At 41.4% G+C, this 103572-nt stretch overlaps 2 protein-coding genes across 3 annotated transcripts in view; both read left to right on the plus strand.

The window, feature by feature from the left end:
* Window positions 1-8842, plus strand: part of COPB1 (COPI coat complex subunit beta 1) — an 18574-nt gene extending 9732 nt beyond the window's left edge. For both annotated transcript variants that reach the window (XM_053980213.1, XM_053980214.1), the window contains exons 13-22: window positions 412-572; window positions 1099-1219; window positions 1573-1800; window positions 1971-2150; window positions 2949-3093; window positions 4534-4653; window positions 4976-5121; window positions 6363-6452; window positions 7191-7346; window positions 8508-8842. In XM_053980213.1, the coding sequence (XP_053836188.1) occupies window positions 412-572; window positions 1099-1219; window positions 1573-1800; window positions 1971-2150; window positions 2949-3093; window positions 4534-4653; window positions 4976-5121; window positions 6363-6452; window positions 7191-7346; window positions 8508-8567 (1407 nt within the window). In that variant the 3' untranslated portion in view covers window positions 8568-8842. The remainder of the gene's footprint in view (window positions 1-411; window positions 573-1098; window positions 1220-1572; window positions 1801-1970; window positions 2151-2948; window positions 3094-4533; window positions 4654-4975; window positions 5122-6362; window positions 6453-7190; window positions 7347-8507) is intronic.
* A 41451-nt stretch (window positions 8843-50293) lies between these two features.
* RRAS2 (RAS related 2) lies at window positions 50294-92780 on the plus strand. The gene is made up of 6 exons (XM_053981159.1): window positions 50294-50624; window positions 81342-81429; window positions 81911-82013; window positions 83387-83495; window positions 90704-90822; window positions 91304-92780. The coding sequence occupies exons 1-6, from the start codon at window positions 50520-50522 to the stop codon at window positions 91389-91391; spliced, it is 612 nt and encodes a 203-aa protein (XP_053837134.1). The 5' UTR covers window positions 50294-50519; the 3' UTR covers window positions 91392-92780.
* Window positions 92781-103572: the final 10792 nt, after the last annotated feature.

The following is a 103572-nucleotide window of genomic DNA, read 5'->3' on the forward strand; positions in this document are numbered from 1 at the left end:
GCATTCATTACTCATTTTATTCAAGTAGAATACTTGAGCTGAGAATAAGTGATATCTGTTAAGAGAAGAGTTGGGAAATTCCTTATTTCAGAAAATTATGGCAGCTTTAAGATATGATTTAATGATATCCAGTAGCAAAGAAAAGGTGCTTTAAATCTGGGTTGTTCTGAGAGAAAGATTTCTCTGACGAAATCTAATTCATCAATGGGAGCTTTATTGCATGTGTGGGAAGCTTCTGTATGTATTTCAATATCTGCTTATTTTCTCAAATTCTCCCCAAACCAATGCACTGTAGCTGACCTTTGGCTTATAAAAACTTGAGTAATGCAGATAATTTTTATTAAAACCTTCTGCAGAACAAAACAGTATCTTTTATTTTAATTGTAACCATTGCTTCCTGCTCATTTCTAGATCCCAATAGTAGAATCTGAAATCAAGAAAGAAGCTGGTGAGCTCAAACCTGAAGAAGAGGTGTCTGTGGGTCCAGCCCAAAAATTAGTGACAGAGATGGGCACTTATGCAACACAAAGCGCTCTTAGCAGTTCCCGACCTGCCAAAAAGGAAGAAGACAGGTATTTGTGATTTCCTACTTGGCCAGGAATGGCATGGTTAATTTTTATCTTTGTTTATTTGAGTGGTGTTATCTGTCATACAGAGTTCAGTGGTTGAGGGAATTTCCTGTTTTAAGGTATTATCCCAACTAGATAGTATAGGAAGTTGCCTTATTGCTTAGGATTTGTAATCAAAGCCTGCTGTATAATTAAGTGCTTTATTAATTACGATATCTTAAATTCTAGTTGATTTATTTATATATAAAGCTCTCTCACAGTTTTAGTTGGATGCAGAGATTAAAATATTTTCTTCCCTTTATATCACCTTGCATTCCTACACCTCTCTCTCCCTAGTCCATGTGGAAATGACTGTGTGATTTGTGGAAATCTCTGTATCTAGAAAATTACTTTGAGAAGGAAAAACCCCAGCCTTGTGAGGAGTTTCAAACTAGTTTTGCTTATACAGTGTGAAAGTTAAGGTATCAAGAAAAATAGGCTGAAGATTGTCATCCAGAAGTAGTTTTCTGAAGATCATTTGTCTTTGCAGACCTCCCTTACGAGGATTCCTGCTGGATGGAGATTTCTTTGTTGCAGCTTCCCTTGCTACAACTTTAACCAAGATTGCTTTACGTTATGTGTCCCTAGTTCAGGAAAAGAAGAAGCAAAACGTGAGTCATCTTCTGTGTTTTCACATTTAAGGAAGAGCTGTTTTTTGCCACTTTTCTTTTACAAAGATGCAAACTGGGTTAAGTTCAAAGTGAAGTGTCAGTTATGTGATTGGATAATAATGATAGTTTAGATCACAAACAGGACCTGCTGCTTTCCAGCCATTCTATCTAGACAGTCTCTAAATCATTCTGCTTGGTTTCAGATAGCGAGACTAAAAAACTAAGTAATCTGTTCAGAGATGTTATTATTTGATTAATATGCACCTTTTCCTAAATAAGTCAGAAGTCAACATTTCTGTAAAGCTGTGGAAATTGCAATAACCTTCTTCCATTCTCTTTGTGCTCCTTCTCAGTCCTTTAATGCTGAAGCTATGCTGCTGATGGCCACTATTCTCCACTTGGGAAAGTCTTCTCTTCCCAAGAAGCCAATTACAGATGATGATGTGGATCGCATTTCATTGTGTCTGAAAGTGTTGTCAGAATGTTCTCCTCTCATGAATGACATTTTCAACAAAGAATGCAGGCAGTCCCTCTCTCACATGCTGTCAGCCAAGCTAGAAGAGGAGAAGCTTTCCCAGAAGGTGAGCTGTTATAAATGTGTAACCATAAACACTTGGAGTTTTTACAGGTGTTCACATCCAAGCTGGTCCTAGAAATGTCATCATTTGACTCTGTCAGCCATTATTTGACTGGATTTCTGTGCTAAGGAATGGAATTCACTGTGAATTCTTGAATTATTCTCTTCCTGCAGAAAGAATCTGAGAAGAGGAATGTGACAATTCAGCCAGATGATCCCATTTCCTTCATGCAGCTTACTGCTAAAAATGAAATGAGCTCAAAAGAAGACCAGTTCCAGCTTAGCCTTCTTGCAGCAATGGGAAACACACAGAGGAAAGAGGCTGCTGATCCTCTTGCTTCCAAACTTAATAAGGTAGTGGGAAATCAGTGGTTTATAAATGGGATCACTTTGGGAGCTGCAGACTGGAACTGATGAACCAGACTATGCTGCTTGATTAGGAAGATCCAGTTATATCCTGGTTGGGATCAGGAGAAAGAAAAGCACTTGTGCTTATAGTTGTTACCTTCTCAAATGGGAAGAGGAAGAACAAGAAGGACACTTGGATAGTGCTGAGCTGGTGGAATGTGGAGAAGAAATTAGGATTTGCTGCTTTGAAATCCCAATAAAGTTCACAGGGAAGTGAGCAAGGATGCCAGAAGTGATTAAAATCCTCTTACTTTGGCTGCTGTATCCTATGGCCAAGTGCAATGCATCCTTATTTCACTCTTTATGCCTTTTTTTCTGTAGATTAGCAGAACCTGCTGAGGAGGTGTAAAGAGAAGAAATCATTTGAGTAATTCATTAGTTAAGAGTTAAACCCCCAGACTTTGAAAGAATGGATGGATTCTTTTTGATGTTTAAAATTACCTTTTCATTTTAAGTCAACATTTCTTTGTCCTGCTGATCATCTTAAGAATAAATGGCATTACAATTCATATTTTAGGAACTTAATAGTTCAGAATTCATTTCATCTGGAGAGGGTTTATATGTGTATGTAGACACATAGTGTGTATGCAGGGCGACATGTGAAGGAAGGCTTCTTGTTTTGGAGACCCGTATTAAAGAATAATCAACTTAAGTGTACTTTATTCTTATTTTTTGTCATTGTTTGAATGATTCTGTGTTTTGAACTGGTTTATGAGAAGGTGAATCCCTTGGCTTGTGTCGCAGGTCACTCAGCTGACAGGTTTCTCAGACCCTGTGTATGCAGAAGCCTATGTCCATGTCAATCAGTATGACATTGTGCTGGATGTGCTTGTGGTCAACCAGACCAGTGACACCCTGCAGAACTGCACCCTGGAGCTGGCCACGCTGGGTAAGGAGGCACTGCTGCAACAAAGCAGCTCTCAGCTTTTGGGAATTGGGCATTACTCTGCTGTAAGGAATTCCTGAAACACTTCACAGTGATGCCAGTTACTCACCACTTTGAATGCCTTTAAAAATATACTGTTTTAAATATTTGGTGGAAGTTTGTATGTACTGACACTGACAATGCAATCTGATGATATAAACCATAGTCCGATTTTATCACTAAAAATATAGTGTTCCATTTCCTCTTCTCCTTTTAGATATAGACAGATTTTTTGATGTACTTATTTTTCATTGTGCTGCTATCATAGATAGGAAAATAAAAATAGGTCAAAATCCCAACTGGAATGGAGCAGAAAGCCATCGGCTCTAGGTGTTTTTTGCACTCAGCCTGAAGTACTTAAATACTGCATTTACTCAACTGAAACCATTCCCTGTACCAACAGCTGTACCAGAGTCTTGCTTGGACAGTACTGAGGCTTCATTAACTTCTCTTAGAGGAGTCACTGGAGCAGATAATTCAAGAACAGTAACCAGTTTCCTATTAGTTGTCCTCTGCTTTGGCAATCAGGAGCTGAAAATATATTTACAATATGCTAGAAGAACTCATGTTATGTACTTTTCACTATTGTAAATATGACTGGAGGGACATAACCTTTCTCCTGAAATTTTGTAAATCATTTGATGAGACTAATGATGGATATAAATCAAATGGATGCATTATTTAATAAGTTGTATTTTTCTATTTGTCAGCTCAGTAAAGTGGAATTCTGTATTTCCCAGCTGATGTACTGCAAAAGCTGACTTGAGGCATAGCTCCCACGTGGAGCTCGTGCTGTTCATGCTGTGTTCTCAAATTGCAGTTGAATAGAACTAAGGAGTTTTTCCAGTTGCTTGCTGAAGGATTAGTAAAAATGCATCCCTTAGTGTTTCCTTGGAGCAATTATATTCAGAATCAAGGGGATATTTTTGACCTGTTTATAAATAGCTTAGTGCCTGTAGTGCTGGACATTGTACTTTGGGTTTGAGGCACTTGACTATAGGGTTAGGCCTTATGATATACAAGGGACAATTAACCATTTCCTTGTTAAATAATGAATACTAAACTCCATCCAAAGCCCATTTAATTCTGTATTTGCATTTGTTTTCAGTGGGGTTTGGGTGAACACAGCAGTATTTTAACTGAAATTTCTATGTAATGTAATTTATCTTGTAATTAGGAAACTATAAAAAAAAAAAAAAAAAGAACAACCAATTCCAAATCAACTAATATGGTGTTGTTTAGTGGTGCTATGGTGGTGGTTTAGTGGTGTTATGGTGGTGTTTAGTGCAGCTCTATAGATGCAAAAATTGGATGACAAGAAAATAAAAAGCTGTTGTTCCAAAAGCTAAGTTCATTGTATACTGCTAGTGTGCCCTGATTTCATCTCCCAATTTCTTTACACAGGTGACTTGAAACTTGTGGAAAAACCATCTCCTCTGACACTTGCTCCACATGATTTTGCAAACATTAAAGCTAATGTCAAAGTCGCTTCAACAGAAAATGGAATAATTTTTGGTAATGTTGGTAAGTAAACAATTTCAGTGTGCAAAATTAACATGAATGTGTTGCATTTTTAACTGCTTAATGAGCTCAAAAAGAAGTAAAACCCCTCATATTGGGAGAAGAAATTAAATTACAATGTAAGAATATTTTGTGATTATTTAAAAAAAATTATATCACTGTTACTTAAAACCATCCCAGAATGTGCTACCTTTAGGATGATTGTCAGCATGAGATTGAGCAAGGGTTGACTATTGTTAATTGGCAGATGGTAACTCAGCACCCTTATTAAGTGCAAATTCACTTTTTGGAACATTCAGAAATGGTTTTGTGTGTTCTCTTGCAGTGTATGATGTCTCTGGAGCAGCCAGCGACAGAAACTGTGTGGTTCTCAGTGATATTCACATTGACATCATGGATTATATCCAGCCTGCTTCCTGTACAGATGCTGAGTTCAGACAGATGTGGGCAGAATTTGAATGGGAAAACAAAGTTAGTTTTTGGGGGTTTTTTGTATGTTACTTTGTTGATGAGATACAATTCTGTCTCTTGTTCTACAGCAGCTCATTACAGCAGCATTATCTATTGCCACATAAACCTCATTCAACATCCTCATTGGATGTTTGCCTCAAGTAGCTTATTCTCTTACAGCTATCTTATCAGTTTCACAAGCTTAGCAATGCAATAACTGGGTTTTTGGCTTGCAAAAGAGGTGGTGTGCAATGAGCTTTACCTCCTGTATGGAAGCTGTCCAAGCTGACTGGTGGTTGCTGTGTATTTTGGCTCAAAGGTGAGATGGGAACAAGTGTAAGTTTATGCTGAGGCTGCAGAATTACTCGTGCTGCTCAGCCTCTCCAATTCTTAATCACGTTGTCTTGTCGGTTGCAAGGGACCTCTTAAAGGTTGTTTAGTCCAGCCCCCTGTCAGGGGGACAGGAACATCTTTCTTTCACCTTGCTACTTTGCAGTACAGCTGTATCATAAAGTCCTGGGTGCTGTGTAAGACCAGCAAGACAGTGGGTACCCTTCACAGTAACTGAGGGTGCCCAAACCTAAAAAAATGATTTAAAGGAGATAATATAAGAATGGAGTAGAAACCTTAAACCAGAGTGGGAGATATTTTTCATGAACTGTAGCCTTGTGTGGTACATAGGTGTGCCTACTTGAGACTAGGTTTAAATATCTCAGGGGGAGCTTTGCACAATATATTGTAATACATGATATATGAAGCCTTAGTAGTTGGTAAACTCCTCCTAAGAGATATGTTAAAAAACAATTTAAGCAAGGCACATAATATGCAATATGATAAAGCCAAGGCAGCCCAGAGAGCTTTGTTGCTAGAAGGGGAAGATGAAAGGAGTATTTATCACTAGTTAAAAGCAAACTTTGGACTAGGTATTGCTTTTCCTTGTTCTGGCAATGTGTAAACTGTATTCAGACAAGGAGTCCACTGTTTGCTGTAGAGAATCTAGATGTTCCACAGAGTATCATATTCACCCATTAGATTTTAGAAACCATGGTAAAAACATTAAATTCTCCATCTTAACAAGTGGAGGACAGGAAGGGAAGACTTCCTGTGATGCCACCACATAGTGGGAAGTGCATGCAGCTTACTGAGTGTGCTGTTCCTCAAGGAGGAATGTGGAAGTGATCTCCTTTATAGAGCCCTGAAGAGATTTCAGAAATCCCTGAGGTGCTAATTAAAGTAATTGCTTTTTTTTCCCCTTCTTGAAGGTAACAGTGAATACAAATATCGTTGATTTAAATGAATACTTACAGCACATACTGAAGTCAACCAATATGAAATGCCTGACTCCTGAGAAGGTGAGTTATTTCTTGGAGAGTTTTAAATACCTTTTTTAGTCCCTGTGCTTTATTATTTAATCTGTTCAACATTTGTTATTAATATTCTTAAAAATGCCTGCTTACGAAATGAAGTAGTACATATACGTCAAAGTTTTTACTCTGAAATTAGTAAAAGCTGATAAATGTAACCAAAATTCTCTGTTGTCCCAAGCTGGAAAATCTGAATGTCCATTTTGATTCATAGTAGCTAAGCTGTAGCATAGACTTGATGGGACCATCTGTTTGCATAAAGGGTTTTTTTTAGTAGCTTCATATTTCTTCCTTCTCTGACAAAAATTACTTTTCTTTTGCCAGTTTAGCCTTTTTGTTGTAAATCAAAATAAATATATAGAATAGCTACTTGCTGTTAAGATGTAGCATGTATGATAGCTCTTAGTTATTACATGTATAGTAACCAAACTTAAGTATAGTAGCTATTTAGCTTCTTTGCCACTTTGCTGTTGGTTAAAACAAACCACAAAATGCCCTTCTGCCTTGTCTTGATGAATTCTATAGACTGCATAATTCCCAATATGAATTCTAGAAAAAGGCCTCAACTGTTTTCCAGTGCTTGATTCCCACATGTTACAAAACATTGCACGTGAAGAAAGAAGTGTAAACATGATACATTGATAACTGCCTAGAGAACTTCGGGTGAACTAAACTGTGTTTAGAGGGTTTTGGTCTTTTTTAAGAGTTCCCATGTGCTTTCTGTAGGCCCTTTCAGGCTATTGTGGCTTTATGGCAGCCAATCTTTACGCCCGTTCCATATTCGGAGAAGACGCCCTGGCCAATGTGAGCATTGAAAAGCCGATTCACCTGGGGCCAGAGGCGCCTGTCACGGGCCACATACGGATCCGGGCCAAGAGTCAGGTAACGGGGATTGCCATCCTCACCCTTGTTAGGACAATGTATTGAGCACTCCTAAAAATTTACAGATTTTTGACAGTCTTTTCTCCTGGTGTGTTGTCATAAAATATGTGTCAAGATTTGTGTCAAGATTTGTGTCAAGATTTCCGAATTTTGTCCATAGTGCTGCAAATAGGATGTTATATTTTATTTGCTTTTAAATAAAGAGCAAATATGCCCCAGTGTTACATGATGTTTTTCTTACCAAGTTGCACATTTCAGTGTCACACAACAAGGAAATTTTATGCATGTAATTGCTATTCACTAATTCTTTTTAAAAACAACAAAATAAAACCTAAGGGTTTTTAGTAGGAGTATTCTCTATAGCTATATGTGTCTGCTTTGGATTTTAGAGTTTCTACCTCCTGGCTAAAAAAAAAAAGACCGGGATTTGGAATAAATCAAAAACACCAGTGTACAATAGAAATATTTTAAACAGTGTAAAATAAAGGAGTACCTGAGAGTTTTCATATTCAAAGAAAACATTTCATTTATGTGATGTTACTATAAAGATTTTGGACTGGTTTAAATTAAAGTTTCTGATGTGTTATAGTGCTATTTTTACATAAAACTGCGTTCAATTACATATGCCAGCATGGTTTCATCTTGAAATCACTGTGCTATTGAATATGTGGATTTATTCATGCAGTCTCTTTTGATGTTTCTTCAGTTTCTGTGCAATATTAATCTGGCTCTGAGATTAAATTCTTTTCCATAGCTGTGGTGGACTGAGTGTGCTGGTATCAGCACTGGGACTTTCGACAGTTACATTTCACTAACTGGACAGGCAGTTGTAACTTCTCCCCTGGCAGTCCTCTTTCAATTGGTGGGAGGTCAAAAGGTTAAAATAGGTTTTATTCTTCTGTTTTTCATGTTGACAACACATGTAACAGTTGCCAGCTCAATTAAGTTTCATTGTCTCAATAATATATGTAGACCTAACCTTTACCTAGTGGTAAGGGAGTGAGCACTATGAAATGTACAAAGATGTGAACAGCTAGAAATTTCCATGCCACTGACTCAATAGATTTCTATATATGGAACTTCCATTTTAATATAGATGAGATAAAGTTATTTTCAAGTGAAGTATTTGTGTCATGATTGTTGTCTTCCTTTTCCTTACAGGGAATGGCCCTGAGCCTTGGAGATAAGATCAATCTGTCTCAGAAGAAGACAAGTTTATAAATTTTACCTAACGTCTTTTCAGGTCTTTTACAGTTTAACCTTAGGTATGTGGCTTTTGGGATCCAGAACATCTTATATTCTTCAGTGTTCTGTAATTGTAGAAGCCAAGCTTTTGAGCTGAAAGCATTCCAGCAGATAATTTATAGATTCTCCATGATTGATATTGAGCAAATTTTAGATCTCCAGGGTTTTGTTTTCTTTGTCCTGGAAGTCATGTTTTCTTTGCCTCTAATATATACTGATGCTCACAGTACAATAAACAAGTTATACCAGTACTGTTTTGTCTGTAAATTATAATCTCTGTAATATCTGATCAGTATTGAATATCTGTCCAGGGATACTTTGATGCTCTGAGAAAGTGAGAGTCTGCAATAGCTTAAGTGTTTACAATAATGACTAGGCCTGAATATGTGAATGCGTAATCATGGTTCTTAAAATACTCTGGTATACCTAGGAGAATATAAATTTGCCAGCTAAATGAAAGGCTGTATATTCTAGATGGCAATGTAATAACTTGGCACAGACAAGCTTGTAGTATCAAAAAAGAGACTGGCAAAATTCAGCCCTTTCCCGCAAGATGTAGAACCTTAAACTTTGTTTCTGAAGTGCTTTCCTAACAGTGTTATCCTGAGTAACATAGCACTGCTGGTGGTGTTCTTATTTTTCAGTTACTGTGGAAAAGACAGCCAAGTGCAGCATTAAAGCTGTAGCAGCATAAGCAGTTTTTCAGTGAATGCAGCCATTGGCCATGGGTGTGAGTTCAGGAAGGAAAGATTCAGACTCATTATAAACTTGCACTTAATTGAACTATGTTGAAAAGGAAGAGTTGTGAGAGAAGGTCAGGTCAGGATGTTGAAGTGAGTTAACACTATTTGGCTACTAAATTTTATGTAAATTAGCAGTGGATTAAAACATATAACCATAGATTGAAAATACTGCCAGCTGTAACTATTCAGCATTAATTCTGAATTTGTTAAATTGTTGCAAGCAATTGCTTCTACAGAAGAGTGTCCAGAGCCAGCAGTGCTCTTCCAGTTGGCTGAAAGTCCTGCTGCTGGATTTCCACAGCTGTGACCTACTCCAGAACGACAGAAGAGAATATTCCAAGTTGCTGATTCCCAAAGCATTTAAGGCCTCAGTGATGAAAATACCTTTTTTTCATTCTGAATAAGCACAAGGAGCACACATGTAAATTCTGAAGTGAAATATTCTGGGCTACAGTATTTTATCTGGCTAAAGGATGGCCCTAGAAGTGCAGTGCAAAACCTGAGCATGGTTTTGCTGAATGACCTATTTATTTTTCATGTTTTGAAATCCCTGTTTGGTTCTTTCATTGTTTTGGTTTTTAGTGAAAGCTCTAGCTCATGCATAACATGATAGCTGCAAGAGCTGAAGATCTGAGTATGCAGGACTGCCTTGATAATGTCTTTATGTCTCTGCATGATCTCACAGCAGCTGTTTTGCTTTCTGGGAAGTTACTCCGGATTCACAGGGATGTAGTAGAGATAATCAAATTCTGATCTTAACTGCTCAATACTTCATCATTTGTGGGTGAGGGGTGCTGATGGGAGAAAAGCATTAGGAGTAGGTTGTATGGGAGCTCCTGTGAAATTCCATGGATATCAGTATGCTGCTCTGGGGTGAGTGTGGGGGATCTCATTCTGCAGTTACTTAAAGCCAAACCAAGATAAAAGAAAATCCTAGGAGTCCAGTGGATGGTTTCATCTCTTCATGAAGACACTGTGAGTTGTAAGATGCTAGCAGAGACTGAGTCATAGCTCTGTGGGCACTGACCAGTTTGGATGGGATGAATTTGCTGACCACAGCCAAGGAAAGGATGTCTTTGGAGAAGGAGGATGACTTCTAGTATGTGTTATCCAAGCCATGTTTCAGTCACAATCTGCTCTCCTCATTGGAGAATAGAAAAACATCCTAGCACCTGCAGACATCCATATTTCAAGTGGCTCCTAGTCAGCTGGGAGGGGAACATAATTTTGTTTGGGATATTTTTTGCTGTCAGGATTTTATGGAAGGACATGGAAACATCTGTGCAGCAGAAGCTGCCATGACTTTGGGATTCATTTTCCACCTGCCATGCTTTCCAGTAGCTCTTCTGCAGAATTGGTTTTTGTACAGACATTTTCATTGGTGGCATGCATTTTTTCAGTAGCCTGAACACTGAAAATGTTAGATCTGTGTTTCACGTCTATGCTTCAGAGAGGAAATTCCTTTCTTTTATACGTCCATCTTACTGTGTTCTGGCTAAGCTTTTGCTCAGCAACTCAGATAACAAATTGATTCTGGTCCTGTGCATACAAAGGAGTATCTTGCACAGACCATAATTCTTCAGGCTCCACTTGCAGCTTTTTCACTGCGGTAAAAGCTGGTGTTCAGCTGTGGCTCTGAATTGTTCCAAACATGGTATCAGTAAGTTGTTACACCCTGTGTTTTCTGCACAGCAGTATGTGCTGCATACACTGTGCTAGGGTTAAGGGAGTGTTATTCCACCACTCTGATTTCAGAAACTTCTATAAGAACAGGAATAAATTACCAGGAGGAGTAAATGGAGCAAGAAAGCTTGCTGCTTTTCCGTTAAAAGTTTGAGAAAGTCATTGTAGGATGCAGTATTAGAATAGCAGGAAGCCAGTTTCTAATATGCTGCTGCTCCTGATGTCCCTCCTGCCAGGAATCAGTGCCAGGTTTCTTTATTCAGGGCTTCATGAGGATTTGTATTTATATCTTATTTAGATGCTAACATGAGAAGCAGGAATGTTTACCTGAGGACAGACAGATGTGGGTAACACTTATTTGGGAGTCAAATAAGAGTTGGGGCTCATCCTAAGAAAGCTTGAATAGGGAGACTGCATTTATAGAAACTTTATAGGTATTGCAAAAAATTAAACTAAACAGTGGAACTTAATTTGTACACATCTTCAGAAAGATTTGTAAGTGGTTCTGTAAAGGCAGCTTTATGCACCTCTGATAAATATGAAGCTTTGTGTGAGGTGTTTGCTTTCTATTGTGTGCTTTTTGGCACAAAGCTACAGCTGAAAGACTCAGTCACTTAATCCTGTTAGCAGCACCCCAGCACCAATTTAAAGCATTTTATAAATTCTTCAAAGTTTTCTTGTGTTGTTACACCAGGGGGTGCTGTCTTGCAACTGATAAATTTTTGGAGGTTGTTTTTTTGTTGTCTTTTTTAAAAAGTCTTCAGGAAGAAAGTAAAGGATCTGGTGCAGGGATGTGCTGCAAGTTTTGTCATATCAGCAGTAGGGAGTAATTTTGGCTCACTCTTGGGGTCACTTTCCATTGGTTTTTGTATATTTTTAGGTTGCCTAGCTAAGTGTAAGCAATGCACACCAATTCACAGCTCAGATTACTAATACAGCACATCTGTTCAAACACTGCCTTGTCTCTAGAGATTTTACTTTTCTAAAGCACAGTGAGATAGATTTGGCTGTGCACAGCTGGTCTAGGGAGGATCTCCCATTTGAGAGATATGAAAATGAATTCACTAAGAAAGGGATGTAGGTGTAATATAAGAAATTCTAGCTGTAACTTTGCCTGTACATTTGTAATACTAACCTGGCCATTTTCTGTTTGAGCAAAGCCATAAAATATCCACTGTATTTCACTAGATACTTATTTGGATTTTTGTTTTTGTGTATGTTCTGTAACTTGTGATTTTAACCTTTTCTAAACTGTTTAGAAATAAAAACCAAAAATTAAAATTTCATCAGTGATCCACAATTGTTAAGAATAGAATGGAATTGCTATCAAAATGTGATTTCTTTTGTTTTGAAAGATGAGCATAACTCTTCCAGCCATAGATTGTAGGTATTTTATAATTTGGTTATAAAGTACAAATATTTTTTGTATATAAATTGTAGACATTTTATACTTGTCTAAATCAGTTACTTTAGACAGGTATAAGATCTGCAGTTTCTGTGGCTGGTAAGTGCCTATTTTGCTCTTTCTTTCACTGGAATTTAATTTAGGGAAAGCAGAACATACTAAGTTTATTGTTATCCTTGGCCCAAACCCAGAAGCAGTGTTAGTGGGTCTCACTCTTCCTGCATCTTATTCACAGTGGCTTTCAGGTTTGGTGTTTCAGGTCTTTCCTGTAATAGCTGATCAAAGTCTGCTACAGCAGGTGGTCACACTACATCTTTTCACTAAAAATGTGGTCTCTTCTTTTTCTGAGGTCTCACAGTACCAGAAAGAGTTGTAAGAATTTTATCATGCTTCTAACTTTAGTTACGTGCAAAGTTTGGAGATTAATTTCAAAATGCAGTTAACGAGTTCTTAATCTGATCTTTCTGAATAACTTCTGTCACTGGTATTTAGACACAAGAATAAACAATTATTTCTGCTGTGTTGTTCTTAAGTTATATGTAAATATTTCATTACTTTGTAGAAATTTCACTTAGATGGGATTCCCTGTGTCCTTTTGTTTTTTCCTTCCTTAATTTTAAATATTTTTCACTGACAATGATCTCTACATGATCTGTCCAAAACTACCATGATGTGTTGCATAGGCACCCCTACTTTAAATTGGTTTTCAAATGAAATTCTGTCTTTTTTTTTTTTTTTTAATATCCATTGAATTTAGTGGTGCTACTGGACCAGTTTCCTCTGAGCTATGACTGAAAGAGATGAAAGTGTTGTTCATGTGCAGAAGCATGCACCATTTAGCAGGAGATTCTTTTTTGAGACCAGGAATGGTGGATGACAGGCCTAGGTAAGCCCCTTCAAATTTGGGAGGGTAGAATTTTCACCTCAGAGGTGTCCTAATGTGTGGCAGAGCTCTGTGGGACCTGTGGGCACTGAAAACCCACTGGGTTCATCTCTTTTAATAATGTAGTGCATGTTTTTAGGTGGGATCTGCTTTGTACATTCAGTAGTCTTTGGGATGGGCTCGAACTTAGTGCAGTTTTCCTCCTGGTGGGACCTGAAGTTGTGACCCAGGCCACAAACCTGTGCGTCACTTACACCATGGCTGCCAGGACCTGCACAGTTAGGTCTGTCTGTGGGATGTGCACCTGGGACCAGCACCTGGCAACAGCTTCATTCCTGGCCAAAACCAAGCCTAGACTTGCAGTATCAGAACGGCAACAGGTCAGAGCAGATCAAAGCTGATCTCCAGGCAGGTGTGTGAGCTTCAATTCAGCCATGAACTAACCTCTGTCTTTCCTACTTCATGTGGAGAAGTAGCCGCCTGCTTGAGGCATTACCCCATGCTCTGAGACCTTTCAGGCTGTTCCTGTCAGTAAGAGGCTGTTCTACATTATCAGCATCTTGTCAAGAGGCCAAATGCAGTTCTCTGTACCAGATGGGAGTTATGCTCTGGGCTTCAGTCTATTTGATCTTAAGTGCCATCTCTGCTTGCTTACAGTACCTTAATATCTGAAAACTGCAACTTGAAATGGTCCACTTAAGTTCTTGGGTGTGATGCACAGATTTGATACCAACCTGGAAGGCAAATGACCCAGTTTATTTGGTTAGTGCAGCTGATGTTGTCACCATTTAGAAAGTGAGGGTGTTCACTGGCTCCTTACAATTAGATCCACATTGACATGAATTATTGTTCTGAGGAGAAGGAATGGGGTTTTGAAGTCTTGTCATCCTCAAGGATTCTGTATTCCTTCATCCATGCTTGAGATTGAGGGAGAAGAGAAGGCAGCTTGAATCTGTAACTGATAGCACATGCAGCAAAGCACATATCAGTGGTGGCTTCAGACTGGCTGCAAGGTCCCACACTTGTGCCCAGGAAGAGTCCTGCTGACTGCACTCGCTCCTAAAACCCCTACAAACTTTCCATAAATATGCCCCTATAAATAAACCTCTATAAAGTTTCTATAAATCCAGTCTTCCCCAGTTTACCAGGCTGCATTCTAGTCTGCATATCTGAGCTGTTTACATGCTCAGATAGCACGTACCTGCCAGTAAAAACCCTGCTGTAGGAGCATTCTTCTTTTCTACCTCATCCAATTTTCTTTCTTACAGTTTACTTATATAAATATTCCATTCTGGAAAGCAGATTCACCTTTTACTCAGATTATCAGGAATTGCCTTGGATTCTTAAATGGGATTTTTTAATGACATATCAAACTTTTAACAGTGCAAGAAAATAAGCTATTAAAACTTTAATGTGTTTGACTTGATAGTTTAGTGCTTCTGCTTTCAAGCATGTAACACTATGTTAATGCATCTTTACTAAGAGATACAATTATTGCAGGGTTTGGATGCCTGATCCATAAGTAATAACAGGTGGTTTTTTCCTGCGCCTGTTCTCTCTTGCACTTTCAGATGTACAAGTTCAGCAGTGCTACTATATCCAGCCTTAATAAATGGGAATGTTACCTTAGAAACGCCACAGAAACCTGCTCTTGCAGCAGGCAGGTGCTAAGAGCACATGAAGACATTTATCAGGTAATCAGTCAAACTTAATATTTATGGAAAATACAGATGGTGTGAGACTATGGAATGCATTTCTTAATTAAGTGAAAAATCACGAATTGTGTGTGTTCAACCAATTCCTCATGTGTTGCTGTAAAGCATGAAGATACAAGCCCTAACAAATACATACTTTTATTTCTGGAAGCATGGTCCCTAACTTTCCAAGTTATATATATTAAAGCACATAAATAACAAACCTGCAAATCTTGTTTAACCTTTGCTCTTTTTTTTTTTTTTAACAATGTATTTTTGCATTGCTGTTTTTATTGGAAATTATTGGAGTTTTTAACTGGGACAACCATGTTTTCAAAAGCTTGTAACTGGTTTTTGTAGCAGTATTTAATGGATGGTATCTGGGAGCAGGTCAGTTTTTCTCATATATCCAGAAAATCACCTTAGGATCTCAGTTTCATAGCTGTGGAGATAGGCTGCCACCTTTGTGAAGTGTTCTGATATCTGCTGGTGAAAAGTTCTGCACAAAAGCTCAGTTGTTGTTGTGCTTCTGAAAATGTGGTCAACAGTCCCCACTTTCTTCCTCCTTACAAATGGGCAGGTAGTTGAGCTTAGATTTCAGAGACAGCTCTGGCTGAGTACAGTGAGACAGAACTGGGAACTGGATGGCTGTGAGCACCTTGCTCTGATAAGCTGCAGGCTGAAGAACAGAGGCTCTATGAGCTCCATGATACAATTTACATTTTGCTGTAGTTTCGTGTGAAGACAGTAAGTTTTCAGTACAGCAAGACTAGTTTTTGACATGCACAAAAGCTAATAAACAGTCAGGTAAGTCATGTGGTAAGGGAATAAATCACATGGGACTCCATTTTCTTCAAGGTGGAAAGAGGCAATTATTTATTCATATAACTCCTTTTCATATAGTTTTACAGACCTCAATTGGTCAGTAGTTTTCTTGCCAATTACTTTATTGGCTAGTAACAAGTTATTATCCTTTATTGACTTGTCACTCAAAGCCCCAGTGTGTATGTGTAGGAAAGGTTGTTTGTGAGAGATAGTTTTCCTTTTTCTATCTAACGGTGTAAAAAGAGTTTATACAGGTGCTAGTTGTTTTTTGCCCAGGAATAGATTGTTATGCTGAGCTGCTCACACCAGGATTGCTTTCACATGGGAACTTGCAAAGTGCTAGCTTGACTTAGAAGAAATGACAGGCTAACAGGGCAGGCCTGATTTTATAAGGCTTTTCTTTATAATTTTTCTACCTTACTGCAACAATGTATTGTATAGCAGTAGCAGGACAAAGCTGCAACAGAGACAGCCTGCTGTGTTTCAAGTGACCTTTCCTGTGAGCCAGGGAAAGGAAATGGATAAATAATTGAAAGCTGGGCTTCTCAGACTTGTCCTGCTGCTCCCATGCCACCAGGAGTGAAAAGACTTGTGCACCACCTTGTTTGTTACAGTGAAAGCATATTTTCTAGCTCTGTTTTCTTGTTTGTCTTTAACAGAGACAGGCACAGCTGCTTTTGGAGGCAAATGCAATTGTCCTGTTGACATTTGTAGGCAGTACTTTGGAAGCTCCTCTTCTTGCTAGACTGTTCCTGTTAAATTACGTGCACATCCTGTATGCAGGGGACCAAATCCACTTCTAGAGGGCTGCAACAAATGTCTGTTTCAATGCCTTTGAGAGACCCCCACCTTCCTGCCATACCCTTGTCACCATCTTGTCCCAGGGAACCCAGGTGCAAGAAGGGGCAGCACGAGAGCAACCCTCAGGAATGGCACACTCAGCTCCCCCCCTTCTTTTAGGCCACAGGCCCCAAACAGCCATAATTTGCCACATATATCCCATAACAGTGGTCTCCTGATGTCACAAACCATCTTGCTGCCACTTTTTGGGGCTCTAAAAACACAGGAACCCCAACAGTGAGCCCACAGATGACCGAGTTAAAGCCCTCAAGTTCCAAGGGTGCCTGAAATCAAGAGCTCCAAGACCAAAACATGAGGCTGCCCATCTTTGTGGGGAGGGACAGAAGACATGTGGCTGCAGGAAGCACAGAGGAAGAAGAGGCCGCTTTAGATGAGGATCCCGTGAACCATCTGGCTGATGCAGTGAGCCCACAGAGGAGGGTGAACATCCAGCACAGTTTCCCTGGCACCAATATACCGTGCTAGGCCTCCTTTCCGTGCCACCTTGGTACTGGTGTCACAGGGGCACCCATGCCAGCCTCTGCCCCTGTCCATCCTACCAGCTCACCCAGCAGCAACAATCCTTGTGTTTGTTGCCAGGCTGGTGTGGGCTGTGCATTGGACTGGATGACTTTTAAAGGTACCTTCCAACCCAAACCATTCCATGAGTTAGTGCTTCAGTATATTCCACCAGTCTTCAGTTGCCTCAGGTTGCAAAGAAACCAAGTGGATCAAGGGAAGCATGGAGGCCCAGATCTCGCTGTTTTAAGGAGAATCTGCAAATTGACATAAATTTTGCCCAAGGAAAGGCAGAACGGCTGTGTATTCATAGAAAAAGGGAAGAGCAGTGAAGTTGGATCTTTCTCCAAAGAACCCTTAAATGCCCATTGAAAGGCTTAGCTGAACCTGCTTGATTAGATTATGATAAACTTTTTAGGGGAGTTAATTTCCTAAGCTTTCTGTGATACTATTCTGTATCTACCTTTGTGAAAAAGGTTAGTAACCCCAAATTGTTCAGGAATCCTTTAATGGCACTGTCCTCTACCACAAAGTGCCCAAATCTTACCAAAGCAAGGGAATATGTACTTTGCTGGCCTAAAATGTGTTATATGTGATCACTGTAGTTATTGGAATTACAGGCAGGGCTTTTTAACTTCATGTTTTGCAGTATATGATGTATTTTTAAAGTAACCTAAAAATGCACTTGAATAATTAGGAGCTGGAAGTGCAATGACATCTAAAGAAATGTTGCTGTCCACTAAACTCCTGGCAGTGCTCATTCAGAAATATTTCTGCCCTAAAATTCTTCTACATGGAGGGTGTGAATGACAGTGGAGCAGAGGTATGTTGTAGTGTGGGTCTGTATAACATGATCAATTTTCCTGGGTGATGTAAGTGATGCAGGTATTACAACCACTTGTCTATTCATGTTTTTTGATGGCAGCCTTAAATGTGATAGAGCTCTAAAATTAGAGAACATCACAGAAAGTTCAGTCATCTCAAAAGTATGTTGAACTGGTGCCATTCACATGGAGGAGTTCCATGGAATCATTTCAAAATCCAGCTGGGTTGTGTAGATTGCCCAATCGGGATCCAATGCAATTTTCTTTGACTGCTTGTATCTGTGTGATGTTCCTATGTCTGAAATGAATTCTGGTGCTTGTGACTGAGCAAAAGATACTTGTCTCTCTGAAGTTCCACTAACCCTCAACTTCCATAACTTAAGCAGACACTAAGAGAAATGGGTCTTATGTTAGTTGTTTCCATGCAGAATTTGTGTGATGAAAACAGGATTTACGCTTGGGAATAACTGACTGATGATCATCTGTGCCCTGTTTGGATCCAAGCAAGTATCACCTCATGCACAGCCACTCTGCAATGTCAGCACTGCAGTAACTGAGTGTGAATTCAAGTTTTCTCAGTGCTAGGTTTGGGACTAGCACATCAGATCATTGAAAAGGCAGACAAGGAAGGTTGTCATTCCCTAGAAGTTGGTCTGAAGTGATGAGGACATTTGCTGGTGCCCAGCCAGAGCCAGGTTAGACCTTCTTGGAAACATGAGCAAGATGGAATCTTGAAATCTGGAACATGAGAGGTTTGGGCCTGGCTGAGGCTGGGCTGTTACTCCCCACAGGAGGAAGACAAGGAGGACTGGACCTGAAGGCAATGGGATGGCTTTTCCTCTAGTGTATTCACTACAAAATCTACAGGCAGGTGCTAACCATGCTTGGAGTAGCAGTTATTCCTGTCTCTCTTGGGGTCAGGGCCTCAGCTGATATCCTTAGAACCTCTTGTACCTCTTGCAAATTTGCTGAAGCTTGTTTCTACATAAAAGCTTAGCAGCCCTCATCCAAAGGGGACTAGGGATCTCTGCCAAGGACTGTGTTGTATTTTGAAACCCAGGTACTGTGTGTTTCCTTCCACAAATGTTCACAATTGTGCATAATGTAGCAATATGTAACTGAAACAAGGGTGCTCCTTGGTTCCCCTACTCCAAAACCCCCCTGGATGAGCACTTCCCCATTCACACAGAGCACCACGTACTCTCAGAGCATCTAAAGCTTTTTAAAAGGGTCTATTACTCTAAATTTCTTGAAAATTTGAAAATTAAAAATCAATCCCTTTTCTCGATCTCTGTCAAATTGTAATCTTAGGAAAGTACTTTTTGTGCCCAAAGAGAAGGACTGTGACAGGAGACAAATGCAGTTATTTACCCTGGCAGACTCATTCTCTGCCTGACCTCACCCCAATGGCATTTTGAAAGTGTGGGCGCGTTTTTTTGTTCAGGTGAATCACTCAAAATTAACGTTTGTCTGAAAGAGTTTATCAAAAACTAATGGGATTTTGCAGAATAAATGGCTTCACAGTTCTTCATCTGGCAGATTGCTGAGAGATGAAATGAGTCTCTGAGGTATTTATTAACTTCTGTGGGCAGCTCTGAATATAAGAAAGGCACATACTGCAAACTTTTGTACTTTTGTCTTACACTCTTTGTTTATCAGTGAGGAGTTTCTAATGCACAATCAAAATGCCAATCATCTGTTTGTCTGCTGCCTATAACACTGTTAGTAACATAGGACTATTTTAATAAAGAATTCAAATTTTTTAAGAGTAAATTTTTAAAATTAGAATTTTTAGAAAATTCTTTGGAATCCTATTTTCTGACCAGTCAGTCTTTTCTACCAGCTCAGAACACTGGTGGATGCATAGCTCCTGAGAGGTAGGAGAAGGGTTTCTCATGGGCTTGGAAGAAAATGGCAGCCATGATGCTCACCCTTCTTAGAAATTTTATGAAGCTATTAGAATAGAGTGCCAAGTTTTGATACCAGATGTAATTGTACTCTAGAGGCAAGTGTATATTTAATCCCGAAGGATAGGAATGTTAAGTAGGCGGGGTAGAGTTTGCCTGTATGGACTACTGCGTTCTTTAATGATGCTGGAGCAGGCTAAAGCTTATTCTCTGCTTTTGTCTCTACGTGCCACAGCGTGAACATGAATCAGAGTTGGTACAGTGCAAATGTGATGTGCAACTGTAGTTTAATTTGTGCAAACTATGTCAGTGAGAGGGAACTCACCTTTCCCAAAAGGGACTCCTCACACTGGGCTTTAGCCAGGACACTGTGTTAACTATAAACCAACTATTCCCTCTGTAAAATTGTGATTTGAATCTTATGCAGATTGTCAGGTAGGTTTTATGGGGAAAGGGATTGTATGTTTGTAATATGTGCTAGACATCTGTGGACCATGGTATGCTGTGCCATCAGCTAACACCACATAAGCTGGGCCATACCGTAAGGGCTTCAACTGATTTTTGCCTTCTCTTTGTCTACTCTCATGGATATTCTCATACTGCAAAGAGCAAAGGATTGTGAGAAAGAAACAAGGGAAGATTGTGTGTAGGAAGGGAAATTTCTTCTAACATTCTGTAATTCTGTAATTTTCCATAATCACCTGTGTAAGTGGTTTGTTTTTAGTTTTGGTTTTTCTTCTAAGCACTTAACAAATAATAATAAAAGCCTAGACAAAAAAAAAAAAAAAAGGGAATGCGCATTATCACTGTGAGATTGTTTTAATTTTGATGGCCAACAGAAAGACTGTTAGACTGTTCAGCAGTACAAGGGAAAAGCAGATGGAAGCAGCCACTCTAAAATCAGATGATTTTACAGTAGTTTTTATCAGAATGTTTCATTTTTAATAGATATTAAGACCTCTTCACAGCATGTTGTAAAGGCAAAATACTTTTAAAGTAGTTTTTTGTTGAGCATTCTGCAGATGGGGAAAGTTGATTGTCACTAATGAAGTGTTTTATGGCTAAGACCATTGCTGGAACAAAAGTGTTGGCTACTTTTGCCTGCAGGTTCCACATCAAAATCCTATATACGTTCATTAAGTTTAGTTTCCTCCTTTCTTACTGCTCTTATTCATTAGTGAATACTGTGGGTTCCTTTATTGCATCTTCTTCATCCTGGATTATTATAGGGTCACTAAATGTAATTTCCCCGTGGGTATATATTAGCTGTTCCTGCTCATTTCACAACATTGTAATTATGGAGAAACCAGAGGTTTCAAATTATGAAAACCATTTGGTTTAATTTAGATTCAGTCTCAGCTGTAGGGGAAAATCCTTTTATGCACCTACTTTGTTGAGTTTGTTTTTTGCTTTGTTTTTAATGGAGAAGGACCTGGATTTACTGCTCCAATGCATCATAAAAGGTAGGAATCTTGTGGCAGTGTGCTTTTATTCATAGCCAATGGGTTTTGAGATATTACTGCATTTTGAATTAAATAATTCTTCTGTCACCAGGTAAACACAGCTGGGGCCCTGAGCAGGGTGCCGTGAAGGCCATGGTCAGTTCCCTCAAGGGCTGTGTGGTGCACAAGGGCACTGCCTGTGCCATGAAGGAAAGGGAAGCACTGCTGCTCAAGGCCTCTTGCCCTGAGTTTTTCCTTTCCTCCTTTGAGGGGAGCCAGGTGCTGGCATAGGGATGGCTGCTGCCCAAAGGAATTGTATTTCGCTCTTGTGCTGTGCGTGCTATTGGGAGAAACAGCAGCTTCAAAAAGATGGCAACTGACTCCTCTGATTTTTAGAGCTACTTCTTTTCTGATCATGCTGGCATGGAACTGATTCCCCATCAAGGACAGCTAAGAGAGGACTGTCCATGTTTTCCCTTTCTAAGTTTTCAGGGTGAGGGGTAGCACACCTTGCTTTGCACACGCACTCTCTGTTACAGCATGTCCTCGTGCTGCTTGTACTCCTCTGGATGTCCCAAGGAATGTACAGTTGTCCTCAAGAGGGAGGGTTGCCAGCAGATGCGCACACTTTGAGTCTGAGAGATAAGGAAAAGGGGAAATACACATCTTTCACTGGTCAGTAGCAGAAATGATCCCGGCCAGGTTTAGTATTACACTGATCTCACTCGTGTAGTTGGTGTTTAAACCCAAGGATGACAGGTACCCTGTGGTGCTTCTGACAACAAACAAAGCAGGTATTGAGTAGATTTGCACACAGTGCTGCTGTTGAAGCTCAGTTGTTTCTGCCTACAGGACATCCATTATTCCAGTCCTTAGGCTCATCAGGAAAAAGCTACTGCGCAAGTGCTGCAGTTGGAACAAATCCCTGAAGTGTCTGAGGGCCAGAAGCCCATTTCACCTCTACCCATGCATCAAATATGAACTCATGTCTCCAGTGACTTAACTTTCTGCACCACCAGCCTCCAGCCCTCTCTGTAATGCTCTTATTTCTGTATGGGTCACAGGGGATCCTCTCAGGCTTTTAATCTGTAGCTCATTGTTTAAAGATTTATTTTTTTTGCAAGACTACCACAGTGCTGATCACAGGCCAGCAACCATGGAAGGGAGCTGGGCAATTGGAAGACTTTCCACTCTTTCCCCAGTGCTTATCTGTGATGAGGATGCTTTGAAGGATTCAAGTCATTTGCAAATATCATCTTAAAACTGCAGGTGCTTAATTGTTTGCAGGGGAAATGTGTGAGAGAAAATGAGGTGCAACCAGCAATCCCTTAATGGTACAGAATAGTGCTGCTTTCTTTTTTTTTTTTTTTTTTTTTTTTTTTTTTTTTTTGTAGGAGTGTCTTGTTTCCATGGCTACCCTTTGTTAAGATTCCTGCTGTTGGAATCATCTTTAATTCTGCAAGTACCAGAGGATGCCCAGCAGTGGTATGGTTTGGTCTCAGGAGGGGATGGGTGCAAGGTTTTTCCCTGCACATACAAGCGGCACCTCCTTTGCTGGGCTCTGCTAAACCCTTCTCCCTCACCTTAAAGAAGACAATCTCACATTTCTTTCTGTGCCTTCTCCCTCCAGCAGACTTTCCCATTTCAGGGACACACTGCCACAACAGGCAAATTAATTAAGCCAAGGAACCTTAAAGAAAACACTGATCTTTTTCCCTGCTGCCAATTCAGGATAGTGTAGCCAAGGGAACACTGGAATTCTTGCTCTGATCCCTCTGCTCACCTAGTGTTCAGTCTGTATCCTGCTAAAAATCTCCAAACAAAGAGAACACCAAGCCCCAACCAAAACAAAACAACCCCTGTCTCTTGGAACTGCTCCCAATTGCAAATAGAGATATTAACGTTGATGTTTCTGTCTCATATTTTTCCCATGTGGTTTTTTTTTGGTGTGTGGTTTGGTTTTTTTTTTTTTTCTTTTTTTCCTTTTCTAGATTCTCTCTTCCCCATGCAGGCAACATGTTGATGGGATGAAGTGTTAAATTTTGGTTGTTAGTATAGCTGTACTCATATGCCACAGTCTCAGGAGTGTTGGGATGGAGATGAAGTAGCAGTTTTCTACACATTCATATAAATAACTGTAATTATAGGAAAAAGCTTCTGAAAGTCTTTTGGTAACACTGGTAACTTCTAAAAGTTTGCTTGAGTGTTTCTTTGAGTTTCTAAGTGTGTCACACATTGATCACTTGATTCCCTCTCACTCTTCTGTGTTGAAATTTCACGTTCTTGTCGATGATGTGTGTCCAGAAGCAGTAGACTTCAAACCTATTCATGGGTATTTCTAACTTCTCGTTATCTCTCTCCCTTTGGAACTGATTGAATATGGCTCAGGCTGAGGCTTTCTCTCTTGTCACAAAAAGGAGCAAAGCTGCTTGCAGCCTTTTCTCCTACTTATCTATTTCTGTAGCCATGAGGTACATGAAAAATCTCAGCTTCTATTTTCTTCAATTTTCCACTAAATTTCCTTTGAAGGTTATCTTCCCTGGAGGCTTCAACTGATCCATTTTCTTTTCATTTCCTTCTTTTTTTTTTTTTTTTTTTTTTTTTGTATGGCGTAACATGTTCATGTAAAGAAGAAAGGAGAGAAGAAAGTATACCTTTCTGCTGGCATAAAAACTCTTCAGTGCCTACTCTGCTTCTGGGCTCTCTGCTTGGAGATCCTAAATACAGCTATGCATCTCTTCTGTGCTCTAAAAGGGAATGCAGCTGTGAAGGATGCTATTTGAAGCAATTTTCCTTATGAACTTTGAATCAGAACCTTTTGTAGGAGATCTGTTATCCATATATATATTCATGTTATCATAACTCTTTGCTTTATTGATTTAAAGTCAGTTTTAATTACTCCTTACTTTTCCAATTCATCTGGAGCCAGTGCAGCTAAACCACATTTATCATATTTTGTAGAGGGTTAGTTAGGAGGGTAGTTCCTGCTCCATCAAGCAGGCTGGTTTTGCTCTAGGGTGGGAAATCCCAACACTTCTGCTTGAGGTCTCTGCCAGGACCAAGCAGTCAGGTGAGGGGCAGAGCCATGCTAGTGGTGGGAGCTGAAATAGAGCGTGCCTGGGTGCTTGTAGTGTCCCAAACCCAAGGGACCCTTCCCTTTATCCCTGCAAAGCACTGAAGATGAGTTCTGTTTGCACTGTTCTCTCTCTTGATGGAGCTCATCCTCATTTACAGAATTAATTGATGTCATCCTTTCCTGAGCACACTCTGCCTCCGCTTTTACTTTTGCCTTCAATACTCAGTGTAGAATTTTCCTGCAAATTCATCTTTTGACAATTTGACTCCACTTTCTAAGCAGCTCTTCTGGACTTTTTGCTATTTTCTTTCTGTACCTGAGTGTGTCTGTGAGCTGTCTGAAAGTTTGGTGAGTATTTAGAAAGCATTTATTTACACATTTCCCAGCATGTAAATAACCAAATGGATGGGTAAGTCACAGTCTGTACCTCAGCACTAATTTGGGGAGATTATTGCATTTCTCCAATTCAGAACCTCTCTTGTCCAAAAATGAACCTTAGACATACTGAGAGCTGTTTGTGTTACAGGAAGAGGTGATGCAATGCATTTCAGATTAGCCCTGCTCCTGTCACAGGCTGTCTGAGGGGTCTCTAGGATGGCTAGCACCACAAAGTCTCCTCAGATTCTGGGCACTCTGTGTTAGAATCTCTGTCTGATTTAAACCTGCACTTTGTGTTGACACCAAGTTTCCTTTGCAGGACGAAGGGTTTGGCCTGTGGATTTCTCAGCTGAAAAACACAACCATGAAATCCATGAGAAAAGCAAGTTTTCTGTTCACAGCAGAGCTAATGTAGATTTCCTATATATATTTGTGCCTTCCTCACATGCTCATATCCACACTGCTTTTCCTTCTGCTTTTGTAAGACTTTCTAATTCCCTTTCTGTATTTCTCTGGACAAGCAGTAGCATTTTGGCTAATGTAGAGCTATGGAGTTGCTGACTGGTAGGTCAGTATTGATGCCCTTGTTAGTCTGCCTGCTCTTTCACAATACCCATTTTTCCCCTCTATGTGAAAAAATAATTTCAAGTGGTATGTCAAATTGGCTGAAATTAGTATTAACAGGAGTATCAGTTTGCTGCTTATGCTGAAAAACTTCAGTGTGCTCCTTTTTGGCCCCGAGTCATCTTATGTTTTATCAAAATCTTTGCCCACGAGCCTTAAACGATGCCAAAAATTGAGCTTTCATCCTCATTTTTTTTTCCTCTGGAATTTTATTTATTCATAGGGGAGCAATCTGATAGCTTATATAGCATGTAGACCATTGGCTATATGACTTTAGTAGAAGGTCATTGTGCAGAAGATTAATAAAGGTATTTGACTGTGTTGCATTTCCTCTTTATTCATTGTATGAGCAGTGTTGACGTGTGCAGTACACTGATACAGATTGTACTCTTTCATCCAACTACACACAGTCCTATTCTCCCTGTGTTTTGCCTTTAAAGTGAACCACTTGTAGTGGTGAATGATGTGATTTATTTTATTAATGGTATCTTTGCTGCAGGCTGTAGCATTGAGTCTCTTTGTCCTCATGAAGTCTTTTTTATGACAATGAGAATATATGACTTGGTGTTTGTTTCAGTAACAAGGAGAAAACTGTATTTTGCTTGTACTTATTTTTTCAGTCTCAAATTCTTTGTCCATTCCCAAAATAGACAAAATGGGCTGAAGCATATGCAAAGATCCTCATTTCAAACTTAGAATTATCTATTGGAATACTGTTTTTAACTGGAGAAAACAGCTCAAGAAAACCAATGCATTCCTTAAGCATATCCTTAGACATTGAAATCAGCCTAAGATTTTGGGGCAAGTTCAGTAATCCCAGACTGCTAAATTTCCAAAGTTAACTAGAACTGCAGATCACTGTGTTTCTGGACTGCACATGAAGAGAGAGCGCAGGGGCCTGCAGGGGGTTGGCTAGGAAGGCAAATCCTTGTTGTGTCCAGCTGCAGCAGGGAGTTAGGATGCAATTGTATAGGCTGGACATTGTCCAGGGTATCAGGAAACCCTACTCCAAGAGAAAGTGCTTTTCTTGATCCCTGTGTAAGATGTGGCAATGCTGCCTGAGTAATTCCTTCCAAACCTCATCCTGCAGTTCTGGCTCAGCTCTCATTAGCATAGTTTCCTGCCCTCATTGGTGCCACTTGGAGACCTTCCACTGCAAATATTGATCCAGCTTACACTGCTTTGCTTGTGAGATCTGAGGAGATGACAGTGTTTGGCCTTCTGGCTGCAGGCTATTGCAAATGATTACAACATGAATCAGATCCTTCACCTGCCTGAGAGGTACCACATTTGGGATTCTTTTCCACCCCTGCCCACAGAATCTTTAGCCCAGAGTCCACCTGGGTAGGGAAACGTGCTGCTGGAGGGGTCAGGCTGGCAGACTACCTTCTGCTTCATGTTTCTGTCTCAAACACATCGACTTTTTCTGTTCATTATATGCCTACAATGATGCCTTGGGTGAGTGGCAATGTTTGGAGGTCTTTTGGCCCCAGCTGTTTCACTGCTTGTTCAGCTCAGAGTCATGATTCACAGGTCTGCATTCTTTGCACTGAATCAGATATTAGAGATGCAAAAGGTCTGTTGGGTCATCTGGCACGCCCTTTGGTGACTGCCTTTCAGGACATAAGTGCAGTTTCTGTTCTGCTTAGGAGAAAAAAGGAAGCAGGATTACACAGTGTTTCTGCAGGTCTGGATTGCTGTGTGAACCCAGGTCTTTGGTTCTTTGTGCTCATGGGGAGCTTTAGGTCCTCATAGTTTCAAAAAATCAGTATTGTTTCCTTTTTTTTTGCCTGATTATGTGTGGGTTGATACAGCAAAGGCAGAATAAAAGGCACAGTGGATTGAGTAATCAAAGGGGAAAAACTTTCTAAATGGTGGGGTTTGGGGATTTATGCCACCTGTTTTTTTCCATGACTCAGGGAAAATAGAGCACATGTGTATCTTCCCTGGCCTATTTGTCCTGACTTTTTTTTTTTTATTTTTTTGCTGCACTTAAAAGCATTGTTAGAATTGAGAATACTCTGATGAGCCTATCCAGGGTCCTGTTGATTGTCTCACTGAAGAGAAACTGGTGAAAGAGGTACCGCTAGGAACAGATCTTGTTCATTTGAGAGGCCAGTAATCTTCCTTCAGCACTAAAGCCAAGACTCATTCCATGCTCTCACAGCCCTTACATTCTCCTTTGCTCACCAAGGTGTTTTTCATGATTACACTTCTGTGCTTGTTCAGGGTGAGCTCCCCTCTCTCCTTGCTCCATGCCCCTCCTTGGTATTATGTGTGTGCCTGAGTGTCCAAGAACAAAGGCAGGACTCAGATAAAAACCTCCTGCCATACTCGGGTTTCTAGTAAGGCTTGCATTTCTGCTTGACTTTGTGTGCTATATTTTGGAGATTATTTCAAGTACCAGCTCTCAAATAAGAATTTACTGATTTCCTAAAGCCATTAAAAAAAATGTCAGTGTTTAAATCCCATTGATTTAGTGAGGTATATATATCCCAGCAAGAATCAAACTAGATAATTACCTGTGTTTCAGCAAGATCTGGATGGAAGCTTGTCTTACTGGGCTCCATAAATGCATCATGGGAGACAACTTGTATGTGGAAGAATTCACTGTTTGAGGAGGCACTGCAAAAAAGGCTAAACAAGCCAGAAACAGTAAAAGTAGCAGATTCAAAGCAGCACACAAATCAAGCTGGAAGTCTGACTTAGAAACCTGTCTTTCCCAGGTGTGCCTAAGGGCCAAGAACTCCTCAGAACTTCCCAGGTACTCTGTTGCATAATTTAAAAAACATTAAAACAGTAACAAAAAGCTGATGGCTTTAAGTCCATCATGCAGGATTCCCATTTCACTTCATTTCATACTGAGGAGACTTACTGGTTGAAAGGTGAAGTTATCAAATCTAACACAGGAGCCTTTCTTCTCAGTAGAAAAGGGAGTTGCTGCCAGTTTGTTTGGATAACAGCAGCTAGCCGAGCCTGTGTCCTGGAGTGTGCTTTAACCCCCAGCAGGTCTGAGCTCTCCAGCTGGATCATGGCAGGCACGGTGGGAGCACAGGTTTGCAAGAGCTTCATGTCTGACCTTCTCACCAGCCCTAGTGTGGTGGTGGCAGCCTGGACTTTCTCTTCCTCTGTGAGAAGCACACCAAAGAAACAGGTGCAAAATAATTGCAAGTTACAAGTTAGGGTTAATTTGTGTTTCATTTGCTGGATAGCAAGACAAAAAGGATAACAGTGAAGACCCTTCCTGATTTTCCTAAACAGGTCTTATAAGTCCTTTGAAATTGGGCTGCTTAGAGAAAAAAATCTCCTCAGAATCTCACTGCTCAGGAGGTAACTGATTTCAAATAGTCTCTGTCCTCTCCCAAATCCAAAAAAAACCTTATGATGCTTTCAGGCAGAGGAGTGCTTGTACCTCCTTCTGGCACAGGCTGTTCTGAGCTGGAGTTGCTCTCTGCAGTGTTCCAGTGGGATGTGGGGTTGAAGGCAGGATAGTGGGCAGTGGGGATGTGACTGCCAGCATGGAGGATAACAAAATAGTGACTTTTGTCCCTTTTCTGTTGCAGCTCTGCATCCCCCTTCCCATGCTGTGGGCACCCTTTAACCCCACCCTATTTCTGTTGAGTAAGTGATGTGTAAAAAATGAGGGAGGGGTTGGTTTTGGTTTTAGTCAATAGCAGAGTTTTGTATTTTATTTATGTTTGAGGGAGTAAAAAATTCATGTCCAATTGCTCAGGGTGGGAGATCTTGCCAATATTGTTCTGGTCATGCCTCAAGGCTATTTGGGAATTCAGTTAATGAAGTCCATGCTAACAGCTAAAGAGCCATACCTAAGAAATGCTTTTTAGGGTTTTTATAAATCTGTGAATCTTTCTTAATGTTTCAGGTTTTGCTTTACTAAAACAAGTGTTTTTTTAAACACAGCAATCTTTCCCCACATGTTGGTGACCTGAGTTTGTAGTTTAGGGGCCCAACATTGACTGGAGGACAAGACATTTCCCAGAGAGGCGAGTGCCCACATTTAGTGGTGACACTTCTAAAGGCTGCACTTGCTCTGCTGTAGGACCCATTCAGACGAGAAATTATTAAGTTTCCCAGCTCAGATTGTTTTGTTTTGTTTTGTTTTGTTTTGTTTTGTTTGTATTTTCCTTTCTTATGCCTGTAAAGCCATGCCAGGGTGTTGTGAGGGGTCACAAAATGTTCCTCGTTCTCAAGGGCTGAAGAGGTCCCATCCAGGGATACCTCCTACCTGGCTTATTTCAGCTTACCTTTCACAGAAGTTTCAGGGTTCTCAGCAGCTCAAAACCCCATGTTTTTACTGCATCTGCTTGATTATATCTAAAATAAGTAAAATAATATGAACCTAAAAATAGATAAAATTATTTTTACTGGAAAACATTTGGCTTGGAGTTCTTAGTCTGTTCATTGATGTCTGTCTCTGAAAGGGCAGATGAATCTCACATTTCCAAGAAGACTATAAATATAGAGCAGCGCAGTCTCATTTACTAATATTATGAAGATAATTTGGCTGTAAATTCAATCGTACATCTATCTAAACCATCAAGTAAAAAGTCACCATGCTGGGAGACTGAGTTCCCAACAAACATCTAAGCAGGAACACAAGTCTCTTCTCTTCCTGTAAATCACAAAAATGGTGTCCTCTTGAAGCTCTGAAATTAGAAAAATTTTGTCAATTCGGTATCTACTGTTGTTTAAAGGCACCTTTATATATATCCTTTTAATTTCCTCTCTGCTTTGTTATTTCTGTGTATTTAAGGATAACAGAATTTTCCTGCAGGTAAAAGCAGGAAAGTTTCTCCTCTGTTATTAATTAAAAAAAAAAAAAAAATGAGAGAGAGAGAGAGAACCATTGATGGTCTGTCTGGTGCTTTTCCGGTAATTGAGTGATAATATACTATTCTAGATATCTTGAGCAACTCATCAAGTCTTTCAGCACTAAGCAGGCCACTAATGGATGCAGAATCAGTCCCCACTAAAATACAATTATCTTTACTGTAAATGGTAAGCCTGTGACAGTGTACTCTAGTGTAGAGTGGCAGGGGTCTACCTGAGGTGGAATTTGGTGAGACACACAATTTATTGTCGCTGGCTTACAAGATGTTCCAGGAATTTCTTCTGATTCTCTGAACTTTCCCTCACGTCACCTGACTTTGACTCAGAGCCCAGACTGCAAAATGTAGTTTGGTTTATGAGATAAGGTTTTGAATTTCAACTTTAACAGAATTAAGTATTGACTTGACATTTTTACAGATTCTGACTCGTGGGATGAGTTGACTGATTAAAATGAGGACAAGCCATCTACCGGAGTGTGAAAAACAATGATGAATAGTGAAGAAATAATGACTGATAGTAATTAGAGAAGATTATATCATGTCTGTAGCTCTGTAAGACCTCATACTGAATGATCTGCAAAAGTTAGTTAGAAGACCCTTCCATAAAAAAAGCAGAAACTTACAATGAACTTTCAAAATGTGGTTGGCTTGAGAGTTCATTTAGTGCAGGTCTCATTACATCAGGTGAGTATTTAGCAGAGGTGTACAGTATTAGTTCCCACCTTTCTCCTCCAGTGAAGACGCAAGGACAAGGCTCACTTGCATGTCTGTTCAAAATTTGAACTCTACTCTGCTTTTTTCATAACCTTTAATATTGCTTTCCATTATCTAACTTTTGAGTGACTGCTGAATAGAACAAACCAGAAATGATGAAAAGGTGCTATAACAAAATATTTTGGGGGGGAACCTTGTCACAGCTTTTAGAAGATGGAGACTGAGCAAGTAAGGAGCTGCATCCTCAAAGTCCTGGCTTTCTGTTTGACTTTATTTGCTTTTTTGTTGCCTATTTTCTTGCCTGCCCCTGCCACTCCTTTCTCTTTAGTCTCTCCACTGTGTCAGAACCAACTCCTAGACTGTGAGCTTCTGCACTGAAACTGACTGAGCACAGGATTTGTCTACATTTTAAAATTCATTAGAAGTGGTGTAATTTATTAGAAGTGGTGTAATTTGTGTTAATTGTCTCTATGTTGTATTCAGAAATAGACTCCTAGTTTCTGTCTGATATTCCTATACTTAGCATTACCTCAAACCTTAACTCAAACAGTAATCTGGCAGTCATATGGAACCTGTCAGCAGAGGACCTTGACAGCTAACTTTTTAGAACCAGATTTATCATCTTTTGTTCTTCTCTATAAAATTTGTCATGATCTATCCATATCCCCAGTCTACACCAAGCTATACTCTGGAACCATGGGAGGCAGCATGAGGAAATATTGTAAAATCTCTCCAGTAACAGCAGATGGGGGGAAAAAACCTGCTTTGCTCCCAAAGGCAAAATATCTGGGCACAGAGACAAGTATCATTTATGGCAAGAGCTGATAATATTTTAGTTTTTTTATTAACTTGCTTCCCTCTGGAAAATGCTGCTTGCTTGTAATGATCTATTTTAGTGAAACTGGGAAAACTGTGAAGTGGTTCATTATTGAAATGGATACTTCTCCTAGACTTCCTTCTCTCCTTCATATTCTTCCATTTCCTTTGCCCAGTCTCTTGGCTTTATTCCCTGTATGTACATGATTGGAATGATCTGATATTGTATATTGGAATATTTTGATGTTCAGAGGTTTTCAGCTCTGTTTTTATTCATGTTCACTAGCTTCCCACTCTCTGTTGTTTGGGGTTTTTTTAAACTTAAGATTAGTTTAACCTTTGACATTCCTTTTAAACTTAAGATTAGTTTAACCTTTGACACCTTCCAATACCTTCCTCCATTGCTCTCCTCCTTTAATTTGGCCCTTAACCATGCCCTTAATGATGTCCTGAACCTTTAAATCTTGTTCTTTCTTTTTCTCTTTGACAATGCCTAAGGAAAGTTTCTAAGGTAAGGATTATGTGTGATTAACAGTGTCCAAGGAGAAACCTCAGGACACTTCCATTCTTTTCTGATGCACAATACCTTTTTCTTCTCTTTACTTAGGGGAAACAAGCTACTACAATTGTCAGATGATGTTCCCAGCACACCTACTAGCTATTCACTTTAATCTATGAGGTCATGGGTTTTCATTTTGCCCTCTTAGAGGTGATGAGCATCAGGACAACACAGTGCAAAATCTTGGTATGAGGGGCAAGTAGACAATTCTGACAGAAGGGTCTAACCTTGATTACTGTCATCTCATTCTTTTATGCCTGGCATGTGCTGCAGCTCTTGGAAATTCCCAGCAATTACTCCTTTCCTTGCTGTTACTGTTATTTCTGTTTTTAAAAATGCATCAAACACAGCTTGAGAACACATTTTATAGACACTGTATTAGCCTGATACATGACCTCTGATCTCAGACATTTATGATCTCAAAAAGCCTTCCATGAACTGTAATTCTGTCCCCAATGTGCTTGAACAAAAACTTGGGTTTAGCACATTGCAGCTGAAGAAAGGAGGTGATGGCAAAGACACAGGATTTCTTTCAGTGAGAAGAGTTGCTTGGGAAGGCTTTATGGAAAGAAAGGGGGAAATGGCAGTGATGATGGAAGTGAGATTGTGTCAATCACTGAAGCTGGGAAACATGAACACAAAAGAAAGAGACCAGCAAAGGAATTCCTTGAAAGAGTGGACTCCAAGACAGTGTGCAGGGAAAGATGACTTACTGTTAGAGCATTACTGTGACCATCCTAGGGCAAAGTAAGGAATTGCTGTGAGGGGTTTGGGAGCCCATGGTGGGAGTTTAGAAATAATCCTATAGAGTGGGGATCAAGCTTTCCTACCAGGGGATGTCTCCGGTGAGGTTTGAAGTGAAGAAATGAGTGCTGGTGAAGCAATGCTTCAAATGCTGTGACTGCTGAGAGAATAATGAGTGCTGAGGAAGACTGGAATAAGAAGTAGGTGAAGAGATAAATAGAATCTATTTACTAGAGGTTTGTGATGGGGTGGACATGAGCTGCTTTTTATTGCATAAATCACTGTCACTGCAACTACTGTATAAGTGAATCTACTCTTTATCCCTAATGTGTACATCAGTGAAGTCATGGCTGGCTGTTCCAAGGCTGGCTGTTTCAAGTGGAGGTGAAGGGCTGTTGCAAACCAGACTGCAGCTGAGCTTTCACATTTCTTCAGCATCATCATATGTATGATGGGTTTATTTGCTTTTCTCATTCTACTAATTTCTGTTTCAGCTACTGAAGGGGATGAGAGAGAGAGTATTATTTGTGTTGCTGGTATTTCTTATATGTGTTATTTAAGGAAGGGCAAAGTTCACTAGTAACTAGTGCAAACTGCCTTCTGGGCAGGTGCTGTCTGGAGCTGAAAGATTCAGGAAGATTTGCTCTGTAAGGACATATGTATTGAATTGCTACCCTCGTGCTTCATTTCTCCTAAACGTGCCCTTTAAAAAAAAAGAAAACAAAAAACATAAGTATTGGTTGCTGGATCACAGACTACCTCCTGTCTTAAGTACCTATATTTATAAATATTATTTTATCAGTAGTAGTGAATTAAATCCAAACATTCCATTGCAGCAGTGGAGTGTGAAGAAAGCTTCTAAAAGTGGAAACACAGCCTCTATGGCAATATCAAAGGAAGGTCCTGGGGACTCTGTCACAGTCCATGTGCCATTTCCATGACTAAGATAAGGCAAGTGACCCTGTTGCCTTGCAGATATCTGCTTGTGCCTGTGACCTGTGGCTCACCCTCCTGAAGAGCAAGGCCATCTCCGTGTAAAGGTGAAATGGAATTATCTCTGTTTATGAGTTAAAAAGAACTAGTGTGTTTGGTGTGCACTTAGAGATTGCTTGCAGATAAACACTAGGACACTTAAATAGCAGATCTATTTCCTTTTTGTTCATGTATCCTCCATAGTGGCTGCAGAGCCCTTTTTTTTCTGTCATGTTTGATAGCTACAATTCTTATTAGGTCTGCAGTAAAAACTTCACCAATTTCAGCCAGTGTTGCATTAATCCCTTAAAAAGGGATAGATAAGATGGCACTCTTGGGGTGAATTGCTGAGTGCTTTGCTTACCTCACCATGGATGCTTCAAGCTCAGGAGCCCTGCAGTGAGATCAAATCAAATTCATTCTAATCTCAATGCAGAGGGTCAGGAAATTATACAAATACATCTTTATCATCCAGTAGGGAAGAAACAGGGAAACTGTAGCCCCTTACTCTGTTTTGTTTCTACAAATGACTTCCTATATCTGTGTCTTTTTCTCTTAATATGGTAGTTGCCTGGTTAAAGAACCCAAGAGCTTGTTGATAGTCACACCTGTGCCCCCATATCTTTTTCTGAAAAGCACTTCACTATCCAGTGTTTTAATTGCCTAACTAAGGTTTCATTGCCTTGATTTTTATTTCTGAGAAAGCCAGATTGACATATAAAAGTACATGCTGAATGCATTGAGATTTTACAAAGGTTTTATGAACTTATTACAAACCTATTTTAAAATACTTACTAAGTCCCTAATATATAAGTGCTGAACTAAAACTACGAAAACAAGAAGCCACTTCTGACATTTCTAGGGAAAAAAAAAAAAAACATTAACTGATGAAATTACTAAGTTCAGAGAATCACAGAATGGGTCTGTGAATGGACCACAGGGGGATCATCTTGTCCAACCTCTCTGCTGATGCAGGGTCATGCCATGGCACAGGATTGTGTCCAGATGGTTCTGGAATATCTCCGTTGAGGGACACTCCACACCCTCTCTGTGCAGCCTGGTAAGTGCTTGGTCACTGCACAGTAAAGAGGTTCTTCCTCATGTTCAGGTGGAATTTCCTGAGCATCAGTTTCTGCTAAGGAGTTTGCAGTCTGCTGTACTTCCCACAGGGGTCTTGTTAGTCACTCAGGAAAAGTAAACTGCATTTCATGAAGTTCACCCTGATATTCCAAGGATGAGAACTCCAGTCAAGCTCACTCTTACAGAAAGAATAAATGATCTGTTGAAACAATTAAACTGCAAAATGCCACACCATGCTATTTTGGCAGTGATCTGAATTGTGACACACCTTCTCCTATTTGTGTGGGAGAGATATCAAGTGGAATGCAAGATTAATTATTCGGTGATGACTGGGTTTTCTTCCACCAGAGATCACCTCTTTGCATAGCTATGAGCTGCTGGTAGCAGTTGCTGTCCATGTCCCCAGCAAAAGCAAGTCCCTGTGTCACAGAATTGAGAGAGAGACCACTATCAGGTACAGCTTCACTTGGTGCAGAAAACAGGGCTTGTTTCTATACATGCTGCAGTTCTAAACTTTTCTTGTCTGACAGTCCCCATGTGACCTGTTGTGTTTGCACAGAGACCAATTTGATTTCAGAAAGGCTCTGTGCAGTCACTGCAGCCTGTCTTGATGTTATCAGCTGAGAGATGGGAGTCATAGATCTTAATTCTCACTCTTAAGGAGTGTCAAAAATACACAGCAAGAGCCCTTATGTTATGTGTATATTACTCAGACCTGCCTGTTATCCCTAGGGCAGCTTTTTTATATATTGAGACACAAAAATAATACAATCGTGCTGCTTTGGATGTAATGTCTATAACTGTGGGCAATCCATTCCCACATGGCCAGAAAAGGTGTTCTTTGCACTATGTCTCTCGTTATTAAATACAGACTGACATGGAAGAAAGAAGTGGTGAGGATGAATCCATGCTCAGATATAGCATCACACTAAAAGGTCAAAAACAAAACTGAAATTTTGTCAACATTAGACATTGTTTCTGTTAAAAGAAGGGCCTATCCTTTACTTCCCACACTGAAAAGCATTTACAGTTCATTGCCTGATTATCTATGAAGATTCTCCAATATAAAGGCAAGTGCCAAAAGAAGAGTCAAAAAGCCTGTAGGGCATGGATGAATGACAGGTTTGTTTTGTGACTTCCTACAATGAAATGAGAAATTACTTTACTTTTCTGAGAGCAGAATTGCAAAGAAATTTGGTCAAACATGTAGTGTGAAATCTTGCTTTCAACAAAGTGAGAAGCATTTTCAGCAAGTTCTAAGACATGGCTTAATGAAAGTATTTGGAAGCCAAAGCCATTTAATTGCTTTGGGCCTAAGTGTAAAAAATCTTAATGCCAGTACTAATACAAATGTCTATTATTTCACTGACGTCAGGTAAATCCAAACAAAGTGAAAATCCAAACAATGAACAGACCAGACCTTTTGGCTGCATCATCAAGTAACTTCTGGTGATGGGATTCTTATAGCCCTGTTGAGGAGTTTGCTCCCTCCTGCCTTGCGCCCTGTCCTGCCATGTAAGAGGCTCCTTGGCCACAGCCAGACAAGGATCCTCACTGCTTTGGGCCTGGCTGAAGACACATCCATCTGCTCCCAGTCCTTGTGGGGACAGCTAACTTGGCAGTTCTTGGTTTGGCTGTGCTTGTGATCTGGTGTGGTGCCAAGCTGTGATCAGGACTCTGCTGTTCTCTTTGATCCCAGGGCTGTACCACCACCGTGTCCTTGGTCTGCAGTTCCCTCACAGCAGTGCTGTGAAGCAATTGTCATGGGGTACAAGTTGCATCTTCTGCCAGGATAGTTCCTTGCTCCACTGGTTGTGGTCCCAAGAAGTGCCAGGTAAGCTGTTAAGGGAACAAAAGGAAGAAAAATGTCTGCCGTGTCCTCCTCTCTTCAGAGTCCTCTTTAGGCGTGGGCTGAAGGGCACAAAATGGCAGCAGGCTCTGTACCACATGGTGACCTTTTGGGAGTCTCTTTGCCACAAGATGGAGAGGCTTAAAACCACCTGGGGTGCAGGTGGGCTTTTGTGAGGTTCAGTAGGTACAGCCCCTCCATGAATAGAGTGGTTAGCCAAAAGCCATACCAGCTGCTTACATAGCCTTATTCCTTTTGCCACTCTCTCCATGGCCTCCCAGGAAGCAGAAAGCAAGCAAATCTCTCCTCACCCTCCCCCCTTTCCTGAGCTGCATGGCACAGCCACTTGTCAGCCATGTTTTTCTCTAGTAAAACACGTAGCCCTCAGCCCGTGATGTTTCCTGAGGGTTGTGGAAGCAGCAGTCACAGCTGCATGCCAGAATGCTCAAAAGGTCAAAAAAGACACAGAGGGCCAGGGCAGACACAGTCAGAGAAACCATGCTTCCTCAGAAGCACAGAGGTGCCCTGGGGAGTGAGGATAAAGCAGGCACACCTAAACTTTTCCTCTGGAAAACAGAATGGGATAGAAGTCATTGAACTCCACCCTACCCTGCTCAGTTGACCCTGCTAATGAAGGCATGGTCAGACACAAAGGGTCCTCTCTGGCTTCTCCACCTACCCACAGACTGCAGAGGATGAACATAAAGCTGCTGAAGAAACAGTCCTTGCTCGGTCCAGATGGAAAAGCTCATCCAGTTCCTTGCAGAAGCTGTGTAGGACACAACAGCCATCAGGGCTGCACTGTTTGTGCAGCCTGTGCAGTTTGCACATTTGTGTCTAGTCTGTCAATCAGGATCTGCCATATTGTAGTCAATGAAAAAAGCACATTCCATTTATTCACAGTATTTCATAGCATGTGGTTAAACTAGCCCTGTTCCCTGCTGTTGTGCCAGTATGGCTTCACCCCCAACAACACAGAGGGCTCTCAGCCTCTTCCACTCCATGCTGTGATGATCCTGCTTGGGAAGAAGGTTTGGGAATCCCATTTGAACCTGATGATGGAGCAGGGGGAAACTCAGACATCACAAGGCCTCCTGGTGCAGCCTGCCGGGGTGTCTGCAAATGTGTGTTGGTTGGTCCATCAGTGGGCTAACCACTGACTGGCAGTCCTCGTGGGTTATGTAGTTGGAGCTGCCCTGGGATAGGGTCTGAATGGGAGAATGGGGTTGTCATAAAGGGGAATCTGTGGAGAAAAGTGTCTTGGATGCTTCAGTGAGACCTCTTACTCCTGAAGTCCAAACTGAAGTTTGGATGAAGGCTGCAGGATTTGGAGGGTGGCTGAAAAGGGCCACAAAAAGCTTGACAAACTCAATGTCTTTTTCTTCTTCCTCCAAGCAAATGCTGTTTAGAAAGAGCCAGCTCACTCTGGGTGTCCTGAGGAGCTGCCTTGGCCACCACGTGAGGCCTCTCATTCTGCCTCTGCCTGTGGCCCAGCTCAGCACTGGGAGGAGGCCTGGACAGCAGGTCCACGGGGTCACCTAGAATAGGACAAGAAATGTTAACAGGAACACAGGCAGAAGAAAAAGGTGTGCAAAAATTCCTGTCTCCCGATCCACTCCTGTTTCACTGCATTCCTTGTTAGCAGGCAGTGCTCAGGCAAGAATTTCAATGTTTTCATTTGCCGGGAGTCAAAGTAGGCAAATATTTCCTTGCATCTTCTGAGCTGTTCTGAAGAAGTGCAAATCTAACCCACTAGACTTGATGCCAGACCCAGGAAAACTGCAGGTCACTTTCTGCACTTCCCCACCCGGCTCCTGCCAATGTGATAATGTGAGAAAATGTTGCTGGTTTCCTGCACAAGCTCTGCTGTAGCCAGGGAAGATGTGCTGACCTTGGGGTTGGATATCTTGCCAGCTCTCTTGTCACCACTGAACATGTTATTTAACATTGTCTCTGCTGATTTTCGTTTCCACCACTTGCGTTTTTGTCCTTTGTGCTTTTTGAGATATCGCTCGTTACCATCAGGCTGTAGCCTTGACAATGATTTTGGAGAATGTCCATGCAAAAGTTCTGACTGGGGAGCCAAGAAATGATTTAGTTGGGTAAGAGTTAACTGGAATATTACTCATTAGCATTCATTTACTACAAAGTAGTAAAGGCAAGTGGTGTTTTGAGCACATGAGTACTCGAGTTTGGTGAGTGGTGAATGCCTGCATTTCAATGAGCTCACAAGTGTAAGTTCCTCAATATGACTGTTTATTCTGTGTAATAGAAAGATATATTTATATTTAATGGCAAATTTAATTATTATTATAGTTTTTTTCCATTATGATTCTGTGTGACTACTACTATTTTTAAATATCTTTTAAATATACTTTCCTTTAGTAGGAGATTTGACAGTGAGCCAAAGCATCTTAAAAATTTTGCTTTATTGCATTAAGACTTTTAAAGATGGGAGTTGGAGTTGCTAGGAACAGAAAATCCTAGAGATGTGTTTGTTCAATTTTTCTGAAAGAAATTATTTGGCAAGTAGAACATTTGTCTTGCACGATGCTTATCAGAGAAGACAGAATTTTAAGAAATTGTACATTGAAAAAATAGTGTCTGATTACATACAACATGTTCTGCCAGATATTCTGAGACAGCACCAGAAGGCACCACATTTCAAGTGGCAACAACATGTCATGGAAATATCTGAAAAGTCTCTTTCTCAGTGAAATGTCTGTTTACCATGCACTTCTTATCAAGCTGCCTTGTTTACTTTTACCTAAATTTCCCCATTTTTCCATTGTTAGATATATTTTCTGGTTTTTAGATAGATTCTTATTTTCAGTGAATAGGAGTATAAAAAAGCAGAATGTTTGTTTTAAAATATGTATTTAAAGGTAATTCATTCCTACAACAAGTATGTTGATCTCATTGATTCTTATTGACTTCAGTCTCTTGTTCTCATGTACATAAATAAAGACAAAAAAAAAAAAGAAAATAGATTTCAACAACTTCTTCACCTGTGGTGTTCCTGGTGATGAATTAATAGGCTGATTTAGGAGAAGATACAGAGTGTCTGGAGCAACAATAAGTAAAGGGCTTGTGTTGTTCATACCCCAGTATGGCTCACCTGACTGATGTATTCTTTCTGGCTGTCCTCAGGCATATTCCCTGGCATGTTTGTGCTTGAATGCCCTGTCTGCTATGAGATAATAATGTTTCTTCTGTCTGTCTAGATGGTAATTTCCTTGTGACAGAAACTGGATCTTGCAACATGTTGGTGCAGAATCCACTGATGTGATCCACTAGTACTGCTTCTTTAAATTAATGGTAAGTAACAACTTGAATAAATATGAAAATTAAATGTCAATTCCTCAGCTGGCATCTCAGTACAACCTAATTTCACATATTTGAACAAGCTTTTTTCTGCTTGGCAACAGCCTCACAGGTCAAAAAATGAGGGATTTGGCAAAATCTCTTAGTATCACCTTTTAACGAAAAGCTCAAGTGCCTCGGAAGCTGGACAGAAGTTATTGTGAATGTAGGGTGTTTTGCTATGTGTGTAGGGTTTCCTTGAGATATGCAGATTGGGGCAGAAGGAAAAGGAGTGGAAGAGGAATTGCTCAAACTCTGCAACAGGCTATTTCTTCTCCTCTAGCAATTATTCTTCCATTCCTATGTCCTCATACCTAAACTGGGGCAAGCCAGAAGACAGCAATCTCATTTGTGCAGCGTGTGTCTGTTGCGTTTTGGAAAAAACACCCTTCCAGGTCCTTGAGCTGGCATTCAGCAGTGCCTCACAATACCTTGTATCCTGAGAAAGTGCTCCCTGGCCTGCTGATGACATGAAGAGCATGGAAAGGGTGTTGACTTCATTGTTAATCATGTGTTGAGATGTACAGGGAGTTTGATGAATCCAGGACTGAACTGCAGGACTCAGTAGCGGAATCTTAGAAAAAGACTGGCAGAGGAAATCAGTGGAAAGAGAGTGTGCCAACAAGGAATAGGAGGAAGATACAGCAAGAATGGTAGACAGAGAAAAAGATACATTTTACAAGATTTTTACATTAGTATTTCAATTCTCATACCCAAATAAAATGAACTGCTGAACCTTCTCCTGTTCACCCACAGTAACCCTTACGTGAGGAAATGAGAGTGCTGAGGGAAATTGTAGGCTGAGAAAAGAGAGTTTCCCTAAGTGAATAGCTGATTTGAGCTAGCTGTGACATTTGAAAACACAGCCAGACTAACCTGTTCTTTATTCCCTAGCAGCAGAGATGCCCTGTTATGTTCCATAGGCTGCTATGATCACTAGCTGAATTGACCCAAATAATAAGGGAAGCCTCAACTGTTGGGGCATCTTGGAAGTACGAAGAAATGTGGCACTGTGGTGATAAGATGGATGAAAAAGAGAGTGGAGATGGGAAAAGTATTTCTTTGAAAGAAATTCATGTCCCCAAGCAGCTTTTAGTCCTAGAAAGAGTAATGCTTATGTATTTATGAACCTCTCTGCAGACAGGATCTTGCTGTACAAACCCCAGTGCTAACAACAGCACTGCTTCAAGACATCTCTGGGTGAAGAATCCTTCCTGCCTATTTTTAGCACGGGAAATTTAAAAGATTATGTAATTGTTTTGAAGAACAGCTCTTCTTGTGGGGCCTAGATGGTGATGCCACATTGCATGGATTTTTGGTCATTTCAGACATCAGCAGGGAATCAGAACATGACAGCATGAAGAGCCAAACATTGGACAACCAACAGCAGAGGGATTATCATCATCAGACCAGTGCTGATGGTTCAAGGAAGAGTTCACATTTCATACCAATGAAGAGAGAACCTTTCACTGTGCTCAGGATGTACTTGCATTGCACAGGTAAGTGCACACTGGAGAGGCAGTGTTGTCAAACTAATCTGGGCACCAAAGTCATGGATCCACATGTAGATGTACTTGTTTAAATATACTTGCAGTATCTCTATCCTATCCAGTAATCTTGGTTTTTTTAAACCACTCCAAAGTACTGACTCTTTTAAATCTCATAATTTCCTAGCCTCAGACATCTGGTAAACTCCATCTGTGCTGTGGAACTATGCTATTTCAAGGTCATGCATTTCAGTAAATGATTCCTAGTGCATTTTGCTCCTCTATGGATTTAGAGTTCTCAGAACTAACCAGACAGATCTCTGCATCCAGCTGAGGTACAGAAATACTGTGACAATGAATTCTAGAAAAATTGCATCCCAACATTAATCAGTGGGAATGGGTCATGAAGGGTGAAGAGAAATATAACCAAGGCTGGAAGTGAGTGGCCTTACAAAAAGTGAGTTTATAAGAAATAGCAGAGTAGGCAGTTTGCTAAATAAATAAATGCCATGAAGCACAGGCACACATCACCTCAGTGCAAAAGGAGGATGGGAATTTCAGTCAGACTAGTGCCTCAATCATTAGCTCTCCTTTGATCTCAGCATAAGGAGGAAATATGCAGAAAATGAAATGTAGGTCATCATACTAAAGTGTTATACTAAAATGGTACTACAAGCCTTTATCGTGGAAATTACTCTGTAAGTTAGCCAGAGAAATAAAATACAAGGAAGCTATTTCTGAAAGTATATATGTAAAAGGAGGGAGTTCAAGCTCAGCTGGTGTAAAATACCAAGAAGCAAGGAAAAGCACCAAGGAAAAAGTAAGTATTTTTTCCAGTTTTTTTTTTTCCTAATACACTTAGCTGCAATCAAATTACTAACAAATTCTTGTCTACAGGCAGAACGATATGTGCATTGTTTCTGAATTGCATTCTCTATTTTTTAGAACTTTTCTTTAATTCTTGTGGTTATTCACAAGTCTTGTTTTCTTCCCTAGCATGCAGCTTTTGAAAATGTAGGACATGTGCTTTCTTGTTTCATAATCTAGGTTATTACTAAAATATTTAATAATACTAGATTGTGTGACATCTTCTGGATTGTTGTGTGCTGCTGCCCTCAATTTTGTCAATGAACCACTGGAAATCACTGGGTCCAGCTGTCCCACCTGTCCTGCTCCAGCTTTACTGCTGCCATCTAATATAACACAAGGGTTATGTAATAGCCTAATTGTAAACACAGAGAATCATAAAACCATAGAATAGCCTGGGTTGGAAGGGACCTTAAAGATCATCTCATTCCAACCCCCCTGCCATGGGCAGGGACAGCTTCCACTGGACCAGACTGCTCAGAGCTCCATCCAAGCTGGCTTTGAACACTGACAGGGATGGGGCACCCACCACCTACCCTGGGCAGCCTGTGCCAGGGCCCCACCACCCTTACAGTAAAGAATTTCCTCCAAACAGGTAATCCAAAGCTGCTCTCTTTAAGTTTGAAGCCATTCCCCTTGTCCTGTCACTATGTGCTTGTGTAGAAAGTCCCTCTCCATCTTTTTTGTCAGTTCCCTTTAGATATTAGAAGGTACAATTATGTCTCCCTGGAGCCTTCTCTTCTCCAGGCTGACCAAAGTGAATCATGAAAGACAGCATCAAGATATAGGATGCATACTACTTCCTCCTACTCAAATGCCTGTTAGTGGATCACAGGAGAACAATATTTTGATTTGACACCATTTTTCCTGGAGAAGGACGTATTTGTTGTCAGTTGCCTCCTTGTTTTCTTAGATGTATTTACAAATAGTTTAATTATTTGTTTTAATACTTTTTCTTCCAGAAAATGAGATTAGAGTAGACAATTTTCTACTCTTGCTTTTCTGTCTTTTTAACACTCTCCTCAACTTCTTGCCCAGTTTCAATAAAGTTCTAAGGGTAACCACCAATGTCTCTGAGACTGCTAACCATGTACCATGTCACAACATGACAAATGTTGTCAGACTGAGATGATTTAGTCCAACCAACCTAATTTCTCACCCTTTCTTTCTCTAATCAATCTTAACCTTAGTTAAGACCTTAGTCTTAATCTTAATCTTAGATCCTAATTGGATCTAGAGCAGTACTGGTGTGGGAGCTTTGGTGAGAAGTGGAAATGTGGCTTTCTTGAGTGCCCTATCTAGCCAACTCCATAAAAACAATAGAAGCCAACTAAGAGGTGCCCACAAACCTTCAGGTTTTTGCAAGGTGAGCAGCAGAGAAATCTTGGGACAGGTGATAAAAGCTGATTCTCCATTTTGGGGTAGCAGGATCGTGAATGATGGAAAGGTGTATGAAGATGTGGCTGTTCCCAAGGCTGAGATTCAGAGACAGGTTTGGATAGCTCTGTGTTTCCTACAAAAGAACTATCTTTTTATTATACTGCCTCTTGTAGCTCTGCAGAATCATCATAAATGTAAGAAAGCAAACAGGCTTATGAACATAAGGGGACAATAAGTTTTCTATATCCTGTATGAGGGGAACAGAAACTAGCAGTGTTCAGCAGTTTTGGTGATGAAGGAAAAAAAAACAGTTTCTGACTCTGGAGGGGTTCTGTGGTGGTACGTGGAGTGGCTGTGTGCATTAATTAAGGTCACTCATTTTCTGGCCAAGGAAGTCCAGCTGTGGTTTGTGGAATTGCCTTTCACAGCACTGCTGGTTCATCCCCTTCCAAAGCCCCCCAAACTGTGCAGTGAGCTCGGCTGCTGAGCCCCATCAGGCTGGAGATGCCCTCCTGCGGTGTGACAGGAGAGGGGCAGCTCTGTGGGGTGTGCTGATGTGACTCTGGCAGGCTGGGAATCCTCCAAACCTCTCTCATGCAGGTGGCACGTGCTGCCATTAGGGACGCACACCGAGACCAGCACGGGAACAGTGTTGCAGGTGTTACCTCAACTCTCAGCTCTGAACTTTGAACTCACCACCCACAGGTTCACTGCAGCAAGTCAGGAACTGCAGGGCTCTGCACTCTCACTGTGGGCAAGCTGTGGTGCTGTATGGCAGCTGCCCTTCCTGAGAGACAGCCCTCAACCTGCTCCTGCATCGTGGAATGGTGGATGCAGTTATTCACCAAGGAATGGACACTGTAACGCAATCCCCCCGGGATCTCTCTGACCCAGAGACCACTCTCAGAAGATGCCATGAAGACCCTGCAAGGGGTACAAACAGCAACCAAGGGCATGTGTGGAGCTCACCAGCCTCTGGGGAATGCTCCCCTCAGGTCCCATAGTGTAAGGAAGATGGGTCAGCCATGACCACACTGGATGGAAAGGGGTTTGTGGTGTAAGGGATTGAAGGCACCACCTCCATGGTGCAACATGGACATGGCCACTCTGCTCCAGAGGGAATGCCATCTGCTCTGAGCTTACTTCTGTGTCACAACTAGTGTTTGTACCCCTACTTACTGCCTTCATCCTGAAAGATACCAGGAAAGGTACACACACCTTTCCAACAGAGTAAGAGTCTTCTTTCAAGTAGTAATTTGGAAGTGATTTGTGGAGAAATTTCCTATTGGGATCACTTTCTCATTTTTAAGGTCTACGGAGGAGGTATAAAAGGTATTAATTTAGGTTTCCTTCCTGCCTCTTTTTTATCCTAGTAACATAATTACATAAAGAGATAAATCAATACATGTGTAAAAATAGATAAATACATATTATCCAAATATACCTGGAATCACATATATCAAATCAGTCAAGATTGGATTGCTTGGTTTGGTAGAGGATTGACTGAATGCCCAGGTGTGCAGAACCTGAGCTGCTCACTAAAGAGATGATGCTGGTGCATTCTCTAAAAAAAACCCCATATATTTCCCCTCACATTAATTGCTCAAGGCAGTTATGTAAATGTTAGGGAAAACATATAGCATCACAAACTTTAAACAATCTTGTCTAAAAATACTATTCCTACGCAGTTTATTTTACTCTTTTCTCATGGGATATTATTTCTCTGTAATTATTACTGGGTATAAACACATGTGAATTGCTAATGTAATCACAATAATTAATAAAAATTGACAAACCCATCTTAAACATTACAGAAAAAAACCCAAAAACAAAACAAAACAAAAAAAATACTTTTGTTTGTAGATCAGTTTCAATCCTCAAAGAAAATGATGCGTTTTGAAGTCTACAGACTTACTACAGACTACTTTACTGGAATAGGTAGATGTAAAAATAGATGAAGATTTATAAAAAGCTGTAGTTACTTGGCTGAAAATAGTTTTACTTTTTATTCAGATAGAAACTAATAAGTGTGTCTGAAGAGAAACAGCTTATTTTTCTCCCAGTTTCTGGGTGCTCATTGCTCATTAAATAGCTCATCTTTTTTGTACAGACAAGAAAAATTATCAGCTCTTTTCTTCTGAATTAGGTCTTACTTTCCTATTCCAAGGGGAAAAAAATTATATCTTTTTTCCACAAGCTTTTTGTTTTATGGCTTTGAGAGAGCCAGTTTCTCAAATATTCTTATGGTCAGCAGTGGAGTCCTTGATGGGAATTGCAGCACATGCATGTCCTTTAGGTGAAACTATCCACGGGAGAGGTGATGTTTATGGCCTGTTTTAGCAAGGTCAATAAACAAGTGATAGGTACATATATAATCCTAAATCAATGGTATAACTCAAAGTTACCTGCCACTCTGACTCATGTCCCAGAGATTTTTGTAACTTTTTTCTGTGCTAAGCCTGAGAAGAAGTTTTCCTCTAATTAAGCTTTTAGGTTCTCATGGAGCGCTTTTTAGCTTTCAGTATATCACTTACTGCATACACGTCTTCTAACCTTCCCAACCCACTTCTTTGCAAGGCTGCCAATGTAAAATAAAGTTCTGGATGTTTCCCTCAAGCCTTCCTTCAAGACTTCCTGAAGTCTTTTTTTTTTTCCCTGTCATTATATAAAGCACTATGGTGATCTTTCTTTTAAACCTGCCATCTGGATGTCATTCTGATTTTGTCTCTTTTTAGATATGCATATTCAGGCTAGACCTGAAATGACGCAGCTTCTTTCTATGCAATGCTTCTAAAGCTGTCCTTTCTTTCCCAGCTGCTTCATCAAAACTATAGTTACGGCTCCCTCATCTCAACTCTTGGTATTTCGAGTTCTTCCTCTCTGTTATGAAATCCCACATTTGCTACCTCCCCAGGGATATGAAAAATGGTGCTGTAAAATTTATTTTCCTGGCTGCATGGAGCACTCCAAACCCTTTTTGCATTATCTTGCCTTGCTGCCTCCTATCAGTCCCAAGTTTCTTGTCTTCACCTGCTGGGTAAAGTGCATCACCAGTCAAGTCTTTCCCAGGTTAGTGGATCTTGAAGTAAATCATGGAGTGTGTAGTTCCCTCATCTCCATGTCTTTATTCACATGTATACCCCTTGTCTTCTGAAACCAGGGCTTGCAGCAAGGGCTGTTCCTGAGGGAAGACAAAGTGTAGAGACTACACTTCCAGGCTGGACCTGCCCTGGCTGCCCTGCTTTTAGACTGTCTCTATACTTGATATTCTCTCCCTCTACTTGTGTTTATACAGCAAAGAGCAAACAATTCTTACTGGCATCTTTGGGTGCAGTTACAAAACTACAAAGCCCACTGCTGTTCATTAACTGCAATCCATCTCCTGTTTTTCTGTGATCACTGCTTTGTGCTTTGAAAGAATATAACTATTTATAAAACTAGATTTCAAAATTCAGAAATGCACAGAATTTAACAGTATTTTTTGCAATAGACTCTTTTGATCATAATAGATGACTGTATTATTTTAACCCGTTGTCATACCTACCAGTGTTATTTAAAGAACAACACAATTTTCTTGCAGAATTCACAAGATTGGATAGCTATATCAGTGACAATACTGATACTGTTTTCAGAATACTAAATTTGTTTTAAATGATGTATAATGAAACTGAAACCTAAAAAATAAGGGATAATAAAAATGTTTGGCTTCCTATGTAACTTTGAACCAAGAACTCAGATATCCTATTCCAATAGTTTGCATAGAGATTTGCGTGTCCTTAAAACTCACTAAAAATCTGCTTTTCATGTCACTGCCATTCCTGGCAGTGGAGTTTAGTGGTTACTGTAATAATGGCCAACTGTGAGACTGTAGCTGTATTTTGATTAAAAACCACCCAATACGTGATAAATTAGCTGCAGCTTCACTTCCTCACAATCTGTACTTTTGATTTTTCTTAGGCTGGAGAATGTAATTAAGAATTAGGAGATTTGTCCTGCTTGATTAATACTTGCATGGGTCCCTGATCCTGCAGTGGCCAGTAATTGATTTATAGGTGAAAGAACACCAGAACCAGGACATGTGGGAAGAAAGTGGGTTCTGTGTTCAGCAAACACTGTGCTTAGGAGCTGTTTTATGCTGCTTTCTGCTCTGTGACTTTGTCTAACCTTTCGTCACTCACATGCAGTTTCATTTTCCACAGCCCCTTGTGTCAGAGATGTCCACAGTGCCATTGATTGTGTCTGTGGAAAACAGTATCCTCTTTTATCCTTTTTTGTTTGTTTAAACTTGTTTCTTCCTACTATCACTGGGTGTCCCTCAGTTCTCCTATTTTGAGCCTTTCTCTGTTCAACTTCCCTATGCTGCTTAGGAATTTACAGACCTCTGCTTTATCTCCCACTCACTTATCTTTTTTCCAAACTGGAAAATATTAGGCTACGTATTCTTTCCTGTGTGAGTTGTTCCTTATTTTTGATCAGCATGGGCAATAAGGAAACGGATGTGAAAAAGCAGCTTATCACTACAGGAGAATACCGAGGCAACTGAGCCTGAGCTCTGGCGTTCCTCTTCCGAAATACTGTTGTGAGTCCTGGGGACAAAGTATCTCCCTCTCATACACTTACACCGTTAACTCACAAAGTAGCAGTTTGTTTCCTGTGTGTCAGACGCTCTTCTCCCCTGAGACAGAATGGGCGTTGAAGGATGTTCTTGGTTTCAAAGTTTTGGCGTTTTAAGTGGAGAAATTCAGTTAAAGAATTGCAAAGCTCAGCATGACAAATTGGGTAATAGTGGAATTCAGATTAGGCTACATAATGGATTTGCCCCCGTGTATATATGATATCATGTTAGCTCCTAATTAGCTCCACAAGCTGTAATTTCTCAGTGGATCTCTGTTGGTTACTGCACTGGTCACTCAGTGCTGTCCTGGGTCTGTGGAGGGAAGGAGTCTCCTGCCTGTGGGACCCTCTCCTCCTTTGGTGCAGAGCTGAAATGTGTGTTGAACGTTGAAAGTCGGGGTTTCTTGGGTGAATAAGCAGGAGGATGCTGTCCCTGCCTCCCCAGTGTTGAACAGGTCAGGCGCCTTCAGCGAGGATTCCATGCGTGGCCACTACTTCAGGAGTTTTGTTCGTAGGGAGGAGGAGCCTGTCTTCTTTGCTGATGTGATTGTGCCGTCCAGGCACATGATAACAGCTCTGTCACTCTGTGTTGGCAAAAGGATGCACGTGTGTACAGGTGTGTAAGATTAGACATACGTGGGGTCGTTGCTTTATATCTTCACAAAAAGGGGAGAGGAAGCGAAGAAGGAATTCCCTGAAAATTCCCTGAAAAGCAAAACTTCTGCTTCGTTGTATTATGACCATTTGCCGAGTGTTGGGTGTGCAGAAACACCGTGGACAGTAAGATATTGCCCAAGGGGTAAGGACACCACTGGAAGATCACAGCAGCCTGTCCCCAGCAGAGGGGGTGGAGATGCAAAGGGTGAATTTATCACACACTGAAACCAGAGTGCTCTGACCAAGTACAGAGGGGGATGAATATGGGGCTGTGACATCCAGCGGTGGGTGACACTCAGAGGAGAGGTTGGACTTGATCTGAATGGCTTAAATTAGTGAGAAAGCTATTCACGTGCATGCTCACAAGGAAACCTGATGAAGAGTGGCGAAGGGCTTTACTCACTATATGACTTTTTCCCTCTTGGTGGGAAGCGACATTTGCGACGCTTCGGCTTTAAACCTCTCCGCGCCTTGGCTCTGCATCTGTACGAAGGGTCACCAACACCTCCCTCCCCATCCCGTGGGCATCCAGAGCCTCATTAATGTTGATGAGGCACTCAGACGGGCGGCCCACCAAAGCCCGTGGGGACATTGCTAATTACCTCCGCGGCGCGCTGTCTGCCGGGGGGCGGAGGGGACACCCGGGGGCCGCCGCCACCCGCACGACACAAACACGGCGGCGTGCCGGTGCCGCGGGCGGGCAGTCCTCATGCATATGCAAGAGCTCATTAGCATGGCGACGAGCAGGCCCCGCCCCCGACGGCCGTTTGTACGGCGGCTCCTCGCTGGCCCCGCCCCCCGCGCATATCCCACCCTCCTTAGCATGCAGATAAGAGGTGACCCGCCCCCTCATTAGCATGGCGGTGCGCGGGCCCCGCCCCCGGCAGCCATTAGCGCCGCGGCGCCCTGGCTGTGGGGGCGGGCGGTGGCGCGCGCTCTGTTGCGCTCCGCTCGGTGCTGCCGCACCGCACGGCGGGGTGGGCTCTGCTGCTGCTGCTGCCGGCGGCGTGCGGCGGGGCCTGCTGCTGCTCAGCCCCGGCGGCACGACGAGGAGCAGGAGGAGAGCGCCTGCGAGAGAAGCAGTTGTCGGACCCCGCGGCGGCGCTGCCGCGATCGCTCCGCTCGGCTCCCCCATGGCCGCGGGCTGCAGGGACGGCCCGGGACAGGAGAAGTACCGGCTGGTGGTGGTGGGCGGCGGCGGCGTGGGCAAGTCGGCGCTCACCATCCAGTTCATCCAGGTGAGGGGCCCCGGCGCCCGGGGGGAAGCGCTCCGCCCGCCGGGGCCTGGGCGCTGCCCGGCGCGGGGGGGGGCCGGGGCTGGAGCCGGCGCGGCGGGCGGCAGATCCTGGCGGCGCCTTGGGATGCTGCCGGCGGGGCAGCGGGAAGCCCGAGGCGGGGAGGCGGCGGCGGTCAGGCTGGTGCGAGCCCTCGGGAAGAGGCGGCCGCCGCCCTCGGCCCGTCGGGCGCCGCCGGCGGGTGGGGTTCGCTGGCCGGGCGCGCTGGGCTCCGGGCGCCGCGGCGCTCGGGACCGGCGGCTTCGGTGTGGCGGGCGGGGTCCGGCCCCGCGCTCCTCCCGGGAAGCGGCAGGCGCGGTCGGCAGGCGCGGCCGGGGAGCGGTGACACTCGGCGTCCGGCTCCGAAATAGCTGCCCCGGGCTGAGCGTCTTGTGCTGGCCCGGCAAGGGGCCAGGAAGCTCCCGCGGCTCTCCCCGAGAGGAGGGGTGTTTGCGGCGGGGCACTCTGTGCGAGCTGGGGCCAGCCAGCGCCCACCGCCCTTCGCAGCGCCTGCTGTTCATCCTGCAACTTGTAGACAATTGAACTTTTTCGTCCATTCGTTTTCAGTAGAAAACACGCCAGAATAGGCGATACTAGGAGTGCGTGTCAGTGTTACGAGGACGATCCCTTTTTAGTGTTTCGCCACGAAATCAGCTGTACCTCCTTTACTTATTTTCATGTTCTGCCCTGTTGCTGTTAGCTTTTCTACTTCTGTTTATGGTGGTAGGAGGAGACAACTACTTGCATTCTGATTGCTGCTGTTGCTGACGGCAGAGCAGCAAATCTGGAGAGCATGGCTTCTTGTTTGTTTTCTTTTATTCCACTGTGGAGAGCCGGTAATGCTCTACCTACCCCTAAGATGGGCTGCTTGACAGCGGGGCAGACTTGTCTTTTAATGCTTGAGGCCATGATGTTCTCCACTAATATTTTGTTACAACAAAATAGGTGTTGGGTGATCTAATAGCAAATAGACTATTCCTTTATTTCAGTCGGTCTTTTCATTCACATGTGCATCCATGTGTTCATTAGCTCAACTACTCTGTTAAAAATTTAAGCTCTGCAGCATAGACTAAGTAACTACATAGAAAACATTACTTTGAATTTTTCTGTAAGTACTGGATACCGGAATGCTTATAAGATCCAGTATTGTAGGGAACATTAAAAGAGGGGACCTTTTGGGAGAATTAGTTCTTTGGAACTAGTTTAGTGTGACTGGTGTCTTTTGAGGTGTATTGTACAGGTGTCTTTTGTCAGATATGTAGATGGCTGGTCAGTTTTTGGTAGAATACTGGCTGGTTGGTCTGTTTGAAGGTGATGGGGCTGGAATAACTGCAGTCCTCTCAGTGTGTGGATTGAATTCCTTATTGCTTGCGTATGGAGATAATTAAAACCTGAGTTTTCTGCAGCTGGTTGAGGGTGCCATTCACTCAAGCACGACACTGCTGCTGTAGGTGGTGTTGACTGTGTCTCGCTGTGGCAGTCATGTGTGCAGCTGGGTATGGCTTCAGTTCTGTGATGCTGCTGTCTTGGGAAATATTGCTGAAGGGATTTCTGGATTGAGGCAGCATTGAGGGCTTTGGGATAACTTCACTTTTGCAACAAAAAAGCCGTAATTTCTACTAAAGATGTAAGGAGGGAAAAAAGGGAAGCTCACACTTGATGCCTTTGTATAGCCATCTTTTCTAAGAGCAGTAAGGTTCTGCTGAGTACTGAGTGGCTTCAGTATTTGAGTACTTGTAGAAATTAAGTCTTTAACCTATTAGTTTGAGCTTACATTAAATATAAACATAAATTTTAGGACAAGTGCTGTGACTGACACTTGTCTTCCAGCAAATATCTGCAGAAGAGTACCCTGTGTCTGTTTTGCCACATATAAGGATCTTTTCAAATTAACAGCAGAAAAATAAATCATTCACTTTGAAAGAGTGTTGAGGGAACAGCACCGTAGTGTTAAGCTGACACATTGAGGGTGAATTCTTCAAAACAACTTATTGTCAGTTTGCATTAAGTTATCTCCATCTTCTTGCCCTCTTGGCAGCTTTATCCTGAGATAAAATTTTGCCACTGCAAAGTGAAGTTTAGCAGAAAATTCAGCTTAAAAAAACCCAAACAACCTGAAACAAAACTGAAGATAAATAGCTGGGAAATAAAGACCTGGGCAATACTTCAGGTGCCTTAGAGAAGAGTTTTGTGTTGTTTCCGTGCTTGCTGTGTGGTTTTGGACAATAAGAGATGAGGCTTGGTGTACTATTTATATATCCCACAGTGTCTTCCTGAGCTCTTAAAGCTGTGATGTTATCAAGCGTGTGCTTTGCCATGCAGGCACCTGGGTAGTTTCTGTATGGCAAGCATATTGCCAAATATGTTGTTTGTCTTTTAAAGCTGCACAGAAACTGCTCCAAGTTGTTTTAAAATTGATTACAAGCAAGTCACGTGCTTCATTTTTGGAATTTCTTAGGATTAAGTGACAAACATGTAGTGGCCTTCACTAAAACATGGATCAGTACTAGCTTTTGCTACATGACAGATCCTGATGTCAGTGGAGGATTTAAATTTTTTTGCTTCTTTAGTGCTTGTGTTTAAAATAAGGCTCTCACCAACTGAAGCTTAAAAAGGAAAGCTTTTTTCTTCTTACTGATACTAACAAATATGTCTACACTTGGTATCGCTTTCCTTTTTAATTTTCAGTAAATCAGTACTCAAGTACAGCTTTTACTTCAGTGCTGATTGTTTTCTAGTAAATCAGACTTTTGTGGTGATAGGATATCATGAGGAAGCATGTGCCACAATTTATGTTGTATCTTTGAAAGACACCAGGGGATCCATACTTGAAAATGGGAAAACTCTTCTTTGATTTCAGATAAAACAAAGGGAAACATGAGAAAGTGAGGATGTAAGAAGAACCAGTTAGTCTTCTTTCTTTAGCCAGCTTTCTGGGATGTCTGCACAGCTCATCCTTCCCTGCCTTGTTTAGATGATGGTGGGAAAGCAGAGAGCATCCATTCCTACAGGAGTGGCAGTGGCTGAGGTTATGGCAGTGCAGAGTGCTCCTGTGCTTGCTGTCCTGTGTGTGAGAGAATCAGCTCCTGAAGATTGTTGTGCCTCAGTCTGGCCTGAAACAACAATGTGTTTTTTAAGGAGGCCAAGTGAGCAAACCCATCTCCTACAATGGAAGGTCTCTGGTGTCCTGAGTTCAGCCTCACTGAGCTAATTAGTGCAGTGCAGGAGTAAGTGAGGTGTAACTGGTCACTGGTGTATAACTGCCTGGGCTCACCTCTCAGACCTTTATCTGACACCTTGGAGTAACTTTAGAGTTAATTAGAAGATCAAAGCTTTCAGTGGTTAGATGAGTAGCATGTTCCTCAAAATTCTTCCTCTAGGGAGGTAAAACACAGCTTGATATTGCTGTTGGTGGGCCAGGATTTCATCCTGGAAATATCAGATCATTTCCTTTAAATCAGGATATGATAGATGAATTTACTGCTGTCGAGCCCGTGCTCTGGTAAGACAGGAAGTGAAGTTGTTTTAATTGTGGAGGAGAGTTAATGGGATGTTGCAGCTATAAACTCTAGGAAAGAAGCAGTGAATGATAGTTCAGCATTACACCACAGCATTTTGTAAAAGGCTAAGTGGTAGAACTAAGCATTCCTTCTGTTATTGAAAACATACACAAATAATCCATCATACTCACATCCCAAGAGGCAGAAAACTTTTAAAATGCATTGCAGCCAGTTAACTGGCCTCTTAGCAGGCTGAGGTATTTGGGAGTATGAGCTGTGCAGAGCACACAGCTGTTGCCACAATAGCTTTTCTCCAGCTGTCATGCAGTGGTCTGTCACAAAATACCCCACATTCCCTTGTAACTCAGCCCTTTGTAATATTCAGGTTTCCTTGCTCAAATGGAATACAACCTAGCAACTACCTAATCACCCTCTGATTTTTTTATCCTGCAGTTGCCATTTACTTCATGCTTTTTTTTTTTTTTTTTTTGCAAAACTGAACAATATATAGCTAATTTTAGCAGTATGCAGCAATAAAGCCACTAATGTTTTATTCTCTCAAGTCTGCTGTGCAAAATACTGCCTATTTTTGATCAGAGTTGATAAATTTATTTGTCCTGGTGTTTTTTCCTCTTTGTAAAGCTGTGCCTTTTGTTTTGTGACAATGACATGTATAGTTTTGCATACTGAGTAGGTTTTGGTGACTTGTATGAATGTATTAGTTAATAAATGTCACTAGATCCTTGACATGATATTGAATAGATGTAATTCAATGTGGCTGAGTTGAGCTTAGTTTGTCAGTCAGCTTAATGTTACCTGTGGTAATGCATGAACATGTTTGAAACTGCTAAAACACTTAATACGAAATCTATGTAAGGCTTCGGTGTTTGGAGCTTTTTTTACCTGTTTACAGATTTCATGCTGTATTTACAAGCTCAGATCATACTGCCAAGTTTGTAAAAGAAAATACTTTTCCTACTGCCCTTAAAGTGCCTGTAACAAATTCTGATTGGAGCTAAGCTTACTGTTCCACTCACTAGTGAGTAAAATGAGTTGGATGTAGATTTTTGGCTCTTTAATTTTAATATCAGATAATTTGTCTGAAAGCAGGCATATGACTTGCAGATGGATGGGTGAGCAGTTGTTCAGGCTTTTTTTCCCCTTTTTCCTTTCCTTTTCCAAACTGCTACTTTCACAGGACTGTTCTCATTAACTAGCAATAAACCCAAAGGTGGGTTATCTCAAAGTGTCTTTTATCTCTGATAGCTGTTGGGCAACAAAACAGCTTGTTCTGAATTTTATGGTCTATATGTGAATTCCAAGCTCCAAAATAGAGTAGTAAAGTAGATTGAAAAGCAACAACTGAACGTGCAGCTGGTGTTGGAGCCAGTATGCTGGGTGTTTGACAGACTCTGATGTCTTGGTGCCCCATTTCCCTGTGCTGGACTTGGGATGTGCAAATCCCTCCACAGTTTCTGGGTATTCTGACTAACCCTCAGTGACCATCAAAAAATGCTCTTGGAGTAAGCGTGCAAGCAAATTAAAGGAATAAAATGCCATGGATTCCAGGCTAGAGATTCACGTAGGGCTACGCTGGGACTGGTATGCTCACACCGAGATAAAGCCTGGGGCCTCCTTACAGTAACTCTAGGTGACAAAATACAGTTCAGGAGCAACTGATTGTCAACATCTGTTGAGGTTAAAGGTGGGAAATAAAAATCCCAATCAAAACAAAGGACTTGTGGTGCAGTCACCTGGAATAATAAGGGCTGTTTGTCGCCCCTCTTGTGAAACTTGAACTGCTCGGCTCCTTGCTTCCTGCAGCACTGCTACCAAGCAGAGTCTGGGCTCGCTCTGGTTACAGATCTACAGCCTGGGAATGTAGTAGGTGACTTTAGGCTTGCCTTGCAGGCAGCCAGGAAACCTCAGGCTGCACGTGAGTGTTCCAGTATAGATTAGTAGTGGCATAATGAATCCTGTCATCCAGCACTCATGCCTTGTACCCTAGTGCACGCACAGGGTAGAGCTGAGCTGGGTTCAAAAACTGCCATAAATTTGGAGAAGTGCTTAAGTTTTGAGATACTCACCATTCTGGTTTTGAGTGATTTACAAATTTTTTTCCAAAGTGAAATTCCTTTGGGATAACTTAACCCCGGTGGCAGTCTGAGAGCACCTTTCTGTGCGCTAGCTCTTAGCACCGGTTGCTTGTATAGCGAGTAAATATTGACGTACCTTTTGGTTATCAGGTCGTCTTCTACTACCACTTGCACAAGGAGTCCTGGCACAGTTTCCCAGATCTCTGCCTGGCATGCCCTTTGCACTCCCAGGGATGAAGAGGCAGCCGCTGGCCTCTAGCCCTGTGCCTCCTTCCCGTACTAGAGGGAGAGGCTCCTGCTTCTGGTTTTGGCTAGAGCTCTGAATTCCAGTGCTCAGTAGCGGTGGTGGAGGGTGGCTTTTATAAGTAGAGCCCTTATATTCCAAGAGTTTGGAAGGGCATAAATGGCTCATGTTTGTATACCTTGTGCAACCTGTTCGCACTTAACGAAAGCATTCCCGGCACTGCAAATGTTGTGACTGAACTCCTTGAAGTATCCAAAGATAAATAGCAGCTTCATGAAGTGGAATGTAGCAGGCTTCTGGCTGGCTGATAGGAAGCTGGGTTTGCTGCAGACCTTCCCAGATTAGTCAGTCTGCAGGTCTAGACTGGTGTGACACAAGCAGAGAACTTCTCCCTTTGTTCCAACAATTCAGGTGGCTTAACTGCACCGGTTTGGTAGTCTTGTTCTTCAATTATGGTGAAAAGGCAGTGATAAAGGAAAATGGAACCAGAGAAATGCACCACTTCTTGTTCTAGTTCAAGAAATATGTAAAACCAACATTAAAACAGAAATCATGCCTGTACCTGGTATTTTTTTTTTTTTAAACTTGTTACTCTGTTTAGGACATGTCCAAAGATTTCTGGATGTAACAACCAAGACAAACTCTTACTGTGAGGAGTAGGAGGCAACCAGGTTGAAAAGTTTAATTGCAAATAATGCACACAATGTTGGCCTCCAAGCACAAAGCTATACAAAGTTGCTGGAGTTCTGTTTTGAAATTCTGAGAGATAGCAGTGGTAACCTGACACTACAAATTTCTAGTTAGATCCCAAGTGAATTATTTCTGTCTGGGCAGTGGGTGAGACCCTTTCTGTTCACCTTGAATGGTATCCTTCTTTATGAAGACATGCTCTGTGACTGTGAAAAACCTTTTTCATGTCTCTTTTTTATCTTTTCTTTCCTATTTTGTATGCTGTGTTATGGCTCAAGTGTGGTTGCAGCTTGGGTTTGGGTAGCCTGTAGGGCACTTAATGGGAACAGGTAACACAAAAGAAAATATTTTCTTCTCTTTATAACTTAGTTACTTAAAGTAGATAGCAGACATGGAATGTTTGCTAAATATGTTTGTTTTGCCTTTTCTTACTTTTTTTCTACCATGCACCTACTTAAGTTGGTCACATCCCAGCTCATGAAGTTCATGATACACATTGGTGCTTCTGGATGGAACTTTGGTGAGGTTGAAATTACTGTTTTATAGATTGCTTGCTTTTACTATGTTGTTTTTAAGAGGGTTGGCTGGACTGCTGTGCCTGGATTGTTCTTGGTTAAGCTAAAGAAGGTCACATATTCACATTTGAAGTGCTTGATCTTGAGGCTCATCAAGCATTGTGTGCAAGGGCTGTTGTTGCAGCGAGGTCAGGGATTCTGATCTGCTGCTGGAATGGGAAAGGCTGGAGAACTTGGACTTATGCAGAGCCTCAAACCTGACTGAGGGCTGCTGAGGAGGACTGTGTGCACTTCTCTAGTTGTGTGGGGGAATGCCATAAACCTCTCATAGAGGGAGATCCTGTTGGATGATGGAGTTCATGGTGAATCTTTGTAACACACAAATATGCTCGTGCTAAATCTCACAAAGGACTAAAGAGGAGAAGGTGCCTCTGGAAGAGGCTTGTGTGGAGCTCCCCAGAACTGCAGTTGGCAAGTGAGGGCTGTATATGTGACCACGAGGGCTGTGCTGGTGCAGATGGGGAACTGGAGGGCCTTGGGAGCGAGGGCAAGTTGATTGTTTGCTTTTTAGAAGGGACTGACAGTAGGGAGGCACAAGACTGGGGAAATGTTTTTGTTCTTCAAGCCTGAAGAAATAGGGCTTTGCTGTAACTGAAGGTTTAATTTGATAAGCTACTACTACAAGTAAGGAAAAATGTTCAAAAGGTCCCCTTGCTGCCACAGCAGTTTGCCATCATAGCTATTTACTCCCTCCAGTGCACCAAAACTCTGCAAGCCATTGGAGTTAAAAATAACCAGGGAATGTTTTTACTCGGGATCAGTTACCCTGTCTGGTTCACTGTGCAGCTCTGCAAACAACTTCATCTGGCAGTCGAGCTCATTTAACCAGGCCTGCACCAGCTTCTCAGTTGTGAGCAGAAAGTGAAGTGTAGTTTTCAGTGAATCCAGATAGGAATGAATTCAGGCGATAGGAATGTATGCAGAAGAGCACTATTAAAGATAGCATAAAGTGCTGGCTGCTGGGACCAGCGTGCTTTAATAATTAACTAGATGTTAGCACTGACATGTAAAAATGGTGCAGTTGAAGAAAAAAAATTAGTGTAACACTCACAAGCAAAGTACTCCACAAAGATCTTTATTCAGAGGACCTATGAGAAGTGTTATTTCTCAACAGGTTAGCTGTGGGTACACGCATTAATAACTATCAAATGTGTCACTTTCCACAAGTCTTCTAAGCCAGAAAATAAACTTGAGCTTCCACACAACTTACCAGTGAATTATTCTTCCAGTCCTGTTCAGAGTATTCTCTAACTGTAGTGATATAATATGTTGAGTCACCAGTTATATTTGCTAGGAAAAGGCATTTGAAAATCACTCTCGTTACCATTTTGAATTTTCCTGACAAAACGAACAACTTAGCTCATATTGCAGAGCATCTTCAGTATTCCTCATTTAAGCAGACATAAATCTATAAACCTGCAAGCAAATCTAGGTGTTTCGCTTCATATGTGGTAAGTAGACCATGAAATGGTAGGATGCCAGTGATAAATCTGTGTGACAAATCTGGCATCTTTGGGTAGAAAAATGATCTACTAAATTTCTTGTTGTCAGACTTGTTCTATGCAGGGAAAGTAAGTGGGATTACAGTAATATGCACTGCTTGAGGTAGGGAGTTACTTAACTGTGTGTTCATGATATTTCTGTGTTTCTTACTCCTTTTAAGAAGGTGCTTCATGATCATGTTAAAAGGTACCTGTCTATAATATTCTTGTATGTGTGCTGCCAGCTCTACTAAAAGCAGGCTGCAGTGTTTTCTTCTACTAGCTCACACTAACAAGCCTTCATTAGCAAAACCCAATAAAGTAATGGTGATATATTTAAATGGATTCTGGCTTTGCGTGACCCAGTATTACTGAGAATGCAATAATGAGTATATTTGAACTTTGCCTTGCAATTTCAGTTGCTGCTTAGGATATTTTTTTCCTAGCAGCTTGGGTTTGAAGTCCTCCAGAAACACAGCATCTTTGCCTTTGCATCCTATTCTCCTGCATCCTATTCTCCTGCCTTCTCTCAGACCCCAAACTATGTTACCTGAATCTTGACCATGTCCTGAGAGATTTCCAAGATGCACCCATATGTGCTGTATCACTTTGATTTCCCATATTTTGATTTTCCTTAAACTGATGTTCCCCCTCCTTCTGAAGCAGGTTTGCATCCTGATGGGAATTCTCAAAATATCATGGATGGAGATGATATCCTCCTGTGCTCAGCAGCACTCCTGTAATGTTGCAGCAAATTCTGAAGCTTTTTTCTAATGGGTGTATGCCATGATAAACATTTTCCAGACCCTCCAATTTGAAATTGAGCCTGTGAGGCCAAGATCCTTCTTAGCACATCAGCAAAGTTAACCAACTGTGCCTTGTTTTACCATCTGAGAGTATTTAAAGGAGAACTTTTAAACTGTGTAGATAATCTTATTTTTGTCTCTGTAGGGGCCCTAAGAGGGATGTTTGTGGTGTTTTTTTCTTCTGTTGTTTTTAGAAGTAAATTGTTCTGTCTGTGGCATCCAGTGGACCAACCACTTTGAATGTCCTGCCTTGCTGCTTTTATTGCTGGCTCTTAGCAGGTTGTCATCAAGCCACAGTGCTGTCATCTACTCAGCTTTGGTTTGGAGTCTTGTGCTTCCAGCTCTTTTGAGTTGGTTTAACTACTTCTCTAGCTGTTGGGACAATATTATTTTATGTTGTACAAGTGATGCTACCAACTGAAGGAGTGCTAAACCTTAAAGCTCTTGTCTGGTTTGATTGCTGCATGTTTTAGCTGCATGCCATACCTGGAATATGGGAGGTTTAATCCTCTGGAGGCACTCCAGAGTCATCAAGAAATTATCAGAAGGGAATCAGTCTGCTCACTCTAACTTCTTGGGCATTATTTTAGCCTTAAATTTTACATAAAAACCAGGCATTCTGCTGTAATGTAATTTAAGATGCTCCTGCTTCTAGCAGTTACGTAGTTTGTAACTTGTTCTGTCATACCGTGTCAGCCCCGGGGTAATGCTGTAAAAGCTCACGAATGTCCAGGTAGAATTGGAAGAATTCTCTGTAGCTCATGGGGACCAACAGAGCCATGGTGAGACCCTGGTGCAGGCAGGGTGGGTGGGACAGGCAGCTGCTTCTGCAGCAGATTAACCACAGAAGATGATGTATGTACAACTGGCTGCAGCCTTGTGCAATGTGGGGAAGTTGACCCATTCCAGGGTGCAGGCTGAGACTTAAGGGTGGTTGTTCCTCTTGCAGAGGGCACGGGGAGAGCTGTGAAATGCCCCCTGTGTGTAATCCTGATGAGCAAGTCCTGCTCTCGGAAAAGAGGGTGTTCAGCTGAAGCCTCTCAGAGGTCAGACTGTGTCAAAGCAGCTAATGGAGCAAGAGGTTTGATTTCGTTCAGGTTCAGCTTGTAATGTCAAGGCAGCACTTAAGTTTTTGAGGTGTGTCTTCTGGCTGATCCAGCTGCTGTAGGAGCCTGCACATCTCTGAGACTGCCTGGCAGTGGGTTTGAGAACATGACTTAGTGCAAGGAGACGTTTTAAACAGAGTGCTTCACATTCATCAAGGATGTTTAAAACCTGAAACATTTCTGAATTCCTGTATCTGTGACCTAAACCTACTACCTATAGAAAATATTTTGTCTCATGCGGAGTTTCTGCTTTGTTTCTATCTTGCTGGAGCAGTACACCCAAATATATTGCTGCAGACATCTCAACTTCTTTGAATTTAAAAAAGACACTTGAAAGCTCAGCTTTTGAAGTAGCTAAAGATGTTTTCCTTTAGCTGTCTAGAAGTTTTTGCACCCATTAGAATGGATAGAGTGTCTATCAGGTAACTGGCAGATTTGACAAATTATTTTTGTCTGTTAAACTATTTTTAGTCATGTGTATCCTACAAAAGTTGACAAAATTCACTAGCATTTGTAAATTTGAAATTGCCCAGTGTCTCTGTTGGTGGGACTGTATGGGAAAAGAGCCTCAGATCTGAAGTAGTTGACTTCCTTGTCCCATTATCTGCCTTCTGCCCAGTAGGTTACATTCCACACATTTTTAATAGTGGCTTCCCCTCCTCCTTAGCTGCTTTGACTTGTTTTGTGGGAGGACTTGAATATTTCAACTGACACTCCAGAGGTTTTCTCCCAAAAAAGGAAACTGATAATAAAATTGTTCACTTAAAGCAGATTTTTAAAATAATCGAGTCTGTGCTGATCCGGGTGTCTGTTGGAATTGTGACCTGGGGTTTTGAAATCCAGTTGAATTTGGGATTTTGCTCAAGGTTTGAGTTGGTTTTTTTTGTAGTTTAAGAGCTAAAATTGCACCTTGAAATTCTATCTCCTGTGCATTTCTTCAGTTTATAAATACTCTGAAGAAAAAAAACAAAAGCCCTGCATCCCTTGAGCTGATCTCTTGAAAAAGATACTGGATGCCTGCCTGCATGAGGGAAGGTGGTGATCTGGAAGAATTTGTTCAGGGTGATTTCAGAAGATGAATAATTTAAAGTGCAGCCACTTGCTTCAGACTAGATAATTGAGGCTGGGTTTTCTTACAGCTTATGTTCAATCTTTAAAAATTCCCTGCAGCTCATGTACTTTAGGCAGCTGTTTTGTATGTGAGTTAATCCCATGCCAGTTGAGTAGTGTGAGAAATTTAAAAGTATCTCAGCTTTTCCCCTGTGCTAGGAGTTACGAGTTGCTGCTGTGACTGCCTAGCGCTATTCACCTGGTTATTTATCACCTCTTTGTAACTTCTTCCTTGGATGGATTGTCTGTCCTCAGTCCAGAAAACACATGATACACACAGGGAAAGGGACTTGTGCTACTTGACAACAAACCCCACGTTCTCTTATTGCTGACGGAACATCTCCAAGTTGGAGCACTGACTTTTGTCAGCTTCCAGGCTGTGCTTTGAGGTGTGAGCTGTTGCAGAGGAATGGCTGCCTGCTCTCCCAGCAATGGGCTGCCACTGCCATTCCCAGGAAGATTTCCCCAGATTTGTTTTATGTCTTCAGGATCTGATGGTCATTTCCTAAACATGAAGCATGTAGACTGTTACTGCCAAAATGTACTTGAAGAGGTCTTTGTTATAACTCTGCTTTCCTGGTTAAAAATATATATATATATATATATATATATATATATATATATATATGAAAAACAGCAATGCATTAGTGGGATTTGATTCTGTCCCACATGTTTGTAACACATACAGTCCCTTCAGGCAGCTTTGAGTTTTGGTCATTATGAAAGGTTGAGTTTAACACATGCACAGGAAATGAGTCTTCTAAGACTTATGACTTAAATTAAAATACTTTCTAATGCTGGAAGAAAGCTCAAAAGAGAAACTACTTGCCTTTAATTGGTAGCATCCAGCCTGTCTTTGTAAGTAACATCAGCTTTGCAGCCTGTTAAACGCTGGCAGAGCTGTGTGGTGCTAATGCTGTGATCAGAGGGACGTTCACACTCTGCTACATCCAAGTTAAACAACAAGAAGATAAGGTCTCCTGAAGGGTTTCTGGACTGCCCGTCCAGAGGCTTCACCTAGGATTACTGCAAATCTGAGTAGTCCATTATTCTGAGTGTGATGAAGTTGAAAAACCTATTTCTAATCTATAAAAATTGAGAGAAACTAATGTGCTTTCCTGTGGTTTTTGGTGCAGAAGGCTGTCTGCCTGTGCATTCCACACTCTGTTTTCTCTTCACTGAATGCCTAACCACAAGATCTCTGCTTGGTAGAATATGGGAGCGGAAATAGCAGTAGGTTTTTGTTTTTTTTTTTTTTAAGCCAAGAAAAAACCGCCCTCTGATCAAACCCAGTGCATTCTAAAGCTGCTTTCTGTAAGTAAACAAATTGAAGGTCTTTGCATACTGCTCACACATTTTTAGATGGCATTTGCTGTACTGCTGCCTCTTTATACCTTTAAATGAAACATTTGCAGGAGTTCTTTGCTCAAGAAAGCAATCAAATAATGATGCTCTCTGCTTATTTGACATGATACTTCATTATGTGTGCCTGTCAGACCAGGAGAGAATGCTGCACATTGCAATTTGAATTTAGATGTTGCTCTGTAGATCAATTTCCTAATGAAAACAAGTGGCTTTCGGTGATGGAGTATGTTCTTGTCTTCAGGGCAGGATGTTTTAAGCTGTCTTTCCTACTAGATGTATGGTAAAGCCACTTATTCACGTGCTGTTAATCTGTTAGTAGCAAGTTAGCAGAGGTTGGAGTTAAGAGTTAGTAACAGTACAGAAGGACTGACATGTAGTGAGTCTGGTTGGTTTGCTAGGAGTCCCTTACTTCTGTACATGTTCTGAGCTGGGCTTGGGTAATTTACTTGTTAGCTGCTCATTTCCTGTCAGTGTGAACTTGCTTGCAGAGAAAACAACTTGAATTTTGTTTGTTTCTAATGTTTTTGTTTGTGGATTTTGTAATCGCTGCATTTCATGCTACATAAGCTCTTGGGTTGCCTTATTTTTTCTTGTTCTTTGCATGGGGGTAGCAAGGCCTGTTTGTGCTGTCCCTTCTGCACTCTGGAATCGGCCTCTGCAGGACTATGGCCTCTAGAAATAAAGTGAGGAATGGAGGGATTGCTTTGGAGAGGACTAAAAAGCAAGTAAGAGCAGCAAAGAGTGACATTTTGGGAGTACTGACTCCCCTCCTGGAAAGTCTTATAGGCTTTGTCAAGTTGAAAGACTATAAACTAATGTAGTGTGGCTGATTATGGCATGTAAGTATCATTTGGCATGTTGAGATGATAAACAAAAAGGATCTTGTACCAACCTTGTAAGTTGGTTCTAGACTGTGGGGGAAATCTAATACTTTCTGTGCTGTTTGTGGAATTTGTAGAAGTACCCTCTTTTCTGAGCTTGCTGTATGCCTATGTTGGTCTAACATGGTTTTCAAAAGCAAAATATTTTAGTAATAAACAAATTAATTTACTTTTGTGGCAGTGGCTGTTCACAGTGTCTGTCCTGAAGAAGATAGCTTACTTCACTTGGGATTTGTTACAAGTTAGTAATTGTAAAATCAGAGGGAGAGATAGCAGCTGCTAGTGGAACTAGCTTGTCTGAAATGGAGAAATACAACTAGCATGATCAAATTGTTTTTCATCAACCCTTGTCCTTCTTCCCTTTGATCATCCTTGTAGGTGGTTTAGACAATAAACCACCTTGTAGGTGGTTTACTGATGCCTTTCATGGGCTATATTCATCTGATGTACACCTCTGTTTTTCAGATAATAATGCTTCTCTCCTCAACTGATATCTGAAAAAGAATAATGTATGGAGAAATCAGCCTGTATCTTCTAATGCAAACGAAGTAAAAATCATGTGGTCTGGCTGCCCTGTGCAGGCTGGCTTGTAAGTTTAGAAAACAAGTTTATTTGAGAATTTATGTAAATTCTTTGTAAGAATGATTGCACACGGGGCAGAAGGGAAATCACCTTGCTGGAAACCCCCAGAGCAGATCTTGACTATATGCTGTTACTGAACTGAAATATCTGAATTTGAACCCTTAGTTTTTAAGTTCACACCTTCAAAACTCTAAAAATCCCAAAGCCTGCTGGTGTTCATGAGGTGGTGATGATAAACTGGTCAGTGTGAATATGCTGTAGGAGAAAAATAAATTCTTTGTATATTTAGTGATGTGCCTTCCTTATTTTCCCTTAAATCTTGAAAGCCTGCTAAAGTACTAGATTGTTTTATTCAGAACAGGAATAGCAGGAGAGGGAGAGAAGAATTTTTTCTATTCTATTCAAGTGCAATTTGTTTGAAGAGTTGTTTTTGAAGGTTTGTGTGGACCTACCAAAGATTTAGCTCTTAGGAAATGGAGACAGAAAACTGGGCTCAAATCTGTTTAAATAAGCACATAAAGTTACAGTTTTGCAAAAGGATGAGAAAAGTAGTTTGTTTACCTGAATGGAGCTGAGATGTATTGTGTTGTAGTCTGATGGTGCTTCTGTCCTCTTCAAGTTGGGATAGAGCATTTCCCTAAAGCAAAGCATGTGAACAGAGCAAGATCTCTCAGCCAAAAGTCTGTCCTTTCTGTTGATGGTTGGTCTGCTAAACCTTGGGATTCCATTCTAGAGGTACCATCTTGTCAGGATTTGTGTACCTGCAGCATATATGGTGTCCCAGAGTTTTTTAATATGAGGTGAAGAGTGAGGAAAGAGTACAGGAAGTATCTAGATCCAATGGAGGTTTGCATGCTCTTGATTGTCTCATGTTCTGTAGATGAATTTAATAGTTTTCAGAGTTTGCTGCTGTACTGTTGGAAGAGCATTTTGATGTCAAGCCCTGTTTGCTGTATTAATCTGCTTGCCCAATTACTTAAGGAAAGCTGTGTTTACAGGCTTTAAATGACAGAACCAAGAGTGGAGAATGACTGTCTGAGAGTCGTGCTGTCACAGCAGTTGTGGCTGGGCCGGTATATGGAGCACTTGTGCTTCAAACAAGGAATTACAATATCCATTGTTTAATGAGAAAAAGTCACCACTGGAGAGCTCAGGTTCAGCCTGAGCATCCAGCTCTGGAAGGAAATCAGGAGCTGTTTCCCTTCAGCAATTCATGTGCTTCTGAATGGGAAGTGTTTGCTCTTAATTTGATCTTTAAACTCTTCTTCCCCTTGGAGAAACTTCACTCACAAATGGGTAGAGAACTATTTTGGAATCTGCTCTACTGTACTGCTAAATAGGATATTGGAGAAGAAAATACTAAACAGATTTTTCAGTGATCCTATGTGACTCTAGAAAATGATTGTAGCTCAAGCTGTGAATTCCTGAAGTAATGATGATTTGCCTGTAGATGTGGTGTTTGATACAAAAAATATTTTTTTCTGTTACTTAGAATCAGCTTCACCATGGCAAGTGATGGTGCCTGGTGAGAAATTGCTCCAATCTTTCATTTGCCTTCTTTACTGCTACCATAAATGGCCATGCTGTAAAAACATTAGTTGACTGTGTGTGGTGTTTGATTGTGTAGCACCTCAGCTGAATGTTTGCGTGCAGTTTCTTGATGTGGTTCGTCAAAGATGTGGCTTTTTGACACGTGAAAGTAGGTGTTTGCACATAAAACTAGTTTGTGGCGTGAAGTAGATCTTAACATTAGAACAGGTCTCCCAACATAGATCTTGAATATGTCTCTGGGTTTTAATGGAATGTGAATGGTCCCTTACAGGAGCTGTTTGGCTTTTTTGCTTTAGTTGTAAAAGCATGTGTTTTGGGGTTAATTATATTCTCACTGAGGTAGAACAATCCTTGCTTTTAAGATATACATGCTCTAAAAGTGCAAAAGCCAGGATTAACATCCAACTGGGTGGGTCCTCCAACTCAAAAAGTCATGTGAAATATTAATCTAACAATCACAGAATCAGTTAGGCTGGAAAAGACGTCTGAGCTCATCAGGTCCAACCTTTGACTGATCACCACCACATTACCTAGACCATGGCACAAGGTGCCTCATCCAGTCTTTTCTTGAACATTCTTAACATTAACATCAGTGCCATAGATATTGTTAGTTATCTCCACCTTTTTCTATTCCATACAGCGTCTGTGATAATTCAAAGTGAAAAATAAAACTCCCTCTGAGATTTCTATATGTTTCCCTGCCCTGTGAGTGGGGTGATGCTGACTAAGAGTGGTACTACACCCGCAGGTGCATAGGCGAAGAGGAAGAAACACTGTGGTTGGTTTTAGTACAACCACATGTTTTGCTGGTAAATAAGTTTTTTTTTTTAGATGGAAATTGTTGCTTGCTTAACTATGTAGACTGACTACTAAGGGCAAAAGCATTTTTAATAAAATTTAAGGACATAAATGTGTTTCCATTTGACACTCATTTGACATCTGAAGTTGCTGAGGCTGAAAATTCTGGCACTGCTTAAGAGCATTTTAATTGTGCTTACTGGGGCTTTAGGATATCTTCCTTTTCCCTGTATATCCACTAACAAGCTAATTTAGCAAGACTGTGCTTATAACCAGTTCTGTGCTATGAAATGGTACTCATGTCAGGATCAACAATGGTAAAACCACTCCGTAGTTTCTGGTTAGGGGAATTTGACTGTGTGGACATTTCCCTGTATGTCAGTTGTGACAATATTGGCCACATTGTGCTTTTAAAGCCTTGACTAATTGGGAGGTTAATGCTACTCAAGCACTTGCCTCTGTCAAGCTCCCTAGTGAATATTCCAGTTGTGAATGATTTGGCTTTGTGCCTGCCATGCTGCTGGGGTGGGCCTGTGAGTGCTGCTTGCTTGGTGGAACAAAAGGGTGGCCATCCATGCATCTTCTGCCAGGAAAGCATCCTCTGCCCAGACAGCATCTCCTCCTTGTTCTGTGATTCTGATGTTGAAGGGACTTCATGCACACTGTAAAATAATTCAGGAAAAAGAGATACTGCCCCATTTGATACTCTTCAGCTGAGTATAAGCAAGTGTGGATCCTGAAGGAGGGGCACAGCCAATGTTAGGGTTGCACATAAGCTTTGTGTGTCACTCTGCAAATGTGCTGATTTAAAAGTGGTCTCACTGAGTAACCTTGTGCCACTGAAGTGCAGGGTCTGGAGACACTGCAGGACCGCATGTTTGGGTTGACTTGTGGGATGCTGATGCAAAACATGGAGTGGAGCCATAAATTCTGTCTTCCCAACCATGAGTCTGGTGGTTTGGGTTAACTTGTTTTTATTTATATTTAGGATAAAACTTTCTCTTTTACTTCTTGTTTTTCTTTTAAGAACTTCAGCTGTCTGCCTGTGTTGTAGAAGTTCCAGTAGACATGGCTTTGCTTCTGAAGAGTCAGAAATGAAGTGCTACACAGCCTATTTTAAACAATCCTCATGTGCTGTACTGTGCCTCAGCCACTTGATGAGAAGACCAGGCTGAATTACGCTGTTGTCAGATGGGAAGGAGTAATAACCTTTGATCTTGAAATCTGCTGCTGCTGTAGTGAGATACTATGAAGGCATTCTTCAAGGACATTAAGATTAAACTTCTCTGTGAGCACTGACTAAGCTGGAAAGGAAAGCGTTGTACTCCCCTGGTATCTGTGATGGAAAATACTCTGTATTGCTGCTTTTCAAAGTGCTTTGTCCAGCTGAAACTTTGTTTCAGTTACACCAGTCCTCATTGCATGTATTCGCACCCCATGTATTTGATTTCTAAGTTTTGTTCTCCCAGAAACCTGGAATTTTGAGGATAGTGATATTAATTTGAGCAATTATTTCTGAACAGTAGTGTCCACATCTATGAGACTAGCCTCTGTTTAATATGCTTGTGCTTTGTGACAGGCATCATGCCCCATCACGATCTCAGGTCAGCCTGCATCACTGAAATATCTGTGTTGGGTATCTCCCTGCTCACATGGGGTAGGATTTCCCCGTCTTGCTCCAAAGGTGGAATGACGTACCATATTGCTTTGCGAAGTTCAGTTTACAATGGCTAAGTCTGGGTTCTTTTTCTTCCCATCTGTCAGAATCAGATCTGTTGAATACCATGCCCAAGCAGTGGGACAAAACAAAGGCTTGTGTGCCAGGAAGGCCTGAACACGCCGTCCCCGGTGAGAAAAGGCTTACGCAGCCTGGCCCACCTTGGAAGAGATCCCCTTCCTTCCTTTCCACTCTCACAATCAGGTGCATTAACCTGACACCTTAGGTTAGAGCCACAATAAAAAATACGCTTAAGATTTTTGTTGTTTGGCTCTAAATCCCAAACTGAGGTTATGAGTCCTTCTCCTTGATGTGTCCTGGTTAAAAATCAGATGGTGAAATTTGAATCTCTTGAAAAACTTCACTTGGCAGAGGGGACATGAAGGTTAAGGAGCTTTTTGCTGGTTTGGGAGTGAGTGGTGTGAAGTGCTTTGTTCTGCCTCCTGGTCCCCATGGGAGCCTGTGTGCTGGCCCAGCTCAGAGCAGCCAGATCTGCAAGTACAGATCACATGGAAAAAAACACCTATTGACCAGTGCAAATTCTCCTTCTTTCTGAGGTTTTGCTGCTTAGTCACAAACTTCTGAGAAATGGTTTCAGGTGGAGGAAGGCACATTTTCATCTTAGAATACAGTGTGATTGATGACTGATCCGAATGTGCAGAAAAAGCCTGGGTACTCCTGCTACTGAGCTACTGGGCCTGCAGCATGGGACCAGTGAGCCTTGGGTTAATATATCAGCTTGGCTTTCATGCCCTGCTACTGTGGTGTCTGGAGAGCTTTGGAAATTGATGTGTTAGAAGTGTGTGTTTAGTACGGTTTTGCTGTTGGGAGTTTTTAGCATGAATTTCTGGTTGATGGCTTGCCATCTGCAAGCTGTTCAGACACCCTTTTCTAAAGGAAAGTTACCCAGTGTGGTTTTATTTTAATTAATTTTGCAGCACATTTTGCCATTATAATATATGCACTATGCAGCCTCTGATGCTTGCACTCCAGAATGATTAACACACTTTGAAGGAGTCCATCATTTCATGGGTAGGCAACCAATTATTTCATTATCATTTAAAATTGTCATGCTCCAGGATAACTGCTATATGTTTTACTGAGTTGGGCGAGGATCTAGGGGGAAGGCCAGTAATTATTAGCCTTGCTAATGAAAATAGATGGCTAAATAACACTTACACAGCTGTAATTTCAGCATTCCTGACACTTCTGGTTATGACACTTTCCAAACTTAAAGATAATAGTAATTGTCTGTAGTCTGCAAAATTAGTCTAGACAGTCTAATCTAAGGCCAAAAGGTTGGAGTTGAATAAATATGTAATTTGGGCAAATAAAGCTATTAGAGTTGTGCTTATCTTCTTGAAGCAATAGTTCTTATTAGATAGAAGTGCTATCTTATAGCTTTTTCCTAAATAATTAGCTTTTAATGATCAGTCAACAAATCTTTGAAAAATAAAGCACTCCAGACTTTGCTAATGAAACTGAGTGTTATTATGCTGGATATTGTCCAAGCTGATGTTCAAAAATTCCATGGAATTTACTGGTAATAGAAAAAACCCTACAGGACAGGAACTAGTGCATTGCTATCAATGTCTACAATGACCTGGCAGTGTAAATAAAATGTGTTACTGGGTCTGAAAGAGTAATTTCAATGTTTTTGTTTCCCAGCAGGACAAGTGCTATGATCAAAACTTCTGGAAGCTTTCATTCTTTGGGTTCATTCCTTTTTTGGCATTTACATATTTGAGCAAATTGTGTATTAATAAAGTAGTTGAATATACTGAAGTTAGGTCAAAAGGTATCTCTTGGTGGTATTATGTGAACTTTATTAAGGTGCCTGGACATGTAAACGTGGTTTGCATGGCCAGTATTTATTTGGATGAGGGATTTTTATAATTTTTATGTGGCAATTTGAACTTTCTGATCTCTTGATCATCCTGAAGGCAGCAGGGAATTACAGTGGAATGCCAGGACTGGAGATGATAAAACCTCCCTCTTTCATTAGGAAGTTGGCTGTAGTTTAATTGTAGAATGAAATACTATCTTATAAATATTTAATCCTAGCTTGACTCATTCTAGAAAACTCTAGGCTCTGGGTTTAGTGGGCTAGTCAACCTGATTGTATCTCCATACTAAAGAAGTGTTTTAAGAGGAAAAATGTGGAGAATTTACCTTCCTCAGTCTTTCTGCCTGACTCTTTCTGATGAATGGAGTCAGAATAAGAAAGGTGTTAACTTCAGAAAGTTTTGATGTTAGCTTGCTGTGAAGTCCCAGGGATCAAACATTTTCAGGTACCTAAAATGTGAAATAGGGGTTAGAGTTGCTGGAGTGCAGCTTTGTTACACTGACTTTTTGGGCTAGAAAAACTTCTCACTTTAATTAATTTAATTAATGTAACTGTCTGGCTCCAAATGTCCATAACCTAAGCTAGACAATCTGAAAAGTCCAAGTTGATCAGAGTTATGAAGTGGCTTCTTCGTTAATAGACTGGAAATGCCCTGAACATGGGTCTCCTTGGAGCCACTAAGGTGAAGGCTGTTGCTGACTGTGGTATAGTTACATCTAAGTTACAGGAGTGAAGAGAGATTTTAATTGACTAAGTCTTTTCCAGTTATTGTGCTTAGCTTATAAACCAAAATCTCTTAATTACACTGTCTTGAGGTGTTCTAATGATTTCATGTGTATGAGGAAAAAGTATTCTGTGACTTTTGCCTCAACAGGGGATTTTTGGAGCAACCTTACTTTTTTTTCTTACAGCTGTAGTCCCCATTATCTGATTATACAGAGTCCTAAAATCAGTCCTAAAATGTACTTTTAAAAAAAATCACAGCTTTCTGGAGAAAAAACTTGAGTTCATCGTGAAGAGCTTGTGTGAGCTGCTAGTTTGAAAACTATCTAAACATGATAACACTTTATGGATAAAAAGATGGTGTGTCATGAATGTTTTCAACATTCCTTGAATTACAAGTGGTTAAGATGAGGAAGATGAAGTACCTGGTGTGTTCATAGTTCCTGCACATATTTACTGTGAAACAAAAATGAAATTAAATTAAGTCAAGACTCAACTAAGCTTGCAGTATAGAATATGCTTTACAGTCAGACACGTTTCAACTTGAGAAATTGCATTGAGAGCTGCCTTCAAAGAGCTCTGTAGGTGCTTACTGGCATTAAAGGGCATTAACTGAAGGCATTACAAAGAAGTCTTCTCAGACAGTGAAAGTGCACCTTCTCTGATCTTCAGCAATGAAAACTGCACCACTAGGAAGTACTTGAGAGGCCAAAGTTTAGTGCACATATTGCCTAAACCAGGTGTCTGAGTGAGTGTGTTTGGTGTGGTTTGAGTTTTGAGAATTATAAATTGGAGGGAAATGTTCACAGGTTGGTGAGCAGTTAATACCAAGTTGCTGTCCCGTGGGGAGAGCTGTAAGCTGGGAACTGAAAGGAGACCTAAGCACAGTGCAAATTCAGTTTAAGTTTAAAAGGTGGAAGCTGTCTTTAAAAAGTATCGATTGGCTGTTTTTTAAGGGAGTTCATATTTTAAAAGATGTTCACATGCACTGCAAAACATATATGAAAAGAAAACCCACTCTCATCAGTATTCACATGATGTTCATGTAGCCAGCATCCATAATTTGAATCACGGAGTTCTTCAAATTGGAAAAAGCATTTAAGGTCTTCAAGTTGAGACTGTACTGGCATCTGATGGTGTGTTTAAGCTTGGCAGTATGTTAGCAAAAGGGCATGTAACTTTTCAGAAAAAATAGTTTTAATGATTATTCTTGAATTATTCATTCAATAATGAATATTCTGGAATATTACTCATATTGAAGAAATTTTCTTGAAACTGAAATAATTCAATTCTATTATTTGAACATGTATTGAAAGGCTGTCTTAGTCAAAGTGGTGAAGACACTTTCTTTCCCCCAAGCAAATCTACTGTAGGTGGGTTTATTTTTTTTTCCCCCACTGGATCTTGTTATTATCTCTTTAGCAGCTGCACTCTCCAGATTTCTACCTGTAAACCCAAGCTATTTTGCCAGCCATGCCTTAGGTACCAGGGAGAAAAAAAGGATGGGTTGGAGAAGGTAAAGCTGCTTTTTTAAAAGTAGCAGTTAGGGGAAGGGCAAAAATTAGCAGACAGTTTTTTAAGGCATGTTGAAATGTGTAAGAGCTGATGGATGTTCCCTGTCAGTGCACAAAAGTTAGTTTGATTTCAGTCTTTCATATCCCTGAGTATTGGTCCACTACCTGACTGCAGAATACATTGATGTTCCAGAACCAACCCAGCTTTTAAATCTGTCACACAAGTCAGTCCTGCTTAACTGGGGTTGAAATCTGAAATTTCCTAGCATGCCTAGCTGTCTGGAGAAATATCATTGGAAATGAGTGTGTGAATAGATACAAAATCCAAGTGTTCATTTTGGAAATGCAAAAATTAATGGATAGAAATTAATGGATAAAATTCATAGACAGATTTATGTGTTAACATTCAAACTGAAGACACTATACCTTCCATACCCCTTCCCCCTTGCCCCTGCCCCATCCTAGCTCATCTTTCCCCACACCTGTGGGGGATGCAGAACCAGTTTTTTTATGAGGTATTCTGGGTAGTGAGCAGAACAAATCCCATGGAGAAGAAAGCCATGTTATATTTAGCTATGTGCCTTAAATATGCCCATGCACTGAACAGGGTTTTCTTAGGAGTTTTCTTTTTCTGATGTGCTCACTCAGTAATCAGTGTCCATGGAGGGAGAGGGACAAAATAGTCTGTGACTGTGTAATAGGACTCACACTTTTAGTGTTTCCAGGCTAAGCACAGCTTTTGACAATTCTTGCATTGCACAAAAAAAAATAAGGAGAAGACTTACCTCTACTTAACCAAGTCAGGTGTTTATTTCTGTATCCTACTCTCTTCTGTCTTCAAGTTGTATGGTGGCAGGGGAGTAATCTAATGGATGTATTCTAAGGTTGCCATGGCTTATAGAACAACTTTGCATTTTCCATTATTTTCTTCTTTAGTAGAACTGTTAATGTTTGATTAAGCATGTACTTAATAACAGTTTGGTATTATATATATGTGTGTTGCTATTTTTTCAGGAACAAATAAAAATTTTCAGCTTTTGTATGAATTTCCAAAGGGCTTAGCTTGTACATGTCTCATGTCATCTTTCTTTCGCTATAACTTCCTTCAGCTTAATCCTCTTCTGACTTTTTGACTTCATAAAATGAAGTGTTTCACATCACTGGGTAATGGCAGTAATTGAAGTTACAAGTGACATCTGTTTCCCTGGACAGCCATATCAATGCTGACAGTACACATTAGGGCAGTGGAAAGTAGTGCAAATTGAGGGAAGCCTCATTGATTACTTGCAAGCACTGACTATCTTTTAATTTATATTTCTTGGAAGAAAGGAATGGGTGCTCTTACTTGTTTGTATAATTAAAAGAAAGAACCTCTTAAAGATTTGTAGGAATATGGGATGATTGGATGATGACACACTTAGCCTTCTGTAGCATGAGGCAGTTTTCTAATCCTTGTTTCTTTAGTCTGGCCTTTATCAGGATAATTCTAGACCTTTGGTCTCCTATTCTCCCAACATTCAACACCAAAATATTTGCCCTCATTCTGTAAAAGTGTGACTGTTTATGCCAGCAAAGTGTGCTGAATGCAGTCCTGAACATTTGTGTTTGGAGTGGTACTGGGTTGCTGTGGGTACCTCCTGCAGTCCTTTTCTGGTACTGGTTTGGGCACTGTACAAAACCTTTGCAGAGGCTGGCAAACCTGTCATCAGGCTGTTATCAACCCCAACAGCATCCACCTTTTGCTTTTCCAGCACCAACCAATTAAACCTGTCTGGAAATACTGGGTTCTAGTGAGCCACCTGCTCCTGGGGAGGTGTGTGTTTGCTATTGGAAAAAGCTTGTCAGAGACTCTCTGATTAGTGGTGTGCTTTTAGTTTTTCTGTGACCCAAGTGCTCGGGGCTCTGAAAAATGCTAAATTTGTGTGTTTTGCTCTGTCTGTTCCTTTATTCTGGAATGCAGTCTGGGTTTATGTTTGCTTCTAGAAGTCACTCAGGGTTTTTTTTTTACTGCATGTTTTCCTTGTTTTCTAGCCAGCCAACTCACGTACTCTAAAAGAATGACTTCTCCTTTGTGCTGTGAAAGGAGGTTATTTTAATCCCTTGAGGTGCTGGGGCCCTGAGCTGCTGCTTTGTCTGATCGCCCCTTCTGCTGGGCAGGTTAGCTCTGGACCAGGGCAGCACAGTGCTTGGGCAAGGTGGCAGGTTACTGTCACCCATCCTCTAGCAACTTGCCTGTGGTGACATAGAACCTGTCTGCTTCCTCCTCCAGAGACAGGAACCTAGATTAGAACTCCTAGAAATGGTCTCTCACTTCCTTTGCAAGCTGAAGGAGGGCACAGTGTGTTCACTGGGTCACTTTAGTGCAGACTTGGCTTCTGTGCCACTCTCAGGTAGAAGAGTTATAGCAGAGGCTATAAGATGTCATGGGAGGGAAACCAGTGGAAGTTGCAAACTGAGTTACTCAGTCATTTAGATGTCAATTCATGGTCTGGGAAGGCTTTTATGGTGTAGTCAAGTACCTCAAAGAAAGGTGTCCACTTTTGGCCCTACTAACTGGCCATGGCACTGGAGCCCTGGTCTTAACCTGTGGCAATGACCTTGTCTATGGCTTGGAATGAATGCTGGAAATACTCATTTAAATGAAGAGAACTTAAATGTCTGTCTTTCTGGGTTAAATATTTCTGATGTGATCAGTGTGGTTTGTGATAGGGCTGTAGCTGGTCCTGCTGTATGTTGTATGCCCATGGTGAAGACCTGGCAGTGCAGGGGGTGAATTGGACTTCACATTGGTTGAGTGGGTCAAGAGTGTTCTTGGTGAAGTGCAGGGGAAATGAGGCAAAACCTAGAGAAGAGATGATAGTGTAAAAGGCAGGAAAGGCGAGACTGCCAGAAGAAATACTCTGTCAAGGAGCACAGGAATCTTGGGATCTTACATTTCAGGTATTTGGGAATGTATTCAAGTCTAAAGTTGAAGCTTTGGTGTTGGTGGATGCTACACATATTTGTTTTAAATTCTATCATAAAAATTATAGCTAGGGAGGATTTTTTGGGCTGTTTGCAATTCTCAAATTGCAGATGCTTATTTAAATCCAGAGCTGGTCTGTAACTGTAGCTGGAGGGTGGAAACCCTTCTATTTCCTTGCCTTTACTGGGTTTGAACCAAAAACTTAAAACATGTGGAAAAAATTTAAATAAGCAACCAGTGGCTCTTTGAAATGTTATGTGGATGTTTAGTAAATACAGATGGAGATTATAGAGACAGCAAGGATGAATATATATTTTGGCATGTACCGCTCCTTTAACTTACTCATAGTGGTGGTGTGCTCTTACTGTGCTGGGCTGCCTTTCATTGCATGGCCTTCGAGCTTGGTGTGAAGAGAAAGGAAGAATGTTCTGCAGCCAGCCTCTGGACTGCAGCTTAGAGCAGCTTCCTGTCACCCACCCTAAAACATAAAAGTGCAAAAGAAAGTTATCTCCTGACTTTTCATTTTGTGGACTGTTTATTACTTTATGAAAGGTAAATGTGAACAGCAGCATAAGAGCCATGAATTGGCACTGAGGTTTTCCATTAAAGGTGTCTTTACTTAGTCATTTTTATTAATTTATGGAGTGGGACTCAAGCTTGTCAGCTAATGGAGGCGTTTCTTTATGTGTATTAAAGGCAACAAATAAATGGAGGAAGAGGATAAACTTAAGAGCAGTTCTCTTATCTTCTCCTTACCAAAAGACTTGAGTGATTGAAACAATGACTTAGGGATTGCTGTTGCCTAAAACAAAGACTGCTAGAGCAGTAGTCTGTATAGTGTCATTGTTTCCATGCACTGCAAGTAGAAACTCATCTGAAGGTCAGGAGATCATTTGAAATGCATTTTAAGATGATGAGTGCGTACATAAGAGGGATTTTAGTGGTGAGTTGCCCAGCTATAAGTGATGTAGGTAGTGTGGGATCAGGGGTTTTTATGTTCTTTTGGTTTTTTTTTCCCCTTTGCGAAAGTCCTTGGCAGTGAGTTTTCCCATTTCTGGGCTTGATTGCCTAGGCAGTCTTAGAAAGAGAAAACCTAGAAAAACTGTTGCATAATATTCTGGGTAAATTGAATGGTTGATGAGACTACTGGGCTCAACTTCTCGTTTCCATTCCAGGAGATGGGTGGAAAGAGCTTTGATTTTGCTGGTGATTAAGGGAGTGGTGTAACAGGAGAGAGTGTTCAAGTTACTATCTCCTTAGAAGAAATTTAACTGCTTCTAATTATTTCCTGCAGGCAGTGGCCAGCTGCAGTGGAGCCAGCTAAATGAGTCGTGGCTCTTTGGATTTGTCAGAGAAACTCAACAGCTCCTAGAGGAGCAGATCTGACACCCTGGGCTGTGTTGGGCTACCCTAGAGAGCTGTGCTGTGTGCTCTGTGCCAGCTCTCTCCCAGGCTTCTGCTGTACTTCCTGGGACTGCTGTAGCCTGGAAGAGTGGCTGCTCTGAGGTGTTAGGGCTTGCACAGACAGCTTTCATCAAACAGACAGCACTAGGCAGGCCTGGGTATTCCAGCTCTCTGGGATGTGCTTCCTCCTCTCATTTGTCTAGACTTGGCATCAGTTTGAAACCAGTAGGTTGTCAGTGGTTTGTGTCTGCTAGAACTGGGCTCCTGTTAGGTTTTTAAGCAGTTCTGCCACAAACTCCTTGACCTCTACAATGTTATTTATGCTGGTATAGGGTCTTGTGCTTGCTGGGTGAGCAGGCACCTTGCCCAGACAGCATTCAGGAGCAAAGCGATGGCCTCATGGAATGCTTCAGGCATATCTGCCAGGCCTTAATACTTTAAACACTGCCTGAACAGCAGCAGGAAGGTCCATTTCTGCTTAAATTGATAAATACTGTGTCTACTACATCTGTTTTTTGTAAATCAACCCTGACTGAATAAGGCCTGCAAGCTGTGGTCGTTGTGTGTCCTGTAACACATAGTCCCAGTGCAATCTGGGAAGACTCCTTCAAAACCAGCAGCTGTTTCAGGCACATAAGCCTTGCCCAGTGCCTGGAGCTAAACCACAGCACTAACTGCCTTGCAAACCTCTCCTGTAGTGGCTGCGACAGCAGATTTGGCAGTACAGCTCCATGGGAGGGAAGAAAATACTTGTAAGAGCAATTGTTACATGGGGGATCTATGACTGCTCATTCTGAATTTGACATGTGGCTGATGCTGGATCAGGATGACTTAATCTTGATTCCCTTTTTGACGGAGGAACCACGTTCCATGTCTCTGTACCTAGTCTTACACTCTTGCTTTGTGTATAGTTGGGGTTTTTTAATTAAAAAAAACTAAAAAGGGTGGAGGGAATCACAGAAATGCCCTGCAGATTACAGAACATGCTGTAGTTGTTGGCCCTTGGACAGATGATGAGGAAAATAAGAATCCATCTGAGATGATTATGGCTTTCTTTTTCTGAACTCTCTTAGTGAAAAATACCACCCTTGCTGGATACAAACTTGCTGCTTTAGGTGTTCTACTAACACTGATTCATGAGAGCAAAATGAATTGATTCCAAATGCTCCCTTTTATTTAAAAACTGCTATCCTTTATCATTTTGTAGATGTAAAGGTTCAAACAGTAACTTTGAATTCTGCAGGATGGAGGAATAAAAGCTGAAGCTGGAGATGGATAGGGAGTAATTTCAGAGTGCAGGCTCTATATTCCATGGTTTAGTCACCTAATGCTTTTTTATAAATATCACTTTCTATTTCCTTAATGAAACATAGGACTTAAATTCCCTTCCTTGTGATCATCCCTTTAAAGTCAGATTCTGTAAGTGATATTATTTATATACTTGTATGTTCACATAAGTTTCTCATCCATCTTTCAAAGTTTGTTAAAGGCCTCGGAAGAATTGAGACCTTGTTTACAGTTCACGTAAATTCATTCCTCAAAGTCTCTTAAAATCCTGGATAGCACATGTTGAGTCATGGATACAGGCAAAATAAAAGATAGAGAACAGTTTTGAAGACTGAATTTTTTCCTCTTTAAATCTTAAAGGGAAGCAAGGTAAAGGGATGAGTTGTAGTTGAAGGCGCTTCTTGTTCTGAGGTGAGTGTTCTGCTGTCTATAGATGGGCACTTTGGCTGTGTGTTGCATTTAGGATCCCATGGCTGTTGGTTAACCGGAGTTTTTTTAGTGGTAGAGGGTTTGTTAGGGTATTTTTTTTTTTGTTTTGTGTGTTTGTTTTTTTTTTTTTGGTTTTTTTTTTTTTGTTGTTTTTTTGTTTTTTTGTTGTTTTTTTTTTGTTTTTTGTTTTTTGTTTTGATTGGTGGGTGGGGTTGTGGGTGGGATTGAAGCAGGCAGACTGTTTAGCCTGGGTGCTATCAATGCAGAGCATCTGTGACATATGTGTAGGTGTATCCTGAGAGGACACTGATGTCTGCTTAAAATGCAAAGGAGCTGCTCAGGGTTTCTGCTCTGGGGGCAGAAGTCTTTCAGTGTGGTGCCAGATCTAAATAACAGATCAACAGCAACCTGTACAAACTCCTCCTGCAGCCAACTGCATGATGGCTGTGGTATATGAGCACAGGTCATATATAGCACCCACAGCTGGTTAAGTGTGCCACAGCTGGTGATGTGCTTCTCCCAGGAAGAGAGCTGCAGCTCAGTCCATGAGCTCTGCTGGAGAACCCCTGTCCATGCTGCTGAACCAGGAGCCTGGCATGGACATGTCCAAGTGGTGAGCTCAGCTGGGTGCAGTCAGGACAGCGTCCTCATGAGCAGCTCCTAACCTGAGCTGGACAAGGGCAAATACAGCCACATAACTTATCTGCAAAGAACAGAGTTAACTGTGTTCTGCACTAACAATGGTGTGTCTGGAGAAGTTTAGTGGACTAGTGCTGTGATTTCAGTTCTTTCCCCCTGCCCCCCCCCCCCTTTTTTTTTTGTTTTGTTTTTCTTTTGTTTTTTTGTTTTGTTTTGTTGTCCCAGTGGTAACATCTGTTAACTTGATTTTGGTAAGTTTAGAGGAGCAGAGTGTTGTCTTATTGGTATCTTTAAGTTTGTGTCATGGGAAAGGTGCTTCAGCAAAGCCCCCTTGTTTTTTTTGTTTTTTTTTTCCTAGGAGCCAATATGTAGTTTCAAAACATTCCTAATTCCTTACTGGTTTACAGAACTGAATAATGTACACAGGTGGTAGACCTGCAGTTCTGCACAAATAATGCACTGAGTGCCTGCTGGGAGCATAGATGGGGAGGAATTTGATCAGGGTTCAGATTTCTTCAGTTTTAGGTGAAGTTAACTTTACTATGACTGCATGCAAGCTAAAAACTTCATCCTTTGAATTCTAAACTTGTCTTCTGATGGTGTTGTTAACCCAGTATTCAGTACCAGGTCACCCAGTCTCTAGAGAAATGTACCAGAATGTGCTCTGCTCCACAGTCTGGGTGATAAGCAACAGCCTGGCAGTGTCTGGTGGAGCCTTGTGCTTAGGCCATGGGTGGCACAGGCATTTCATGGTTTATTCTGCTTTCAGGGGTTGTCTGTCTGGAGGATGTGAGTGCTTAAAGTCATTAAAACCAGGAGAGAAATCCTAGCAACAAGGATGTTCCAACAAACTTCTTTCAGCTAACAAACCAAGTGCTACTTGTGCTGTGTGGAGCTGTTGCTAGAAATTGTTCTAAAACGGCTAGGGAATTTTAGAAACAGCTGAGAAAGTCCTGGTACTTCCTAGAAACTTCTGGCTCTGGGATGGGGAGAGGAAGTCCTGTAGACTTGAGAATTTCAAGGAACTTCTAAACCCTACCAGAGTTTCAGAGAAATTAGAAGAGACCTTAGAAGTCTCTAGAAACTGAAAGTTTCAAGGGATTTCTGAGAAATCCTAGGAATTGCCAGTAATGTCTAGAAAATGTTAGAAAGGCTGTGGGAATCCAGTTAACTCAGTGACTCTGCTGGTAATCTCTACAATTTATGAGCATTTTCTAGGAATAGGAAAACCATTACTGGTTATCTTTGGATGAAATATCAAATAGTTGTATATGATAAACACATTCACCTTATGCTGTCAAGTGTCCAGTTTTAGCATCTCCCTCAGTGAGTGTCCTGTGTGTGCTTGTCTAACTTGTTTTCTTGTCTGCAGTCCTACTTTGTTACGGATTACGACCCAACCATTGAGGACTCCTACACCAAGCAATGTGTGATAGATGAGAGAGCTGCACGCTTGGACAGTAAGTAGCCCACCCACAGTGCCCACAAAACTGGGATTAGGAATTGGTGTTATTCCCAGGAGCTACCTGGGTGACATGGTGGCATGAAAAACACACCTCTGTGCTTCCTCACCCAAGTGCAATAGAAATGCTTTGCTTTAAAATTTTCAGTTCTTGCATGTTGGTGATTTCTTTAAGAATAAACCAAGAACCCTCATCCCCATGTATCTCTGAGCATTTTCCATCTGTTTCAGATGGTCAGGAATTAGCAGAAGTCCTCAAGTGTTTTGTTGTTTAGTTTCTTTGGTAGGTCTTGAATTGTTCAATCAGTGCAAGAACTTGTTTGGAATATTAGAAAAATATCCAGTAGTATCTGCAAAAAGTGGTTTCTGCTTGGCAATGATGCACAGGAGAGACTGTCACAATATCTTATCAGGATTTTTTTTTTTTTCAGTCTATCAGAACATGAAATGTAGTAATTCATATTTTTGCTTATGTTCAGTTCTGGATACAGCAGGACAAGAAGAATTTGGAGCCATGCGTGAGCAGTACATGAGGACAGGGGAGGGCTTTCTGCTTGTTTTCTCAGTCACGGATAGAGGAAGGTAAGCCTGAGGTCAAGTTATTAAAACAAACAAGTTTTAATTATTCTTAAATTGCACATGATCCTTAACTGAAATATTCTCAAACAAAACATTAAGTATGTGTTCACTCCTAGGTGCAAGGTGTGATGCTCTTTCAGCACTGAAGAAGACCAATTTTGAGCCAATCACTTTGTGAAAGTGTCTTTTTGTTTCAGTAGATGACTTGAAAGCGTACACAAAAAAATGACAGCTCTATTCAATAATTTTATTACAGTCCAGAATACCATTTTCCTGGGAGTGTCTGGTATTCAGTCAGTTCTTAGCAATATCCCTTTGCCATGTGCAGCATCAAGTATCTGGCTCTGGGTTTCTGAGTGGGTTTAGAGTATGTGCCTGCACTCTTTTGCAGGCAGAGGTCCCTCTGGTTACTCCCGTGCATTGACTGAATGGCTGCAGAATGCAGATTAAACATCTTAGAAGCTCATGGAGAGCTGTGCTTAGTGACATACATCCCTTCTAGTTCACCTTTGCATGAGGTGTCTCGCTACCTAGTTCTTTTTAATGTGACATTTTTACTGGTGATCATCTTGCTTTTAAATTTTAGCTGGTAAATTAGGTGTAAATGCCTTCAGGCTACCAGGGGTATGTGATTGTCTGTAAATGTCTGTGCTAAAGGTCCTTATGTAGTGATGTAGCTTTAACAGTGTTTACTTGAAAGCAGTGATTTCTTTATTCATTCTCCAAAAATCCTTGCTTAGGCCAGGATTAACTTCTTCCAGGATGGTAAACTAAACAAGCTTTCTGCTCTGCTCCTTTCCTTAAGCACTGCTGGAATATTCCTTGTGCTTGGACAGCATCAGTACCTGGTATAACTTGGTAACTGCAAAGCTTCTGATCATTTAGCCCTGCCATTTTTCTGTGCTTGAGAAAACAAAACTTTCCAGCTTTGATAGCTTCCCCCAGAATTCTTAGAAGTAGCTCTGGAGGTTGCCAGCTGAAATATTGATCACCAGGGTCTCTATGCTGTAGTTTGAATATTCTAGATGGAGTAGAACTCCAGAGTCGGTATTTGTAGAATGGACTGTCGTTGCTTGATTCTCTGCAGCACATTGGCTGTGGGTCCCTATGGACTGAGACACAGTCAGTGTTTTGCTCACCCTGCAGCCCCACCTCAGCCCAGTGCAGAGGACACTGCTCACTTGGGGATTTTTTTGGTTTGAGTGTTGAATGGTTCTCTCACTGGTCATGCTGTGACTCTGGAGTGCCTGCAGCTGTCTGTGCTTGTGTGTCATGGCAGGGCAAGTCCCAATAGGTGACTCATAATTTCTGAACTTTTTCAGAACCTGAGAATCTGTGAATTAGTGCAATGATGCTCTACTTGTGTTCTTTCACAGCTTTGAAGAAATCTATAAGTTTCAGCGACAGATTCTTAGAGTGAAAGATCGCGATGAGTTTCCAATGATTCTCGTTGGTAATAAAGCAGATCTGGACCACCAAAGACAGGTAATTCATTTGCTCTTAGTTACTGCTCACTTTCTTCCTGAAAATCGAGTTTTTCCCTCAAAACTAAACTTCCTTCCAGAATGGGAACAAACAAATGAAAAACGTAAGTCATATCATACAAACTAATTCCAATGCAAGAAACTCCACTCACTTTCTGTACTTGAAGAACCTTAGGAGTGTGATGGCATTCCAGCACATCATCTGTCTGACTCAGTGGGGTTATGTTGAGACTAAGTCTATTCACAGAGCTGAGAGCTTTCTGTCATGACTTGATTACTCAGGCATGAACGTGTCTAATTCCTCAGTTCTGTTACTCACCACTGCACTGTGCCAGCAGAGTGCATTCCAACACTAACTCCAATCATCCTTAGTCTTCAGTGCTCTTGCTTTTACCTTTCATCGCTGTTATGTATAAATCAGTAGTTATTCACTGCTTTCTCTTTGGCCACTCATCTTCTGCATAACTGACTTAAAGCTTTAAAAGTTGGAACTACAGCAACACAGTTTGTTATATTTATGTACCTTAAAGTTTTGAAACCAGTAGTTTTCAACCTCACCTCTAGTCGCAAGACTACTTAAAATATTTAGTTTAAAATGATTTAAAGGACTTTCAAATATGTTTTTCTTAGTTGCTGTTGATTTTTAATGTATCAAACTAATTTGAGCTGAAATGAAAATAACCTTACTATAGCAGCAGGAAAGGAACAGATGTCAAACTTGCATTTTCTTCAGCAACTAATTTGAGAAACTTAGTATTTTCTCTTGAAACAGTAAGATGACACCGAAAGCTTGGTGGCAACCCATGATTTTTTGGGAATAAAGTAAATTGCTAAAATTGCTGGAATTGTTCTAAGAGTTTCACAAGAAAAAAAAAATGGCTTAAAGAGCTCAGTGAGTTAGTTTATGCAACATTGAATTACAATTACAGTACAAAAAAAGTTCCTGTTGAATATGGTCCCTTGACTGTCAGCCTCTTCATCTCAGAAGCTGTGTAGAAAGATCATGACTAAATTAAAAGCTGTGCTGAAAGATGCTGCATTGAAATAACTTTTCACAGAAGTAGCTCACAAATTCCTCTAAAGTAACTGAGTACTCACACATACACACAACAGCCTGTCCCTGAGACAGGGGGCATTTCATTTCATTCCCTTCCATTCTTCAGTTCCATCAAAATTCCTAAATTTAACCTTGCTGGTCCTGGAACATGGGTACTTCATCTCCTGCACAAATGTTGGCATTGAAATTATGGAGATGAAACGGAACTTTTCTGCCAATTGTAATTGCTCAAGGACAAACTCCCCCCTGGTGGGGGGGGGAGGGAGATAACATTTGGGAGGGAATCACATCCATGTTCCCTCCTTAATAATATTTGGGAGGGAAATAACATCATGGCTGTCAGCCCCAGGATACCTGCAATTGTAGTTGGTAATCCTGGACATCCATTTCTAGAAACAGCTGTGAACTTTGCTCTCTCTCCTCCACCCTCCTCTTCTTATTACACTGCCTCTGTTTCTCCCTTGAAGGCAGAGAGGTGCCTGTCACCTGTTCTGCTGGTCCCTCTGCCCTGTTCCAAGCTGCTTTTTCAGGTGGAGATGGGCTGGAACACATTCAAGTTCAAAGCAGCTTTTTCTAAATTGCCTAACTTTGCAATTTTGCTGCTTATATCAATATATGTCTCCAAAATTTCCTTTTTTTTTTTTATGGCAGTATTAATTGCCTTGATTGATTAGATGCTGATGGGCATAACCTTTTGGTGCTCTCATTCACCATTTATATGCCAATTGGTGGGCTTCATAAGCTGGGGCTTAGGCAGATGTAGCTGAGAACTTTTCGGGGTTTGCTTAAACAGCTACTGCATGTTCTTAACTCTTCCCTGCCCCATCACATGTGTATTTCACTTAGCCTTCAGTCAGTGTGAAGGAATGGGATTATGGGATGCTGAGCTGACATAATGGGATCCCACAAGGGAGAGGCTCCCCTCCCACTTGACTTCACATTCCTAGTCTTTCCCAGATACCACTTGAAGCACTTTTGGAGTTGAATCATCTCTCTGGATGGGGAGGAGCAGGAATGACTTCCTGGGACCTGCGTGAGCTAAATCAGTTTGCAGAAAGATTTGAGTGCCAGTGCTGGAAGCATGGGAAGGGGTGGGACTGTGGCTTGGAGCAGAGCAGGGAGGAGTTGGGCTGGGGGAGCAAGTGAGACCTCGCCCTTTGGCAGTAGCAAGCAGTGAGATCTTATCAGCTGGGTGTTACATAGGGGGGTTGTTTCTGCTCCACAGTGTGAGCTCTCAGTACAGCCATCCACTCACTGAAGGGGACCAGCTTGTTCAACTGGCTGAAAACTTGTCAACTAGTCCTGCCACCAGCTAAACCAACTAGTCCAAAAGTGAGGAAAAACTTCAGCCTGACAAGCAAGGTCATCCTGCTCTGGCTGCAGGTTTCTTGGCAGGCAGCTGCCATGGGAGCGGTGGGGTCAAAGGAGAGAGTGCTCCCTCACCTTGGCTGAGAGTGCTGGGTGAGTGGGAAGTATGGGGCATCCCCAGGCTATAACTTGTGGCCAGAAGCATGATAAGGGCAAGTCCTCTGCATTTTTACACTTTGCCTGCTGTTGTGTCAGGCCTCATTGAGCACCACCAAAAACCTGCTAGGCCACGCTTATCTTTTACTTATCTCGTTCTTTCTCTCTTAACTTGTTTAATCCCAACTGTACATTTTTCAGCTTCAGAATTAATGTAACATTTTTAGAAAGTCAGGAAGCTGGGTGTCAGTTTTTGGAGTAAAACTGCTTGTACCTCCTTTTTCCAAAAGGCAGGAGGCAGACCAATGAAACAAATGCAATCTCTGAAAGACTTTAAGCTAAAGAAAGTAATTTAGTATGTGTTTGGATCAGCAAATGACACAACGAATCTGCCCAGAACCCAAAAGAGTTAAGCATGTAGAAGAGTTCTGGTTGTCTCAAGGGTCTGGCCACACCTTTATCCAAGTAAATATGTGTTGAGGTTGAACAGAGTACAGAGTACTGTCTTTGTGACACCATAAATCTGGAGGCTAATGATGCATAACTAATCATCCTCATGTGGTGGCAACTGTTTTCTCAGGAAATACATGAACTGGGTTGTACAGCAGAAGTGCACAAACAATGGTACAATCTTGATGAATTGTTGGGACTCACCAAAGGTGTGGTGTAAATTAGTGGGGCTTTATATACCAGAGACCAACTCACAAGTGGTTTTGGGAGGGATGTGAAGGAGTAAGTTTGAAATAGCAATGTGTCATGGTAATAACTGTATAGATAAATAGAGTTAAACAGCATTCTTGTGACTTTTGTCTCTCAATCTCCACAGGTTATGCAGGTTACATTGACAAAGAAAAGTGAGTCTTTAGAGGACAAGCAAGCATTAATCTTTTGAATGTATGATAAGAAATGAAGCTGCCAGTGTTTCCAAATTCCCCAGTCACAAATTGCTGACTCTGAAACAAGAATTGAAGCACCATCTCTCACTGCTCTTTCCTAAAGTAAATGCTATGTAGCAGTCTTTCTGTTAAATGGGTTAATTCCTTAGAACTCAACACTGGATGTTTCTACTGTAAGATAATTCAGTAGAGCACCAGATGTTTTAATAATAACCACTAGTGATGGAGGAATAGACTTGTCAGTGCAGGATATGTATGACCTTCTGTAGATAACTGCTAGCTTAAACTGGGTCAACTCTGATCATTCCCCAGATGGCAGGGTTTCAAGGAAAATCCATGTTGCAACAGGAAAGTGCTTCGGTTTCATTAAATGCTAGTTCTTGCTTTTGCATCATGACTGAACTAACACAATGACCTAGTGCTGAGATCAGCTCTGTTACCTTTAAAGCAAGAAGAGAAAGATAAGTCCATGTGACTTAACTCTTAACTATCTCTTTCTTGTATGAAAATTTGATGATAACTTCTTGCAGTGGTGGATGTTGGGACTATGTCCAGGGATACCTCTGTGCCCACAGACAGATTGTACCTTTGATAGGAAAGTGTGGACAAACTGGAATTAGGGGACACTGAATTACCCTTGTAGGAAAACTGGGATGACAGATGCACTCTTCAGGAGTGATGGAACTCTTGGCAGAAGTGGGCAATGTTTTTGTGCTGGGAGCACTGTAGGGTGACCACAGAGTGGTAGAAATTGATTCCTCTCAAACTTGAGGAAACATTTAATTGTTACCTGTGTGATGTGTCCCTTAGTCTTGTGTAAGTGTCCAGGCAAAATACAGGTGTAGTGCTAGGTTAGGCAGCCTTGTAGAGTTGCTTTAGGTGGAGGAAAGCATGGAAACTTCAGAAATTAATAAATTTCTGGCAGATACCAGACAGAATAGTGAAGAGAGAAGGACTTGTGTTCACAGGATTATTGTGCAGATACTCAATTGGAAACTGTTTCAGAAGAAGAATGTTAACTTAGGAAGGTGAGGAATAAACTTTTCCATGTTTGACTGGCTCATATCTTCTGTAATGAGTTTTCATTTGAGAAACTTTTACTAACTGTTAGAACAGGGTGAATGAGTGATATCCAGAAACAAACTGTAAAATGTCCTATAACAAAAGGGTGAGCATGGGTGAGCATTATGAGTAGTTCTCATTTGTATTCAGCCTTAAGCTCACTAAAACTGCAGAACCAACACACACAGAAATACACACAATCACTACCATAAAATCTGTGGTTCTCTTTAGTTCTGTCAAGATAACACCCAGTCTTCTTTGAAGAAAAAGGATTTAATTTTTATTTTGGTGGTGATGTTAAATAAGCTGTCCCATCACACTTCCTGGAAAACCTGTCATGTTACAAGGTTGTCATACTCTAGAAGGGACAACAAAAAGATGAAAATTCATGCTTTTATTTACAAGTATTTCTATGTGTGTACTTACATTTCCCTCAGCTTTGAAGATGGTACTGGTATGTTCTGGCCTCTAACTTACATCTTGCGCACTGCACATGTTTCCATAGTGTTTGCAAACCAAATATTTTTTTAAACTGACTTTTGAGGTCACCAAAATTGACCACAAGTAACTTGACAATATACTCCTGAGACTGGCAAAAATTATTTTGGAATTTAACAGTTACAGGTATTCTTGTAAGTACAAGAAGAACTTTAGTGTATTTCTAATGTTTTAGGTGCAGGATATTGTGAAAGTGTAGCTTAACTTCATCACAGTGTCAGTTTGACTTGTACCTGTAATGTGTTTTAGGTACAATAGTGAAGAAATTCTTTAAACATGTGTTTAAAGATTGAGTTCAGCTTCTCCTCAGAATTATACATTCTTTGCAAATTATTTATTTTTGTTGAACTTCAGCCTCTCACTTTCTGGGGCTGCAACAAACTGTGCAGGGATGAAGAAAAGTAAAAAGAGCTAGTTTTGCTAGAACTGTTATAGATATAGCTTATTACTCTGAGGTAGAGATGTACAGAAGGTTCTGGAAGCACTGGTGCAAACTTTAGGAGATTCTACAGTCATTGAAGTGCCAGAAAAGCGCTACAAATATTTGTCCACATACAGCCTTTATAAGCTTTGCAATTGGAATATTTCAACATCTGAGGTTGGCATGGAGGGTTGAAGTAGAATTGTTCTAGCTGGGGGAGCAGGGGTCTTCATTTTCAGTTTTCAAACAGCAGTAGAGGATTGAAGTTCCCATTCTTAGAATTCTCCCTATGTGCCCTGCAGTAAAAAAGGCAGCTCCAGTAGCTGATCTTGGGGTTGAGTTGTTTCTGGGGGTTTCTTTTTTGGCTTCACCTGGTGATGATAACACTGAAATGAATGCAGAGTTGCTGTGAGGGTTTGAGATCAGCAGATGCATCCTGAATTACTCCAGCTAATGGCACAGGATGCTGGGAGCATTTTGTAGAGCTTCACAAGAGTTTAGTGGGAGCAGCCCTGATTTCAGCAGGAGGTGTATTGATACAGTACTAGTGGGATGCTAAGGACAGAGGAATCAAACATGTGGAGATGCTATGCATGAAGGCTCTTAAACCACTGTGTAGCTGTTAAGAAACTATTTTACAAGCTGAAAAGTAGTTCTAGACCATGCACTGTGGTGAATGCTGCCACTACTTTTCTATTCCCGTTTCTGTGTAGCTGCTTAATCTAATGAATATTCTGAGTTCCTTTTCAGAACTAATTTTAAAATAAACTGTCCTTATTTTTGTTCTTATATCAGTCCTCTACGTGCTGGTTTGATGTTTTTCTGTGAATGCAGCGTAATCTTTGACATTTCTTCCATTAGGCATTGTCTTGGCAAGATCTGTTGTACTTCCTTTTGTCACTGAAAGCTGCCCTTTCCTCCCTGGCCCTGGGGGTCACCTTCCCGTTGGAGCCTTGCACCACTCAGGGTGGCCTCTGTTCTCTGACCTCACTGCTTTCCACCTCATCCAAAAATACACTGTGGTCTCCTTTGGTTTTGCCTTGTGCCTGACTTATTCGTCCTTCCTAGAATGGTCCACTGGCTTCCTGTCTTCTGCCTCATCACTTTAAATTTTGTACCAGCTTTTCATGATGCTCTTTGTTTCCTGTTCATCTCCTTTTCCACTGTTGTCTCAAGGAGTCATTATGTAGCCAGGGTTTCTTTAATATTTCTGGATTGCCTGAAGGCCTCATGGATTTTTAGAACTCTGGTAATCTAAGATATGTTTAAAACCAGCTGTGTTTTGCTATGTCATTAATAGATTTTTTTTTTTATGCCTTTTCAAAAGGCTTAGAAGCTAAACAGCAGTTGTTGTTTTAATAGTAGTCTGATTTTTTTTTTTTGTTTTTTTTTGTTTTTTTGTTTTTTTTTTTTTTTGTTTTCTCTAGATTTAGCTGGGACAATGCAAAGGTGAATTTAGTAATAATATTCAGAATTCTGTTAGTAATCCAGCAGATGCTGACTGAAGCACTTGCTTTGAGGAGGAGCAAGTGACTAATGTCTGCCTGTGAAGGAAAACTCGGTCTTACGCAGAACTGAAGGCACCTGGAGGGAGGGGAATTTCTTGGAAAGTCAGTCTTTATCTATTGCAGAAACTTCCTTTAAAAAAAGTCTGTTTGCCAGCTGTGTAATGTGGACAGGGTGAAAACTGTGTTGTGCCCAAATAACCATTATTTCTTGAGGGAGCTAGATCCTTAACATGCACATGCAGAGTGTACTGGCAGAAAGCTGCTTGCAGAACCCTTGAGCTTAATGGCTGATGTCTGTTACAGGTGACACAAGAGGAAGGCCAGCAGCTGGCACGGCAACTTAAAGTAACGTACATGGAAGCCTCAGCAAAAATCAGATTGAATGTAGACCAAGCTTTTCATGAACTTGTCAGAGTTATAAGGTATGGTAATTGAGACCAGATAATTCATGTCCCTGTATTAATGGATAGCTGCAGCAAAGGTATTGAAATGCAGTGGGAAATTGCTGGGAGGATTCTGCCTGCTGTTTCCTCTAAGATTTAGCCAATGATCTCCATTATAAAACACTCAGGTGCATTAGGAAAAATGCTTACATGAAGTTAATATATATTTGAAAGAGAATGTTGTTGTCTTAATCTTTCGGCTTTTATTGATCACTCAGTCTGTAAATGTGATAAACTGCATCTGAGACTGGCCTTCTGTAAAAAATTTGGTTTCTTAAAAAAAACCAAAAAAACCCAACCCCAAAAGGTGAACTCAAAAACTATCACTTTATCAGTAATTTGAATGTAAGAAGGAAGTGCATTCCCTATGAAAGTACAAAAAGAAAGTGTGGAATACAGTAGTTGTGTTTATTTACCTGAAAATTATTCTATGAATTTAATTTGAAATACCTGTTTCCAGGAAATTTCAGGAACAAGAGTGCCCTCCTTCACCAGAGCCAACACGGAAAGAAAAAGACAAGAAAGGCTGCCATTGTGTTATTTTCTGAGTATCCCAAGAACCAAGCTATCAACTGCCAGATCTTTTTTTTTTTTTTTTTTCTTTCCATCATTTTACATCACTTCTGGTATTGGTCTAGCCTTACATGTGCATGTCCTAAAAGTGGTCACCAGAATAGCCTTAGTCCAAGAAGCTGGCAGAATAGTTCCTGAAGAAGACTCGGTCATCCTGGGGCAGACTTCAAACCAAAACACTAAGGCTGCTTCTCTAATACCACAGTTCCTTCCTTCTCTCCCTTCAGAGCTTGCACCTTGTGGAGTTTTATTTGCAAAGGAGATAAAACAAAACCGTGTAGGACGAGGTGTTGAAGTCATGCATAAATTGTCTCTTGTGAATTAATTTATTTTTACTTCTGACATTTCATTAGCTATTGCAGAGACCTATATTGGAATATAGAGAATACTTTTTAAAAAAGGGGTGGATTGGCTTTTTTTTTTTTGTTTATTTCTGCCCTCAGTTAAATTAGACTTGAGTATTCAGCTAGCCTTAAGAAACCTACACTGAATTTCATTGTCAGCAAAAATTTTCATCTCTCATTTATGCTGCAGTTTTATTTCGGTGGCCAAAACATTCTACTGTATTTATTTTTTGAATCCAGAACAGCTACAGGATGATTACTACTACTATTAGGATATGGCCAAATACCTGAGCTCATTCTGGATTTAGGCATTTCAGCTTATTAAGAAATTTCACATTATGTTTGAAAACAAATTGTGTCTTCCTTTGTATTTCTGGGTAAGGGATTAAGGAAAACTAAAATTGTAGCTGTTTTTGTTTCATGTGATATAAAAATGAATTTGATCTTTCCATTGTCAGAGATGATTAAATGTTTTTGCTATATACTTTTATACATTATTTTCTTATCAAACTAGTTAACAAGTATTTTTATATGTTTGTAAGCAAATATGCTTTCACAGCATAACTTGTGTATATGTAAAGATGAGTATTTAATTCTCACAGTTCACTTTTAACTGACAAAATGTGGGATTTGCCAAACTGTGGTAAAATTCTCCTTATTCTCCCGGTTATACCCAAGAATGGCCAATTACGTGCCTGCCCAGCACACCTATAGAGTAAAATCTAGTGTTGTGTTTTAATGAATTTCAGTATCCCTTGCTAAAGACTGACCATTATGTGAATTTTTAAACTGTAAGAACTTTTAACTGATTGTTTAGTTAAACTGTGGATGGTTGTTTAATTTTGAGTTCTGTGGATTGTGTTTAAACAATTCAAGAGTATGGTCCCTGATATTGAAATACTGAGTGGTATTGCACAGTTGTCACCTTAACTGAATGTGTCCAACAATTCTTTGAAACTTGATTATTAAGCAAACCCTTGTATAACTTCAGGTGCTAGAATTAAAGATGATCTAACCATTTTCAGGGGGTAAACACACTGCCTCTTTCTGAATCTCTTCCAAAACCTGCATTTTTTGGGGGAGGTAGGGGGGAGAAGGGAGTGATGGAACCTGTCTGGGGAATAGCAACGCATATCTGCAATAGCTCAAGCTCGGAAGTAAAGAAACTTTACTTTGAAGAAACATTTCAGCTTAAGTCATGACAGATGACAAAAGCTGATGTTTGCTTTGGCTTGAAGTATGTAGTTAGTGGTCCCATCAACAATCCTTATGTTTTCAGGCTGTGCTCACTGTCAGATGCTCTGCCAGAAATCTGGCAGTGTCTCCTGAGAAAACAGGGCTGAAACAAGTTCCAGGTACCTTTACAGCAGCAAGGCATTAAACCTTGGGTTCAAGCTACTGCCAGGCATTGCAGAGGAATTCAAGTTTTTTTTAATGTAATTTAGATTAGCTTGTGTAATGCAGTTTTGAGAGAGTGGGCAGCTTCCCCTCCCCGGTGGATTTATTGGTTGATGAAAGGCTACTTAGGAGGAGTGTGTGGAAGATTCAAACAAGGAGTTACAGTGGAAACACATTTGGGAGATGCATTGCATTTTTCAAGTCAAATAAAGAAATTACAGCCTGTAGCAAACACCACGTGTTTTCTTAACTATGTAAAGCTCTCTGGAGGTAAATCACTGAATATGTGGCTTTAGAATGAGTTAAGACAACAGATTACAGTATGTGTGCTGAGACTGAACTTGTTCAGTGAACATATCTTTAGATTTTATAACTTTTTTCCTTTATTTTTTAACCTTTCACTCATGGTAGAATGGCTTTAAATAGTAGAGTGTTACAAAAATAAGTTTTTTTAACATACAGCTTCTCATAGCTGATAGAGAAGGTGGTAGAGCTCCATGTGGAGAGATAGATAACTTTGAGGATGTTGATGTTAAAGAACCTACACCTGCTAGGCCACGTTGTAAACACAGTGAACCTTACAAACAAAATAAACAACCCTGGTACCACCAGCAGCTGCTGTGCAAAGTTTATTAACTAAGACATGTGCATGTGCTTAAGGCTTCTCTTGGAGAGAATGTGCAGAGAAATCTGTGTGGTGTTATCTCTTTTCTGGACTGTGGCACTTTAAGGAGGTGTTAAATGTAGGCATTTGGATCATACTATTCGGGCATGAAGTAAATATTTAGAAAAGCAATAGGGATTTTTGGTGTGTAATGGTGATCTAGGTGGTTGTGAGTTCAAAACAGCTGAAGGTATTTCAATGATTTGCTTTTCTAATGGTTGTAGCTGAAAGTAATGGTGAAGAATGATGCTTCTGGCCCTGGTGTGGTGCTTGAAGCAATAGAATAGGGACCTTGTCAGTCTTGTAAAAAGTAGTAGCCCTGATCCACAGACCATGGATTGGTTGTGAATTTACAGCATTGCCACCTTGCTGTAGGATAAAGTTTAGCTGACAGTTCAAGAGAGATTCTTACAACTTTTCCTGGCAGAAGAAATGCTTTAATATTTGTCACTTATGTTTGTACTTACTTCAGTTCAGGGCCACATCCATAAATCTATTAAACTTGCAGTTCAGAAATCTAGAGCTTAAAATGTACCCAGAAATTATCTCCTGTTCCTCCTGGATCACAGGGTAGGGTCTGGATCTGTGTTTCAAAGCACAAAACACCTTTTTCTGGCCTCTCACACTGCTGAACCTGCTATTCCACTGGATGAGGAGTGGGGTTGACGTGCTCATACGCAAAAGCCTTTTTATGCATGAGAGCATGAGATGAGCTGTTGTGAAAGGGTTAATAAAGCAAAATATATTTGGAAGGTGTTAACTCCCACTAATGCCAAGGAAAACTCTCACTTTAATGCATGGCCTTGTGGTTAGTCATCATTGATAAAGTTCAAGTCTGGTTTATAACAGAAATATTGGCTAAGGTTCTTCTGACATCATGTATGTGACACGATTTCACCCGTGGTGTTGTGTAGTCGCTGACTGGCCTTGCCACATCTTGTTACAATACTTTGATGAGCTTACTCCAAACAGGAGTCTTTTGAAGTCAGTCACCTCAAGCCCAGCACTGCCAAAAATTATCTGTACTTATTCTTTAGAAGCTCATTGCTGGGAAAGGGTCAGGCTGAACAGAATGCATTTGCACTCGATTTAGGTATAGATTTTGAAGTTGGTTACCCTCATGTACCAAAACCACGATGATAAAAACATTCAAACAGAATTTAGGAAAACAACAAAGCTGGAAATAGGGGGAAATGGGAGTGTTTCCTTCATTACTGCACTGACCACAGCAGGGCAGCAGCCTGCCAAAACATGAAGGCTTAAAATTGGCAAGACAGGCTCTTGCTCAGAGCATCCTGGATGGTAAATGCACTGTTCATCACTTTGTAAGTGTGGCTTTTCCTGCCTTCTTACCTGGGTCTGTTGTAAAGTCAAGTTAAAATTGCAGGCTTGAAGCGAATTCTGGGTTTTGCATGGTAAGTAGAGATCATAATCCCAATGTTGTGTACACATGTTGGAAGGCCAGAAAACTTTGGAAAATTCTTGATACTTAAATATCCTTGTAGAGATCTGACCATGGGAACGCTTGCATGCAACAGGTCAGGTGTAGAAATGAGGATGGGGGGTAGTTAGAGTAGCCTTTAGCTGGGAAGATAAAAAACTTTAAATGAGAAACCACAGATGTGGAAAAGGCAAGGGATTCAACAACAAGGAAAACTTAATAACAATGTTGTGAATATGTGCTGGGCTTGCTTTCTGTTCTAGACTTTTCTGTTTCCTGCTTGCTATTCTAAACTTTTAAGACTTCAGTTACTAAGAGTTTGAGAGACTCTTATTTATAGTGACCTTAGCACTTAAATTACTACATTTTTTAAAAATGCTTCTGACATGGTAGAGGGAGAAATTAGCAAGCAATGTGCAAACAACAAAAATGCAAGTAGAGGTAGTGATTAAACCTCATAATTCCCTATCTCTTAGTCCAAAGTGTGGATTAGGGTGTGCTAAATCCAGTTTTCACATCAGTTAAACTGAACTGAAGAGCAGTAGAGCACAATTACTTCTCTGAATGCCCCGGGATTCTCCTACAGACCACCACGAGATGGCACCAGGGGCAGCCCTATGTGCAGCTGGGAAGTGCTGCTTTCCCAGGGATTCCCTACAGAGCTCAAGTGCCTGCTCTTAACGCACAGGGTAAGAATGCAAACCTGTTGATCTGTAATAAAACAGGGCCGTGTGTCAGAGTTATTTCAGAGTAATTATTTTCCATGGATTCTGTAAAATCCAGATGGTCAGTAGCTGGGGAAAAACAGTGGTTTATAAATAGTATTTCTGAAGAAATTGGTATGAAAAGCAGGAAGGATGCTTGCAAGTTGAAAACATTAGATGTGTGTTAATTAAAACATTGTACAAATTCTTAATTTCTTCAGAGTTTGCCAACTTTTATAGTTGCCAGCTGTGTTGGGAATATCAGAGACAAAGCAAATATTTGTGTATTGTTAGTAACAACAATAATAAACATAAAATTTGCAGTCAGAAAGTTATGTATAAACACTCCAGCTAAATAATACATCCATGATCATTACTGAAACCAAATTTTGTTGTGTTTGTAGGGTATCTGGGAAGACATCTGTCACTGCCAGGTTCTAAGGTTTGGGCTCTTCCATTGCTGCTTTGTGATCACTTCTTTCCAGCAGTATCACTTGTAATGAATGTCCTTGAGGGGCAGGGGAGTGGAAATAGAAAACACACACCTGTTTTTCACTTGTAGCACAAGAGCAATCCCTTAGAACTTTTATTTGACATCTTCATATTGCTAGGATTGAATGTGACATATTCCAGACCATTTCCCTCTGTCTTTTAGGAGTTAGGTGCTTGACAAGAAAAATGGGGAGTTGTTGCTGGGTGATTTAGTGACAGTAGACACAGCACCCAGAGCCTCCACTGCCTCTTGACCTACCTGATTTCCAAGGTCCATGTGAGGAGGTAGAATGAGGAGAAGAGGCAGGAGCAGTGGGTAAGGATCAAGGCAGGGGTTATTTTAGAGGGCTCAACCTATACAAATTTATAGGGACTTAATGGAGCCCACCCAAGATGGAGAGAGAACCTGCTGATGCCCTCACAAGGTTGTTGGGACATCTTTCATGACCATCTTTAATGGAGAGCAGGGAAATTCCTGGTGTCTGGAGGAAAGCAAGTGTTGCCCCCCCTCTTCAAGCAAGGCCTGGGAAACAAACGTTGGGAACAAAAGTTCCCAATGTAGGGAACTGCAGGGAGTCATCCTTGCTTCTGTGCATGGAAAGTCATGCAATGAGTCCTCCAGGAACATGTTTTTGGGTACATAAAAGAGAAGTGGTTGAGAATGGTCTGTATAAATGTATGAATTGACTGGAGTCAGTCACACCTGACCACCGGGATTGCCCTCTGTGATGAAGTGACTGAATTTGTGGATGAGGAGAGAGCAGTGTATACTTTTACCTCAACTCAGCAAGCCTTTCAACACTGCTTCCAACCCTATTTTGATATCAAGGTTCAGGGTGTTGTGGGCTGGGTAAAGCATGGACTGATAGATTGGGCTCAGAGGGAGTGGTGGTCCTCAGAGTGTAACAGGCTGACCTCCACGCAGAGTCTGGTGACAAGGGAAAGGCTGCAGGCATCTCACCTGGCATCTTGAACATTTTGCCAGCGAGCTGGCACTCTTAAGTGCACTCTTAACATGTTTGCAAGTGACACCATATTGGGGAGAACCAGCTGGTGAACTTAGGCATGAGGCTGCTGGAGGAACAGGTCAAGGGGAGCCTATGGAATTTTACAAGGACAAAGGCAAAGACCTTTTTAAAATCAGAAGTTTTCTTTAAAGCAGCTTAGAACTCCAGCAGAGCTCTGTGAGTTACCTGGGGTTCAGATGTGCACTCATGCATGCCAGAAGGTTGCACTGGACTGTGGTGGCTACCCAGAGCATGCCAGGCTTGCATTGCTGGCTCCAGCTCATCAGAGAAACAGAAAGAAGAAACAGGAGCAGTGGCTTGTGCAGCTGATGTGCTTTAGGGGGTTAATCAGATATTTCTGTTACATTTCTGAATGTGTGAAATGCTGCTTCCCATTTCAGAGAAGTTGCTTGTTGAGTGGGATGTCAAGGAGACAAATGGTGAAGTCTTGCAGCTCAGGCTCAGATGTTTTAAGTGAACCATGAAATAGGTATTGTATCTTGTGTACAGAAGGACAAGGGGCTTTGGTCTTTAATTTGGGCTGCTGCCTATGAATGAGGAATAAATGCATTACAAGGCTTTTGCAGTTTGGTTTCCAACTGGTCACCTGCCAGAAGATTCTGCTACTTTAATATCCATACATGGATCCTCTGAGATAATGTCCTGCACAAGAGCAGACCTCTACTGTGGTTTTATGGTCTAGTGAAAGATTTCATAATTCAAAACTCTTCTCAGCCTGAGCAGGATCAAGTGACTTTTTTTCCATATCTGGCAATTACATTATTCATTGCAGAACAACATTAAAAGCCTGGAAAGCATAACTGTTGTGTTCCAGGGTGAAATCTGTCACTGTTTTTCACAAACCTGAGATGTGAAAGGGCTGACAGCTGCAGGGAGATTTGTTGATGCTTTTTTGCCTGCTCTACTGAAAATTACAGTGGTTTTTGCCCTTTGAAATTTTTGGCTTGTGTCACTATGCTGCGGTGACAAAGTTCCCACTTTACAGTAGAGGGGACAGCCTGATGCATGTGGGCATGCCTCTGGATTTCAAATTCACTTTTTGATATTTTCATGTTCTGTTTACCTAAAGTAATCCACAATTCTCATGACATTTAAACAATGATAATGTATTTTGTAAGCTTTAAAAATTAATTTTTAAAAGAGTAAATTGATTGGATTTTTAATTTGTTTTGCTATTTTTGCCCCCTTCCGCCCACCCCCCCCGCTTCCTAAATCTGATTTATAAAGCCTGAGGAGCCTTTTTTAATGCTCCTGGTACCGAATTCCTTCTCTAGCAAAATGCCTTATGGAGGAAGGCATAATTCTCTACTGTGAGGGTGTTGAGGCACTGGAACAGGTTGCCCAGGGAAGTTGTGGCTGTCTTTTCCCTGGAAGTGTTCAAAGCTGGGCTGGCCTTGAGCAACCTAGTCTAGTGGGAGGTGTCACTGCCTATGGCAGGGGACTGGAATGAGATGCTCTTTGATTTCCCTTCCAACCCAGCCCATCCTGTGGTTTAAAATCTCTGTATTAGAAGCCAGTCAGTGTCAGTCCTTGTACAGGACAGGGCTGCCTGGCTAGCTACTTCTCCACTATCTGTGATAGCTGCAGAAATCTGGGAATGTCAGTATGGTGTTCGAGGACACAACCCAACGAGGCATCAACAGTTTCCTTCTGAATGCTGGAGCCAGCAGGAATCATGGAGGAACAGGAATGGGAACAACATATGTAGTGCAGGGCAGGGATTTAAAACACCTTTACTAATCCCTGAGGCTGATGCCATTGCTCCTGCAGCATAAATTGGAAAAAAAAAAAACCCAACTACTGTGGCTTTTTTGAACCTGAATTTCAGTTCGTAAAGCTCAGGACTTCTTTCACAGATAGGAGGATGCCAGTCCAGAGGGATGAATGCAGTATAAAAATCCCCAGCAGATGGGGACTGGAATTTCCCAAGAGTGGCACTGCCAGCTGGCTCCTGAGGGGCTTCAGGGCTGACACAAGCTCCTGCATCCTTGAAGGAAACATTGGAAAGCTGCTGGTGTCCCAGAGGAGGGGAATGTGGTAGATTGGAGCATCATTGTCCAGAGCTGCTTTGTGCCTTCTTTAACACAAGGGAAACTCCAAATTGTCAGAGCAATTTTTTGTTGTATTTCAGCTTTTTATTTTTATTGATTAGCAAAGCAATACCTCACTGAAGGCCACTATACTCATCCATTGGCACAGTCTTGTTTTATGTCCCACCATTTCTGTACATGTGGGAAATCAGGATATATTTCAGAGGGGAGTAGAGGATGAAAAGAGCTAATGAATTACTAAGAGATTGCCTTAGCAATTCACACTGTACAGATGGATGAAACCACCATGCTGTCCTTTCAGCAATATGGTCCATGAGGGAGACTGAGCCTGCTAAAAAATACAGATCAGCATGCACGCTGCTCTGGACTTCCTCTGCTTTAGTAATTATAGTATTTTCTATAGAGCAAGTATAGCATACACATCATATACATATATATAGTAAATATAGTATTTTCTAGCTCTTAAAAAGAAGGAAGAAGTTGAGCTCTCAAGAATGCATTGCCAATTTCTTACACTTGTGAAGACTGGGACTTTAAAACCACCATGGGTGGCACGGTCAGGTTTCTAAACACTTCCAGGCAGAAGATTACCAGAGGGTTGGGTCATCCTGTGGCTGTGTAGGAATGGGGGCATTGCAGTGTGGAGGCTGCAGGGCCAGTGTGGGTGTCTCCCAGGCTGACTTGGTTGCTGCTAGGAAAGCTGTGCTGCTTCAGGTTCCTTTCTGCAAGATGTAAATTTTCATGCTGGCTTCTTTGCAAAATGCCTGGAGCCTGATGAATAAAGTTGTTTATTGTATCAGGAGCAGCATAAAATCATAATGGTTCTTGGAGGGAATTTTTAGAAGCTGCATTATCCTTTGAAAGGAAGATGAAATACAGAATGATGCCAGATGCTCTTAAGGATGTAAATACCCTCTTTTCAGGCAAAATTGTTAAGTCCAACTTTCATAAGCTTTACTTTGGCAGGGTAATGTGAGGGAAACTGGAAAAGCAGACAGGCACGTTCCTCCTTCCTGTGTTCCCTGCATAAAGTGTTATGTCATGCAAGGCACTGGCTTATGGAGTGCCCAGCAGGGATGCTGGGTCTCCTAGAGTCACTACTGCTTGTCCCATTGCTGCTTCTTCTCACTTCAACGAGCTGCTCCACAAGCCTTTTGTGCTGTTGTCTTTTTTTTTTTTTTTTAATTTTAAAATTATGTAGTGTTTTTTTCATAGGCATCTCATGCTTCTTGTAAGGGCAGCAGAGCTCCTGTGGGGATGCAGACTCTGCAGTGTTGTTCCTGTGTCCAGGCCCAAATCTCCTCCTAAGCAAGGTCCAGGTGTTTGTTCTGCAGGGGAGTGCTCTGTCCAGGTGTGAAAGGGTTTGTAACTGGTTTTCCTGGAGGTTTTCCTGGAGCTGTCTTAGAACCTGTCTAGTTACTGAATGAGAATTGGTGTGTTTTGTTCAAGCCAGCCTGACTCCCTCTGGAGCTGCCATGCAGGCTGGGCTGCAATAGTCTCTTGCTGATGTCCCCAAATAGTCACCCTGGCATTGTCCCCAGCTCGAGGCAATGGTTGTCTCACATCATGGGACAGTGGTGTTCTGAAAAATCCCCTTAAATGGTGTTTAGGAGACCAGATCTCCCCTGTCCCTGTTCTCCCCTCACCTCCTCCTCACCTGCAGGACCCCGTTTGAACCCAGGCAGCCCCTCGGGAGGACAACGGGAGGAACTTCTTTGTCGAAGCAGCAGGGCAGGGACATTAATGCGCGACATTACTGTGGCAGGGCAGCGCCTGCAGACCCGGGAGCATCCTCACCTCCAGGCAGCAGCCCCGAGGGCTTGGAGAAATCCCTGCTTGCGTAAACACTAATTAGCGCTGCTGAAGGACTCCTAATCTCATTGAGCCACTTTTGGAGTGGTGGGGACAGCGTCGGTCCTGTTGATACAATATGTATGCATAATCACAGAGTGGGCATGCCTAAAAAGCACACTTAAAACTCAGAGTGTTTCTAGAATATCTAATCTGGAGTTTAGGTTGAGTTCTTGACTTTGCGCTGTTAAACCTGCTAGGCTCCATCCAGTGACTCAGCAGGTACTTTGCCATTTGTCTGCAGGGGAATGCAGCAACAGCCTGTTTGCTGCAGCCCTGCTGCCAGTTTAATTTCTGTGCTATTTCAACAGCTCAAGCCAATATTCCAGATCATATTTATTTGGGTGATAAAGTCATTTGCTGTATTCTGAACACCTGAAACAAGGAAGGTTTTGTGTCTTTTCAGTGCTCAGTTCCAGTCTTTCTCCCAGCTGGCACTGGGGATGGGGAGTCTGTGGGGCAGCTTCTCAATGCTTTTAAGAACTGAAATGTTATTTCTGCTCCAGCATTCATATGCTGTAACCCAGAAGCCCAGCCCCTCACTCCCCACAAGTTAAACATGCCTGCTTTGAGATGTCCCTGCATCTGCAGTGGTCAGAGAGAATCTCTGCAAGCAGGGAGCAGACATGACTCATTCGGATGTGTGTGGATGCGGCTGTGCTCAAACACACGGTGACACGTGCCCTGAAGCACTGGGAGCAGAATGAATGACAAGAAACCATTTCTCTCCCTGACTGAATTCCAGCATGGATATCATTTGTGTGGCTGCCCCTTGCAGAGGCTCATGAATGCCCCAGCTTCACCATCAAAACCTTTCTGAAAACTTCAGTTTTGAAGTGATATTGTCAGCAATGCAGGCTCTGGGGTCAGGGGCAGGAGCAGAACTGGGACACTCGCAGAGGAAAGTCACTGCCCAGCAGCAGGACTTGGAGCTGCTCACAATCGATCGCAGGCAAAGGCTTCACTGTCAGTCATTAGCATTTGTTTTGAATTGGTGAAACAGGAATTGACACACTCCTGAGCAAATGGGTCGGGAGACTTTGCATTCAGGGAGCTGTCACCCACATGCAGGAAGCAGGGAGACACCTGGGTCCCAGGAGGCTAAGTCTGCTGCCCAGCGTATTTTTCTGAGGACTCACAAGCTGTTGTTTATCTGCAGCAGAGCAGTGGAGACCACATTTGGTTCTACTCTGGAGCACCTTTTCTGTGAGGACGTGTGTGAAAGGGTCCCCTGAGGCAGGCACAGGCAAGTTCTCCAAGCACTACTCTGCCAAAATTTGGCGGGGGAGGAGGGGCTTGTTTTTGCTGTGTTACCGGTGAGGAGAGGCTGTGCTTGCCCTGAGGTTCAGCAGGGTCAGCCCCAAATCTTTGCATCCCGCCTGCCTCAGCATGCTGGGACAAGACAGCTCTGGGTGTATGGCTGTGTTTGCACTGTCAGAATGAACCACTGTGGTTGACATTCTCCTGCTCAGTGCTTTGGTCCAGGATGAGTGAGAAGGAGCCTGAGGTGCCAGTGAGCTACACTTTGAATGAGGCATGTACAGAGGAGAGCAGCCAACCTGTGCTCCTTGCTTTCATTGATATGCCTTGAGGGGTTTGTTTCTGACAGAGGCTTCTCTGGGCTGCAGGGGCTCATCAGGATGATTTTCAGCTCCTCCCATGTGGAAAATACTGGCCTGAGTAATCCCACAGACAAGCAAACGGTTTCAGTTTGCCCATTTCCAAATGGCTCAGTTTGAGCAGAGCAGGTATGTGGAGGAGATGGGCTGTGAGTAACTCTGCTTTCCAGATGGTCCAATTCATCCAGGTCACTCCATGTGGATTATGAAAGAGATAAATGGGAATGCACTGTCTATACATCACATCAACAACAGGGTATATGCAGTTACAAGGTGCAGGGCTCAGGTCTGGGCATTTTAATTGCCATTCCAAGGAACTCTGTTTAATGTTTTCCCTGTTTGAAAGAAGTATGGCCAAATACCACCCATATTCAGAAATGGTTTGATTTGGGTTAAAACTGGTACATGGAAAAAGCTCTCGGGGTTGTTCTGCCTGTCCTGATGCAAAGGGATTGAGGGTTTGCTCTATTCAGCCTTCCAATATAAAGACCGGAAATTTAAAGAGTGATGGCAGGCATTCATTTACTTGAATAAAGGAACTGAATGGTGCAAGAACAATTGGCT

This window comes from Vidua macroura, chromosome 6, assembly GCF_024509145.1.
Source record: "Vidua macroura isolate BioBank_ID:100142 chromosome 6, ASM2450914v1, whole genome shotgun sequence".
NCBI lineage: Eukaryota > Metazoa > Chordata > Aves > Passeriformes > Viduidae > Vidua > Vidua macroura.

Bases quoted from the DNA above. Each gene is read 5' to 3' on its own strand.
- RRAS2 (XM_053981159.1), top strand. From the start codon at position 50,520: ATGGCCGCGGGCTGCAGGGACGGCCCGGGACAGGAGAAGTACCGGCTG. The intron at 82,014-83,386 runs GTAAGCCTGAGG...GTTCTTTCACAG, and splicing joins TCAGTCACGGATAGAGGAAG to CTTTGAAGAAATCTATAAGT. The intron at 90,823-91,303 runs GTATGGTAATTG...ACCTGTTTCCAG, and splicing joins GAACTTGTCAGAGTTATAAG to GAAATTTCAGGAACAAGAGT.